Source organism: Molothrus aeneus, chromosome 25 (assembly GCF_037042795.1).
Source record: "Molothrus aeneus isolate 106 chromosome 25, BPBGC_Maene_1.0, whole genome shotgun sequence".
Taxonomy (NCBI): domain Eukaryota; kingdom Metazoa; phylum Chordata; class Aves; order Passeriformes; family Icteridae; genus Molothrus; species Molothrus aeneus.
The window spans coordinates 4315378-4453185 of NC_089670.1; the positions used below are offsets into that span (position 1 = coordinate 4315378).

Consider the following 137808-nt stretch of genomic DNA (forward strand, 5'->3'; position numbering starts at 1 on the left):
CTGTTACATCACCTATAACAGTTCTGGATTAAAATTCAGTTACTATGCCTGTAACCTTGCTTTCCTATTTGGTGGAGTAAGATTACACTTCAATTACACTTCCATTTTCCCAAAACAGACTGAATAAAACAACTGAGGACAAGTGTTTCAGGTTATGCAGTAGAATAAACACTGCAATATTGTTCTGACAGTTCACATTCTGACACTATTTCTATTTTTAGAAGTTGTCTTACTGCTCCCATCACAGATTTCCATCAGTGATGAAAATGTCATTGAACTCAAAAGAACTATTTGGGGTTCTGGGAGGGAAACTCTAGATTATGGTCCTCCATGGATTATGGTCCTTCATAAAGCAATACCCTGAGGAAGGTTCAGCATCTTTCCCAACACAGCTCAATTCTGAGATGCTGAGCCAGAAGCTGTTTTCCACCATCAATATTTCACCTTGGGATCCCACCCTTAAGATGGCCAAGGGTGATTTCTTCAAATTCTTGTAAAAATCTATCATGTCACACTATAACCTGATTGACTTCCTTACCAAAAAAAAACAAAAAAACAAACAAAACAAAACAAAACAAAAAAAAAACAAAACAAAAAAAAAACAAAAAAAAAAAAAAAAAACAAAAAAAAACCCAAAAAACAAAAAAACAAAAAACACCAAACCCAAAAAACCCCACAACAGAAAAAAACCCAACCAAACAAAAAACCCCAATGGACCTGATAACTTAAGCACATGAAATAGATTAATAAACAAATGGTTGGGAAACAAGGAGTTGAAGGATACAGAATAAGGCAACATTTCCCACAGAAATACTTCCTCACATCTAATTGTTGAAAAATTCAATGTCAAATTGATTTCTCAGCTGTGCAGACACGATCTGCAATATAATCTACCTTATAAAAATATCACTCATTCAATACAGGAATTCAAATGCCTGCAGAACTAGAATATAGGAAAAATAATTTAAGGGACAAAACCCCAAACTAATTCTGTAGAGCATGGTAGAGTGAAATTAGGCAATTACATTCTGTAAGGGACATCTCAGAAGAGAATTGTTCAATACATGGGTCCCTACATTTCCTGCTATTCCCAATACCAGATTTGTAACAACACAATACCACGCTCAGATGACCAAAGCAAGGAATAAAAGCCTTTCAAATGTGGCATTTTTTTTCCTCCTGTTTCACATTCAGTTGGACTGAAGCAGCAGCTTCCTCCAGCTCAACCTCTGCAGCAACTTTTCACCCTTCTGACACTTCCCAAAGCCCACGTGCTGTTCCTCCTGGCACAGCGATCAGATGCTGCTGTAGTCAGAGCCACGGGCAGCCAGAGCTGCTGCTGCTCCCCACTCCACAGTGAAGAAGGTGATTGTTCCAAAGAATCCCACCAGCACCATGATCAGGAGCTGCCACTGCAGCAGGAAATAGTTGCTGTAGAAATAGGCAACTGCAGCACAGATGGACTGAGAGGAAAAACAAAGGGAAAAGATGATCAGTGGAGATTTCCAGGCTGGTGCTGCTACAGAAGGATTATCAAAGTGACACAGAGACAGTTTAATATGAAGCTCTCAGAATGCTTTTGTAGTAGACAGAGAATCTTAAGGCTTCATTATACCTCAACATATGTCTCAGCATGTCCCACAACAGATTTAGTTTCTACTTGTTATTTAAACAGCATTCAACTGTAGAAAATGATCACCAAACTCCAAAGTGTTTGTAGCATTGCAAGCTGGTATTTCAAATGGTAAAACCACTACCAAAATCTCTGGTATTTCAAACCACTTAGTCTAGAAAAAACACAGACAAAGCTTTAAGAAACTGTTTCCAGCTTAACAAAACTATTTTTCACCAAAATCCAGCATGAAATAATTTGCAGAAACATTTTTCTCAGCTGATTAAAAAGCCCAACCCAGTATTTCAGTAACATCCCAACAATCCTGCTTCCAAAAGGTTGTGTTAGGCAATACCTGGACAAACTTAAAGATGGCAAAGGCAGGAGCACTGTCCTCTGAATACAGGAATCCCAAAATGCTGAGGAGCTGGGTGTTGAAGCAGCTGTCCCCCAGCCCCAGCAGGAAGCTGCAGAGCATGGCCACCTCTTTGCTTAAAGAGAGAGCAAGTCCAATTTAAAAGCCATTCCTTCAAACAGCTCACACATCTATAAACTGTTTCTGGCAGGCTTATTTGGAAAGTGGGAATGGAAGAAAGTTATCACACTTTTAATTTCCCCAGAAAAGAACTGGGAATGCCTGACTTGGCAAGAGGAGTCATTTCATCAGCTTTAATTTCTTGAATGCCAAGACTTCTGTTACTGTTACCTGCAGTCACCTGCACTGAATTAGAATCACTAAAATAAGGTTTCAGTGCTTGGAGCCACAAAACCCACACAGCAGTGATTAAAAGCTGAGGCACATGGTGAGTTCAAAAATCTGCAGGAATGTCAGAGAAATACCAATTCATTTGGCAGAAAAATACTCCAGCTAAGACCAGTCACCTGCACAGGCACAAATGCTTAGAATGCAAGTTAGCAGCTGGGTCTGCAAAACTGACAGGACAGGATTTTCACAGCAATTGGTAAAAGTACAGCCCAAAAGAAAGTGGTAATGATGAGATAAGAAAGCTTTCTATATTCTTCCCCCAAACATTCAGTGCTGGAAGGGACAGGCTGCAGTCACACCAAGTGGAATTTGACAATAAGCACTGGAAGACTTTAAAAACCAGTGCAACAGGGCAAGGCTGGTGCTCCCTGATGTAAAACTGAGCCCAAGACTGTTTTAAAATAAACTGAATTCTTAACACCCACTACAATAGATGCTGGTCTTGCTATTGTGCTACATGTCAGAAACATCAGTTGTCAAGTGACACAACTGCTATTATTCATCCCCAGGCTTTTTATTCTTATGCCATTCAAGTTCCTAAATTGGGTGCACACTGGTGGAATATCTACCTTTAACAAAAACAGAATTCCTGAAAGCTTTTTCCAGGGAGTTAGTCACTACACAGAAAAAAAACTTCAAGACATTTTCTGTAGAGAAACAAGCTGTTTTATGCACATCCTGAGTTACAGCAGCCAAAGGCAAAAGAAAAATCCCACATACCTCGGAATCATATAAGCAACTTGATCTGTTCCTTCCATAGGAGCAATGGGGGCATCATTTGGCATGTTGAAAAAAATTAAATAAAAGGCTATGAAGTGGACAAGGATGCCCAGCATCACCACTGGGTTCCTGCCAGAGCGACCCTTCTTGCTGAGCAAGCCAAAGATTCCTCCCCCTGCAGGAGCAGAAAAGAGAATTCAATCAGAAGTGGAGATTTAAATACTGACAATTTAAATTACAAACGTTCCCACATTGGATAACAAAGATTGACTGACATGCAAACAGCCCCAAGGAGTTTGCAGGGAAATGGGGCAGGAGATTGATCAGATGGGGGCTGATGAACATATTTCACCTTTTGGCAAGTATTTAACCAGCAGCTCAGTATTGCAACATCACTAAGTGAAAATGGACAGCCTGTGCTCAGCTCTTAATTGAACAGCATGCAACTCAATGGATCTGAGCTGCTAATGAACAGTGGTTTTTTTGCTAAACACCTCAGTGCTTGAGTCTACAGAAAAAAAGAAATATTTACTTAATGAATATTACCTGCAGCCAGATTTATTCAAATACCACACCTCATTTAACACAAGCAAACTTTTTAAAGAAAGAAATCCTTCGTGTAAGCATTTATTCAAAAATTTAAAATTATATCACTCGAGAAGTAATAAAAATGCAAACATAATGCTATTTAAAATAGCAAAATGGTTTCAATTCCCCAATAACGCTGCAGCCCAGTGTTTCTCACATTTGAAGTCTGTCTATTCCTCCACAGAGGAATGCAGAATAGTAGAATTGGTCTACATCCACTTTACAGAGTGCAAGGTATAATTCACAGTGCAGTGAGGAACCACAGTGCCAATTGTATTGCTGCTATTTCATTTTGTGTTCACATAATTATTGCTGGAAGCTCCAAACACACTATTGAGTAAAACACAAAAAAACCCCATTTTGAATAACTGCATCAGCCTAAGTAGCAAGTTTAGACTCACCCAAGATTTCTCCAACACCAATAAAAATACCAGAGAGACCAATCAGGCTTTTCTCTTCACTGCCAAACCTATTCACAGCACCAATGCATGTTCCATACACTCCAGAAAAGAATGTTAACACCAAACCTTGGGAAAAAACCAGACAGAACTGACAGAAGCACTCTCATAAAAGTAATGAAAAAATCTTTATGTCTAAAGGCCGGTTTGCCATCAGGTATCTTTCAAAGAATATATTTAAATTAGATGTGGGTAATAAAAGCAAAGAGGGAATTTTAAATGGTGTAATTATTATATTCTTCTATACCAGTTCCTAAAAACCACATTAGGAAAGTGTCACTAATTGGTGTCACAGGCACCCAGGTTCAGGGCTGCTACTCTTGGCCCAACACCTAAAATGTTTATATTCAACAATATATAAAATACATGTTTATATTTGTTTATTATATATATATTTGTTTATATTTTGTTATATTAACCGAATATAAACATACAGTTTATATTTCTACTTCTACAAAAACTCTGGAGTTTTATCAAATAAAAAATGCCATCTGAAATAACACAAAGTAATTGAAGAAATAAGGCACAATTTCATTTAAAGATCTCCCACCCCGCTTCAAGTTATGGCATTCCTAAAAGTCCCTACAGCCTCAAATACCAATAAGGAGCTAAGAGTCCTAAAATGAACTTTTTTATACATACATAATGAATTTAAGCTGAGAAAGAACAACTGCTATTTCTTTTAAATCCTCTTTCTTCCTTTCTATTGCCATTAGTGTGAGGCAAGGTGACACCACTGACCCAGCTAACATTACCATGAGCAACCATTAATATAAAAATACCAACTCAATAAGAAAGTGTATTTAAAACAACACAGCTTAAAATAACTTCCTCATTTACATCCTTTGCTTTTTGGCTACAGCCAAATGCTGATACAGCTCACCCTGCCCTGCCTGGATGGACTGCATGGCTTCAATAGCAGGGGTGCACTTGGAGTATCCTAATCCCAGTAATTTTGGAATAAAAGCCCTTGTTGGCCTTAGGGAATTTTCTGTTTTCCTACAGACAGCAGCAACACCAACCCAGATCCAGAAGATGGCAGCAGATATTTTTTTCCCCAGTCTGGACTGAGTTATTTTTATGCCACCTGTAAACCCAAATTTCAGGATATTCAGGCAAAACCTGACTGACTCCCTTCCCTTGTTATCTTGCTCCACATTCCCATCCCCAGAGGAATTCATGCGAATCAATCTGGGTTAACACAACACTGGAGATGCTGTGAAGTAATTTGTAACTCAGATTAGTGGCTGCAGCAACCCAACTCCAGAGTTACTCCTGCTGTTTCTCTACCAGGAGCTGCTGTAAACTGCAATGTTGATATTTTGTTCACATCTACATTTTTATTTTCACATAACAACAATTTTTCCTAAAGGTGACTCAGAGCTTAGGTTCTGAAAGTGCATCTATTTTATAAAACAACCTGATTTGATCATAAACAAAACTACATCTGAAGCCAAATAAGGAGCAAGAAACACCCCCCCAAAAAAAAACCCTCAAGGATTTTATAGGGTTTTTTTGGTGGAAGAATCACTTATATGGCAAAAATACATTTTTATTTTACAACTCATATTGGTCCAAGGGTGGCAGACCAAGTTTAACTGAAAGTTGCTGAAAAGAGTGAGAACTCTTGCCACAGCAAATCCTATTGATAAAAACAGTTGGAAATTACAAAGCTGGTTCCCAACAGAACAAAGACTAAAATGAGGAGCATAGGGAGTCTCCCATGGCTTAATGAAGGGATGATGTACAAACAATTCTGTAATTCAAATGCAATAGAGCTGCATTAAACAATCTCCAATCTATTGATAGCGCAATATCAAATCCCATAAAAAACCAGCTCTGTAAATTTTGCCTCTCACTTTGGGACCCAGAATTTTACTGAACCAGCACCTGCAGGTTTGGATGCACCCCTCCTCCTGTACAGAAACATTCACCAGGACACAAAAACATCAAGAGTAACCCAAAAATAATTAAAATATCTAAATAATGTTTGCAGAGATATGGATTAAAGTTCCAGTCTGGGGTTAAAATCCCAAACAATGCCCTGCCAGTGCTCCATGGTGAAACTCTGCTGGCTTCATACCTGTGTAGGCTGTGGTAACACTGAGAAGCAGCATCTCTTTGGTGAAGCTCAGTGTAATAGATTTCTCTGTAAGGAAATAATAAAGAAAATTAATAAAACTTCTGAGGATACTACTAAGATAATCTACAGTTACTTTTGCTCTTTGCTTAAAGCAAAAATTGGTTATTATACAAACGGTGTATTCAAGTTTTATTTACTGTGTATTACAACAGAGTGTCAAATAAACCAACCCCAATCTCCCATCTAGAAGAAATGTGCCATCCAAAAATTGTGTTTTGTAAGAAATGCAGTGGGGGAAATATTAAAGAGGAGATACACAGTTTTCAATTATCAGACAATTTTCTGCTCTCTGTATTTTTGTACTCTCAGTTCATGGCAACTGTCTCCTGAAAAGATAAACAGATTTTCAGTGAAGATCCCCACATCCTCACAACAAACTTAACAGTCTCAGGCAGAACACATCAAGCTTCAAAGGGAACTGCAGATGCTTCAGTTCTAAACTGTTAACTGGTGACAAAATCAAACAACCTATTTGACTTCTTTTTATCTTCATATGTTTGTTGATTTTTGTTTTTCAGTCTCACTGCCTTTCCCAAGGAGTAACCTGCTCCTTTTGTGCTCATCTGTACAAGGACGCTGTTGTAAAGCAGTTTGGATCTGAAATCACATCAAAGGAGGAACACTCCAAATCTCTCCTGGACCACTCAGGTATGTGATTGAAGTGGTTTGTACATGATCACATCATCAGCACAAACACAGAGAGCTGCCAGCTTCTGCTGAAGCAACTCTTATGTGAAATTGTACTTACTGAAGGCAGCCACTGCTCTCATCATTTTGTTTCGTGCAGACCTGGGTAAACAAATTACTTGGTCAAAATGGAAAAGAATAATCACACTTTATTGCTGTGCTGGAAGGCACCTTCATTTTTCAAACTTTCTGTACATTTTCTACTGGAATGTGCCAATGTATTTTTAAAAGTTTCTGAGATCTAAAATAACCACAAAATCTATTTGCTGCCTGCACTGGTGAATGCTTGCTTAATAGAATCTTTCTTTTGAACATTTTTAGCTTTCAACATTTTTTCCACAGGCATGCTCACTGATGTTTTTCTAACATTTTCATTGTTCTTTAAATAAAGCAAAAATATTTAAGCTGATGCCTCAGGCAAAACTGCACTGAATCTGTGTAACTGTGCATTTCTAATGTATTTATCAGGGTGGAATATATACTTAGAGAAGATAGGAAAAAAACATGTTCTAGTTTGTAAAACAACCTATAAAAAAAGAGTATTTTCTGTTTATTCCAGCCTTTCAAATGGGCTGATGAGGGCAAGATAAATAATAATCAGTGGAGAAGAGGTGAAGGTTATCTTTTGCAAGGCACTTGCTTATCAAAGGAAAAAAACTTCATGTGCAGTACTGAACTTCACCCATCAAGAACATAATTTCTCATATATTCTCATTGTTAAAACACAGACACTTTTCTGTTGAATCTGTGAATCCACCAGATTGCTGATAAGATTCCTGCTCCCAGCACAGAGGGGAAGTGAACGCACAGTGTTCCTTGCGGAGCAGGAGCACAAACCAGGAGCTGTGACAACATTTATTGCCATCAACACTTACGAGCTCTCCCCCAGGATTTCATTAGTGGAATCATCATCCCCTGGAGCTTTTGTGTCCTCTTGTTTCCTAATCAGAAAGAACAGAACTGTGCCCACAAGACTGATAACAGTCAGAGCAATGAAGACAGTTCTGCGATCGCTCTCTGCGGAAAAACAAACAAGAGCCATAAGCAGATGTGCAGAAGAGATTCAAACCAATCCAGCTACCCTCCAACAACTAACACACACATGCTACAGTGTTTAACACACACTAATTTTCTAGCTTACCTTCCACATGGAGCTGCTGGCAAACTCCTGTCTCAGTTTTATGGTGCTAATAAAATATCAGGAAATTAAAGAGGTCCCTCGCATTCTCTGCCATGCAAAGGCAATGACCAAGGAGCAGCCAATTAAAGGAAGTGCATAAATTATTAGCAGAAGAAAGTACATCTTTGAAGACTTATATAATTCAGACAGGACATAAACTGCCCCAAACCCCCTCAGATTTCTAAGAGAATCTCCTGACCAGCATGAGCACCACGACATCATAAACTGCAGGCATTAAAACCACCAAAACCTCAGTAACTGTCACAGCAGCTGGAGGGGGCAACTCTGCTAAAAAGTTGGTTACTGCAACACAGTCACATCTAATGCAAAAGCCACCCCCAATTACCAGTATTAAGGAGGGAAAAAATCCAGTAACAGCAAAGAGTTGTGACTGAACTAATGCATGACCCTGAAGTTATTACCTATGCTTGTATTTACTTCCCCCTTGCAAACTTGACCTAAAAATAACTTGGGTATGATCACATATCCAAAAAGAGAAGGTGTGCTTCACAGCTTGAAATGACTCTGCTATTTTTATATAGGTAGTAAAATAAGATTTGATTTTTAAATGCTATTTGATTTTTAAATGCTGTTAGGGTTTGATATAAAATTTTCTAATAAAGAGGAATCTCAAGACATTTAAGATAGAGGGAAACGTAACAGCAGAACAGCCTCATAGTCAATTGCTCTGTTCTGTAGAGCAGTGAAGTTTGGAATGCACAGAATAAGAGATCCCCCCCAGGTTCAAAGTGTCTCCAGTATTTCCAATAACACTTAAACCTTTGTATTACAGGTGAGAGAATGCAGAAAATGACCTTTAAATTTAGCCAGTGTGTCATTACCAAACCTGTATTTGTGGAGAACCTGAAAAGATGGACCTAATAGAAACAAGAAGTGAACTGTTCTCTCTGTTCTGTTAATTCTGAAACCTGATAATTATCATTTAAAAGTCAACATCATATTCCTGATTGACCAGAGCAGAATTAAATCATCTGTTAAAGGTTAAAAGAATTGACCATTCTAGTAGATATTCAACATTAGAAATAAATAAGGAAAATGATCAGTAATTATAGAACAGGAAAATCAAACTTACCTGTTTACAGAGCACTGCCTTCCCACAGCACTCATTTTTAGTTATTAAAATCTATTTTCACCACTTTTCTTAGTGAATACCCATCCCCCTACTTTGCTTGACCTGAACAGTTGATTGAAATCTTTGGTTTAAAACCAGAATCTCGACATTGTCTGGCTCAAGAACACGAATAAAATCTACTGTTACTCAGTTCCTGCTCTTTGCCAGTCAAGCACAACATCAAATGGAAAAAAATACAGCATTAATTTCAATCCCATCAGGAAATTCATCTCATAAACTATGCCAAGAAGGGAAGAGAGTTCTTTCTCCAGTCTCCCAGCAGTGCTGCCTCATCTCAGCCTCTGCCTCCAACAGTGCTTTGTGCCAGCACAATTAATGCAGACATGAAGTAAAAACTGAGATGGTTTTCCTTTATTTTCCTTTATTTCACAGCTTTATCAATCTCCAATATGATTTAAAGAACCCTCCACACCAGGAGCTTACTTTGGAATAGAATAGTGTGTACAATATTACACACACAGCCAGAACACCTTTCCCAGGTGTATTTTGGCACAAATGTGTCTGCACAGGGAAAATCCCAGAGTAGCTATTGTGGAAAATCTCCAAGAAGAGACTACCTACAATAAATTGGAAGGGGAAAAAAAAAAAGTCTGCTTTTGTATAAGCTTCCTGCCCCTTTGGAGTTCATTATTTCATCTGTTAATTCATGCTACTGTGTTTAAAGGTTGGCCACATAAACAAGCAGTACCCACCTGATATGTGAGTTTTTCCTTGCCAAGCCAAGTATATATACAGATTTCCAAAAATCAAGCTGAAAACAAAAAGAATAAAGGTCAACAATACATTCTAGGAAAATATTAGGGTAGTAACACCACATTAGTACTATTTTATACAACAACAACAAAAAAATCTCAAAGCTGTGCAATCGTGAAAGAAATAAAGACATGAGTCACTCCCCATGTCAACTGCTTCTATATAAAACTCAAACAAATTTGAGGATTCTACCCCAAAATGCTGGGTATTCATTTTTATCAATCAAGACACAAGGTGGTGGCAAAAATGAAGAAATCTGCATTGAAGTTGCTTCTGATTTTGGAAGCATGTAGGTTAGAAAGCTGACATATTTCTGGAGGTGATTTTGTAATACTTCCTTTGCAGGGTCATGTGTTTTGTCTGAAGGATTGCTCAGCTCAAGGAAATTCTGTGTCCCTAACTACCATTTCCCAAAATACAGTCATTGTGAATAAATGATTTTAAACAGTTTTAAAGTAAACTTTCCTCTTATTAACCCATGCATTTTACTCACTGTAAAACCCACTATCAGCTGGGTTTGTGGAAATTGCTACTCTGATAACATACTGAGGGGTTAATTCTGGAACTGAAAACTTTAGAAACACAAAGTTTGACAAATGCATGCTGGTTCAGGCTGATGTTCTCCCAGCCCTGGATCCTACCCCCACAGCAGCACGAGCAATGCAGGCTCAGCACCCTAAGCATTTCTGCAATTCATTCCCCTGTATCCCCCCCAGATAAATATTCTGGGAGAATATTCAGAACTGCTGCATTAGAGGTGGTACAATTTGTGCAACTGTCTCCCATGAATTTGTTTGATTCCTTTTGAATCCTCCTCACACCATCCAGCTCTACACACTCTCCAGGCTGCAAGCTCCAGAAGTTTAATCACTCACTGTAAAAAGCACTTTACAAACTGTCTCAAACCAGCCCCTCCTTATTCTCACCCAGCGACCCCAGTTCAGCACAGCAGCACTTGGTGAGCAATAGTTCTACACTCAGCTCCCCTGCTGCTCACATTTTGGGTAACACATTGGAATAACCTTCCTCAGCTGCTGTTCCTCCACAGGAAAGAGTCCCAACCTTTTCAGTCTCTCCTCAAGCCATCAGCTCTATCTTCTTGTATAATTTCATTTTTTTTCTCTATATCCTAATTGTATTACACTCCCCTGATAAGAGGCATCAGCTATCTCTGAACAGAACACCTAATGGCCACAACACAGCATTCCCTGCCTTGTTCTCACTGCCCTTCTTGATTCTGAGCTTTTTGTTGATTTTTTATTTGAGCAGCACTCAGAGTTTAATATCAGAAAGCCATCAAAAACAAGATTTCTTTTCTGGCTTCTGACTGCCAGGTCCAACTTTAGTATCTTCACCTTGGCAGTGAGAACCAGCTTTTCCCTCAATAAAGGACACAAATTGGAACAGCCCTCCACAACCAAAATTGCTGTTACATCCCTCAAATGCTCCCCTAACAGAAATTTATCTTTTTAGCAGCTGAGATTGCAATATTCAGCTTTCTTTCATTCCCTGTTCTGTAATGCACAGCACCAATAAAAACATTGCTTCCATCTCTCCTTCCCACTGACTGCAAGGTCCCAGGGGAGTCATTTTCAATGCAAAATGTGTAAAAGGCAGAATGTGTACACAACCAAAAAAAGAAATTAACCAATAACGTTTACCTGAACTGTAGGAGTGCCCAAAATATTCCACTGTTCCTTCCAATGGTGTTTTCATCAGAATTTTCAGTCAAGCAATTTCCCTGGGCTGTCCAGAGGACTGAAACAGAATATATTGCTCAGGAAATAAAAATATTTTAAAGGTATATTCCAATCCCATAAAAAATAGTTTGCAGAGTAAGAACAATGCTTACCAGCAGCTGCAATGCCAATAAGCACAGAGGCAGTGTAGAAAGCCCATGTAGCTGGCTGGATAAAGACTGCAATGTACAGGCTAGAACAGAAGAGATCAGTTCATTTAATACTGACCTAATGTGAACAGTGCTATTTAACAATCAGATTAAAGCACTCAGGTGCTTCTAAATCAGCTACTTTCTCCTAAGGAATGTTGAAAAACAGGTTGTATGTGAAAAATCTTTTTACCCTTCTAAGCACATAGAATTTTTTAAATATAGTTATTAATCTAAGACTATAACCTCAATTCCACAGTCAGCAAAGTATGGAAATTATGTGGAAAAAAATGTGCTGTTTCCAGTAGGCTGAAGTACTCTGCAGTTAAACACCTGGAGTATCTCTGTGAGAGGCTTTGCTTAGCCAGTACAATTGCATGTATGGCACAGGAGCCTTAGATGTGAAAAAATTGCAGAAATATTTCCGAGGAAGTAGGAAAAACCTCAAAATTAATACTTACCTATAAAACACACCACTAACAACCATGGAGAATTGAGGTCCCACTATTGCAACCAGTGAAGGTGATACAAGATTTGATGCAGACAATACTCCATAAATAATGGACATGCTACAAAAATTTAAAAAAAACAGAGTATTAAATACTTAAAATAAAATATAGGCTAAAATATGATTTAAGAGTGATCAGTGGATTTCAAAATATCCACTTAAGTACATATATAACTTAACAGCAAAACCTCAATGGTTCATTTCCCTACTTTCTTCTGTTCCCTTCACCCATGGCACTCCACATGGGAATACAGGAGTGAACAATATTCCCTGGATTGCTGAGTAAAGTCCCAAACTACTGCACACAATGACATCTTGGAATTTACAGCATGCATTTGCCAAACTGCCTGAACAGCAGTTATTGTATTTTGTACCCTGTAAGTCTAGAGAAGAATGTTCTAGAACCTCATTTATTTGTCAGTGAGGTTTTCATCTTCTGCCAGATACACCACAGAAATTTTACAGACATATTTTGTGCCAGTGGCATTTTTAGTTTAAATTAAGGCAGTAAACCCTTCAAAGGAGCAATGAGGTTTTCCTACAGGACAGATTAATTTGGAATGCAGAAGGTCCCTGATCATGCCTGACAAGTTTGACTCTGCCAGTGCAACAATGAGAATGGCTTTTTGTGGCTTTGCTTGTCTTTCTGACTGCTCCTTTCACATCTGAGTTGTATTTCCTGAGAGCTGATCCACACCACCTGTCCTACACAAACACCATGTACAAAAGCAAACAACCAAGCCCTGAGTTAGCAGTTTTATTTCTTTTTAAACTTCCACCTTCCTCGCCTCCTAAGGTAAAATGTTGAGAATGTGATGACAGTGGTTTTTCACCCTACAAAGAAAACATGCAAACCAGATATGTAGTTCAACTGGAAATAATTCAGAGCAGAACTGTGAGAAGCCTGTTTTAGACTGCTTTAAGTGTGTCAATAAATTATGAAGTCAGCAGAACTCTGCAATCTCTTGAGAGTGTCTCTCTACTGTAACTAAGTTCACCCTGCAAGGAGCAAAGTAAGAAGAAAATCTGTGTAATTACCTTGTGTAGCCACTGCCATGGAAGTCTGTGTTGTTTAAATTCGTGATAACAGTTTGCTGTGAGGAGAAGATCATACATTGCAATATGTTAGAATCTGTGTTGTATTTTGAGAACACCTGCATTGGTTTGAAGTCAGTATCAAACATTAGAATCATTCATTAATAGACACTACAAAGTACTTAAAAGAATTTAAAATGTTAATTACAACTCACACCACCTCCACTACAAAGATGCAGGAGATATTTGGCAAGGAAACATCTATGTTTGAAGAAGAAATTAGTACTTTATTATTTTATCATAATTTTATAAGAGAGCTAAAACACTTCACAAAACTTCTTTTTCACTTAAGACCTTTCTTATGTGGATAGGTATGACTATCTTAATTTTAAAAGTGGGGAAAAAAGGAGAAGCTTCAGAATAATCTTAACTTGACCTAACTACGAATCCCTGATAAGAGTTTCCATTATTTTCAGCTTCCCATTATTTCCCTGTTCCTTTTTTTCCCCTTGAGTCAGCTTTAGTGATCATGAGATCGTGCAGTTAGTTGGACTGGCAGGCAGATCTGATTGAAAGTCACTTGTAAAGACTTTTATGACAATGAATTACATGATTGCATGATCACAAAGTCCAATTCAGTGAGGTGCTGAATTCATTGCAGAATTTCTGAGATCGTTGGGCTGCCCTTGAGAGCTCACAGAAAGTATCACACTGCACTGGAACTTACAAATACTCCAAGTAGTTATTTTTGCAATATTTCTGTCTTATTCTGTGATACTCTAAATATTTCTGTAATTTTCTGTAATGCAGTGAAGGACATTTATCTGTCTGAACCCAGCAAGGATCCTTCTTGAATGCAAGAAAAGAGCTGTAAGACCTGTGGGCTCAAAGGGGATGTTGAAATCTAACTGCCCTGCAGGAGCAGAACTAACAGTACAGCTCAGGAAGTTAAAGGGCTAAATCTGGCAGTAACAGGAGTCTAAAATTTAAATAGTAACAGTAAATTTGGATTATGCTGTGCTCAATTTTTGCTCTGCAAAGAGACACTAAATAGCAGCAAGTAACTCCTTCAGCTGGAAGGTGACTTGGCAGTTTAGCAATTGTAGAAATCTATTTGTCAGGTGTTATCCTCATACTCCCCCTCAATATCTAGTTCATTAGATTATGAAAATCCCGTAATATTAGCATGGTTAATAATAACTTAGGCAAATATTTTGAAAGGGACAATATAGAATATACAAGACTCAGTGTAATTCAATTGTCTAACATCACAAGTGTTAAAGCAGACACTATTTCAAAGCTCAAACATTTTATGAGATTATTTTTCTACTTTCCAAGCAGTCAGGCTCAGTTTTATGTATAGCTATGCTATCTTAAAGAGATAACCTGCAGAATTATTTGGTTAAACACATTAATCTACTTCAAACTAAACCAAAAGAAGATAGATGTCAAAGTATTGTGCACATTAGGAAATCCCAAATAAAGCAACATTAGAGCACACAAAAGACAAGCCAGGATAAACAACTGAGATAGAAACATGGCATGATTTGAAAGTGACACCTACTGCGATATTTCCACAGGATTGGAAAGCAGTGAATATAAACATAAATGAGACTCCCAAAATAATGATGTTGAAAAGCTTTTTTCCTTCTGGAGACATTTTGTGTATTTTTCCCAAGTCCTCAGCTTCAGTCTGGAAAAACTCTTTTTTCTTTTAAAAGTTTCCTCTTAACCTCTGTAAAAAAAAAAAAAAAAAAAAGGCAAAAAGTATAAAACAAAAAGAAAGCAAGCTTCAAAAATAATGATTACTTAGGGCTACTTATTAGCTACTAGAAAATATTAATTAATCAAGAATCCCGGTAACCCTTTTAAATAACGTGCAACAAAACTTGAAAAATAAGAAGGTGTGGTACAAAAGGTGGAGCCCAGGATTCCCTCTACCTGTTCCCATGAGGTTTTAGGGCTGACTGCAGGGTGTTACTCCATGGCATCCCTTTCCCAATATCGAGCAGGTGAATCGGCTCAGCTTCTCGGCATTGCTGAAATCAGAATTGCGGTCCCCGGCCTCTCAATCACCTGACGAAGGGAGGATGAGCCGCTCGTACATCTCCATGCCCTGCACAGGAAATAAAGAACATTTCAGTGTCTGGATCAGCTGACCCAGCCCTGAGAGCCCTTGTGCACTATGGGAAATGCAGTTTTGGCAAAGCAACCTTTTCCTGTTTAAAGCGGTGAAAATCTCCCAGCCCTTAAACTAAAGTTATTTGTTCCAGTTTTTCAGATTTGTAATTTCTAGCCACTAAATAACACCTTGCAAAATTTTAAAAAAACCAACCAACCAACCAAACAAACAAAAAGAAAAAAGAAAAACAAAACACCATACACACAAAAAACCCTCACAAACCAAACCAAAAAATAAAACCCCCACACAGCTACAGAATCATGGCATCACAGAATGGTTTTGATTGAAGGGGATCTTAAGCCCATCTCATCCCACCCCTGCCATGGACAGGGACACCTTCCCCTGGGCCAGGTTGCTCCAAGCCCACTCCAACCTGGCCTTGAACACCTCCAGGGATGGAAGTGATACCATTAATCTTTTATTTCACAGTATTTATAAATAATGAATTTAAGATTCGTTTATCTTTGAGTCATGAAGATCTCTGTTAAAACATCGGCAAAACTGAGAGAGGATCAGACATTGACCAAATGGCTGCTTTTTCCTGTTACCATCCTTTTTCTGTTCTGTTGGGCCTCTGGGATTGGAGAATTCAACTAAATCAGTTCTACTTTAATGCTGGCCAAAAGGACAGAGAAGGAAATGCAGAATTTATTGATGTAAATGACAAATCACATTTTACCTCTGCTGTCTACAGTAAGGGGTTTAAAGAAACAGAGGTCTCAAAGGGAGAAAAGGATATTAGCCCAGGGGTTAGAAGGGCTCGTTGAGAGAGTTCAAACTAGATCTGAAGTGGGATAAAGTTTGCTTGACAAACCTGATCACCTTCTGTGATGAAACAACTGCATGGATGGATGAGGGAGGGCAGTGGATACTGTCCATCTTGACTCCAGCAAGGTTTTCAACACTGGGTTTCACAACACCCTCCTGGAGAAACTCAGGATGGGACGAGTGGACAGTGAGATGATTGAGAATTGGCTGAATGGAAAATCCCAGTCATAATCAGTGGCAATGGATGTGTCTGCAGGCCTCTCACTGGTGTCCCCCAGGGTTGTTTAACCCTTTTATCAATGACTTTGATGAGGGGTGGATGCCTCCTCAGCTGATGGCACAAAGCTGGGATGGGTGCCCATAGCCCAGAGTGCTGAGAGCCCTTCAGAGGGACAGGCTGGGGAGGAACATTTTGAAGTTCAGCACAGGCAAGTGCAGGGTCCTTCACCTATGGAGGAACAGCACCAGCCCAGGCCAGGACTGAGTGCCTGGAAAGCAGCTCTGTGGGGAAGGAGCTGGGGCTCCTGGTGGCCAAGGAGGTGTCCATGAGCAGCACTGGGCACGAGGGCATGAGGAAGGCACTGGTGTCCCTGAGTGTGTTAGGAGAGTGTGAAAAATGCATAATTTATGATTGGCTTTTCACAAATATTAAAATGAATATTATATGTGTTGTGTTAGAAAGTAATGCTGTATTAATTCTCTTAAGTAGTGTGTTAAATATAGTTTTAGGTTATAACAAAATGTTAAAATAGAAACTATGCTATATAGGATATTTTTTTTTTCAAGAAGGGACTCGCACTGAGATAGCAGTCACAGGACACCTAAATCTTTCAGAGAAAGAGAATTTAATGCTCCATTATCAGGAGAAAGGAACTTCTTCCTGCCTTGCTTGGGCAGGACGACGCCATTAGGATTATGAGGAAGAAGCTGACGATGACCAGACAGATCCTGTATTTGAATTTATGCATCATGTATGAGATGTATGAATATGCAACAGGTTATTGTTTTTAAGGGTTAATCCTCTGTTAACTATGTCCTTTTTCGGGCTTATTTTGCCCAGAAAAAGGTACCGGGACATCCATAACTCTTTCTTCTATTGTCTCACATTGTCCTAATTCAAATTGTCCAAATTATTATTACTCTAATTGTATTTCTATTTTTATAACCATTTTATTACTACTAAACTTTTAAAATTTTGAAAACAAGTGACTGGCATTTTTCACAGAGAGCATTTCCAGCAGGTCAGGGTGTGATGCTGCCCCTCTGCTCAGCCCTGGCCAGGCCTCCCCTGGAGCAGTGTCCAGTTCTGGGCTCCTCGGGATGGGAGACACGGAGCTCCTGGAGCGGGTCCTGTGGAGGGCCACAAAGATGCTCTGGGGACTGGGGCAGCTCTGTCCTGGGGAAAGGCTGAGGCTGCTGGGGCTGAGAGGGGCCCGTCCCTGTGTGTCCCTGTCTGCAGGGAGGGCAGAGCAGGGCCCAGGCTCCGCTCCAGGGGCCCAGAAATGGCACCAGAGGCCATGGACACCAAGTGATGCCCAGGAAATTCCACCTGGACATGAGGCAGAACTTCTTCACTGTGCAGTGCCCAAGCCCTGAACAGATTGTCCAGAGAGGGTCTCCCTCACTGGGGATATTCCAGAGCCATCTGGACACAGTCATCTTCCATGCTCTCTCTAGGATGACCCTGCTCGAGCAGGGAGGTGGGACCAGATAACCCCACTGTGGTCCCTTCCAACCTGACCCACCCTGTAGCTCTGTGAAATAAAATCTGCACCCCAGCCACAGTTACAAATATTTAATATATGCATTACATGCTCTTCTAATTCCTAAACTGTATTTTTTTTTTTTAATGTCAGTGTTTTTCAAAACAGCATGTAATTTTCATTTTTGGAGGAAAGTCAATGTGATTATTCAGAGGGTGCTTTACAAAGATGCAATTCAAATATCAAGATGAGAGGTCTTCACACAAGAAAAGCTCTCTTCTTCCTTTTTAATATTATTAATTTATAATGCAGAATTTGAAGATCCTTAAGGAATAGTGTCCCACTCATGTCTTTTTTCCCTTATGCCAGTAGAAGCTTCCATCCTGCTGCACAGCAAACTGGGCTGGAACAATTCCTTTGGCAACAGCAGCAACGTCTTTGGACTGAAACTGGGAGGAAGGGGCATAGGAAACTTCTGTAATTTTAGGAAAATCACTGTAAAGATAAACTTCAAATTTCTCCTTTGGAAAAGGGTTTCAGCAGATGAAACAGGGATTTTTTTAATCAAAACTCTCCAGTTTTAGAATAAACTCTTTAGTTTATTCTAAAAAATAGAATAAACATGAAGCAACCCAAAATGTCAAACCAGTACCAGTTTATTTGATTTCTGAAGTCATTTGTAGCAAGAAGCAAACTGTTGCTTCTGGATTTGTATTAATGGCACTGTTTACTTTTATACTTCTTCAGCGCAAAAAAAAAAAAAAAAAATTAGCACAATTATAGTAAAACTAAGAATTTAAATTCTAATACTGAAATAACTGTTCATATCGATACTGTCATTGGATTAAACAGATCAGAAGAAAATAAGTCTCGTTTACATTCTTTTTTTAACATAGTGTTATGGAACAGCTGGGTAGAAACTTTCAAAATTGTTTTGAGAATGAGAACCAGGTATTACAGTTCAGGAGTTTGGGCATTTATTCATGCCTGAGATGACAGAGCAACAACTTTTGGGGTGGGGGGGAGCAGCTTTCACAGAATTCCTTGGACTCAGAAGTTTCTGCTTGTCACCGTTACACAAGGGCTGTGCAGATCTCCCGCAGCACGAACCTGCAGAGCGGGCCGGTGTGAGGATGATTGCAGGATTTCCCTGCTCGGCTCTCACAGGCATCGAGGAGCCGGCGGGGAGCGGATCCACCGCGGCACATCCAGAGCTGGCGGGGCCGCGGAGGCTTCCCCGGGCACCGCTGCCGCAGAGATGAAGGAGAGCCCGCTCCGGGCTGCCCGGCCCCTCACAGCCGCCACAGGCACGCAGCGGAGCGCGGGCAGGAAAGGCACAGAGCTCCCGCAGCAGCTGCTCCGGGAGAATCGCTCCAGCAGACCCCGGCCCCACTCCCCTCACGGCTCTCCCCTCCACGTCCGCCATTTTAAACCGTCCCCGCCCGCCCGCGCCACAAGCGATTCACTTCACCATCGCTTTTTTTTTCCCGCGGCGGGTTTTTGTCGCCTCTCTCCCTCTCCCGCACACACTGCTGTACTCTAATTTATTTTCTTTTTATTGTTATTGCTATTTTGGGGTGTTTTTTTTACGGGTTTCAACACACATTGTTCAAAAATTTCCCCGCCTCCACCGAGCCCTTCCGGGTCACGGCGGCCGCGTTTTAACAGCCACTTTCCAACCGCAGGGCGAATTATTAATTTACAGGAGGATTCCCCACGCTCCCTCCAGAACCACCTCGGGGAAAACGAGGAAAAACGGATCGGGGGTCGCTCCCGCGGCGCCGCGGGCGGGGCGGTGCCGCGTTTCCTTCCGGGGCGCCGCCGGCCATTTTGTGGCGTTAAGCCGCGCGCGCGGGCGGTTCCCTCTCATTTCCTCGTCGCGGCGGGACGGGGCGGCAGCTCCTGGCGCTTCGCTCCGGCCTCGGGCCGCCCCTCGGACCCTGAGGTGGGTGCTGCTCCCTGCGGCTTTCCCCTATGCGCTGTAGCTCTCCTCCTCTTTGGACTCGCCTCGCGGCGTGAGGCGCGTCGCCCTCAGGGCCGCGCCGGCTGCTGACCCCCTTGAAACCCCTCAGGTTTATTCTCTTCGGCCGCCGCCGCCCCTCAGGGGCTCCTGCCCACCATGAGCTACGGCCGCCCGCCGCCCGATGTGGAGGGCATGACGTCCCTCAAGGTGGACAACCTGACCTACCGCACCTCCCCGGACACCCTCCGGAGGGTCTTTGAGAAATACGGCCGCGTGGGCGACGTCTACATCCCCCGGGACCGCTACACCAAGGAGAGCCGCGGGTTCGCCTTCGTGCGCTTCCACGACAAGCGGGACGCGGAGGACGCGATGGACGCGATGGACGGGGCGGTGCTGGACGGCCGGGAGCTCCGCGTGCAGATGGCCCGCTACGGCCGCCCGCCCGACTCGCACCACAGCCGCCGCGGGCCGCCGCCCCGCCGGTACAGCAGCAGCGGCTACGGCCGCCGCAGCCGCAGGTGAGCGCCGGGGAACGGGCAACGGAGTTTGGGCAGTGAAGGAGACGAACCTCAGCTGTGCGCCTGTGCAGTGGGAGCCGTTTGTTTTCGTGTTGGTTGCCTAGAGAGGTAGCGAGGTCTCCGTCAGTGAATGGTAGGGACACAGAGTTGAGCCATGCGCTCTAGGCCGATCCTGCTTAAGCAGGGAGGTTGGACCGGGTGACCCACTGTTGCCTCTTCCAACCGGCGCGATTCTGGGATTCTGTGTCCTTTTCCCAGTGAGTTTCGCGGTGAGGCTGGGAAGAGGAACTAGGGGTTTACTAGCACAGACACGTGGGGTTCCCTCGGAGTGGAAGAGTTTGGCCCTGTAGTAGGTTTAGCCCCCGGCCACTCACTCTGAACAATGGCGCCCTCGTATCGCTCATTTTCTTGCCCACGTGCGTCCTGTTCCGCCTTCCCTGTCCCGCAGCACTCGCTCCAGTCCGTGCGTCACCCCTGAGCAACTTCTAACGCGCCCTTTTTTTTTTTTTTTTTTTTCCCCTCCTGGTGTGTTTTAGCCCTAGAAGACGCCGTCGCAGCCGATCTAGAAGCAGGAGCCGCTCTAGGTCCCGCAGTCGGTCCCGCTACAGTCGGTCCAAATCCCGGTCTCGCACACGCTCTCGGTCTCGCTCCACCTCCAAGTCCAGATCTGCCAGGAGATCCAAGTCAAAGTCCTCATCTGTCTCCAGATCCCGATCCAGGTCAAGATCCCGGTCCAGATCTAGAAGCCCTCCCCCTGCCTCAAAGAGGGAATCCAACTCTAGATCCAGGTCTAAGAGCCCTCCTAAGTCTCCGGAAGAAGAAGGAGCTGTATCCTCCTAGGAACATGGTAATGTACCTCGGGGTCAGCACAGGATGCATGTTACTTTATTAGATCACTTAGGTGGGGTGTTGGGTAGTTCTTGGAGCATTAATAGCCTGAACCAAGTGAATCCTAGTGGGGCACATTGTTAGTTGTTGGTTTTGGTTTTTTTTTTCTTGAGCAGTGATTTTTTTGGTTATTGATTTAGGGAAATAATTACTGAAGGGTTTTCTACGGAGAAATTTTTTTTTAAACAGAGAAAATGTTTTATTGCAAGATTAATGCCTTGGTTTTAATAAAATATTGTATGAGACGCAACCTATGATGCAAATGACTATTTCTTACTGTATTTATCCAACATCTGCATTTTCCCCTTTAAAGCTGCGGTCTCCTGTTTGCTAAAAGAATATTGGCCAGTATTGCAGATTTTAACTGATTTGGCTGATCCTCCAGGGACCAGTTTCTGTGGGCGTGTGTTGGAGCAGGTTTGTCTTACACTGTTAAAGATACACTATCCTTTTAGAACGGAAGATCGGTTCAGTGGCCGTTGTACTGACTGGAGGTAATAACTGTCCTAGAAAAGTGGTAAATTCCTTGCAACGAGAAAACCACGGAAACTAGTTTTTTCCTCAAGTCGACATCTGGAAGAGGCATCTAAGGATACACTGGGTGGGGAAAGGATAGTGTGTCTTTAACCCTTCAAACTGTTTGGTCCTATTTTTTAAAAGGAAAGGGCCTGAGCTAGCTCTGGAGTTAGATAATTGTAGCAAAATTAGTCACATTTTCGGTTTTGAATGCTAATTAGAGCTTAGTTAAGTCTTTATGAAGAAGTATTAGTTTTGTAACTTTTATAGAACTCTGAATAATTGAGTGGTGAACAGGCTGAATTGAAGTTAATGGTGGCTTTATCTACAGCCTGGTGCTTATTCTCCTTTGTAACTAAATATTTTGACCAAACCTTACATTTGGCCTCTGAAGTAAAGCAAAAAAGGGGGGGGAGGTGGAACACTGTGGAAATTCTTAAAACTTAATTAAATTAGTCAAAGCCAGTTGAAACACAACTAGAAGTATCCCTGAAGTCATCCACACCCAAAATGGACAAGGTAGAAACCTGGCTGAATTTTTCTCTCTTCAAACCTAGATGCTTCAGCTAAATGAGAGCCCAGATAAAGGACGCCTTTGGGGGGAAAAGATCGCTTGAGTCTTCAGCCCATTGGAGAGACCCTGGCCGAGCAACCAGCTGTTGAAAAGGTTATTTTGTAACATTTTGTCTAACTTTTTACTTGTTTAAGTTGCGCCTCAAGTGGCAGATTTTACATTTTATGTGCCATTTTGTTGCTGTTATTCAAATTTCTTGTAATTTAGTGAAGTGAACGACTACCGATTTCAATATTGGCTTGGATATTTGAGGTAAAACTTCATTTTTGTTTATATAGTGCTGACTTCTATTGGAAATTAAAATCGATGGTAACTTGCTGCCTCCAGTTTCATACTGAGGAATCATGCAGCCATTATATGCTGATAGCTAACTGTCAAAAAGTACTCTCAATTTCATTTTGAATCCTTAAATAAGTCCACAAAACTTCAACTTGAAACTTACTGTAAATGCTTTTTTTTAAAAAAAAAAGAGAAAGAAAACCTTGACTTAAAATAGCATCTTCAAATTGGTAGAAATCTTTTCAGGTGACAGTTGATATTTGCAAGGATTGTTTTATCAGACTCAATTCTAATCTCTTCTCTTATGTATTTTTGTGCACTAGGCGCAGTTGTGTAGCAGTTGAGTAATGCTGGTTAGCTGTTAAGGTGGCGTGTTGCAGTGCAGAGTGCTTGGCTGTTTCCTGTTGTCTCCTGATTGCTCCTGTGTAACGATGCCTTGTCGTGCAGAAACAAATGGCTGTCCAGTTAATTAAAATGCCTGACAACTGCACTTCCAGTCACCCGGGCCTTGCGTAAAAAAAATGGAGCATACAGTGAGCACATCTAGCTGATGATATACACACCTTATTTTTTCCAGAATGGTAAAACTTACCAACCTACATATATGAACTTACATATGAGAATTGTAATGTTAAGCAAAGAAATGGTTCATTCCTTTGTAAGTACTGATTGGTGTATCTTTTGCTTAAGACATTCTGTACTATACCCACTGTCTCTGTAGTTAATATTAAACATTTTTTTCTGTGTTAACTTTTCTCAACTTAATGTCTTGGGTCAGCTTATTTTTAGCTTGAAAAGATTTCTGCAATTATACTGTTGATGTTTAACTTCAATATAGTAACTAAATGCATTTTACTGCTTATAAATTTTATCCACTGGGGTTGCTTTGAAATTACTGTGGGCAAACTTTAATTAGTATTGTTACTAACCCAATGTTGTGTGGCAGGTGGTAACACACCAGGCCACGAACACAGACCCAGCCTGGGATGGTGTTGTGGGAGGTCCACACTGAGCAGTACTAATAATAATTGCATTGCTGTGTGCTTGCCCTGGCTCACCAGGCTGCTGCTTGACAGGGGCTGATCTTTACAGTGATGATTTCTCTTGATTTGGTACCAAATGACTTGTAACTTCCAACATCCTGTGTCAAGGGTTATTGTAATGCCTTGTTTTATCTTATGCATGTATGTTAAATGGGAATGGAAACATCTGAACACTGGCAGTATGGCTTTGTTGAGGATTAAAAGTACTTTTCTACAAACTGAGGAGTTTGTATGTTCTAGGTTAGTGCAGTCTCCACACACTCATTTACCAACAGAGGGGCTGGATTTTGTATGTGGAACTTTGGGAAGGATTCTCAGTCCTGGGAAAAGGATCTTATGGGAATGGGGCTGCTTATTTTAAGAGTGCAGTTACCTTTTCACAGCTGAAGCTGTGGATTTAGGTTGGATCTTGTGGATTTCTAAGTTAAACCATGTTGTGTAGTGGCTCACGTGATGGAATTGAGGCTCTGAACTATTTCATGGACTTGGGGGAGGAACACAAATTTCTCAAAAGCCATAGCTGGAAAACCAAACAGCTTTATTTTTACAATGCATGTTTTAGGAATTGCTGCTTCCCCAAAATATCCATGAGGTTTGCTGTAACCAGGACTGTTCTCTGCAGCTCTGTGCTACAGTGAACAGCTGAGTATCACCTTGTACTGCAATCTGAAGTGGAATAAAGTGAAGTGCCCTCTGACTGTGCTAGTGAGATGATCATCATTTCAATTGTGTGTCTTCCTGGCATAGAGGAGCTGGCCAAGTGCTCTTTGTCTGCACCAAACGAGTGCAGGGGAACGTGGATGCTCTTCAGGTTCCACTTGTGGAGCAGAGCCTCGATAGACCAGTCAGCACTGAGGGGAGGAAAAGGAGTGAAAACCTAACCAGGGTTATCACTGCTGCAGTAACGCCAGCAGGCTGTCACCAAACTAGTGCAGCACAGAGGAGTTTGTATCAGTTTTCTACTTAACACCAAATTGGTGCTTCTTGGATTATTTTCACATTTTGTTACCTCCAGGGTTTACTGGGCAAATATCAGCCTGACTCACACTAAAGAGCTTTTCTGAGTCAGAGTGGTGCCGCCACACTCCATACTCGTCCACAGCTGAGACAGGAGTTAAAATTTGAGTTTTAAATATGTGAAAATTTACCTTCGGACTTGGTACGTTGTCCAGAATTGAGCATGTGGGTTCTTCTCCAACAAGAAGTAAATTGTAGTTAAAATATCTTCAAAGTCTGTGTAGTTTGGGGAGATAAAGCAGTCTGGGTTAGTCTTGATTCCAGGTGTCGATAAATCTGCCTGGTTCTATGAAATGGTAATTACACTGTACTTGCATTGATTTGTATCTGTGTATGAGAAACCCAAGCAGGGCATGAAGGGACTCAGTTAGTTACTTAATCTTCTACTCCCACACCCTCAGCTGTATTTATGACATCTTTAAACTAGAATTAGCCCAGAGTAACAAGGTCAGTAGCACAGTGTCACCTGATCTCCTGACACTGTTCCCAGCAGTGCTTGGACACGAACTCCTTGCAGTCACAAACCAAAGATACCTAAGAGCATTAACGTACCTTTGGGGTCAAAAAAGACATCTGAGCCTAAAATAACGTCTATGGGCGCAAGAGAGAGCAGCTCAGGCGACACGCGGCCCCAGGTGAGGCCGAGGACGGGCACGTGCTGCAGGCGGTTCATGAGGCAGCTGCTGCGGCAGCTCTGCAGGCACTGGGGCAGCTCCTCGCTGTCCGACAGGATCACCTGGGCGCCGCACCTGGCGGCCACCACGCCGGGGAGGCTCACACCGGCACCGATCTGAAACCACAGCGTGTTCGTGGGGACCGCGGGCGGAGCCTGACCCGCGGGTCACAACAGGGGGAACCGGGCGGGGAGCGGGCGGTACCTCCAGCACTCGCTTGCCGGGCAGGCTCCGCCTGTGCGCCCACAGGTATTGGGCCAGGACCACGGCGCAGGGCCACACGTACGTGCCGTACTGCGAGTCCAGCACCTGCAAGACACGGGGCGAGGCGCTGTGCCGGGGTCCGGGAGCTGCCGCCGTTTCCCGTGTCCCGGCTGCCCCCGGTACCTCGGGCACGCGCACGGCCAGCGCCGCCGGACCCTCCTGGAAGCGGTACCGCCGCGCGCGCTGTCGCCGCGCCGCCGCCATGGGCCAATCGCGGGCAGACACGTATTGGCGCCAAGCCGCGCCGGCCAATCCGCGCCTCCTCCCGGCGCGACGTCACGCGGAGCGCCGCCGCGGGCGCTGATGGCGATGAGGCGCTCGCCCAGCCGCGGCCTCCCCCCGAGGCCGCGGTTAAGCCGGGCCGCTCCCGCCCGCGCTGCTGCCCCGGCGGGGCGGGGCTGGCGCCTCCGCGGGCCGCTTCCCAGAGAAAGGAGGAAACACGCAGTGACACGCGGTCGGCCCGCCACTGTCCGGGGACCAGCAAGCGTGGAGCGCGGGCCCGCCCCGGGAAGGGCAGCGGCGGCGGCGAGTTCCCGGTGCGGCAGCGGGACTCCGCAGCCAAGGGCGCCCGGTGCCTGCGCTGCCTCCGTGCCGCCCGCGCTGCCCTTCCTCAACATGGCGGCGTGGGGGCGCCACTTCCCCAGCCTTGGCCAATCAGCGCCGAGGCGTGGCGGAAGCCGGGGTGCAGCCGGCCAATGGGAGTGCGGCGGGGGCGGGGCCGCGGCGACAGCGGCGGCACGGGGTGAAATTTCTGGAAGGTGCGGCCGGAGCGGGGCCGGGATCGGGATCAGGGTCGGGATCGGCAGCAGGGTCGGGCCGGGGGCTGCGGGCCGCGGGCGGTGACGGCCCTCAGCGCCGCCGCCATGAACCACAAGAGCAAGAAGCGGATCCGTGAGGCGAAGCGCAGCGCCCGGCCCGAGCTGAAGGACTCGCTGGACTGGACCCGTCACAACTACTGCGAGACCTTCCCCCTCAGCCCCACCGCCTGCAAGGTGCGTCGGGCGGAGGGGAGAGAGGGGGATCAGGAATGAAAGGGTGGGAATGGGGGATGGAGGGGGGAAATTTGGAAGGGAGGGGGGCGCGACTGAGCGAGTCCTGCGGGGAAGGGAAGAGACCTGAGGGGAACGGAAGGGGCTGGGGGAAGTGGGGTGGGGGCACGGCTGGGGATCGGGGAGCCCTGAGGGGACGGGGATGGAGCGGGCGACTGGGGGGACTGGGAATGCCTGAGGTGAAGGGGGAGCTGCGGGACGGCTGATGGGAAACGGGAAGGGCCCTTGCCCGAGGCTGGGGTTGCCTCGGGGCTGGCGGCACGGAGAGGTTGGGTGAGGGACGGGACTTTCTTCCCTCTACGTGGCGAGGCGTGTGGGAAGGTCAGGGCCCGCCGGGGTGGAACGGGCACCCGCACAACTCCCAGGAGCGCTTCCCGCTGTCCCGAGGGAGTGACACGCAGCAGGGATGTGTCTGCCGAAAGGACAGGGTGGCCTCTCCGCCCCAGGAGCTGCCTCGGTGCGGAGCCGTGCCAAAGGCTCCAGGTGGCGGCTGTCACTGATGTGTGCAGGGAGCGGGCCAGGAGAAACGGGGCTGCAGCCTCGGGGAGCTTAAAATAACCCAGAGGCAGCTCCACAGCCGCGTGGTGTGTGGAGCAAAGGATACGTGTGAAGCACCCCCACAAGCAAGCGCAGCCCTAGGACGTCGGTCTGTCCTAATATCTGTCTTGCTTTCCTGCCTTTGTTTCACAGGATAACGTGGAGAGGGCCGATGCACTCCAGTTAACAGTGGAGGAGTTTGTTGAGCGGTATGAAAAGCCTTACAAGCCCGTGGTGCTGCTGAACGCTCAGGTGGGCTGGTCTGCCCAGGAGAAGTGGACGCTGGAGCGGCTGAAACGCAAGTACAGGAATCAGAAGTTCAAATGTGGGGAGGACAATGATGGTTACTCTGTGAAGATGAAGATGAAATATTACATCGAGTACATGGAAACCACACGCGATGACAGCCCCCTGTACATCTTTGACAGCAGCTATGGAGAGCATCCCAAACGAAGGAAACTCCTGGAGGACTACAAGGTCCCCAAATTCTTCACTGATGATCTGTTTCAGTATGCAGGGGAGAAACGAAGGCCACCCTACAGGTAGAGTGACAGCAATACAAAACTGGGTGTTTTCCAGCTCATTGGTTGTTCCTAAATAGCTGGGATTGTCTCACATAAAAAAGGGATATTTTTACATCATCTCTGAAATGAGTGTACCTCTGTAATCCTGCAGGAGAGAAGGCCAGATTTTTATTTATAATAAGTTTTTAAATTTAAATTATTTATATCATAATTTCTCTTTTTGCCAGCAGTGTTCCTACAGGTATATGGTTTAGGGTTTTTTTTTTCATTCTATTAAGTTAGTTTACATCACTTCTTGGGTTTTTTTCAAAAAATACATAGTTACTGAGAGCTGTAAAGATCATTTTCTTGCTGTGTATGCATTCTAGTGTTCAAATTTTAAATACCTCAAGAACAGCTCCTGGGTTTTGCACCAGTGACTTATGTACAGTGTGGAATTTTGTTTAATTATGAGTCACTCCTTTTAAGGTAAAGATCTTAAGCTAGATTAGGATCTAATATGGGCACTAGTTCTTAGCTCCTCTTCAGATGGTTTTGAGAGAGAGCAATATTTCACACCTGTGTAGTCTTTTCAACTCTTTATTTTTGCTTCAGCTTGGAAGAGGGTGAAATGACATTTCATTCATAAATTCAAATGCAGCAACCTTGTATTTGGGCTTCTAGATAAAAAGCCATTTTTAACTATGTGTCTATGACACTTCATAGCACTGTGAGCTTAAATTGAACCCTCCCAAGTAATTAAAGTCTTTACAGTGACATTATAATTGTCAGACAGTGCCTGTTGCTCTTTGAGTGCCATGAGGCTGTGATGTGGTTTATTTAAATAAAATTGAGCAAGAGCTCATCAGTAATGGCACTTTCCTCTGCACTCTCTCATGTGTCTGTAGTCCAGTTGTGCTTTTGCAGGAGTGAAGCAAGAACCTGATTCCATTTGAGATCACTGAAGGAGGTGTTTTTTCAGTGCTTTTCATAATTCTCTTCCAAGAACATACAATGCTGTGGTCAAACACAAAACCACACTGGGTGTAGTAGAAACTGAATACACTTAATGACCTAGAAATCATTTACCCAAGTTACAGGTGAATGAGAGAATCTGGTTGTGACTCATTTATTTTGCTGTCTGTGTCCCCCACACCCTCCCCACCTTCAGGCACTGCTGAGCTCCTTGCTCTTGAACTTGGTATCCAACTTCTTGTACTTTGTTCTGGAAAATGTGGGTATTTTTCAGGCTTTTTTGAGAGCTGAGTGATGCACAAGAGCACAGTAATGTCTCCTGGAGTTAGAGGGCTCATCGAGGTACAGAAATGAGTGTGCAGTACTTTTAGAGTATAATTGAAAATCTGACAAGAAGTGGGGCTAATCATATAAGGAGGATACGACCTCTACAGGTTGATCTCTGGGCTGAGAGATGTGTGATAGTGTGGAGACCTTAAAAGAGCAATTGCTGCTGGTTTGGACATTTTTATTGCCATTGTTCCTCTTTAAAATCAAAGCAGTAATTTCTGGAAGCCATTTACTGAAGGAGCTATTTTAATTTGAGGAAGGCAGCTGGGGTTTGCTTTCAGATTGAGTTTAGGAGTTGTGAAGTTTTTAATGGTAAGTTTTATGTCTTGGGGCAAACTGTGTTTTGTTCATTGTAAATTAAGTATTTGGAGGAAGGTGCTGGTAAATGATAGTGTTGCTAAATAAGTGTTTTAAAACCTGTGTGTGTAGATTCAGGTTATTTTGAGAAAAAGGGTGTTGAACAGTGCTTCTGTCTGTGCCAGGCACACCTTCATGTGTATAATTTCTTCTGATTTCTTAACAAAACCTAGACTGTTCTACCTGTAGTTTAATCAGCTTTCTAAGCATAAAATGAATCTAAAGAGTGAATTGGCAATAGGAACGACAAACACCTGCTTATTTACAGCTCCTTTGTGAAGCAGGAAGAAATCATCTTGATAATCAAACTTTACAGTCCTACAATTCATGCTGACAAATGATCCTTTAAAACCAGTTTGATTTATACCTGCACTGGAAAGGGGAGATGGAGAACTTGCTGTATTTTCTGAACCTTTGCATTCTTCTTGCTGGGCATCACCCTCCTGTCACTACACCACAGAGGGATTGTGTTGGTGCTTTGGTTTCTGCACTTTCTGCTGCCAGTTAAACAATTATTGTCATTTTTTCCTCTTGCTGCCTGGTATGAAGTCACCTCACTCTGCTTTTTCTGGTGTGGTTGGTGTTACTGCTCTGTTCCAGGGAAAATGAGCAGTTGAAGGTGCTGCTGCAGTTAAACATGTACAGTAGATAAAGTTCTCCACTGGGAGAAATAAACCTTGTAAATGGGCAGTGGGAATATAAACCTCAAATCCTGAATGGTCACTGGAGAATAAGCTCCATGTAGTTAAGTGTTGGAATGAAAAGCCTCTTGTGAATGAACAGAAGGGAAAGAGAGAGGCCAGGGTTGTGTAACTTGCTCTGTTCCTTGTTGTTGCCATTTGTTCCTCATTGTTCTGCAGTTCTGATCTGTTTGAGCAGCAAATTCTAGGAAACCATTGGAGAATCCCCCCTTCCTAGGAAGAATCCCAACACAGGCAGTTGGGACTTAATCATGCTCATCAACTTTGAAATAATGATTTTATTAAAGAACTGTTTAAAACAAAATATAGCTATGACATATAAAAAGTCATTTTCACTTACTTATCCCACAATCATTCTGATAGTGGAGCCCTGGAAAATGTTAAAAATAGTCTTTGAAAATATTAGGCTTTGTGTTTTCTCAGATCACTGCACCTGCGTAAGCAGTATGATAAAAGATATAATTGTTAGATGTGGTGATTGTTTAGTAATTAAATATAATTATTATATAACCATAAGAAGAATCATGAGAAACTATGTTGGAAATTTAAAGGGGGCTATGTTTAGCTCAAATCTGTGTATACAATAGAACAATAGAAGTTTAATAATTAACATGAAAGTTATGTAATGATAGAGTATAAAACACGTTCACCTCGAATGTATGGTCAGAATCAGATTTGGGTAGAAACTACCCCGATTCCCAGAGCTCTTGAATTAAAAGCACTGCATATAATCACTTATGTGATTATGTGTTTTTGAATGCTAACAATTCCTCTCCCAGCTCATATTGGTTTTTAGGTTAAACTCCTGTTATATCCTTTTGCTGCAGTGTGAACTTCACAAAATCAAGAATGTAAATGTAACTGTAGTTACTTTATTTTCTAACTGAATGTGCAATGAGCTGCTCTAGTTGTCTGTCTAACATGAAGAAAGGGACCTGCCTGCTCTATGACTAAAGCATTTTTCCTCCCCATGCAGATGGTTTGTGATGGGCCCCCCTCGTTCTGGAACAGGAATTCACATTGATCCCTTGGGAACCAGTGCATGGAATGCCTTAGTGCAGGGACATAAGCGTTGGTGCCTGTTCCCAACCAGCACCCCCAGAGAGCTGATCAAGGTGACACGGGAGGAGGGGGGCAACCAGCAGGACGAGGCCATCACCTGGTTCAATGTCATCTATCCTCGGACACAGCTGCCCACCTGGCCCCCCGAGTTCAAGCCCCTGGAAGTCTTACAGAAACCAGGAGAGACAGTCTTTGTGCCAGGTATGTGCAAATCTCTGCAGGAAGGAAATCTAGGAGAAAAAAAAAGGATATTTGTAATGTTCCTGTGTCATAGAGATGAAGGGAACATTTCAGCTTTCTTAGATGGTCCATTTCTTACAAAACAAACTGAGCTCATTCTGGGACTGTTCAGTTACTCCTTAATGTCACAAAATGTGTATGACCTGTGGCATAGGATTGCATGTAATACAAGTGGGATTTAAATTGCAGCATCACAGGAATGTAGTCTGAACTAAATTGCAGTAATAGAAAGCTGTCAGGGCATAAAATAATAGGGGTGTTTGAGCCCCAGTAACTCTTAGACAAAAATGTTTGAGTTTATACATGCTGGAGCAAATTCATGGCTGAATTTTGCATGTGAATGTTTCTTAGCTGTGGGAAATGAACTACTTAAATGCACTGACACCTTCCACCCACCTCTCTGTGGTTATGCTTCATCTTGCATTTGAAATCAAAAGCTAAATAAAGCTTTGCTGAAGATGCCCTTCCCTCTGAGTGGCTGCACACTGTGTGCCCATTGTAAGTGGGGGTGAGGTGAGTTCAGTAGCAGATTCTAACCTCTGAATCTTGCATCATTTATGTGCAGCACAGCCCCTAGTTTCTGTCCACATTGCTTGTGTCTAACATCCAGCTGACTTGGTGTGTGAAGGGTGCCTTGTGATTGTCTTGGCACTTACTAGTGACTCCTGAGTGTACCTTCTGTTAAGAGTTTGTAGCTGTCAGGTTCCATTAAACTGTTCCCTCAGTCTTTTCTGGGCCTCTAAGTGGGTTGTAAGAACTCCACTATTTTTATCCTGTGTGGAAAAACAATTTTGCATCTGTGTTTAAATGAAAGGTTAGTCTGTAGTCATAAGAACCTTGCAAAATCAGCGTGGAAAGCACTCTGCTGAACAGAAAGGGCTCTGTGCAGTCTGGGTGACAATGGCTGCTGCTGTTCAGCTGTCAGCAGCCAATGTGGTGCTGTCAGGTCACATCTTCAGTCCTGGCTGTGAGCTGGGTAATTTGGTCAGAGCTTGGAGCTGCCTTCTGTAACAAGAACCTGTCAGGCACTGGGGTGAAAGCTGAAATAAGACAGGAAAGGTGATGGGTTGGGAAACTCCCCTGGGTTTGGGAGATATGGTCCAGTTCCACCTGCACTGTGGGAAAGGTGTTCTTGGACTTGCTCTCTGCCAGGCAGCCACCAACGGTCCCAGGTGTTGTGTTTTAGGTGGCTGGTGGCACGTGGTCCTCAATCTTGACACAACTATTGCCATCACACAAAACTTTGCCAGCTGTACCAACTTCCCAGTGGTGTGGCACAAGACAGTAAGAGGGAGACCGAAACTGTCACGGAAATGGTACAGGTAAGAGATTCAGTGGCTTTCTTTGGATATTCTCCATTGAAAACAAAGCCTAAAAATATTAATTAAAGTGCAGTGTTACAATTCAAAGGCTAACCCTGAAATTTTAACTGTATTTAGGATCCTAAAGCAGGAGCATCCTGAATTGGCAGCCTTAGCTGATTCAGTTGACCTGCAGGAATCTACTGGTATCGCTTCTGACAGTTCTAGTGATTCTTCCAGTTCATCAAGTTCCAGCTCCTCAGACTCTGATTCAGAGGTAATGCTTTTTACTGCAATAGGTGATCCATATTCTGCATTTATATTCATATTGTTTTTCCATACCTGGTCATGTGCCTTCATCCTTATATTCATGCTGTACGGAATAATTTAATGGAAAGCAGTTAAACCAATCTACATGGTGGAGAGGAGCCTGAGATCTTAGCAGGTTCTGTTTGCTGAAGCCTCTCTTCACATTGCTAAATGGATTCAATCTGTTTGATCCATGTTTATATTATATATGAATCTGTCACTCATTTAGCTTGTGAAAAATAGCTGCAAAATGAATGTTCTAAAAATTGGGAGAGGCGGGGAAAACAATGGGACATGGGACTATGACATTGGACTCTTGTTGACACCTAAATCCTTCAGAAGCCAAAGTCTTCTCTTGGAAGATGAGGTCTGTGACCGTGTTCACAGGGGTCCGAGGATGAGGGAAGAGACAAGGATCTGACTCCATGTTTCAGAAGGCTTGATTTATTATTTTATGATATATATTATATCAAAGCTATACTAAAAGAATAGAAGAAAGGATTTCATCAGAAGGCTGGCTAAGAATAGAAAAAGAAAGAATTAATAACAAAGGCTTGTGGCTCGGACAGAGAGTCTGAGCCAGCTGATTGTGATTGGCCATTAATTAAAAACACCCACATGAGACCAATCACAGATGCACCTGTTGCATTCCACAGCAGCAGATAACCATTGTTTGCATTTTGTTCCTGAGGCCTCTCAGCTTCTCAGGAGGAAAAATCCTAAGGAAAGGATTTTTCATAAAATGTGTCTGTGACAGAGGTCCTTCTAGGGACCAGAAGGAACACATTCATCATCTTGCCTCAAGTCAGCTTTAGCCAGTGATGAAATCCAAAAACGTTTCTGTTCCTGACTTTTAAATGCTTAATTTAAAAGTTCCTTGATGTGTCTAGCCTAAAACAGCACGTTCAGGGTTGCTGAGCTCAAAGAACTCGTGGTGAATTGCACAGCACAGACAGTGGTTGGGGTTCCTCTGAGCTGTGGTTTCATCTCTCCATCGTGCAGTGTGACTCTGGCTCTGAGACAGAGGGGATGATGCACCGCAGGAAGAAGCGGAGGACGTGCGGGATGATGGGGAACGGGGACACGACTTCCCAGGACGACTGCGTGAGCAAAGAGCGCAGCTCCTCCAGGTGACCCAGGGCAGCTGTTGGTTTTAAACAAGCACAGGACATACAAGGGAAAGCTGGCACACTTCAGATAGGGGATTCCTCAGGAGAGAGGGATGGAGAGCAAGGGATTCCTTACAGGACAGTGGTATCGTCCCTCCATGAATTATTTTAATTGTTCCAAACAGAAAACTAAGATTATTGATGTTTTCTTTTTAAAAATCAGGGGTTTTATTTAATAAACAGTCTTATTACTTTTCTTAGTTGTCTCTTTTAATAGATGAGAGGATTTGATTTTCTCTTTGTTTAATGAGAGAGGTGGGATGTTTAAACTGCTCTTCAGAGAGCACAAATGAATAGTGAACAGTTGAAGATGAAGAATGATCAGGCAGCACTCAGATTTCAATGTCTTGTTCAAACAGAAAACCTTCAAGTAATTGTATGGTTTCTCTTACTGCTGCCTGGACTATTTCAATTTGTTCCACTCCTTTATCTGTTAAAGGCAAAATTCATCCTAAATTCCAAATGTCTGTGTTTGCATTTTAAATAAATAAATAAATACATAAATATCGAGCAAGTTTCAGTCAGTGTGGAAGGAGGCAACATTAATATTGCAAAATCAAGGATAGATATGCTTAGGATAAAGTTGCTGAGGAAAGCAATTCTTTGGACAGGCCAGGTTAAAAAGAGTGGAACACTGGGAATCTGGGAGTGTACTGCAGGGAAGAACTTAAACATTCTTTGGTAAATGAAGCATTTTTCTCATATAGCAGAGGCTTGCCAAAATTCTTAAGCAAATTCCTTGCAGCTTGGTTAACCAGTGCTGCTGGGTTGGCTGCCTGCCTGCATTAGAGTGCTGGCCAGCTCTTGAGCTCTTGGGTGCTCCAGGTTTGGCATGGATGCAAGTGCTGTGGTGGTTTAGTGTGTGGCTTGCTAAAGAAGGGATGCAGCAGTAATTTACCTGAGGAAGTCCATATTCCAGCATGATTCCAGCCTGATTTCCCAGTGTGGGACTGCCTGGAGGCCTGTGTGCTCCTCTAGATTGCTCTCTTGTTCCCAGCAGTTGCTCATAACTGAATACAATTGAATTACAAGTACAGAGCATCATTAAAGGTTGGGGAGAACTGTACTGACTGCTTATTTTGCCCTGGAGGTTTCCACACTTTGCTTGTTATATGACACTGTCAAATCCCATTTTGGCAGTCAGTGTGACTTCAGGGAATGAGCAGCAGGAGAGAGCAAACCTTTAATGCAGACCCTGGTTTAAAATGAAAGCTGTAAAAATGCAGATCACAATGCAGATCTGTTCTTCTGAAAAACCTATGCACTTTTAAATTATTTGCCATTCAAGTTTTGAAATGAATACCCTAAATATTGAAAATTAGCACCTTGCCTAGAACATTTGCTTTCTGGGTTTCACTGTTCTGCCTCCCATATGTTGATTGTGTCACTCTGTGAGGGTGGGTGGGCGTTCTATCCAGCTGTGTGATGGCTTAGTTGCTAGAAATGCTTCCAAACATGAAATCTGAACCTTGCTCATACAATGCTGGAGGAAGAATAAGCCTGAGATTATTCTGCATGCTGGGATCTTGTGCCCTGATCCAAGGGGAATGCTTAAAGGCAGTTGTACCTTTTTTTGACAGGATTAGGGAATCTTGTGGAGGCCGCAGCTACCCCTGAGGGATAACACCACCTACCCAGAGGCAGCTGCTGATGGAAGCTCTGTTAGCAGCCAGCCAGCTCTGTTCTACTCCCTTCTGCTTCTGTTTCTCACACTCCTTAAGTTTTTGTTACTCTTCCTCGATCCTGCCATCTTCGTTTCGTGCTGTCCAAGGTTGGCTCCTGAGTAACCTGTAGGGGAACATCCCAACTGTGTCCTTTGTGCAATGCTTTGTCCCCTCTGACCCCTGCACTATAACCCAGCTGTGGGTAAGGACATGCCAAGTATTTCATGGGTCACAGAACTGGCAAGGAAGGCAACGGTCAGTTTTTAAAGAACTCTTTTTAAAACCAGCAGGTAAATGGAAAAACCTGCCTTGCTTTGACACTGTCTTATGTTTACATGTTGTCCTGTACACTTGAGGAAAGGAACACCAGCCCTTTTGGCCTATTGGAATGACTGGTGGATCTCAGAATTTTGGGAAGAACAAGGAGGAAATGAGCTTCTGCAAGAACTGAGCTGTGGAAAATGAGTCCTTGGATCTTACCCTGCTGCAGGAGAACATTGCTGTCAGGGCTGGGGTGCTTCCAAGTGTGTGTCTCATAAAATCCTGGAATTCGGGCACCTGGAAAGAACACATCAGGATCCTTGAGTTCAACTCCTGGCCCTGCACAGAAACCAAGAACCCCACCCTGTGCCCAAGAACATTGTCCAAACACTTCATGAACTCACACAGGCTCAGTGCTGTGGCCATTGCCCGGGGGAGTCTGTTCCAGTGCCCAACCACCCTCAAGGTGAAAAACATTTTTGTGATATCCAACCTAAACCTGCCCTCTTTCAGCTCCAGCCGTGTCCTCGAGTCCTGTCACTGGTCACAAGAGTGAAGAGATTGGTACCTGCCCCTCTGCTGTCCCTCATGAGGGTGCTGAAGACCCAAATGAGGTCTGACCTCAGTCTCCTCCAGGCTGAACAGACCAAGTGACCTCAGCCACTCCTCATACAGCTCCCCCTCCAGACTTCACCATCCTCACGGCTTCCTTTGTGTGCTCTCCAATGGCTTCATGTCTGTTAGATGTTGTGGTTCCCAAAACTGCCCCCAGCACTGAAGGTCAGGCCACCCCAGGACAATCCCCTCCCTTTCCTGGCTGGCAATGCTGGGCCTGATGCCCCCAGGACATGGTTTGTTCTGTGGGCTCCAGAGCACTGCTGGCTCAGATCCAGCCTGCCACCAACCAGGAATGCCTGGACCCCAGTGCAGAATGCAGCCCTTGCCCTTGTTTAGCCCCTCATGGTTGGTGATTGCCCATCTCTAATTTGTTGAGGCCTCTCTACCCTTGAGGGAGTTGACAGCTCCTCCCAGTTTAGTGGTTTGGGGAAACTTAATATTCCTCCCAGTCCTGTGTCCAGGTCATTCATGAGGAGGTTGAAGAGCACAGGGATGAGGATGGAGCCCTGCAGAACCTCCCCAGTGGGCAGTGCCACCCTGGTGTCACCCCAGTCACTGTCACCCTTTGTGTCCAGCCAGTGAGCCAGTGGCTCACCCACCATGGAACACCATGAACCAGCTGTGGGCTGGACAGTCTGTCCAGAAGGTCACTGGGAGAGACAATACCCAAAGTTTTGCTGAAGTCCAAAAGGTGACATCTACTGCCTTTCCTAGATCAGTGAGGTGGGTCACCCTGTCACAGAAGATCAGATTCAACAAGTAGGACTGTCCTTATGAAGCTGTGCTGGCTGTGACTGATGCCTGCACTGTCCTCCAGGTGTTTTTCTGTACTTCCCAGAGTCATCTCTTCCATGACTTGGCCAGGCACTGAAGTGAGACTGACAGGCCTATGGTTTCCAGGGTTCTCCTCCTTGATGCTGAAAACTGGGACATTTTCCAGCTTCCAGTCAGCTGGAACCCCTCCAGATTCCCAAAACTGCTCAAAAATCATGGAGAGGTTTTGCCATGACATCAGTAGCCATGACATCTTGAGGATTCTCAGATGAATGCCATGAGGTCCTATGGATTTGTAGGCATCCATGTGGAGCAGCAGCTCCTGCTGCTTTGGGGTTGACTGGGAGTTGGACATTCCCACAGTCACAGTCCTCCAGCTCAGGGCACTGAGACCCCCTTGGTCCATCATGTGTGCTGAAGACAGGCAAAGAAACATTAAACACCTCTGCCATGTCCATGTCCCCGTTTGTGAGGAGACCATCCTCATCCTGGAATGGGCCAGTGTTATTTCTAATTTGCTTTTTGCCATTAATATATTTGAAAAAACTCTTTTTTATTTCCCTCACGGTTCTGGCCAGTTTTGTCTCCAGTTGAGCTTTGGCCACATGAATTTTCTCCTACAGTGGCAGCAGCATTTCTGTATTCTTCCCATGTCACCTGACCTTGCTTCCACTGGGCAAACACCTTCCTTTTTCATCTTATTTCCAAGAGAAGATCCCTGTTCAGCCAAGGAAGGGAAGGTGGTGTGAATGCCCCAAGCACTGAAGCAATTTCAGCAGAGGTGACCACCAGCCTGAAGCATTTGTTGTGGTCTGAATCTGCATGCTCCATGCACACACCTGAGGTGCAACACCTGAACCAGCAGCAGTCCATCTGCTTCCACTCTGTCAGGGTGACAGGTAACAAAGCTGCACTTGCACCTTGTGATGGGAAGCTCAGTGGAGCAGGAGAATCCTGGAGTTTCTTGCACAGCAAAAACTGTGGCAGGAAAAAGCATTTGCCAGTACTTCCAATCCTTCAGGTGTGATGTTTAGCACAAAGCAACTGCTGACAAAGTCTGGCAGGATCACATGTGCTGGGCTTGGAACACCAAACAGTTCTGGGGCTGTGGGCTCACTCAGGCCAGTGCAGTTCACATCCCCAAATGGCTTCTCTTCGAGGTTGTACATTCAGACCTTTCTGAAAGTTGCAGTGCCAATTTTAAAGGACTGAGGAGGGGGACATGTTGTTGTTTTATGCTTTTTAAAAATGCAATGTGTTGTTTAAGTCTGTGTAGATGCATTTGTATTATGCCAGGTAAAGCTCTCGTCCCCAAGGGATCTTTTGGAGCTGCTGGTTTGTTATATTAGCAGGGGCTTGTGCTGTGTGGCTGCTGAAGGTGCTGCCAGGAAATCTGAATTTCCCATGGGCTGCTTCACTGGGTGCTCTTCTGAGCCCTAGGAGGTGGCTACTGAACTCACTTCAGCTGTTCTTTGGGAGAGGAAACTTGACAGCAGAAGTGCTGTGCTGTAGTAAACACACAGCAACGCCCAGGCACTGATGAAAGAGCAAATTAAAGAGAAATTAAAGCCTCAACTGTGACTTTCTTAAACGTGTTGGGTTTGGTGGAACCTGGAGTGTTGCTTTTCTGGGCTCTCTGGGAGTGTTGCTTTTCTGGGCTCTCTGATCCATTTTTAACCTTGTTCCTTATTTAAACACTCCTGGACCATATCCTTTTGTATAAAGGAATCCTAAATATGGTTTTTTGGGATCTCTGTTTTTGAGTCTTTTGTGCCAGTAAGAGCAGTGTGGTGGTGGGGAAAGGGAAGGTTTATTGATACATTTTTTACCTGTCCAGACTCACAAATTTCCTGTGATAGATAGCCAGGCATAAGCAAGCACACTTGCTCTGTAGCCACTGCAGATTCTTCCACAACATCACTTTAAAAAATCCTCCAACTTCTCCAACTCCTGGCATTTCTGACCAAGGCTGAACAGCCTGGGAGCCTGAACAGTCTGTGTGTGTCCTCTCAGAGATGTCTGCAGCTGCTGCCTTTTGGGATCATGTGGGGCCTGCAGAGTGAAGGCTCACAATGCTCAGCTCTGTCACAGGGAGGGGAGTCCTTACAGAGCTGTCCCTTCCTCTCTGGAGGCTGGGCAGCACCTCAGGGAGGTGCAGCTGCATTTGGCACATGTGCTTCAGTTTGCACACTCTAGAATCCAATGTGAAAGCCTGATTGCTGTGCTGGGAAAGTCACACCTCTGCTTCTAGAAGCACAGTGGGAAGATGCAGTGTGCAGAGCATTCCTCCATGCCTGTGAAATCTTCCATAGTGTGAGATACAGCAATCCCAGGTGATGCCTGTGTTGGTGTGACACCCCTCACAGAAAAGCAGCATGTTTACAGCAGACATCATGATACCAGCAGGGCACTTCCTGCTGTGAAACAGTGTCTGTGCAGGCTTACCTGGGAATCAGGACTCTGGGATCTCCAGTTCTTCCACTTCCACTTTTGCCTGAGCCACTTTGGTGAGTCTTTGAGCAGTGAGGAAAATCCCTACCTCACAGGGCTGTTGTGAGGCTGAACTGTAGTTGCTGTGTAAGATGCTTTGGAGCCATCCACCCACAAAAAGCGTTCCATTCATCCTGAGCAACCTGAGCCTGGTGGGAGCTTTTTGTAGCAGAAAACATTGGGGATGTTGTTCAGCACTCTTGGCCACGTGGTGTTCTGTGGTGGCCCTTCCAGAATTGCTGTGTGGTACATAAATTGTAGCAGAACAAGACTTTCTGTTTTCACCAGGGCTGAGCTGTTGCTGTTCCATGGCCTGCTCTAAACAGGGGGTCCTGCTAGAGCAGGATCTGGTTTTAAATAGGACTAGATGCAATTTTGTCATTAGGGAGTCAGCTTCTCTGGCCTTACAGGAATGGGGGGAGCTGGTGCTTCCCAGGCTGGGTGAGGGAGGAACAGTTAAAAACTGCTCCCTTTGTCCCTCACTCTGTGCTTGTGGGATGCTGGCTGGGGACAGTGGCCTCTGTGCTCTCATTTCTCCAGGCTTGTTCCTCTTGGGACATCCTTGTCTCTTGTTCCAACCCTGCTGCTTTTGTACTCTGGAGGCCCTGGATGCAGCTGGTGCAGCAGCCTGTGCACCCCTCATTTCCTTGAGGAAATTTCCTCATTTCCCTGAGCCCCAGAGCAGCAGCACAGCTCTGCCTCACTTCTCTGTTCCCCAGGGATGGCAGAGAGCTTCAGGCTGGGTGTCATTGTCACAGTCCTGCCTGCTCCAGGAAAGGTGATGGGATTTGGGAGCTCTGCCTGTGCTTTAGAGCCTGGTGACAGCCACAGGCTGGGAGAGTTCAGGAGGAAATGATCCAACACTCCATCAGACCCACAAATGTGGGCAGGAGGCACCAGTGCCAGCACCTGTTCCTGCACAAGTGTTGTGGGAGCAGGTGACACCCAGGAGCCTCTGGCAGAGCTTCCTCCCCTTTCAAGCTGCTGTGTGCTGGCTCCAGTTTGTCTTCTCAGTTACATCAAACCTCTCCAAATGCTTCTAGGAAAGACAGGAGCCTCTTTCATAGTTAACCTCTGCTCTCCTCCCTGAGTCCCCAGCCATTGTGGGCTGGGAAGTGAGACTGTTGGCTGAATCCAGTCTGGAATGCCTCTGTGGGCACATTGCAACTGGGAGGTTTTTGGCATCCCCCTTGCAGAGGGGGGAAGGAAAGTGTTACCCATTTGTGTGACAGTCCCACTGTCAGCTCCAAGCCCTGCCACTGCCCTTAGCTGCTTTTATCACCCATCCAGCAGAGCTGGGATACTTGTCTTGTTCAGATGATTGTGGTTTTGCTTTTTATTTTAAATAAAATCAATTATTTTGCATTATCCTGTCACTTTCTTTCATACTGAGATGATCTGAAAAAACCTTACAGGTGTGCACCTCTGTTTCCCAAAGTGCTAAACGTGCTGGGACCAGCTCTGGGGATGCTTGAGGGTTTGCCCATCTGTGCTGGGCTGTGGTTTGGAAGCTGCTGGGGTTGCACTGGCTCTGGGAGGTGAGTTTTGTCGCTAGGTTTGTTACCAGACTGTCCCACTGCTCTTTGGCCCTGCCCTGGCTTCCCCAGTCTGTGTCACCAGAGGTTTCTGTGTCGTGTTTCTGGTGCCACGTCACACTGCCAGGAGGGGGTTTCATCTTCCAGGTGTCCTGTGCTGCTTTGGGGTGGCAGCCATGGTGATCAGAGGGATGGAGCACTTCTCCCATGAGGAAAGGCAGAGAAAAATGGGATTGTCCAGCCTGGAGAAGAGAAGCCTCCAGGGTGATCTCATTGTAGCCTTCTGCTCCCTGGAGGGAACCTACAACAAAGATGGAGAGAGACATTTTACAAGGGCCTGGAGTGACAGGAAAAGGGGCAATGGCTTCAAACTGACAGGGAACAGGTTTAGCTTGATATTAGGATGAAATTCTTCCCTCTGAGGGTGGTGGGGCCCTGGCACAGGTTACCCAGAGAAGCTGTGGCTGCCCCATTCCTGGAAATGTCCCAGGCCAGAGTGGATGGGGCTTGGAGCAGCCTGGGATCATAGGAGGTGTCTTTGCCCATGGCAGGGGTGGTACAGGATGAGCTTTAAGGTCCCTCCCAGCCCAACTCATTCTGTGATTCCATGATTCTAAATAAGCCTCACTTTGCAGAGGGGCTCTGTGGAAGGGCTGCACTCCAAGCAGAGGGGTTTGGGGCAGAGCTGCCTCAAGGAGCCTGGCTGTGAGGTGGAACAAGGACTGGGAAGGTGGGAGAACTTGTATATTTTGTCAGTGAGAGTTGTTGAAAGCAGTAACTGTAGGTAAATAAGCTGGAACAGAGTGTGGGACAGCATCCCTGAGGCTTTTGAAATATTTATAGCAATATATTGTAAAATGAAACACCTTGAAGAATAAATGGCTTTGTGGCAGCAGACAGGCAATTCACCCATTTCCACATAAACCTCTGTCCTGCCCTTCCCAGACACAGCTGGAAACATTCTTCTTCTTTAGTGTCACCTATAAAGCATTTTTTTCCTTCTTTCCAGTTGCCCTTCAGCAGCCCTGCCCATGCCCAGCTCACCTCCCCTGCTCAATGCACAATTAGCAAATGAGCCCCTCCTCTCCTTCTCGATGGTCTGGGTGTGCCCAAGCCTGGCATTTAGCAAGCCTCAATTCCAAAAAATGCTGCAAGTTAATCGTGGCTAAAAACTGTACAGCCACTGTAGAAATGCTTTTATAATTGATCTCTCTTGTTTTTCAGTCTGGAGAGGCAATTTAGAGACAACCTCACAATTCTTCCTCATTTGCAGGTATTGCTGGTACCTCCTGCAGTCCCTCTGTGGCCTTGCAATCAGGACTTGATTTATTTTTATTCCTCTTGATTTATCTACACATCTTTATTTTTCTCACAGCTGCAATTTCATTTCAACAAGGAGAATGACACACTGATACTTTAATTCCTGCTGGGGAGCCTGTGCTGCACCTTTGCCAACGTTCCTGCTCCTTTCCTCCAGCCTGATGCAGAAGCAAATAACCCCTGCTTTTTCTTTTGTGGCAGCTGGAAAGCAAGTCATGGAGCAGGGCTGTGTCCTCCTGCAGTGCCAGGCATGGCACTGAGCAGCTGCAGGTTTTAAGACTGGTTTGGAGTTGAATGAACAGGCTTGCAGCACATTTTTTTTCTTCAAGGCACACAAAGACTCCTCTGTGGGGCTCCACCTCCTGTGGTTCTGGAGAATTGTGGATCAAGGCAGGTAGAGCTGGCTGGGAATGTGTTCAGAGGGAAATAACCATTCCATGTCCCTTCTGGTGGCTCCCACCTGTGTGTGATGCCTGTGACTGTGTCCTGTCCTTCAGCACAGGGGCTGGAACTGGGGCTGCCCCTGGATCAAATCCTGGAACAAATCCTGCAGCCTGCCCAGGGCAGCTGGAGCAGCAGCAGCAGTGTCCTGCCTGTCCCAGCTGTGCTGACAGGGAGAGGTGGACTGGGCTTTTCTGCTGCAGCACTGCCTTGTTTAGACCCAAGGCTGTGTCACTGCTCAGCTGCTCTTCTGCAGCTGGGGCTGGAATGGCTGCCAGTATCCAGGAGCTTTTGGAATATCAGCTTGTATCAGTGTGCTGTCAAGGGCAAGGCCAGTTGTACTGGTTGAAGACTTTGTAGATCTTCAAAACCAGCTCAGAGCCTGCCCTGGGTCAGGGATTAGATTGTAAAATGAATTAAGTTGTTGGAAAAGCTGTATGGGTGAGAGCAGAGGCCTCACAAGCAGAGGGGGAAGTGACAGGAGCTTAGGGAGGAGGTCTAAAGCAAATACTTCCAGGAGAGCCCTTGGGTTGGATCATTTCTTTTGGTGGAAGCAAGGTACAGCCATGCCCACCCCTGGGCTGAGCTCTTCTCTTTGTGGATTGAACCCAAATATCCCTGAGCCAGAACACAGCCAGATGTACAAAAAGCAGATGAGAAGCCAGCCAGGTAGGGGAATGACCTGCAAGCCTGAAGAACAGTGAGTACAGGGGCATTTCTTGGGATAGCTTCTCATTTCTGGCATCAGAATGGACAGGGATGTGTTCTTGGCAAGGAAAAAGTGGCATCCATGACTGGGAGCCTGACTGGGGCTTGCAGAAATAATCCAAGTTTGGAGCAGTTGTAACACTGGTCTGTGCTCAAACTTTATGTGAGGGAAAATGGGTTCTGGGAGGATCTGGGAACATAAAATCCTGACTTTTCCTCTTGGAAACCAGCATGTATCTGCACACCTCGCTGCACAGGGGCTTGTGGAGCCACACTTGGGTTGTGGCAGGGATGCAGAGGTGGGTATTGGAGCTCAGTGACTGCCTGGCTTTGGGTGGGAGGGACGCAGAGGAGCTCGGAACAGCACCTGCCTGTACAGCTCCCTGGTCTACAGGACACTGAGCACGTGTGCTGTGTTAGATCAGATCTTTTTTGTGCCTGTCGAAGGCTCTCCCGACGGTCCCACAGCCCATTCCTGCATCCTGGGGGTGGATGTGGTGCCGCAGTGCCCAGGCAGCAGGAGCCAGCCCGGCTCAGTCCGGCTCACTCCGTCCCGCAGGTGGATTCGCAGCGCAGCATTTTCCGTGCCGGGGCTGTTCCCGGAGCCGTTGTCCCCGCGGCTCTCCTGAATCCCCCTTTGTTGGCAAAGCTCCTCAGCTGCTGCCGCCCTTGGCTCCCCCGCTCGGCCCGGAGCTGGCAGCCGTGTGAAAGCGGCTTCTGTGCGGGGCCGGGGCTCTGGGGACCGGACCCAGCCAGTCCGGGGCTCTCGGGAACTGTCCCCTGCCTGCCCGAGGCTCTTGGGAACTGTCCCCTGCCTGCCCGGGGCTCTCGGGAACTGTCCCCTGCCTGCCCGAGGCTCTTGGGGACTGTCCCCTGCTCTGCAGGGACTGTCAGGGTCTGTCCCCTGCCCACCCGGGCCTCTGAGGACCATACCCAGCCAGTCCGGGGCTCTCGGGGACTGTCCCCTGCCTGCCTGGGGCTCTCGGCGACGGTCCCTGCTCTGCAGAGGCTCTCGGGGAGCAGTTTCCAGCCATCCCCTGTCCCCTGCCCAGACTGGGCTCTGGGGAAGCCCTTCCCAGCCATCCCTCCCCTGCCCGCCCGGGACTCCTGGGGACCATTCCCAGCCCGTCCCGGGGCTCTCGGGGACCCTTCCCGGCCATCCCCTCCTACCCGTCCCGGGCTCTTGGGACTAAACCCTGCTCTGCCGGCGCTCTCGGGGACTGTCCCCTACCCGTCCCGGGGCTCTCGGGGACTGTCCCCAGCCATCCCCGACTCTCCCGGGCGCTGCAGGGCGGTTCTCCTCCCGAGAGAGGGCAGCGCGCTCCAGCTGCTGCCGCTGCCCCGCTCCGGGCTCAGCCCAAGCCTGGGCTGGGGCCGGGCCGAGGGTGCCGTGCCCAGGGGACCCCTCCCCGAGCCCCCCCTGCCAGCAGACCCTGAGCTCGTCTCTCCTGGGGCTGCGGGCAGGCCCAGGGCGGGGGTCCCTGGCTGGGAGCCCGCCTGGCTGAGCCGCTGTGCGAATCCATCCTCCCGTGCAAGATGAAGCTGGAGGCAGCAGTCGTGCCTTGTAAGTTGATAGGGGAGCCCCAGAGATACCTCTGTGCCTCCCAGCAGGAGCTCTGGCCAGGGACCAGGCCGAGTTTACTCCATCAGTTCCCTCTGGAGAGCCATGGAGGGGACAGGTCAGTATCAGACAGGAGCTGCTGAGCCCAAATTCTGCTCGGGGGATCATCCCCATCAGATCACATCCTGCAGGAGCTCTCACCCCAAGTGTGGACACGGGGACCTCTGTTGCTGATCCTGTCACCTCGTTACTGCATGAGTTTGGCTCAGTTAGAGCAGCTCTTCTGGCAGACACGTCCTTGCTTCTCCTGCCTGTTGCTCTCAAGACCAGGAGTGTTGTTTTTCACAGACATCCAAACCCTGCATCTCTCACAATTCCTGTGAGTGCTGCAGGTTCCAGCAACCTGAGAGGGAATTCCTGCAGGTCCAGAGCCAGGAGCTGCGGCTACTGAGCACCTCTGAAGCTCCTGTTGATTCCCTTGCCAGGGATTCCAACCCCTGGAGAAGCTGTCAGGACCAGCTTCTCTTATTTTAAGGCAGTGATAAATCCTGCTCTGGAGGGTGCTGGCTGAAGTGCTCTGTCTCCGTGCTGGGTTAATGCAAGCCACATGCTGCTGCATTCCTGAGAGGGCAAACACCCTCCAACACACTTCCAAGCAAGAGCTGTGGAAAATTTATACTGCCAGGAGAAAGAGCAGGAGGTGTCCTGGGTGTTGGCAGCAATCAAGGGCACTGTGACAGCTGGAAATGTAACACCTAAACACCCCATGTCACCCTATTAGCAGCTCCCAGTGGCCAGTTTCCCTCATCTCACCTAGAATTCCTCTTTGTGCCCCAAATTGACAGCCCACATGAGCACAGGAGCAAGGACCCAGACCCTGGATGTTCCCCACCCTGGTTCTGTCTCTGGCCATGAGCCATTTCCAGGGCTCAGAGGGAGCCTCTGAAAGCAAGTGGTGCCCTGGACTCGGGATGGTGCCTTCATGGCTACTGGGATTAGGGCAAGTAGGGGGCAGAGGGGACCAAACACACATGGAAAAGCTGCTGAACCAAAGCTGCCAATCTCCGGGTGATTTGGCTGAGCTCTGGAGCAGCTCTGACGATCGAGACCCAGGAAATGCGAAGCTCTGCGGGAGAAGGGGAGCTAAGTACCGTGCTTGGTTGTTGCTAAGAATACAATTATCCATAGCTAACGATTGCCTGCCTGATAGGATTACCAATAAAGACAAACGCAGTGAGGATCATGGCTTCACTTCCTTCCTCCCACCCGGGGATTTAATCCCGTCTTTGTTTGAGTTTTGTCTTTGGTCAGTCAATTAAAAAAACCCTTCTGCTTCGGGTGGTATCTCCAGAGCCTTTTCCCTAAGAGAAACTTTCCGGGGTGAATTCCATGTCTGCTTTCCTCATGTGCATCCTGCTCCTTGCTGGTTTCACCCTGGCAGGAATAGTTTAGGCCTTCTAATTTCAGCCTGCTTTGTAAAAGGTTGGCTAATCCTCCCAGCAGTCTCGAGAGGCAGGAAATCCTCAGCGGCAGAGTCTGGGGGAACATGACAACTCCTCGGCCACTCTGCTTGCCAGTTTGTGATGGCTTTTGGACACATCCTGGTTTTTGAGTCTCCTGTTTTTCAGGAGAATGCTCGAGGGGAGGCTCTGGCAGCCCAGCTGCTCTCAGCACCAACTTTACCTGGAGGGTATCACAGCAGTTTATGGCACTGATATGCCCTGCAGCTCCTGGGGAAGGTGGAGTGATGCTCTGGAGCTTGGCAGGGATGTGCTGCCAGATGCTGCTCACCCAGGGGAGTCAGGACAGCCTTCCTGGCCCTGCCAGCCCCTCCGCTACCCAGCCAAGGGCTAACAAGGTGCAAATGCTCGTTAAACATTTCCCGGAGTCCAGCCGACACCCCGGCGTGTCCGACCGAGCTCTCCAAGCCCTGGGTGCCCGCGCAGGGAGCACTGAAGCCTTCCCATTGTTCGAATGGGATCCGTTAACGAGTGACAGGACAAGAGGAAATGTCCTCAAGTTGAGCCAGGGGAGGTTTAGATTTAGTATTAGGAACAATTTTTTCACTGACAGGGGTTATCATCCTAGAGTGTAAATGATTCTAGGATTCGACGATGCAAGGCACTGCCGAGCAGTTTGGGAATGACTTTGTGGATATAAGGCAGTGTCTAATGAAAGATCCCCTTGTCCCAAGCCGGACTCTGGCCTCAAGCAGAGCAGCCCAAGCCTTCCTCCCGCGGTCGCCCCTTCCCAAATCCCGCCCTGGGTGCGGGTGGATGCGGCCGCGCATCCCGGCGGGCGGGGAGCGGGGCCGGGCTGCGGCTGCCGGCTCGGAGGGGGAGGTGGGTGCCGGGCCCGGGCCCGGGGGGGCCGGGGCGGTGGGCAGGGCCGGCGGATGACGCCGGTAAAGCCGCCCGAGAGCCGGCCCAGCCCCGCCGCCGGCCGAGCGCTGCCCGCGCACCCCCCGCGGCCGCGCACTCGGGTCGGGCGGGCTCCGGCGGCAGCGCAGGATGGACCTGCCCGTGGACTCGTACCTGGCCGTGCCGCTGCTCTTCACCGTCCTGGCCCTCGTCCTCGCCTCCGTCTTCCTGAGGCTGCGGGGAGGCGGCGGCGAGAGGGCGGCGGAGCGGCCCCGGGAGCCCGCGGCGGAGCCGGCTCGGGAGGGCGGCCCCGGCGGCGAGGCGGCGGCACCGGCCGAGGGGCCGGAGGACGAGGGGAGCCGGGTGCCGGTGGAGGAGGTCGGAGTGGGCGGCGAGGGGAAGGAAGCGGTCACTGAGCGGCGGGAGGCGGCGGCGGAGCCGGGCCCCGCGGCCGAGCCCAGCCCCGCGGCGGCCGAGAGCATCCCCAGGCAGCCCCCGGAGGAGCCCCGGCAGCCGCCCGAGGAGCCCCGGCAGCCGCCCGAGGAGCCCCGGCAGCCCCCGGAGCAGCCCCGGCAGCCCCCGGCGGAGCCCCGGCAGCCGCCCGAGGAGCCCCGGCAGCCGCCCGAGGAGCCCCGGCAGCCGCCCGAGGAGCCCCGGCAGCCCCCGGAGGAGCCCCGGCAGCCCCCGGAGCAGCCCCGGCAGCCCGGACACCGGGAGGATGCGGAGAGCAAGGTAAGGCCGGCTCCCCGAGGTCCCCCCAGTCCCCCTGTGGTGTCCCTTCTCCATCCCTCTGTCCCCGCGGGTGGCAGGGAGGGAGCAGAGCTCCGGGTTTTCCACTAAAATAAGAGAGGTCCCGGCAAAGCCCGTGTTTTGTCTTCGGGTGGGAACAAGCTCATTGTCCCCGGGGGAGGCGGCGGTTTGGGGGCTGTTTCTGGCTCCTTCCCTTCCCGCCAAGGAATACTCCTAAAAATAATCAAGAAAGTGAAGATTTAAGGGAAGAGAAGAGTGTGTCAGTGTGAGCCTCCCCTCTGTGCACATCTAATCCCCGGGAGTCTTTTCCTTTCTCCAAGAGCTTGTCCAGGTGCTGGGGGATGTGCTTGTGTTTATTCTTCCCGTCCGCATCCCTTTTCTGCGGGTTACAGAAACTGTCCCCGGGCTCCTTGCGCTGTCCCTGCCTGCCCCAGGGAAGGGACTGCCCCACTCCTCAGCCCCAGCAGGATGCTGGCCCCAAGCTCTGACCCCTGGCTGAACTGGGGGGGCTGGGGGTGGCAGCGGTGCCAATGAACGCCCGGTAAATCCTCCTCCTCCACCGGATCTTGTATAAAAATAAAAGAGCGACCCAGTGTCCACGGGAAGATCTTGTTCTGCTCTTGCCCAGCCTGGATGGGACTCGGTGACAACCTGAGGCACCCGAACTCCCTGTCCTGGTGGCTTTCTCCCATGCGGCTCCTTATCCAAAGGGCGGGAAGGGAGCGCTGGGGCCGCTCGGGAATGCGGGAGTCGCCGTGTGCCGGCAGCATGTTTGGGCCGGGGCACAGCCTGGGGCCCAGTCGCCTCCTGGCTATTATTAGCAGCGTTTGTAATCCTCAGCAACTGTTTCCAGGCTGCCGGGCAGTGCATACTCAGCCCTCGCCTTGGAAAGCATCTCCAGTGACTCACCGGACAGCCCTGGGCAGGTCCGGGGGCTCGCACACCCTGCTCTGTGCTGTGATGCTCTGCAACACCCACGGGTCACCGCTCGGGGCTGGGATGTGGCTCTGACTCCCTGTGCTCCTCGCACCTCCCTTGGCGGTTTTTGAGCCTCGGAGCTCTCCCTGTCCCCTTCCCAGTGCCCCTTGCCCTTGGATACAGCTCTCGAGCAGCCCTGTGCCTTGACACAGCATCCTGGAAACCACATCTGTTTCTCTCGTGTGCTTTATCAGTGCCTGTGAGTACCAGGATCTCTGGAGAGCTCCTGGGCCACCGTTGGCCAGCTGGGTCCTGGCTGGGCCAGCTCAGCACCAAAGCTGGCCACTTGGCTGGGGCTTCTCTCTGGTGAGGTGCATTGGGACAGATGGACAGACCCAGGGCTGCCAGAGCCCACAGGTTCCTCTGCTGCTAGCTCACATCTTGGGAATGTTTTCCACCCCTCTGGCAGCTCTTCAGCCCTGATTTCTTTGAACAGGCACTGCTGCAGTGCTTGTTGCTTTCACAGAAAGGCTCAGCTCCTTTGTCTCTGCTCAGCACAGGTGCAGTACCAGGGTTTTGTGTGCCTGGAATGAGTTGGAATGGCCTGGAATGAATTCTTACTCAAGAAAAGGAGTTCTGTGTCCTCCAGGAGCCTGGCAGGGCTCTGTGGGACCGGGGCTCCTCACTACCCTCAGCCCCTCTTACAGCAAAGGCGCAGCACAGGGTCCTGCCCAGCTTTCCCTCCTGGGAAATTGTTCCCTCACTGTGTGAGCAAGGCAGGACAAGCCACCCTGGGCCTGAGCAGCATCCCTGTGGGCAGGTCAGGGAGCAGGCCTGGGTGGTGTGGGGAGCAGTGGGAGGAGGAGCAATGCTGAGTGTGTGTTTGGGAGCCGTGGCCAGCGCATGATCCCACAGCTGCCAGCGCTGCTGGACCCGGGGCCGGGTGGCACAGCTGGCCAAGGAACTACGTGCCCTTCCAGCAGGCACCACACACGTGTGGCAGTGCCCAGCCTGCTGATCCAAGGGTTGGTGCTGTGGGCAGAGTGGGAGAGACCATCCACAGCTCTGCAGGATCTCCCTGGATTCCCTGCTTTTGCTCCCTGTGAACATCCTCTAAGTTGCTTCATCCTTCCCCTCCTCCAGCACCACCCAGACCCAAGCCCAGAAGATGTTACAGGCAGGGATGGGACGGGCTCTGGGCAGTGCAGGGAGTGCTTTGCAGGCGGCTGCTGATGGAATCGTTCCTTTTCCAGCCTGTCTTGGCTCGGTGAGGGCTGCAGTCCCCTGATGTGACTCAGCAGAGGCTCCCAGACCCTGTCCGGCTGCTGGCTCCTGCAGGCTCAGGGCTTCTCAGTACATCAGCAGGCAGAGGGCTGTGCCTGCCACTCAGAGAGCTTTCTCTCCTTATTTATTTTCTCTCCTTATTTATTTTCTTTCCTTATTTTCTTTCCCCCCTGTTTGCTTAGCACGCACTGTGCCAGGCTGGCTCGCATTGCCCGCAGCCATTAACCACTCGACCAAAATGCTGATGGATGATCCCGCCCAGGGAGAGCAGCCTCGGTGTGTTAATGACGGGCTGGAGCCGCGCATCCGGCTGCCTCCTCCCTCCCTGCTCCCTGCCTGTGCAAACTGGGATCTGCTGGGGCAGCTGGGTGTCTCAGCCTCCCTCCTGCCTCCATCTCCTGCAAGGCTGCTAAAATCGCTGAAATTGAAGGCTCCCTGCCCCTCTCTGCAGTGACCAGTTCATTGCAGCATCATGCTCAAAGCTGCAAAATGACCCAGTGGCAGAGCAGGGAAAGGAGCCCAGGAGTCCTTGTTTCCCTTAACTGCTGTAGTGTTTCCCCTTGTCTCTGCTGGCTCCCATCACTGAAAAAAAAACTTAATTAGTCTGTCATTGTCTGTTCTCATCCCCATCCCCAGCTCGTTAATGGATGAGGCAGTGCTGTCAAAGCAATCCCGTAATGAAAAGCTGCTGGGTGGGAACTGGGTGGGAACAGCAGCGAATCTGGGGCTGTGGAGCGTGGTTCTTGTGAGAAACGGTCAGAAACTTCAACTCCCTAATGAGCCATTCTGTCCTGAAGTGGCAGGTGGCAGGGACCGGGCAGGGTTTTCAGTGTTGGACCAGAGCCACCTCCAGGATGCCATCCTGGCCAAAATGTTCAGGAGATGGGGAGGGTGAGTGGGCAGTGCCAGGGCACGGCAGCCTGGCTGGTTTGCCAAGGGTTAATTGCAGCTGAGGACTTCAAACAGAGCAGGGGTGAGTGGGTGACAGTGGGGACAGGGGACACACAAACCCTGCCTGAGCAGGGCAGCCTGGGGGCTGTCCCTGGACAGCAGAGGCGCAAAGGCTTCATCTGTCCCTTCTGCCAAGCTCCTGCTGCATTTTCCCGGTGCCTCCCACCCCAGGCTGGGCCTCCCTGGGGGCTCCTGGTGCCTCTGGACACACCAGGCAGCCCAAACCCCCCAGCTCCCACCAGGAGCCCTGTGCACGTTTACAAAGTCATCATTCCCCCCTCTGATGCCTCCTGCCTGCCCTCCCCGTGCTGCAGGGGAGAGGGTGTCTAATTAAGTCTGGCTGTAATTGGCAGCTGTTCAGGCTGTGTCTGCACTGCCAGAGGGCTGGGACAGGAGCTCCAGTGTCCCACAGGGCACTGGGGAGGGATGTGGTGATGTGCTACCCCCGTCACAGCCCTGGCAGCAGCACTGCCAGGGAATGCAGGGCTCCCCACCCAGATCCCTGAGTGCTCAGATGTGCCCAGCTCTCACCAGAGCCGCCTGTGCCAGGCACAAATGCATCATCTCCTGCAGAGAATGGAAACTGGGAAGTGACACAGGACATGTGTCACCCCCAGGAGCCTGTGCATGTGTCCTGCCCACCCTGAATCCCACCATGAGGCTCTGCTGGGACGTGGTGAGGGACAGGGGGGCACTGGGGTCTGTGTTGTGTTTCCTACATGGGTTGAGAATTTGGGCTCCCACAGGTCCCTGTGGGCTGGGTGAAGCCCTGGAGCCGTGCCAGAGCCAGGGCACTGCTGGGGGACTCTTTGCCTCCTGAAGTGCCCACTTTGTGTGCAGCTGCCAGGTGAGGGCCAGCTTTGCGTCCTGCCAAGGATGCCATGCAGCTCACCTGGGCAGCAAGGACATCCTGGTGTGGGGTGTTTGCTGTAGCAGACAGGGAATGAGCTGGCTGGAGGTGGTGGTGCCTGCAGGGATGGGAGCAGCTCAGCTGGGCTCCTCGCCCTGCTGTGGGACACACCAGAGTTCTCCTGGCACTGCCTGGTCCTCATTAAGGGCTGGGTGGTCCCAGAGCTTCAGAAATGTCCTTGCCCATAGCAGTGACAAGGGAAGTGGCAGGAGCAGATGCTCCCACGCTTTGGAGGCCTCAGACCTGCAAAACTCCATCTCCACATGAGGGACATCCTCTCCAGGCACCCCAGAGCTGGCAGGACGTCACCAGGGCTGGAGAACTGCTCTTGGTCTGCAGCTGCTCCTCTGGGCAGAGGGAGGATGGAGAGCCCCAGTGGTGGGTGAAGGGGAGCTGCTGACACAGCAGCTGCTTTGCTCTGCTAAACTCTGACCAACATTATTATTATTATTTAATCTTTTTAAAAAGTTTTCTTCCTTCCCCTTTTCTCCTGGCTTTTCTCTTTCTGGCTGGCTCTCTCCTGTCTGCTTTTCTTCCCTCTTGCAATGTCTTGCATCAGGCTTGGAGCAGAAAGTGCAGCCATAAATGGCAACACACAGGACCCAGGAGTTTAATCCAAGATAATTTTCTCCTCTTGCTTTGCAGCCTGGGATCTTCCCTTTTCCTGAAGCTGGAGCAGGGCACTTATTTGTCCCCAACCTGCCCATAAGGGCCAGGGCTATCCCCGAAGAAAGGATGAGGGACACACCACCCCCAAAGCATCCTCTGTCCTTTCTGAGAAAGAAGCCCATTGCTCAGAGGGGTTTGCAGCAGGGATGGAGGAAGTGGGGAGGAAATGGCCAGAAATGAGCTGAAAACCAGATGATGCTGCAGTGGGAAGCCTGGCTCCCACCTCATACGGGCTGGGAGAGGGTTCAGTGGTGGCAGAGCCTTGAGGGGGCATTTTGGGGTCACGATGCCAAGCTCCTCTGTCTGAGCCATCCTCCCCAGGGAGACTCAGGCTTGTCCCTGCTCAGTGCTGGCTATGTCCAAGGCATCCCTGAAGCTTTGTCCTCGCCCTGCTTTGCTCCAAACCCCTCTGCCAGAGTCAGCTCCACGCGCGGGTGTCGTGGCCATGGAGCTGAAGGGCAGCAGCACGTTTGTGATGATCCAACAAATGCTTGGCTCTGCAGCCAGGAGCTGCCCAGGCGAGGCAGATGGATCATGGATCGCTGCCTTGCTATTGAAGGTGGATGACTTGCTGGATTTTAACCCTGGCCTTTCCGGAGGCCATTGAGCTGTGCCCAGGTGTGATTCAGAGGTGCCGGGGCACGGGCTGTGCTGTGCCCGGGCTGCTCGGTAATGCCCGAGGGCAGGGAGGGTCCCCGGAGCGTTCCTGGAGCATTCCCGGAGCATTCCTGGAGCGTCCCTGGAGCATTCCCGGAGCGTTCCTGGATTGTTCCCAGAGCATTCCCGGAGCGTTCCCGGAGCATTCCCAGAGCGTTCCCGGAGTGTTCCCGCATTGTTCCCGGAGCGTCCCAGGTTTGTTCCCAGAGCATTCCCGGATCGTTCCCGGTTTGTCCCCAGAGCGTTCCCGGAGCGTCCCCGGATTGTTCCCAGAGCGTTCCTGGAGCATTCCCGGATTGTTCCCGGTTTGTCCCCGGAGCGTTCCCGGAGCGTTCCCGGTTTGTTCCCGGAGCATCCCTGGATTGTTCCCGGAGCATTCCCGGATCGTTCCTGGTTTGTCCCCGGATCGTTCCCGGAGCATTCCTGGATTGTTCCCGGTTTGTCCCCGGAGTGTTCCCGGAGTGCTCCCGGCCCCGCGTGGCCCCGGGCCCGGCAGCTGCCGCCCAGCGCGTCCCTGGCTCGGCAATGGGAGCTTTGTTTGCCGCAGCAGCTGCTGGGGCGGCCCGTGTCAAGTCTCCTCCAGATGCTCCCGGATAATGGTGACGTGCACGGCTCCCTGCAGTGCTGCTTCTCGGGGCTGCTTCTCGCCTTTTTTTGGTTGGTTGGGTTTTTTTTTTGGTTTTTTGGGTGGGTTTTTTTTTTTTTTTGTTTTGTTTTGTTTTTTTGGTTTTGTTTGTTTGGGTTTTTTTGGGTTTTTTGTTGTTTTTTTTTTCCTGCGGGGACGTTTTCATGGCACCGGAGAGATGCTGATTTGTGGGCTCTTGGACAGAGCACTCTGTTCCTTTCTTCTCCAGTTGTTCCTTCCTCACTCCCAGCTGCTCCAAACTCTCCCTGCATTCTCCCTGGGCTGTGCTTCCCACAAGAGCAGCACTTGGGGTGCCGTGGTGTCCTCCGAGCCTCCCAGTGCTGTCCCAACATCTTCCCCCTCCCTGCTTTGCAGGATGCTTTGCAGGTGCTGGTTTTCACCTGGTCATTCACAAAGGAGCAGGTGTCATGTGGAGCAGGTTAAGGTTCCTAAATGGGACCTGTTTTTCCTCTGAAGTGGTTCCCCCTTGGAGAAATGTTCAGCATGGAAAGGCTTTGGTCCAGGGTTGTTCCTGGGGCAGAGTCACTTCATTTGTGGATTGACTGGAGTGAGAAGAGATTCTGGTAAAAGAGAAGGCTGCCTTTAGACTTCTAGGACAGTTTGGGAGGTTGAGATTTAATTTTTAAGAATTGTTTGTGACTTACAATAGTGCTACATCAGGTCTTAGTTGGAAGGAATAATGTTGGCCTGTGAATTCAGGTCTTTTGCCAGCAAAGTTACAGAGAACTTTTTGATACTTATAAAAACTGTAATCAAAGCCACTTCATAGTGTTCTGCTATTCTACTGTATTTTATGTAAAGATCAGGATTTACTCTGACTGGGTTTTCAGTATTTCAGTATTTTAGGACAGCAGCACCCACTGGCCACGGCAGGGCTGAGAGCTCTGAAATTTGGAGCTGCTCCAGGCAGAGAGGGCTCTCCCCTCCTCCCTGGCTCCCAGGGACTGTGGGCACAGCCAGGCTCCAGGTGGGGCTTTGTCCCTGCTGGCATTTCCAGGCAGCCCAGAGCTGCTCCCAGTCCCATGCTGGTATTTCACTGCAAGGCCAAGGGACACGGTGTCCCTGCTCTCTGCCCACACAAATCCTCCTCCACAGCCCTCCAGGCACAGCAAGGAAACCTTCAGCTGAAGGTTTTGGGCAGGGAAAGCTGGCTGAGCTGGGAAAGCCCAGCCCCAGGATGGCAGGGTGGGATGGGGAGGTCTCCAGGGGGTGTTTGCCTGTGATGGGGAAGGCAGAGCATCAACAAACCAAACATGTCCCCTCCCTTCTGCTGCATCAGCATCCCAGGCAGCTGCCCGAGCCCTGCCAGGACACACGGACAGCCCAGCCCTCACTGCAGCCTCCTTGCCCTGGTCCCACCCCACGGGCTGGGGCTGCCACAGGGAGCAGCTCCTGAGCCCTACAGGGAGCAGCTCCTGAGCCCTACAGGGAGCAGCTCCTGAGCCCTAACAGGGAGCAGCTTGGGAGCTCCACAGGGAGAGTTCCTGGGCTCCACAGAGAGCAGCTCCTGGGCTCCACAGGGAGCAGCTTGGGAGCTCCACAGGTAGCAGGTCCTGGGCTCCACAGGGAGCAGCTTGGGAGCTCCACAGGGAGCAGCTCCTGAGCCCTACAGGGAGCAGCTCCCGAGCTCCAAAGGGAGCAGCTTGGGAGCTCCAAAGGGAGCAGCTCCTGAGCTCCACAGGGAGCAGCTCCTGAACACAAACCCTGGCTGCAGGGCCGGGCACTGGAGGTCTCAGGGGTTCCCCACTCCATCAGCCATTCCTGGCTTGGCACAGGCATGGGGCAAGGTGGGCTATGGGCCACCTTCAGGATTTGTCCATGTGTGCAGGAGCTGCCAGGGCTGGTTGATTGAGCACTTGGGGGTTTGTGCTCAAAGCTTTTGTCCTTTTCCAGATCCCACCACTGGGTGCCTCGCCTGGATCCGGCCTCGGGCACCCAGGACAAGCAGAGGACACAAGTGGCCACGAAGCACTTTCCAGCCATGCAGAGGTGTGTGGGAGGCAGAGCCAGCCTGGGGAGGGTGGCACAGCCCACTGTGTGCCAGTGTCCCTGCAGGGTGGGACATTGTCCCAGGGTGGCAGTGGCCGTGGGAAGGGGGCAAAGCTTCCCTGCTGTTCTCCCCTGGTGAGGCTGGGTGGCCTTTTAATGGCTCAGCCCATTTAAAGCAGAAAGAAATGGTGTTCCAGGAGCAGGTTTGTGATGCCCCAGGGATGGGGGTCAGTGAGGTGGGTCCCTGTGAGGCAGCTGGGGAGGGAGCAGCCCCAGGAGGGCAGAGGGACAGAGGGACAGAGGGACAGAGGGACAGGGATGTGGAGTCTGGGGCCACAGCATGGGGGAAGGGAGGTGCTGGCATCTGCCTCCAAGCCATCCAAGCAGAAAAGTGTTGTGCAGTAGGGAGCTCCTGGCTGGCACGAGCAGGGGTGCCCAGCCAGCCCTGGCACGCTGCTGTCGCCTGCCAGCCTGGCATCCCTGCCTGCTCCCTCTCTGCTCCTGTCAAGTGTCTCTTCCTCTGTGTTGGAGCAGATCTATTTTCCTTCCTTGGAGGTTTGCCACCCAAATTTCCTGCTTGCTCTCATTGTTAAATGCTCAGTTCCTAATGCCCAGGAAAGGAAGAGGCTGGAATCTCCCTCCCTGTGGCTGCTCCTGGAGGATTGGGTCTCCCAGGGGATGCCCCAGCTCACAGGGGGAGATGGATGTGATGGGGAACTGCTGCCCTGGGCTTGTCCCCTCCCCGTGCCCTCCCTTTGGGTGCCTCCCCAGCCATCCTCAGGGAAGCCTGGGTGTCCAGTGGGAAGTGCCCATGTTTGGAAGTGTGGCCCAAAATAGCCGTGGCTGCAGCGGGTGCGGGTCCTGGTGGCATCTCCTTCTGGGGAACAGGGTGGCCAGAGGAGGCCAAGTGGCTGTGAATAATGCACATTCCTCCCCCATGACAAACTCACCCAGCTCTGGCCCGGGGCTGTGCTCCAGCAGCTCCTCCCCAGCTCTGCCCTGCACACCCAGCACTCAGCTCTGCATGGTCCCTCTTGGCTCAGTGTCCTTCCCCCCAGGTCTCCTTCCCCACAGCTTTTCCCTTGATAATGAGGGGCTTGGCAGCCTCCCCCCATGCTGCTCCCTCTCTGCAGGTGCTTTGTCCTTTTGCCAGGAGCTGCAGGAGACACCCCTGGGTGCTGGTGACCCCTGGGCTCGGCTCACAGGGGTTTGCAGCTGGAGCACAGGGCTCTGCAGGAGGAAATCTCTCATGCAGGGGCTCTGCCATGTGTCCTTGTCTTATCTCCAGAGCTGGGGTGCTCCCCTGTCTCCCTGCTTGGAGATTCTGCACAGGACAAGGAATCTGGGCTTTATGAAGTTTGTTGTATCTTGTAGAAGGGAGCCCCAAAACTTCCAAAACTGGTTTGCCTTTTAAAAAAACCCCAAAATGTGCTGATGCTGCTCCCACCTGTGCTCCAGACACCAGCTGGGGATGGCTCCTGGAGGGCTCCCAGCACAAGCCCCCAGTGCTGCCTTTGACCCCCATGACTGGTGAATGTCCCTGTGCTTCAGAACAGCTCCTTGGCCCATGGCTGCAAGGTGGCTCTGGTTGGGGATCCACCTTTTCCTCCTGCCAGGACAGCCTGTCCAAGCCTGGCCTGGGGGCACACAGAATTCCTGTGGCTCCTGGCTCAGTCCCCTGCCTGTCCCTGGGCAGGAGGGGTGGCAGGGGTGCAGCTGGGAAGAAGGTGCTCAGGCACAAGGCTCTTCTTAAAAACCTTAATATCTCTTTGATTATAAACCTTAATATCTCTTTGATTATAAACCTTAATATCTCTTTGATAACTTGCATTTCATAGCCTTTGGGTGGGCCAGATCGCTGGGACTGACTAGTGAGAGGGAAGCAGACTAATGAACCTCACTCATTAGTGAGCATCCCTTTGTCCTGTTCCTTGGAGGCAGCAGGGAAGGGGTTCCTGCCCTGTCACTGGAGCTCCAGGCTCTGCACCCCAGCCCTGCCCCAACCAAACGTGGGTTATTCAGCACAGCACCTTCTCCTCACGGCTGTTCTGTTTCTCACTCCTCCAGGAGGAAGAGGTGGACTCAGAAAACGAGAAGCTGGTGGTGAGAGAGCCAGAGGATGAGGATGGTGAGTGCCAAGCAAGCCAAAGCCCTGCAGGGAGATGATGGACAGCTCTGGAGCCCTGAGTGCTTGGGGATGGTCTCCTTCCTCCAGGAAATTCCTGCCCCTGCCCAGATGCCCTTGGGCTCTTTGCCATGGGGCAGCTTTGTGATGCAGCTGCTCCAAAAGCTCCTTGCTCATCCAGGACAATCTCCAGGGGCTTTAGCCAGGGCCACGTTTAACTGATTAGCCAATTAGTTGATTGGAAAATGATTAATTGACTAATTGGGGTGACAACTGCTGCAGTCCTAAGACAATGAAACAGATGGTGCCTGAATGTGTGTCTGGAGGGGTCTCTGCTCTGCTGAGCAGCCCTGGAGATGCTGGGATGTCCCCAGGAGTCCTGGCTTGGGGTGCCTGGGGACAGCTGGGGCAGCAGGAGCCCTGGGGTGTTCCCCCTTCCCTGCCCCACTTTCTGCCTGGCTCTTGGAAGGTGCTGTGTGGCAATCCCCCAGCTCGGGAGGATTATGCCTAATGCCTCAGAGAATCAAATTTTAATCCTGGTGCCATTCCTGCGAGGCAGGGGAAGCTCCTTTGGAGACAGGGCTCCCAAAATACACTCATTGCACCCTGCTGGGCTTCCTCACAGCACTGGTGGCTGGGGATGTCACTGGGGGGGACTGTGGGAGGTCTGGTTTGAGGATTGATGGGTGGATCCTCTCAAATGGATGCTCAGCATTGCTGCTCTGCCTCTGTGTCTGCTTCTGTGTGTCCAGCTCTGTTTCAGGGCTGCCCTGGCACTGCAGGGCATCCTTACAAATGGGATGGGGGAAGGTGATGTCCCCTGGCTGTGAGACCTGGCTAGCACTGTGTCCTCCCTAGGCACCTCCTGCAGGCAGCCCCTGGCTCCTCTCCTGAATTATTCCCACTGTTTCTGAAGTATTTCCTAATGGGGTTGAGCAAATCCATGGCCTGGGCTGAGGGATGGAGCTGGGAGCACCAGCAGTGCCCTGGGACCAGCCCTGCTCCTCCTTCACTGCCTCCTGTGGGTCCTGGCCCCACTCAACCCTCAGAGATTCCCCTGGGGCAGGTGGAGATCCCCAGCCTGTGACCAAAGCCACCAGAGCAGCCTTGCCCCCATGTGGGCAGGGATAACGTGGGGATCACACCAGAGCCTGCTCAGGGGAGAGCTGCTCTCTTGGGGCTGCTCTCACCCTGCCAGCTCAGGGTCACAGCACTGGCAATGGGAGGGCAGAGAGATGAAAGACAAATGTTTTCTTTACTATGAACTCATGGAGGCTCTCAGTAAGTAGGTCACCTCCTATTCCTGTAGTGTTTTCCCTGTGTACATGAAAACCCAGCCTCCCCTTTTCTGGGTGTTTCCTGAAGTTTGTTTTCCATCTGCAGAGAAAGTTCCTGAGCTCAAAAACCAGCCAGTGGTTTCCAAACCCACACACTGTCTCCTTTTTTTAATCTCACCCTGTGGGCAGGGAGATGGGGACCTTCCTTGCCTCCCTCCTCCCTTATTATTTTCTGGGGAGGTGGCAACTAAACTGCTCCTTTTGGGGCCAGTCTAAATCCCAAATCTCACCTGATTTGGCAGCAAACCATGTGAGGGAAACAATCTTGATTGTCCTTGAAATCATTGGAGCTTTACAAAGGTAATGAGCAGCTCCTGCTCTGCACCAGCATAAGGAACAGGATGTTACACCCTCTTTTTTTTTTTTTTTTTTTTTTCCTTTCTCCTAATATCTCCCAAAGCAGCAGCCAGCTGAATTTTCTTTCCATGCACTTTTATGGTCACCCAAGGTGCTGATAAGCTGCAGCATTACTGCTTGTTTCCAGCTAGCCAGGTTTTGTTTGTTTGTTTGTTTGCCCATGGGGAGGGTTTCCCACCCAGGGAAGGGGAACATGGCCCAGCTGAATGTTTGGGGCTGCACACCAGAGCTCGGGGCTGCTTGTGTTCAGCCATTTGTGACCAAGCTGGATAAAGGGTTTGCGTCCCCTGGGAGCCCCAATGGCATTTAGGGATTAGAGAAACACCCCAGATCAGTAATTGAGTACTAATCCACCAGGACTCCCCAGGGAAGCTCCCCAAGATCAGGAGATGTAAAGAAGTGAGGAAATGTGGGCATTAGCAGGGGGGAGGTCTCTGGGAAATTCCCATCCCACTCTTGGTGCTCCAGGCACTGTGTCCTGGTTTAGGGCAAATTTGGGAGAGAATATCTGAAGGGGTTCTTCTAGAAAGTAGATTTAAGTGGGTTTTTCTTGGTTTGGGTTTTTTTTTTTTTTTACAATGACTCATCAAATTTTATTAGTAAATTACACTTTTGGCATGGAAATTGGTAAAAGTTATTGTTTTCATTATTATTGTATTTATAGTTATTTTATTATATTGTGTTTTATTTTATTATATTGTATTTACAGTTATTTTATTATATTGTATATACAGTTATTGTATTTATTATTATTGAAACAAGCCTTGCACTGCTTGTTTCTGAGAAGTCTGGTTTCCACACCTACAAAATCAGGCTCTGACTTTTTACATGGTGGTCCCCAAGGTTTGGCAGCAGTTGAATGTGGGCACGAGCTTGGGGTTGGAGAAATCCCAAAATCAAGGTATTGGACATAAGGAGAAAAATCCTTAAGGGCAGTATTGATCAGAAAATAGAGGGAAGCTGCTGCTGAATCCTGCACGTGAGGAAGGAGAGGGGCTGTGAGGGGTTTCTCATTTGGGCAGGTGGAGGAGGAGACAATCATGGGTATGGCCACAACTGCAGTGGAGAGCTGGGGAAGGGGCTCCCTGTGAGCAGATGCTGCATCCATGAGCTGTGTACAAGTTGGGGTTTCTCTCCTGCCAGGGGAGTTTCACCCCTTTAGGATGCAGGAGCCCTTTAGGGGTCCTGTTGGTGTCATCCTGGATACTGATTTGTGGATAATGGGCAATTTTTTCAGGGCCATGCAGATAATGAAGGAAAATCTTCCTTTTGTGCACCCCTTGGAAGCATCCCCAGGGCTCTGAGGGTCTGGGGAAGCAGCAAATATTTCTGGGAATGTGCAAAGCCCAGTGCTGGATGGTTGGACTGAAGCAGCCCAGTCCTGCAGTCCTTGGGAGATAAAGGCTCCCAGATAAGCAGCCCACAGATAACACAGCAGCTCCTCCTGGGCCCCTCTTGGGCTGAGCTCCCCTCCTGTTGTTTTCCCCTATCTGTAGGGAGATAAAGCACGGGAGAGGTTTTTAAGAGCAAATAGTGCTCGAACAAAATCCGATTGGAAAAGGATCGGCTTTGGCTCAGAGTCTGAGCTTTGGTGCTCTAATTAGCACAGGCTGAGGCTGGAGAGCTGGGTGGGAGAGCATCCAGGAGAAAAAACCTTGGCTTCCTCCTCAGGGCTGGTGACAGAGGGGCTGTGTTGGTGCTCCTGGGGCTGCCTGGGCTCGGTGCTGTTTGCAGCCCTGGCATTTGCCATGTGGCATCTTATTTCCACAAGCTTTGGCAAGGGCTGCAGGAGAGCTGGGACAGCACCATCCATGAGCCCCAAGCTGGGGAAAGGGCCCCTGGATGAGGAGAGGGAGGGAGGAGGAGGAATGCAAGTCTGGAGAGAAGCGGAAAATGCTTCGAGTTAATCAGGGCAGGATTAGCATGTCTTGATAAGCCAAGATGGGCCTGCAAGGCTTTGAGTCCAGGGAGAACAATGGCATATGGTTCCTGGGCTGTAGGATTTCCTTGGATCTGCTGCCAGCAGGCTGCTCACTCACAGCAGTCCTCACTGTTTGCAGTGCTGGCTGTTTGCAGGCTCCTGCCATCCTCTGCTCTGCTCTGGGATGCACACTGCCCCCCTGGCAGTGCCCAGGCTCCTGCCATCCTCTGCTCTGCTCTGGGATCCTCCCTGGCAGTGCCCAGCCTTCCTGCAGATTGGAGCTGACTCAGGGAAGGTGCTGGAGTGGCCAAAGCATTTGGGGTGCAGGAGCAGAGCAGAGAGCACCCAAAGGAAGAACCCCACTGCTGGGGGTTGTGGCTCTCAGGAGGTCTCTGGTTCACAGATTTCTTGCTCTTTTTTTGTCTCCCCTCTCCAGCTGCAGAGGAGACATTTTCATTTAAATACAGTCCTGGGAAGCTAAGGGGAAACCAGTACAAGTCAATGATGTCCAAAGAAGAACTAGAGGAAGAACAAAGGTAAGTTGAGGTCCCTTTTTCTTCTTGCCCAAGCCCACCTGGCTGATGTGCCCTTGGAGCAAGCTGGGTGTGCTCAGACTCTCTCCCCCACACTCCCTCAGTGTCTCACTGCTCTGGAGCTCCAGACCTCTCCCACATAGGAAGATATGAGAACAAATAAAGCCCCACTGATTTAGGAGATGGAGGCACTGTGACCCTAAATACCTTTGGAGCTCCTCTGGATGCTTAGACCAAATTTTCCTGGTGTATTTGCCCTGATCCCATTAGTTCTGTGCTGACAGGTATCTCCTGAGGACCTGATCTTTGGTCTCCCTTGGGCCTGTGGATGGCATCCCAGCCAAGGGCACAGCTCAGAAACACTGGGGCAAAGTGAAGGAGTGTGAGGTTCTAGAGCTCACTGAGATGGGGCTGACACTGCAAGTGTCCATCCCCAGGGCTGTCTCCTCAGCTGGATGTGGTGGGGATTTACCAAGTCATGGGCCTGGTGTAGATGGAGAATTGTCCATCTTTCACTTTTTGCTGAAGTATCCCCTGAGTCCTGCATGAAGAAAGGTCAAACCTGTCCTGTCACTTAAAACAAGCTTTCTGGCTCCAGATTCCCCAGCCTGGAGAAGGAATAACCCCACAGCTGAGGGCTCTGTGGCAGGCTGCTCCCTCACAGGTGTCTGCAGCTCACACCCCTTCCCTTCCCTTCCCTGAGGGTGAGCTCCAAGGAACTGATTTCCCAGGGGTGGCTCAACAAGCCTGGGAGGTGGTGTTCTCCCCACTGCTGTCCCAAGGGCTGTGGGACCCAATTCTCCACCCAGAGGTCTGCAGAGAGTGATTTAGGGGCATTTGTCACCCCTTGCTTGTCAAATCATGGTCTAAATACCAGCACAGCTGGGCTGGTGTAAAGAACCAAGCAGAAACTGGAGCACAGCAAGGAAGGCAGGGATGGGGGATCACAGCTCACCCCCAGCTCAGGCATCTCCTGCTGGCAAACCTTGCCTTGAGGCTCTTGGGCAGCATCCCTGTGATGGTGGCTGAGGTTTATCTGTGTGAGGGGAGCAGGGCACTGTGGTAGGCAGAAATCCAGAGACCTGCCCTGCTCTGGGGTCAGCAACAGAAATGAGCTCTGGTTTCCTCTGGCACGGGGTTGATTCTGCATTGGTGGCATCAGGAAAAAATGTTTGCTTTCTTCTTTTCCATGTGTCTGTTGTGCCTGAAGCCCCCACCCTGTAAACTGCTGAGCAGGGCTGTGAGTGTCACTGTATTTTTCACCTGGGGAGGGTGGTGGGGGGATGAGCCAAGTGAATGTCAGGGACACCCATGGGGCCAGATGGGATTTGCTTTTCAGGATCCTGCTAAACACCAATGCTAAAATCTACCTGCAGCTGGCAAATTCCAACCCTTTGCACCAGCAGCTCCATCCAAACCAGCTGAGCAATCACTGCTCAGGTTTTCAGGGCCAGGAGTCCTGCAGGGCCTTGGGCTGGTTCCTGTGTGGCAAAAAAATGTCTTTTTGTCACCTGGAGCCACTGAGGGGATATTGCCTAAGGACAGAAGTGGGATGGGGGTTTTGTACTCAGGACTCACAACAGGCTCCAGGGGTGATGGACCTGTCCTGGGCACATGGCACAGCTCAGGCACCTCAGGCTGCTCTTGTCTGTGTGGAGCAGTCCCAGGGCAGCACAGTGCACCTAGAACTGATGGGTTTCATGTCCCCTGGAGGCTCTGAGCAGCCCTCCCCACTGAGGGCCACTGCCAGACGTGTTTTTCCTACTGCTCCTTTATTTTCTTCTCTTCCGTATTTGTGTTGTTCATTTCTTTAAGGCAGCTTGGTGAATTTTTTTTTTTGTCTTGCTTTGTTGCTGGCTTACTTTTCCCCCCCTCAAATCTTCACTGCGGCATCAGCAGCTTTTCATTGCAGGCCTCGCAGGTGGTGCAAGGGGGCAGGGCTGCTGCCAGGTAAGCTGGGAGAGCTGAGCACAGCAGCTCAGCCTTGTCCTGCATCCTCCTCCTCGCCCTTCCACCCCTCTCCCCCTGTCCATGAGCCCTGTCAGTGCTGCTGACCTGCTGTGACCCGGGTTTGCCACCTTTATGTTGCAGGATTGAGCTGACCTCTGATCTCACCTCTCTGTAGCAAGTACCTTAGGTCCTCGGCCACAAACATTCTTGCAAATCTTTTTGGTAAGGACACGCTGCTGCTTAGAGGTAGTGGTACCACTGGTAACACCTGCTCGTGTCTTGGGTGATTTTGCTTTTATTTCCCAGGGGAGGGGTTGTTTGGAGCTGCAGTTGGTTGCCTGTCCCACCCCCTTCCCCACCTCCCTCCCCTTCCCTCCTCATAACAGATTAATGAGTCCACCCCCCCTGCCTCCATCTCACTTTCCATGAGCACTGCAGGGCGAATGGGGGCTCTCACATTTGGATGTTCACCTCTTCCAGCTTGGATGCCTGACGCTGGACATCCCACAGCCACTTCTTTCTACTGATTTGGGAAACTGGGGCTGCTGCAGAGCCCTAGGGTGTGTTACCAAAACTCAGACAGGTTTAGTGTGCACTTTTAGCCCTGTCACTCCTCCAGCTTTCCTGTGGACCAACAGGTTCCCATGTGAAGCAGCAAATGTGAGAATCATCCCAAAAATGCAAGTGGGTCCTCAGAGGCTGCTTGCTGTGTAGTTCACAACTTTGAATTTTGGGACTCCTTGATTTTGGAGATGCCATTGAAAATATTCCTTGCCTGTTCAGAAGGAGCTGTAGGACTTCAGACAGGAGAGTACAGGCATGCAATAGATTTGGTTATTTAAGCAAAAAAAACACTTCTGTTCTAACCTGCATCCCTGCAGAAGCTGTGGTTGTCCTGCCTACAATTCTCTTGAATGTTGTGGCTTCCAACTGGTGCTAAATCTGGACTAAAAGGGGAAGGAATGTGACCTTCACTGAGTGATGCAACTTCCTGCTTTTGGTGACTTCAGCCTTAAAAATTAGAGTGCTCACTGAGGGAGGAGGACAGTAAATCCTTTTGGCAAATACTTCTGCTGGGGTGGTGGCTGTGCTTGATCACACCTGGTGGGTCACCAGTCCTTCTGGAACAGAAGCACGTAGCCTTTGCCCCCCTGGGGGAGAAAAACAGTCTGGGCAGGAAGGGGAAGAGTGCAGGGGAAGGATGCAGCCCTTGGTCCAGCCAGCACAGCTTATTCCCAAATCCTTGTCCTCTGCACCTGAGGCTTTTGGCCATCTGCTGCCAGCTGTAGCTCAGGAAATGTGAGTCCTGGTGGTGCAGCTGCCCCTGCTCAGGCAGGGCTGAGGTGTGTGGGTGTGAGACACAACCAGGCTGCCTGAGAGGTGCTGCTGTCCTGGCTGGCAGCTCCTGTGCAGGAGGGAGGGAGAACTCCCCAGTGCCTGCAGGGCCTGGATGTCATGGGTGGCTTGGAGTGGTCTCTGCCAGATGTTCTTCAAACCTCCCTTAAGGCTGAAAGAGGTTAGTGGGGATTTTTTCTGTTAGAAATGAGTATGGTCAGGACTCTGCTGAGTGTTGACAGCTGCAGCAAGGCTCCACTCCTTATAAAAGAGAAAACAATGGGAGAAATGGCCCCCTTGGGTCTCTGCTTTCAGTTCTCTCTTTCCATGAGGCAAAGCAGGTCCCAGCCAAGCCTTGGTTGGCCTCAGTGCTGTCAAGGGGTTGAGCTCTCTGTGCTCTCTCCTTGTTGCTCTTGGCTAGGAGTGTTGGTGGGACAAAGGAGAGCAGATCCCATCTGACAGGCTCTAGAAAAGTCTCTCCTCTCTCCTCTGTGTGGGATTGAGGAAGAGGTGGGGGTGAAGAGCCAGAAGCTGCCCCATGGCAGATCCATTGAACAGGGTCTGATGAATGGCACCAAACTCCTCCTGCCAGGGGCACTCCTGGATGGAGCAGGAGATCCCCCAGACCACTGCAGGGAAGATGGGCATAGCTGCCCAGTTCCCCTGGCTAATGGGCTCAGTTCCCACGGCCAGGTGACCCATCCAAGGAGCAAACTCTCCTCCTGCCTCTCCATCCTCTCCTCTCACCTCCTGGCCAGCCACAGATGGGTTGAGGTGACTCTGTTTGAATACAGACTGGGCTTAAGCCTAGGGCTCAACTGCAAATTGGAATTCATGCAAGGGGAATTGGATGGCTGCAAATATCAAGCTCAGCCCTTTTCTTAGTGGTGATTGAGCACTGGAAACCTGCCTCCTCCCCAGCTGGGAGTGCCTCTTGGTTATGGGGCACTGAAAAAAACTGGGCTTGGACCCTGGAATTTCAGCAAGGCAGGGTAGAGCCTGCTTCTAGGGAATGTCAGAGAGGAGAGACCTTTTCCTGCTCTACAAGGCATCCTGAATGAAAGTGGGATGCAGCTGTGGCTTGAGGGCCAACTGTGCTGAAGTTTGAAATTTGAATGAGACAATGCTGGTGATGACAGCCCTGGAGCACACAAGGGGAGGAAGCAGCTGCAGAGGTTTAATGGCTGTGTTGACAGACCTTGACCTATTTCAAACATCTCCACTAGCAGCCCTCCAAAAATAGGCGGGTGGACAGGGCTGGGGGAGGTTGCATTTTGGGAGAGCTGTCCATTGGCATCTGTCCCTGTCCACCCCCTGCATTGCCATCACATAACCCTGGCCTGCCTGCTCGCTCCCCTCTCTGTACAGCATGGGGACTGGGCTTTTCTCCTCCCTCTCTTTTGCTAACCTTCCCCCCACCCAGTGGCTTTGCTGTCTGTCCTGTCCTGTCCTGTCCTGTCCAGCATGGTGCTTCTTTTGGATGAGGGAAGCTGGTAAGTTTGGGCTTTTTGGGGGGGTTGAGGGTCATTATTTGTTTGCTTCTCATCTTCTGCAGCACGATAGTCGTCCTGGGCTGAGGGAGGAGGAGCAAGGGGGGCAGAGCCCAGGGCCATGGCACTCTGCAGGGCAGGGTGGGCACTGTTTTACTGCAGCCACCAGCCATGGGGATGGCACCAGCCATGGCCAAGGTTGATTTCAGCTGCCCAACACCCAGGGCATGAGGTGTGTTTGCTTCCTACCTGCCTCTTGTAGTAAAGGGCAAGAGTTTGGGTTTCCCTGCTGAGCTCCCCCTCATGCTCACTCTGTAGGTGCCCAAGTCCACTTGGAGGAGGAGGAAGTTTGCTGGTGGCCTGGTGCTGTTCCCTGCCTCCATATCCCCAGGGAAAACCTCCTCTGACCTATGAGATGTCAGTGGACTGGAGCCCTGGCCCTATTTATAGTCATGATTGAGTCATGAATCCCCAAAAACTTTAAAACAGTAACTCAGGATGCCTCCCTCAGAAAGCCAGGGAAGATGAGGCCAGGAAGCCCCTTCCCATCTCCTCCTCTCCCATCCCAGAGAGGAAACCCTTGCAAACTCCCCTGTAGCCTTTGCAGGGTGTGAGTCTCTGACCCTGCCTTGACATGAGATTTTAGTTCAGACAGCAACTTTGCTTGAGCTCCTGGGGTGGTTTTCTTTGGCTCAGGTCCTGAATTGTCCTGGCTTGTGGCTGCTTCTCCGTGTCTCCCTCACCCAGTGCTCATGACTTGTCTTCATCTGCTTCTGCTTAACCTTGTGCAGCATGGGCAGCTGGCTGTTGTCTGCCTGCTAACTCCCTGGGAGCCCTGCTCTGCCTGTCCTGGGCTCCCCTGCAGCTGGGACAGACCCAGGGATGCAGGGAACTGGGGCATCTTGCCAGGCTGGGAGCCAACTGCTGTTCAGTGAGCTGAAAAAACACTGAGTGATGGAGGAAAGCACAGCCCAGCCTGCCCGCGGCTTTTCCCACTGCTGTGGTGTTGGCTGGGGAGGTCAGGAGTGTGGCAAGGGAATGGGCACACAGGTGATGGATGAGCTGGTCAGGAGCCCAAGGCACCTCCCTGGCTGTGCTCAGCCTTTTCAGCTGTTGCTGCTCTGGCTGGGCAATGTGAGAAGCTTCTGCCTCAAAACAGTTGTGGGCAAGGTCTGCTGGGGGTGATACAGCCCCTGATCCCACTGGTTCCTCACCCTGTCCTAAAGCCAGTGAGACTGGTGCTCCCTGCTCACACTGGTCCTGGCTGCCTCGAGGCACAGCAGGCATTTCCCAAAGCCCAGAGCACCTTTCAACTTCTCTGTCCCAGAGGAGGAATTTCAGATCTGTGTTGATGAAGCTCCTTTTGGTACCTCTCACTCAATCCCTTCTCTCTTTTCTAAGCATTGTCTCCCCGTTCTGCTTCTAAGTCCTCTCTGTGTTTTGCTGACTGGCTGAAGCAACTGGCTCAGGTTTTTGGGACCACCAGGAAAGCTTAATTCAGTGTGTCATTCCTCATATTCTTCCTGCAATACCTCAAGACTGGGTTATAGTCACCACCAGAGATGGTATCTGCCCCCATGGTGAAGAACTGGGGCCAGTGGTGATGGGACCATCCCCAGCAGTGAGATGGGAGGGATCTCCTTGGGGAGACCTCAGCCACTCACTGCCAGGTCTGCCCAGCACTAAGGGCTTTTATTCCCTGCTCTTCCCCCTCAAGGGTCAATCCTGGTTTGGAGTAAGAGTCTGGAGCCTGGTTGCTGTTCACCTTCCTTGCCAGGATTTCAGAGCAGAGGACTGATGGTCCTGACAAGCTCCTGAGCCAGGGAAAGGAGCTGGGAATGCTCCATGCTTCTGAAAATAATATTTTTGAGTGAAACTATTCCTTAAAAGGTCACAAGCAATTACCAGACATGGTTACAGAGGCCTCTCCTTAGAGTGAGTCAGGACTCCTTTGGAAAGATGAAGTCTATGAATGGGCTACAGATCTCCTGACCTGCTGTGGATTTTTGCACACATGAGAGATAGATGCACATGGCAATGCCACCAGTAACCCCTGCTTTTCAGAGCTGAGGTGCTGTCTTCTCTCAAAAGCAAGAAGCCTTGTGTCAGTGCTGTGGGTGAGCTGGAGTGAAGGGAATGCTCCTGAGGCCACCAGGACAGCAATTTCCATGCTTCTTTGAGACCTTCAGTCCCTGAGCTGCTCTCATATTCCAGGACCTGCTTTTGTCTGGGCTCCTTGTTCTCCAGCTTTTCCATGCACAGAACCATGTCCAGCTGACAAATCATGTGATTCAGTGACTTGGCTGTTGGCTTGGGCAAGAGCAGAGATATCTGGATAATCTTTATCTGAAGAAAGGACACAGCTTCTGGCAAAAGATGACCCTAACCTGGTTTGATTGATGAGCTGCTAGGGGCAAGCATGCTGATCCAAGGAGAATGGAAAGGAGGGAAGAGCCAAGGATAAGCAGTGGCTCAAATCTCTGGGTCTCCATCCCAAGCTAATTAACATTTCCAGTTTCCATGGCTGAGATGGCAGAGCTTCTCAGCCTGGGGGGTTATATGGCCCCAACGTCCCAGAGAGGGACTGCCTCCTGCTCTCTAGTCCAACTCCCCTCACAGCTTGCTCCAGGACCAGGAAGGGGTATCCCTGTGGTGCAGATGGGAATTTCTGTCTCTGATATTCATCCTCCATTAGGGCCATGCTGGTGTTGAGATCTTCTCACCCCAGCTGTCAGCCTGGCCTTGTGGAGATGAGTATCCCTGTGAGGGACTCATCCACCCTCTCTGATGTCCCCCATCCCTCCCTGCTCCACCTGTGGCACTCTGGAGGGGACCTCCCCTCCTGGGCCCCTATGGCAATGAGCTTATGTCCTGCCACGTGAAATCTGATTATGCTTGCGTGACTTGAGAGGGATGATCTGTCCTCAGCGCCGCAGATCCCGCAGAGCGATTATCCACCCCGGGAAATTTCCTTTCTTTGTCCTGATGGGATGGCCACCGAGCCTTGGCAACGGTGCTCCAGTAACCCCAGTGCCAGGGGATGGTCTCCCATCTGGGATCCAGTAACCCCAGTGCCATGGGATGATCTCCCATCTGGGATCCAGTAACCCCAGTGCCATGGGATGAGCTCCCATCCAGCTCCAGTAACCCCAGTGCCATGGGATGATTTCCCATCTGGGATCCAGTAACCCCAGTGCCATGGGATGATTTCCCATCTGGGATCCAGTAACCCCAGTGCCATGGGATGATTTCCCATCTGGGATCCAGTAACCCCAGTGCCATGGGATGATCTCCCATCTGGGATCCAGTAACCCCAGTGCCATGGGATGAGCTCCCATCCAGCTCCAGTAACCCCAGTGCCATGGGATGATCTCCCATCCAGGCTCCAACCCCAGTGCCATGGGATGATCTCCCATCCAGGCTCCAACCCCAGTGCCAGGGGATGGTCTCCCATCTGGGATCCAGTAACCCCAGTGCCATGGGATGGTCTCCCATCTGGGATCCAGTAACCCCAGTGCCATGGGATGAGCTCCCATCCAGCTCCAGTAACCCCAGTGCCAGGGGATGGTCTCCCATCTGGGATCCAGCAACCCCAGTGCCATGGGATAGTTTCCCACCCAGGCTCCAGTAACCCCAGTGCCATGGGATGATCTCCCATCTGGGATCCAGTAACCCCAGTGCCAGGGGATGAGCTCCCATCCAGCTCCAGTAACCCCAGTGCCATGGGATGGTCTCCCATCTGGGATCCAGTAACCCCAGTGCCATGGCATGGTCTCCCATCTGGGATCCAGTAACCCCAGTGCCATGGGATGATCTCCCATCTGGGATCCACTAACCCCAGTGCCAGGGGATGATCTCCCATCCCGGATCCGGGTCACCAGCCATGTCACAAGGCTGCTGGACAAGGCAAGATTTTGCAGAAGAGTGAGGAAGAATTGAGGCTTTTCCTCACCCTCACGCTGTGGCTGGCAGGAGTAGGGGACTTCCAAACATGGCTCAGGTGTTATGGACCATGAATCCAACTGAATCCAGGAGGAATAAGGCTGGGGTGTGTCTGAATGTGTTTGTAGGGTAGGTGATGTGTGTTGTAGCTTCCCTCTACCCCAGTGCAAGTCTCTGGGCAGCTGTCCAGCCTTGGGCCAGCTTTTTCCTGATGTGGGTGGTTCACCCATGAGATTGAGGCCAGAGTGTTTGGAAGATTCCAGCTGAGAACAAGGGATCACATTTTTTAGACCCTTGCTCTGCTACGTGGAGGGAGTGCCTGGATGTCCCCACACATTAAACACATCTCACCCTCCTTTCCTGGGACACTGGGAGAGCTTCCCATCACAAGGAAGTGACCTGCAGGGAGTCTGGGGATTTTACCTCCTTCCCTTGAACAGACCCATCTGTAGAAAGATTGAGAAAGGTCGAGCAGTTCAAGCACACCACCCTGTGAAATCAGCACTTGTTCCTGGTTCATCTGGCTGCAGGTGGGAAGAGCAATCTGGGCTGGTCAAGGGTGCCAGCAGCCCCAGAAGGCTCTGCACAGGACAGTGAGGTAGTAACCCCTGGAGTTAATTAGTTTGGCTTCTCCAGTTCTTATTAGTAGCTCAGAAGGGTTGTAACTTAGCTTGGTGCCAGACAAGAGGATTTGCACTTCCGATTGGGTTTTGACTATCCTGCTGCAGTTGATGAAGCAAAATCCTTCTTAGAAGCATGAGGTTTGCAAACAGGAGCTTGTCCTGCCCTGAGGGGGAAGCTGCCTTGCCTTCCCCCCAACACACACACCGAGGGCTCTCCCTGCTCGTTTGTGTGAATAATAATGAACCAACCTGAGGAGTGAAATGACTGAAATGATTTCTCTCCCTGTTTCTCTTTGCAGACCTGAAGACTATATGAAGTTGTCCCTAGCCTCCTCCTAAAGGCATCCCTTGGCATCATTAAAGGCTTGAGAGAAATACCAAAAACAACCAAACACACCCATAAGAGAAACCCATAAACCCTCAAAACTTGGGATTCCCTCTTGGTCTGAAGTTGAGTTCTTCAAAAACTCCTGTCAAGTTTGAGGATATCCTATTGTGTGGCTCCACGGGCTGGGGCTGGGCCCAAGCAGTGACTTGAGTTGTGTTTGGGGGACTGGGAAGAACCTTCCTCCCTCTCCTCCAAACAAAACCCAAAGTGAACTCTAAATATGCAACAAGTCTATTAGTTGTATTGGCTTCATATATTAGGCCATGAAATCCATGTTGTTCCTTTCCTGGGGTGGGCAAACCATAGCTCTGCTCTCAGACCAGCTGGGACCTTGTACCAGGATCTCAAGTTGTTTTGTCCTGGGGTCAAACTCCTCTTTGTTGCTGGGGGGTGGTAACTGCCTGTGATTTCCAGTGTTGTACAAAGCTGCTTTACTCCAAGGGCTGGAGGGACAAAGTGGGGTCTATGTGAGGGATGGCAGACGATGGCTGGGCTGACTCAAATCTTGCTTCTGTAGTTACTTTAGCAGAGAGCTGATTCTGTAGGTACACAGGATACTCAAGAAGTGATGAAGTTTGATTGTTTAGCTGTTCTGCTTGTGGTGGAGAGGCCACACTTTGGCTGCTGTTATTATCTGCATCCTCACTTTCCCTACTCCAGCTCCCAAGAGGAGAGACCCAAGGAGGCAGCTATGGCATCAGGGGTTCCCTCTGGCTCAGCATGAGATAGTGGAGGTCCTGGGAGAGGCCCACTCCCCTTCCTCTGCCTGCTGGCTGTTCCAGTGCCCTCTTCTTTTGCTGGTCCATGGGAGCCAGAGCTCAGCATTGCCCCTCAGCTCTGTCACACAGAGCAGATGAATTTGGCTGGGCACATACTCGGTTTTATATCAAACCCAGCTGGTTTTTGAGAGAGAAGAGGGTCCAAGTCCTTTAGTGATGTTGTAGAAACACCAGGCTGGGTGGGGATGTGTCCTCCAAAGCTTCTCTGTCACTGCCTCTTGGCTAACACTGCAAACATATCAGGAACCCAACAGGCTGCTTTTTTTTTTTTCCTTTTTAATTCCTATGCAGACAATACTTGAAACCTTGTACACAGTTGTCCTTTCCAGCGCCTGGGGTTGGCAAACTCTTCCTAAATGGGCTCGTTTAAAGAACAGCAGGAGGCTTCAGCTTTAGAAGAGGCTGGGCTGCCCCCTCCCAGCCGACAACTGCAAGCGTGTTCAGTGGTTTGCATATGAATTAAGGCACATCTGGACCCTCTGCTTCAACATCCCGCTGGTGCAGCCGCTGTCTCTCCTCTGTACTGGCTGGCTGACCGTGTCCCAAGCACCCAACTATGCAAAGAATGCCTTATATCCGTTGTGTTTAAGTTACATGGCAATATGTACATCCAGCAAAGTCGGTAGTTAAGTCCAGATTTTTGCTAGTGGCAGCAAGTCAAACTCTTTCTTCAACTCAAATGGCTGTCTGGGTATTTTTTACTTTTGTTTGGTTTTGTTTGTTTTGTATCTGATGGTGGCTCTTATACAAAGGACTGTAATTCTAGTGGCTTGAATCTGTAAAAATTGCCTTTGTTTGGTCCAATAAACCTTTGAATAGTTTATTTGGTTTGTGCTTGTTCTCCCTACCTCCAGCAGCTTGTAACTTCTTCCTCAAGAGATTTGTGTTGAAAATCTTAGAAGTACATTCTGCCCTACTATGACTTTTATCCCATAAATGATTACATTCCCATAAATGATCAGAGGGAAAATCAGGGATAGTCCCCTTTTTCTGCTGAAGCAATGCAGTGTTGCATTCCTGCTCTTGTTTGGCTGCTGAGCAATCAACAACATTCCCAATGCTCTGCCCAGGATTTCAGCTGCTGTGGACACTAAACCCCATATCTCTGACATACCTATGGCTCACTGCCCCAAACCTCCAGCTAACTAAAAGTCTTGGACTGAAATGTCTGAAAAGAGCCTAAGAGAGCTAAGTATTCAAATGTAATTGCCTATGAAGAAGAATTAGGCTGCTTCAAAAATCCTTCATTAATTATTTTGTTAGCAATAAGTAAAATCCTGTTTGACCTCCTGAATCCAAGTGGTTTTGAGGACAGCATTTATGAGAAGAGAGAATGATTTTATTTGTGAATGGTGTGTGTTTGATCTGAACTCATCCAAAAAAATACCCAAAAGCAAACCAAGCTGGATCCCTACAAGGTTGTTTTGCAAGGTCGCCTCTGATAGGAGAAGCTCCTCTTCAAAGACAGTTTCATGTTTGTGGTGCCTTACTCTTCCTTCCCAGGCTCTTTTCTCTCTTTATCTTTGTTTTGCTGTCCTTTTGTAGTAGATTGTGTAGTGCAGAGAAGTAACAGCAGTAACAGCTCTTTTTTCTATTTTCCAAATGCACAGTCATGATATTTAAAGTTGAGGGGAGAGCCAAAATGCATTGATGTTGTGCTTCAAAAAAAGAGAGTGAATATTGTCTGTGATCCTGATTTTGGAGACAAGGAAATGGGGCTTTGGAGAGGTTTCAGCAGCACTGATGTCTGTGAAATAAGGAGTGAGGGATGCAGACCTGTGTGAGCACTCCCAGCTGGGATGCACTGAAGACACAGGAGGCCAAGCTGTGTATTGAATTTCTCCACACCAGACTGGCAACGTGCCCTGTGGTGCCCAGTGGTGATCTAAAATAAAATATTGATCACTCATGACCCTGCTTCCCTTCTTCTCATCTGGAAAGGGCAGCTGGATGCTCTTCCTGTGAGCATAAAACATTACAGAAGAGGCAAACAAATCCAGGCTTCCATAAACAAAAGATCTCACATCATTATCGGGATTTGTTTGGCTGTAGGACTGTTGCATTTTAATGGCAATGGAAAAGAACTGGCAAATGAGCTTGCTTCAGCCAGGATCTGCTTTTTTCCTGCCCTGTTTGCTTCAGCAGTGCTGAGAGAACAGGCTGCTGCTCCTGCTGCTGCTGGGGCTTAGCCCAGGAGAGGGGAAAACGCAGAGAAGGAGCTCAGGAGCATGGGAAGAAGGTTCCTCTGCTCATTCCTGGCCACCTTCCTCTGATCTTGTTCCTGGTGTGGTGGCTGCTGGTGTGTTGATGCTGTCCTTTCAAGCAAAGATTGTGCCCTGGTTTTGCCTGTCAATAGTTATTACTGCCCCTCCTGTTACTGGAACAGATGATAGCTTGTCCACACTGGCCTTGCAGGAAGACTACCCCAGGTTATCCAGTGGCGTGCATTTAAATGGATTAATTAAATGGTTTAAAGTCCTGTGTGGGAAGCTGGTTGTGGCAGGAAAGAGGACTCTTGACAGGGTGACCACGTGGGAGTAAAAGGCAGATTCTGTGTTTTTAGCCCATGGGAGGTGCTGAGCAAGCAGGAGGAGCTGGGATTGTGGCAGGTCTGTGCTCTGAGCTGTCACTGAGTTCTGGCCTCACGCTCATGCAGGGACAAAATGAGCCTTGAAATAACAGAACTTCATCCGCCCTGTCACAGCCATAAAGCACCACACCTCCATTAGTTCTTTCCATCTGCCACAAGAGAGTCAGGAATGAGATGTGCTGGGCAAGAGAGCAGCCTGATCCCCAGCAGGTTGGAGTCTGGCAGTGGGAACATTCCATCCCTCAGCCAGCCCTGCCTGGGGCCATGTGCGCATTCATCTTGCCCCAAAAGGGAATTTTGTGCAGTTACATCAGTTCATGAGCTACCTGCCAGCAAATGGCACTCCTGTGCTGCCCACCCCCTGTACCCCCCAGAGATGAGCAGTATCAATCCTCTTATAAATAAAGCCCTGTCCCTGATACCAACCTTCATGGGATGCACAATGGTTAACTGGTTCAGGGTGGGGGAAAATCAAGAGATCTTCTGTCAGGGGAGAAGGATGTTAATCATCTACTATGGGACTGCCTGGGGATTAAAAATCTGAGCTAGGTGTTCCACTGGTCACCCTCTGCCTACACAGGGACCACCTCACTGCTGGACTGGCTACCTGGGTCCATCTCACCATTGGACATTGGCAGACAAACTCGAATCAAAGCAAATTCCTATCCCTGATCTTATCTTCCAGTGGCTGATTAAAATCATGTCCACACTGGGAGGTAGTCTGCTGTCTAGTTTTAAGTTAGGTTATGCATCTAAAATTTAATAGCTATTCCTGAATTTTTCTGTATCTACATCCTCTCATTACAGAAGGAAAGCACACTGGGCTGTTGAATCTTAATCCAGGTTTGTTATGGAGTCTGCTAAATTGGGACATGTTGGTCTTATAAAATTCCATATGTCAAGTTATCCTGAAAGTTTGAGCATAGATAAGCCCTAAGGAGCTCCAAAGCCAGTGTTAAAGCAGGCTGGTTTATCTCCACGTTTAGGGAGCTGCAGAGGAACATGCAGGGTGATGGGATAGATGGGAAGGGGGAGGAAGGAGAACCAGAGGCTATCTCTGTCTTATCTCACACAGACAGATTACCTGCAGCCAGTAAGGTTTGCACAGTGACCTGCCTTTGGCTCCATGTTTCATTTGACAGTGATGTTCTTGCTCCTGGCCTGGCTATTCCTACTTCTCCTTTCTTCTCAACAGGGTTCAGAGAGAGCAGCTGGCTGCCATCTTCAGACTGATGAAGGAAAAAAGTGACACCTTTGGAGAGATGTCAGAAGGGGACATGAAGGAGCAGCTCAGGCTGTACGATATCTAACCCTGCAGCCAGGGGAGGTTGTGCCCAAAAGCCATCTTGGCGCTTGTTCTGCAGGACACTGGAGGCTGTAGTGCTTTAAAAATGTCTCAGTAGTTATTTTGCAGTTCCAGATTGTTTTGCAAACACATATAGGCCTGTGATATGTATTTCAAAAGACTTGTAATTCCTCAGCCTTTTAATAATTTTTCTTTGTAGAGCTATCATCTCGTACAGAGATTTTTTTACCTCTTTCTGGCTGGGTCAAATGTCTCAGTCCTACAAAGCAGTTAAACTCACTTTTTTTCTGGCCACCCTTTATGCAAATGAACTTTCAAGCCTAGTCTTTCTCAGTTTGACATCTGAAGAAAACCAAAGATGATAGGTGTAAAATGGATGAAAATAATAGAATAACTCAGGTTGAAGGGTCCTGTAGTCCAACCTCCTGCTAAAAGCTGTGAGACCAAGGTGGGTTACTCAGGGCTTTTTCCTGTTGGGTCTTGAAAAGCTCCAAAGATGGAGACTGCCTCCCTCTCTTGGCAGGGAGGCCTCCAGCCCTACAGTTAGAAAACAAACACCAAGAGCAAGGCATCAGTGCTCTGATCAGGGCATGCTGCCCCTCATCTCCCTGGAAGGAACACTTCATCCTCCTCCTTCAGGCTGGCTTTGAAACCAGCCCGAGCTGGTTCTGGCTGACCTCACTGAGATCATCCTCACGCCTGAGGAAGCAGCAGCAAGCTCCAAACTGGAAACACAAACATCTCCTGACACTGGTGCAAGGAGCAGAGAAAAGCTGCTGGGTTTATCACAAGGATGGTTGTGTCCACCTCAGATCCTGCTCTTCTCATGCAAATTATGTGGGAAACTACATACTTAGGAAATCTCTGTGATTTTGTCAAGTATTTTGAACAGCCTTGAGCAGCCCTTGGTGGTTTGAATAGAGTAAATCAATGAGCATTCCTAATTATAGCTAAATGTCTTCTGGTGTGCTTATCTCTCCTATGAAATCCTGTTAAATACTTTCTTATCAGGAAGGATTTTCCTGGTTTTAGTAACTGCTCACTAAGGGAGGCAACATTTTCTGCCCCAGTTTTAGGGAATGATCACTTAAAAAATTAGTTTTGCTTTATTTTGTGTAATCCTCTTCAGTCCAAGAAACCTAATATCTCCTTATCTGGTCGCTGTCTCCCAGTACAGTGTGTTCTAGAACATCAGACAGTTAGACTTTTAAGAATCATTTTATCTTCTAATTGTTTTCACTTAGGCTAAGGCATATTTATAATGAGATCAAGCTGGTTTTACTACCAATCATGACTTAATTTAAATGTAATGTCTGAAAATTACCTCTTCTTATTCAACATGAATGAATTAAGTGGGAAAAGTAGTTCCATGATGTGAAATATCACTCTAGCTTGCTGTGTCCCTATGACACAGTTTCCTTTGTCAAGCAGGGAGAAATGTAGAAAAACTATATGGGGCTTGTCCCTAATTTAAAAAAATCAGGATCTTCCAAAACTCTTCATGAAAGCAAGCAGAGATAAAGTGTAGTTGATTTTTAGTCTTTGTCTTGCAGACTTCACAGTTTATTTCCAAAATATTTTTATATTTCTTATGTTATGCTTGCTTCTTCTCTGAATAGGAACACTTCTGGGGCACAAAAAAAATATCCTCAAACCCTTCAGCTTCACAGAATGGCAGCAGTGAGAACACTGTGCAAGGGACAGCAGCTGGGATTAACCCTGTCCTGTCCACACCAGCTCCCAGCATCATTACTAAAATGTTCAGATGCTGCTGATAACAGGACAGTGGTGAAAAACCTGCTATTTAAGATTTAGGAAAGAAATGAAGATAAAGAGAAAAAGATAAATAAAAAGCGTCTCTTTGCCCAAGACATGAAAGGAAGGGGCGTCAAGATGTAAAACCCATAGGTTTTGAGCAGGGCATTCCTCCATGTGCATTGGCAAGGCTGTAATGAAGAGCATCCTGCTGGACACAGCCTTGTGGAGGTGACCTGCAGCCATGGGGTATGTCCTGATTTGGCTGGGCAGCTTCTGAGGTGCTTCTCCTCCTGGACTCATCAATATTTATACAGGAAATGTCACCAGTGGCTGTGGTGGGATTTCCCTTCATAGAGGAAATGCCACCAGCTGCTGCAGCAGCATCTCCCCTTCTGGGATCATCCTCTAAATAACTGCAGAATCACAGAACCCATTGCGGACTCATTTGTTTTGAAGTGACCTTAGAGGTCACCTAATTCCACCCCAAAAGGGGATGGTGGCACTGGGGGATCCTTGTCAGGGGCAAAGGCACTGGGGGTCCCCAGGACACGATGGCAGCACTGGGGGTCCCTCATGAAGGGATGGCAGTACTGGGGGGTCCCCATGACAGGTTAATGGCAGTGGGGGGTCCCTCAAGAGGAGACAGGGACACTGGGGGTCCCTCAGGAGGGGACACTGACAATGGGGGTCCCCATGACAGGATAATGGCAGTGAGGGGTCCCCGTGAGGGGTCCCCATGAGAGGACAGCAACACTGGGGGTCCCTCATGAGGGAATGGCGGTACTGGGGTCCCCCATGACAGGATAATAGCAGTGAGGGGTCCCTCATGAGGGGACAGTGACACTGGGGGTCCCTCATGAGGGGAAGGAGTACTGGGGGGTCCCTATGGGGGATAATGGCAGTGAGGAGTCCTCATGAGGGGACAGTGACACTGGGGGGTCCCTCATGAGGGGATGGCGGTACTGCGGGTCTCCATGACAGGACAATGGCAGCAAGGGGTCCTCATGAGGGGACAGTGACACTGGGGGGGGTCTCGATGACAGGATAATGGCAGTGAGGGGTCCCTCATAAGGGGACAGTGACACTGGGGGTCCCTCATGAGGGAATGGTGGTACTGGGGTCCCCCATGACAGGATAATAGCAGTGAGGGGTCCCTCATGAGGGGACAGTGACACTGGGGGTCCCTCATGAGGGGATGGCAGTACTGGGGGGGGTCCCTATGACAGGATAATGGCAGTGAGGGTACAGCAACACTGGGGGTCCCCATGACAGGATAATGGCAGCAAGGGGTCCTCATGAGGGGACAGTGACACTGGGGGTCCCCATGATGCAGTGTCTGCACTCAGTGTCCCCATGAGGGGACGACAGCACTGTCACCAGAACTGCAGGAAAAACAAAAACCCTCCAACAACGTTTTTTAAGTTAGACAGTCAAGGCATTGCTTTATTTTCTGGCCAGGATGTTGTTCTGGCCAGGATGTACCACAGAAATCATCTCATCCTCACATAGCCCAGGTGTACAGAGAATCATTTCATGGCACATGGCTTTAACTAGATTTTTCAGATCTTTTATGCAGTCAAAACTCATAGAAATGAATTGGGTCAGTGTTCATTGGTCCCAAGTAGTTCTTAGTATTTGGTCTCCTATTGGATCTGGATTTCTTCAATTCCAATATTAATTAGATCTTCATTCCTTGGTTTTCTTACCAGTCTTTCTGGAGACGTCTCCAACTCTGCCAGGTCTGGGGTAGATGTTGTAGATGGCACTTATGTCCCTTTATCTTTTGGGTACTCCCAGGCTGTTGGTGTGCTGAGTTCATCAGACCCCACCTAGGAACAATGCCCTAGAAAGAAACTTAAAATTCTTTTTCCCGGGGCAAAAGCAAACAAAACCCTTTGATTAAAATTATACATAAAATTTTAAACTGGTGTGATTTCCAGCAGTACTGCGGGGTCCCCTTGAGAGAGGTGAGGGAGTGCCCGTGAGGGGACAGTGACACTGCGGGCTCCCTACGGCCGCGGGCCGCGCTGCCATGGCAACGAGCGACGATCGCCTTTGGGCTGACATGTCCCCACGGGGCTCCCGTACGGCCACGCGGGACGGGCTCGGATTGTCCTTGTGCGGCATCCGTACCGCGCCGCGGCGGGGGCGGGGCTGGCTGGAGACGCGCCGGGACGGCCGTTACCGGCAGCGCGCGTGCGCGGCGAGTGACGTCAGGTGCCATGGATGACGTCAGGCGCTGCAGATGACGTCACGCTGTGCTGCCTGAGGCGAGGCCCCCCCGCCCTCATGGCGATGGTGGCGCAGGCCGGAAACTCTCGGAAGTCTCAGAACTTTGGGCCTGTGAGCCCAGCACAGCCATCCCCTCAGCACAGCCATCCCCTCATGAGAACTGAGAGCAGTGACGGGTTTGTCCTCACAAACAGCTGTGGGTCTGCTGGTACACAAAACCAGCACTGAGAGATAAAAGAAATAATGGGGAGGATTGCACTGAGTGATGGATGGAAAAAGATATTTGCTTTTACAAATGTGAAAAATGCCAATCACTTGTTTTTAAAATTTTAAAAGTTTAATAGTAATAAAATGATTATAAAAAGAGTAATATAATTAGAATAATAATAATTTGGACAATTTGAATTAGGACAATATGAAACAATAAAGTTTGGACAAATTAGGATTAGAACTGTGAAAAACGCCAATCACTTGTTTTTAAAATTTAAAAGTTTAATAGTAATAAAATTGTTCTAAAAATAGTAATACAATTAGAGTAATAATAATTTGGACAATTTGAATTAGGACAATATGAAACAAGCAAAACAAAGAGTTATGGACGTCCAGGTACTGCTTTCTGGGCAAAATAAGCCTGAAAAAGGACCCACGTTAACGGAGGATTAACCCTTAAAAACAATAACCTGTGCATATTCATACACCTCATACATGATGCATAAATTCCATTCAAACACAGGATTCTGTCTGGTCATCATCAACTTCTTCCTTCTAATCCTAACAGTGCTTTCGAGGGAGGAAGAAGTTCAGAAGTTTGTTTCTTCTGATAATGGAGCAATAAATTCTTTTTCTCTGAAAGATTCAGGTGTCCTGTGGCTGCTATCTCGTGTGAGTCCTCTCTTTAAAAAAAGTATCTTACATAGCATAGTTTCTATTTTAACATTATGTTATAACCTAAAACTATATTTAACACAGTACATAAGAGAATTAATACAGCATTACTTTCTAACACAACACATATAATATTCATTTTAATATTTGTGAAAAGCCAATCATAAAATACACATTTTTTACACAAACAAACTGTAGGTTTGCTGGTAAATGGAATTGGATATTGAAAGATGAAAGAAACAATGGGGAAAAATCCTAAATTCCATAAGAATTAAAAATTAAAAGGGAGGGTTGTACATTAGAGGGGAATCTCTGGTATCAGGAATTTCAGAAAGTCTGAACCTCTCAAGTATCTCAGAAATGGGGAAAGAGAGAGGGAAATTGGGATAAAAAGGAGGCTGCATCCTCCAAAAACTTGAGAGACCCCAGGGGAATGCCCCATGGCCTCTGCCTTTAATTGAATAAGGTAAAAGGACTCCTCTGTCTCCTTTTTGCACATAAACCTCTGATGTTTGTGGATTAATTTTCCTGACAGAATTAAACACAGGATTCGATTTGAGAGCTTGGAAAGGGCTTCAAATTTAGGTGCTCAAATGTGGATTTGTAGTCTAAAGCAGAGACATGTTAAGTGGAAGAAAGTTTAGAGTTTTGGAGTTTAAGATTTAAAAATAAAAGTAGTTACAGAGGTAAACAAGGAGTTTAGACTGCAGTACTGTAGGTTTGTGTGCCGTAACATGATTAGCTAAGAAAGCTCACACTGTAGCATGAGTCCATAAGACAAAATATTTAAGGATTGGGTCAAAAATAACAATATCCCTGTTGGCAATGTTTTATTGGATAATAAATCCTTAAAAGGTCTTGTAACTGAGGTCTTACCTTCTGACCATGCTGTGAAGATGTGAACCAAACTCACCCTTCCTGCCTATGTAGGAGATAAGAAAATCAACCCCATAATCAAAACCAGCTCAGAGGTCCTGTCGTGAGCTCTTTCAAAACTCCTTCAAAAATCGCCAGAACTGTGGCTCCTGTGAGGGCTCTGAGGGCTCCCATCTTTGGAGCTCTTTTGATGCCTCAGGTTTTGGCTTTTCTACTTTTCAGATTCTGTGTTGCTTTTCTCTGTGGGTCTGAGCTTCATATGAGGGGATGGTGAGCTCTGTGCACAGAGCAGGGAGACAAAACAATTCCTGCTCCAGCTGGGGACCAAGGACAAATGATCCAAATCTCAGCCCAAGAGCACAAACACCGTGGGCTGGAGAGAGAAAAACAAGGATGGGACTGGATGGGCTAAAGCTGGAATGGGACAATGAACTGCAAGATGCAAATGGAGCAGAACTGATCCCAGGGAGAGACCCCGGGAGCGCTCGTGCATTTTGGGACCATTTTGGTTCATCTTGGGTGCCACCCTGGCTGGGCTCTTGTGCTGCCCAAGGTGGATCCATGGAGGAGATCCTTTCAATAAATCCCTGCTTTATTCTGTAACTCTGTCCAGCCTCTGCTCTAGGCCAGCCTGCACAAAGCATCACTCTCATCACAGACATTGAGTCTGCCTGAGCAGAGACACATTGTTTAGTCTGCATTGTTTATTCTGTGCACAGGGGAGGTTTCCACAAATCAAACAGGTGAAAAGTCACCTCTTTTATACAGTAAAATTCACATGAATTCACTGTCTAATACATACTTAACAGCAAGCTGGACAAGCCCAGTTCATTCCCTGAACTGACACCAGCTCCAGAGGGGGAAACACCTGCAGTCACATCATGGAGCACAGGGTTCACCAATTCTAGCAGCAACCTCATTTTAACAATCTGTAAAGAAATCTCAGATCTCCATCAAAGCTACCTGCACAGCCAGAAGGGAATTCTGCTCATTTTTATCTTCCCCTGCCTTCACCTCCCCCACCTATTAAAGTTCCTTTATCAGCTCATTCCAGATTAAAAAAAAAAAAAAAAGGATCTCTGATGGATGTGGATGATGTCTTCAAGCTGAATTATCTGTCCCCAGGCTGAATTTTCTCACCTTTTGTAAACATAACTGATGTCATCAGGTAACCTCTGGTAACTTCTACAACAGAAGATGCTCAGTGAAGAAAAGGCAAACTTTGGCTTCTTGTCCTCAGAGATTCACCCAAAGAAATCAAGCACTGAGTAAAATTACATCACCCAAATAAACATGCATTAGGTAGGCAGCAAATATGAATTAGGTGGGTGGGTTCACATGAATTTTACTGCAAAGAGGGAACTTTTTGCCCCTCAATTTGTGGAGACCCCCACCTCACACCCTGTGCACAACAAACAATGTCTCCTTGATATCCAAGTTGGATTATCTGTGCCTGGGCTGGGTTTTCTCACTTTTTGTAAATCTAACTGAAGCCATCAGACAACTTCTACAACAGAATGAACAAAAGAACTTTTGTGTTCCATGATCAACCACCCAAATGGAAAATTCAGCCTGGGGACAGATAATTCAGCTTGAAGACATCATCCACATCCATCAGATATCCAGTTTTTTAAAAAAAAAATCTGGAATGAGCTGATAAAGGAACTTTAATAGGTGAGGGAGGTGAAGGCAGGGGAAGATAAAAATGAGCAGAATTCCCTTCTGGCTGTGCAGGTAGCTTTGATGGAGATCTGAGATTTCTTTACAGATTGTTAAAATGAGGTTTTTGCTGGAATTGGTGAACCCTGTGCTCCATGATGTGACTGCAGGTGTTTCCCCCTCTGGAGCTGGTGTCAGTTCAGGGAGTTGGGCTTGTCCCAGCACATCCTTGCTGTTAAAGTCTCTGCAAAAGAAGAGTTGGGTTTGCTCTGTCCTTTTCTTGGAAAAAAAATGAGAATAGTTACAGATGGGAAAGAGTCTGTCCTCCCCCACGCCATGAACCCTGTGCTTTTTCCATCTATTAAGTTATTTTCCACCTTGTATTGCCTCCTGTGCTGTTCAGGGGCATTCTGGGATTTTTTGTGAACTATGTCAAATATTTCAAATAAATTCCTCAGGGGTATTTCTCAGAATGAACCAAAGGCAAAATTCTTTACTAATACCTGCCAGAGGAGAGCAAGCAGGAGCTTCCAGAGCAGCTTTGAAGTTAGAACACTAACAAAAACCCCACTACTTCCTTCCTGCCTCACCCTTCCAGTCCCTCCCATCTCTTAACCGATGTGGCCAGGCAGGGAATTAATTTAAAATAGTCAGGATTTATCCCCATAAGAACAAAGGAACAAAGTTCAAAAATCATGTGGGTAACAATCTGGTTTAGATGATATCATTTCCCCTGGAAGGTGAAATAAATTGTTCTGAAAGTTTTTTTACCTGGTGCCTATGGGGAATTTGGGCAGTAATTCAGTAAGTGTGGGGCACAACCAGCTCCTGTTTTAATAAAGCAGCTTCACCTTTACTGCCTTTGCTTTTGTTGGTGAATCACATTTTGATATAAGGGCTGTATAAAAAGTAACCCCCTCAGCACTGAAACCTTTTCTGTCTGCATTTCTCTGGAAGTTTTCTGACCAACACAACCTCAGAGGTGGTGAAAAATGTACAGCGGTGTCTTCTACCTTCTGCTTGTGGCAACTGAGTGGTATTTTGGGTTTTTAATTATTTCTCTATAATATAACTAAAGTTTTTCTCATAGAAGTGAGTGTTCATAGGAATAATTTTTCTTGTGAGTCCTCTCTAAATATCAAATGAAGCAGCAGAGGTTACAAGTTCTGGAAGCAGCAGTAGATGATAAGAATTCCTAAAGATAGGCTCAGGAGATGGGGATGCAGTGCCAGTGCCATGGATTTGAATCTGACTTTGTGCTAGGACAGGGACAGAGCAAAACATGGAAGACTCTCTGGTTTGTTTTGTTGTTTCTTTTTTTTAATTTTGAATAAATCTTATTCAGCTCATCCAGTCACTAGATCCCAGCCAACACTTCTGGAATAGCTGTAAGACACTTTTTTTTTTTTTTTTTTAACCTAAAGGGGAAATTCTCCTGTCTGAAATTCTTTCTTAATTCCCAGAGTAGGTCAGGAATGCAGCCATTGAGGTTTGTGCTGTCCTGAGTCACGGTGTGTTCAGCTGTTGGGAATGCTGAATTACACAGGGAACAATAAACACAAAGTGGAAGTCTTTTATAGTTTGTTTCATCTTAATTTGTCTCAAAGGAAGGGGATAATTGATTTTGTTTTCCATGAAAAGCTGCTGCCAGAGCTGCTGTGGGGATTGTGATTTTTCAGGCTGGAAGCAGGTCGTTAGGGATGCTGCTGCAGGGAGAGATGAGCCAGGCAGCTGACATCACCCTGGGGAGGCACAGACAGCCCCAGCACATGTCCAAAATCGGCACTGGGACCGGGCCAGGGTGGCAGGGAGGCTGTGAGGCTCCCCCAGTGCACCCTGGGGACACACAACTGTGCACCCTGCACACCTTTATGGGATTGTCCCCAATGGATGCAGGAGAACACTGGGCTCCTCACCCTCCCAAGGCATTTTCTGAACCTCAGGAATTAGAGATCCTCGGCTCTATGTACATGACCTACTGTGTCTAATTTAATGACGCAGGGCAATTCCCCTGGGGCCTCACTGCGCCACCACGGGCTGTGCCTCTGAGAAATCAAGGTGAGGGATGATGAGTCCTCACAGGGCAGGCACTTTTCCCTTCTCTGCACTGGTGAAGAGATTGCAGCCCTGCAGGAAGGAACACTTGGAGAGAGGGGACTGCCTGGCCATGAAAAGTGGGGTATTTTTCTGGAGATCCCCATTACTGCCCTGCTGCAATGGCTCACGTTTGCTTAGCCAGGGGTAACTTGAAGGCAGCCCTGCAGTGCTCCCAGTCGGAACAAAGCTCATATCCTGCAAGTGTGGCAAAGGGAAGGTGCAGCCAGCAGTGTTTATCCTCTGGATGGTGCTGTTGTGTTGTACAAACAGCAGAGAGGGCCCGCAGAGCTCCAGCTGAACATTGCAGGTGCTGTTTGCTCCGGGGAGGGTTAACATGTGCTCAGTCCTTTTCCATTTACAAATCCCTTATGTTGTGATCCACCTGTTCTCCAGCATTCCTGAGACTGGCTAAACTTAGCTAATGACTACTGATGAGAAAACTCATATTTTCTGAGCAATTCCTCCTGGTCAGGACCAGGAGGTTTTTTTAGCATCTTATTTAAAATTTCTCCCAGTCCCCCAGCCACCAAAACTTAAGCTTTGTTTCACCTGTGGGATGAGTATTTGTTGGCTTGAGGAAGTGCAGTGAGCTGGCTTGGATTCACAGGGGAAAAAAAGCTTTCAGTCTTGATTAAACTTCACAGTGGGGGTAGGGAAGGCACATACCTGTGAGGAAGCCAAAGTTCCAGAGGCCAGAACTGTGATGTTTGAATGTTGTTTGTCTTCATAGCTCCAGATAAGATCTGAAATAGGTATTTCCTACTGTAATGTGTGTGACCTTTTTCTAATGGTCTTGGAGCTTTATTGTTTTGTTTTATAACTGTGTCATAAAGATATAACTGCAATCCTTTTGGAGGAGAGGACGTTGCGGATCGTTGCCTCTGTCATTTATCTTCCTTGTCAACGCTGCTATAACCCTTTTATCAGAGAGAAAACCAGCAGCCTGTGTGGTGTAAGATATTGTTTTGTGACTGCCTGTGACTCACTTCTACTCCTGATAACTGATGGAGGTAGAAATTAACTCAAAATGCTTTTTTTATGGAAATGAGAGGGTGGTAAAGGAGTGGTGGAAGTGTTTAGGTTGTAGTGAGTAAGGAAGGTCTCACTGGTTCAGTAACTCCCCTGAAAAGAGGTGCTTTGACTTTGTAGAGCCTTCCGGCATCAGAGAACTGCCTGTCATCTTCTTCCCTTCTACCCCAAATTGTGGTAGCAGAGCATTGCAGAGAAAGCTGCAGTCTGCTGGCTGTAGCTGTTTCTGATGACCACTGCAAATCCATGGGTACAGGGAGAACCCCCAGTGTGACAGCTCAGAGCTGTGTCTGGTGTCCCTGGCCAGGCTTGTGTCCATGCTGGGTCCCTGCAGCAGCTGTGTGAGCTGGGCAAGAGCTGGTGTCCAGGGTGTGTGCAGGGTGTGCCCAACCAGAGACTGGCAAAGCAGAGGTCAGCAGAGGGAGTGCCTGACTCTGAGATGCCAGTGCTTCATACCTGAAGAAAGTCCTGACCTCAGATGAAAAACAGCATCAGATTCATGTTTTAAATTCTCATCTTACTGTAACCTGTTTGAACACAGTAGTGGTTCCCCACTGAAGCACAGGATCTTTTAAATCCCTCCTGTCACCCTGAATTCCCTTTAGCTGCCACTCTTTTCATGTGGAACATGTTCTTGCATGCCAGCAAGGACCAGTGAAAAATCCAGCAGTTTAACTTTGGAGGAGAAACAGCCCAGCAGCTAATGGAGATGGCTGTGACCTTTGGTGGGAAGAGGCAGGCAGTGAAGATGGGAGTGGAGGGATAAACCAGAATCTGCCTGGAAAAACAGATTTGCAAGGAGATGGAATGACTGACTGCTCAGGCTTGTCCCAGCATCTGACTCTTCACCAAAAGTTAGAGCTAAAATGGAAGACTTATAGTTTCTGGATGCTTCCAGGATGTGGTCAGAATGGCTGGGAGGGAGACTCACACCTGCTGATTTCTGAACTGTCTGGTTGTTTGGGGGTTTTGTCAGAAGCTCTCCTCTCTGTATGCTTATGTACTTCAGTTTTGAAGGGTCTGACCAGATATTGTCCATTCCTCTTCCATGCTCTTTGTCCTGTTTGTTTTCCCACTGGGATGTGAAGCCTGTGGATGAGTTACTGCATGGCAGCAGTAGAAGCACCAGAAGAAACCAAATGGAGAAAATAGAAACCCCAGCTTTCCTCTGTACAGACTATGCTGAAATTTTCACACCCACACACTTAAATCAACTTTGTGGTGGTGAAGTTTGACTTTTGGCATGAGCAAGAAAACTTCTATTTCAGGCAGCACAACATGAAAATTTTAGGTTGGGTTTGCCAGTTCTTCCTCCTCTGTGGGCTGTGTTTTTGTCCTGTAGTAAAGGATTCCTGGGCCTCATCTGCTGTCCTTGTGCTGTATGACCTTAGTGAAGAAGGGGAGTGCCACTGTGTCTGAACCCAGTGACCTTGAGATAGGAGCAGAGGCATTCTGAAAACTTGTTTTTAGGGGGAAGGTTATCTTCTCCCTATTTTCAAGCTGCCCATGAACAGCCAAGAGTGTTGGGCCTCATTTTGTGTGTAGACCATGACAGTTTCAATAGCCCTACAGTGGCACCCTTAAATTGGCAGTGCTTTGAGTGGGTTGATGGGATGGTTCCCTAAATTTCCTGAGGAAATGGCACTCTATCCTACACACCTCCTTTGCTCTTTAAAAACTGCTGGCAGCACAGCTGAGGGGGGAAATGGCTCCTCAGGGAAGTGGTCACAGCCCCAAGGCTGCCAGAGCTCAGGCAGTGTTTGGACAATGATTTCAGGCACAGGGTGGGGTTTCTGGAGCTGTCCTGTCCAGTTGCACTTGATGATCCTTTTGGGTTTGCATGGCCAGGTTTTGGTAGCAGGGTGGCTACAGGGATGGCTTCTGTGAGGAGCTGCCAGAAGTTTCTTCCATGTCCAGCAGAGCCAGCACCAGCTGGCTCCAGGGTGGACCTGCCACTGTCCAGTGCCAGCCAGTCAGTGATGGCAGTAACACCTCTGTGATGACATCTTTAAGAAGGAATAAAAAGTAATTGCACTCAGAGAAGAGAGGAGTCAGAATATGTGAGAGAAACAAGCCTGCAGACAGCAAGGTCAGTGGAGAAGGAGGGGGAGGATGTACTCCAGGCACCAGGCTGAGGTTCCCCTGCAGCCTGTGGTGCAGAGCATGGTGAAGCAGCTGTGCCCCTGCAGCCCATGGAGGTTCCTGTGGGTGCAGATCCACCAGCCCATGGAGGTTCCTGTGGGTGCAGATCCACCTGCAGCTCCTGCAGGAGCCCATGCTGGAGCAGGGGGATGCCTGAAAGAGGCTGTGAACTCCTGGCAAGGCTGAGCTGGAGCAGGTCCGGGCAGGAGAGGAGCCCATGGGGTGACCTTGCGGGGGATCCACACTAGAGCAGCCTGTTCAGAAAATGTTTGAGTACCCAGGCAGAGATGTTGGGCCTGCATCCAGTGCCTGTATTCTTTATGCAGGTGTCCAGCAGCAGTGCTGTCTTGGCTGGCCCCTCCATTCTCAGCCTGTTTCATAACAAAAGTCTGTCCTTTGCCAGCCAGCCAGCTCCTCCTGTGGCCTTTTGTGGCAAATGGTTTCTTCCAGAGGGTGGATTACCCTTGTTTGTACATGGATATACTGCACCCAGGAGTGATCTCCATCGTGCACAACAGTTTGGTGATATTTGTACTGACAAGCCTGTGAGGTGGGGCTGATGTCCCTGCTCACCTTTCTGCAAGAAGAAATGAGGCAGAGAGCTCAAAATGGTGTGAGCTTTATCCTGCTCTCTGCACTCGCTGTAGCTGATTCAGCTGAGTAAAAGTGATTGTTGCAATGTCTTTGGGGGTACAGACATGCAGACCCTTGGGGCTGGGATCTGGGGGCCCAGGACTCGGCCAGCATGTTGTTGTGAGGTAGGGTGAGAAATGGATTTGTAAGGAATTCTCAAAACTTGACAGAAAGCTCACACAGTCTTGTACATCTGTATGCAAACTCTGAGATAAGGTGTGCTGACTTAGGAAGGACATGGAATAGAGATTGTTGAGAGAGGGATTGAACTAGAAATAAGTTTTAATAAGTTTCAAAATATGGCTTTGCAAAAAGACCAGATATTTTAGAGAATTAGAACTGTGAAAGATGCATTGTACCAGGACCATGTGGGGAAAAAATAGAGATGATTGGTGTTAGAAATAATAGCAGCATTGTGGGGCAAAAGTTAATGGGATGAAAAACATTTTTAAGGTATTGTAAGCAGGAAATAGGTTGACTTCTGATGGAATGACACTGAGTTTTACATCTCTTATGTCTCAGCCTTCATCAAGACTGATAATGGAATAAAATATTTTAAAATACCTCTCAGTTGCCCCATCTCTGTAAAAGCTAAAAAAGGCCAACAAGGAAGGAGAGCGTGTGGTGATGGAATGGCAGGGCTCTGTCCCAGCAACCCTGGGGTCATCAGCAGGTGGAGCTATCCAAGACCCCTTGTACAAACCCTCCTTCTTTAAACAAACCTACCAGAGGACAGGAGATCTTCTTCTTTCTTTGTGAGTGCAAAACTGGACAAAATCATCCATATGTACCTACTTGTGGAGAAAAAGTTGGCTGGGGTGCTGAGTGTCCACAGTTACTTACCATGTTTATTCACAGTCATGTTTAGGTGCATGTAGGAAGGGATGGTGTAAGGGTGATCATCTCTTTTCTCTTTTCTCTTCTCTTCTCTTCTCTTCTCTTCTCTTCTCTTCTCTTCTCTTCTCTTCTCTTCTCTTCTCTTCTCTTCTCTTCTCTTCTCTTCTCTTCTCTTCTCTTCTCTTCTCTTCTCTCCTCTCCTCTCCTCTCCTCTCCTCTCCTCTCCTCTCCTCTCCTCTCCTCTCCTCTCCTCTCCTCTCCTCTCCTCTCCTCTCCTCTCCAGGTATGGATTCCACCTGCCAGCTGCTGTGTTGAAACAAAATTTGATCACCTTGGCTCTGCTCCAAGTCAAACCAGGTTAATAAAACTGGTAACCAAGTGTCTGCAGGCATGAATGTGTCTCAGTTTGGCCTGCAGATAGCCCTGGCAGTGTAGGTGCATGGATAAATGGATTCATGGATCCATTAATAATAAATGGATAAATGGAACTGCAGGCTTCTGGTTTACTTGAAGTTGTAAGGCCAGACCTAATCAAATTCTGGTATTAACAGAAGCACAAAGCTGACTTGAATACAGTATTGTACAGGGAACAGTAAACAACTCAAGAAAGTGGCCTCCTAGGAAAACTGACCTTCAATTCAGCTGCAATCCCCAGACAAGGAATTGTTTCACAGGATAACACAAAACCCAAAGACTTACCACATGACAGGACAGGAAGTTTTTATTCCTGGTTAGATGAGACAGCAAACCACGTGAAATTCCACAAATAAGATGCCACCTATTATCCTCAAAGAGGAAGAGGCAAATGTGCATTTTGTAGATGTCAAGTAAAGCTAATTCTCAAATCAAATTGTTAATGAACTTCCATCCATCAAACAGTGCAGTTATTTTAATGTGTTTGTGGGGTACTTGACATATCAACATGTTTTTAATAGATTGGTCTCCTGAACAATGGTGAAATGTTTTGACTGTGGCAAAATAAATAACCAAACTTTGACTTGTGGGCTGCTTGTGGGCTGCTGCTGAGCCTGGTGCCTTCAGCTATCAGGGCTCCAAGGATGTTGTGGTGGAGCCATGAAAGATAAAAGTTGACAGATAAAGCTGAAAGCAAAAAGATACCCATGTAGTTTTGGGAAAACAGAACTGTTGGCACCACCCTGGTTAAATTCTAATGTGATTAACTGCCTCTACTGCTCTGTCTCCTTTCTATTTGTTTCAGAGATCTTCTGTCTGGAGAAGTGTGGGGTGCTGTGGGATGGCTCCTCATCCTCCTGCTAGCCAGGAGTGCCTTTCAACATCAAGTGAAGGACCCACAGTAAGGTAATTTGCAAATGCTTTAGGGTAAATTACACAAAGTTTGTCAACCCAAGGACTTGTTATTTCTCAGTGATTCTCAGAGCACTTTACCATATGGTTTCACAGACAGCACACACAGTTAAACAACCAGCAAAATAACTTTTTATAGTTCTCATTTTAATACAGAACAATGTGTCTTCTTGATCTCGATTGTTTTATGCATTTAAGATGTTATTTTAGTTAACTGAGCTTGTTTTTACTGATGGTTACAATATCAGGGGGTGAATATGAACTTAGATATTGAGCAGGCTTCCGTGTGGGCTCCAAAGGGGATCAGCAGAGTGTGATGCAGTGGTGGAGATTGCTCAGGGAGAGGGAGGGAAAGCTCAGGCACTGAAGGATAGACAGGACCCAGCTGGCATCTGCTTGGAATCATGGGGTTGGTAATGGCAGGTGAACAGAGATTAACACAAAGGCTGGACAGCACCCACATTTGCCATGGTGTGTAAACAACAATACAACAATATTTCTGTTGTAGGCCTGATCATTCTCAGTTGAGAACTGCACATGGAGACCCAAGGCTTGAGGTGCCAGCTGCAGAGCTGGGAAAAACCTCACTCAGTGTGTCCTGCCTGAGTTCTCTGTGGCAGGTTTTGGAAGTACAGCTCCTGGAGGAGATGATGAATGTCACTGCACATCATCAGTAAAACAGGCTGGCTCATCCTCTTGGCTCTGGCTGAGACTGCCACAGAAGTGTCTTTCCTGGAATCTCTGAGACAAACCTGGACTGAACAGATAAAAGTTTCTAAAGATTCTAAAGAGCTCCCAGGGAGTCAGGAGAGAATGTGTGGCCCTTCTTGAGCACCAGGATCTCACATTTGCACTACGACAGCATAGTGCTGCTCTCCTGCCCAGCAATTCCTTTGCCTGGGCATTTCCAAGTAGGAGGTTGGTAGGTGCTGTGTATCTGCTATGGCAAAGGTTTCCCTTTTCTCCATGGCTAACAAAAGGCTCTGTCAAGTTGACAGAAGGATGGAGAGAAGTAGCACCAGGTATGTACCTAAATAAAGCAGGAGAAGAACTGTTACAGAGGAGAAAATACACAAAAGGGAGAGAAGGGAAGAGAAGCATCTGATTTTCAGCAGCTCCTCACAGGACCCTGTGGCTGTCCCACTCCTGCAGCTAAAAATGGGACTGCACTTCTCTGATCTTCTCTGACTTCACTCTCCAGTCAGTCAGGAGCAGAGAGGAAAGCACTATGAGGCCACATTTTCCCAAGTGTAAGACAGGAACAGGATGATTTATACCAATCAAGAAGCAGGTTTATGTGTTGCATTCTCTGCAGCACTTTTCACCCCAAAGGATGCCAAATGGCACATTTGTCCTGCCAGAGATGTCAAGAGCAATGGTTTCTGATGTTAAGGCAGTGGGAAGAGTATGGGAAAGACCTTTACCAAGAAATATTTCATTTCTGGCCCTCAAATTAGTGGATCCCCATGGAGATGTGATTCTGTAATTCATTACTCTGCAGGGCCTGAGTTTTGCTGCCAGATGTGACGTGCTGAGATAATATGCCTGCAAATTTTTTTTTGCTAGGGGTATGAAGAGGAATTTGGGCTTTGTGATTCTTGTGTTTCTTTCTCTGGAGCAGTGGAGAGTCCTTGAATGCTCCTATTCCTGGCAGCTGTCAGGGACAGGAGCTGGAGAAGCTGCTTTTCTGATGGGAGGCCAACTAGCCACGAGTTTAATAAATTACCTCTTCACCTGTCTGCAGTGCTGTCCTGCTCCTTGGAGGACCAGCTCTCTGAGAGATTCCTAGTCAAGGAACAGAATTTTTTCTTCCTTTCCATCGAACAGATTTTAAAAGGGGGGAAAAAATTCCACAACCCATCTTAGCCCAGAAGCGGTGTCAGTTTGTCTCTCTGTCTGTCAGCTCTGGGGTGATGTGCTGGGCTTCCTGCTGGGATGGCACAGAAAAAAGGCTGCTGAGGGAGGCATTTGGATAAAGGATCCCTGGTTCTTTCCAGCCTGTGTAACTCCAGATGATGTTTCCAGCCATTGTTGCTGGGAGTGTATTTTTCTGTGGTTTTTTAAATTCTCTCAAATGAAGAGGCTCATCAGTCTTCTCAGCATTGTGTGTCTGAGGAGGGAGTGCTGGGAGCAGAGCATTTCAGTGGGATGGGGTGAATGTGAGGAGCTCAAAGAGCAGAAAAGGCTGTGTGATGGCAGACTTGGTCTGCTCCTCTCTGTTCAGGGAGGTTGATTATCACCCAGAGCTGTGGCCATAGGGAACAGCTCAAAAGCCAAGTCCTCACTATGCTTACAGAAAGAACTAAAACAGGTTCCAGCATCCAGAGCCTGTAACAGGGCCAGATTCAGAGCACTTTCCCCCCACCTCCCAGTGATTGCTCCAGGCAAGGACATTCCATGGGGTGTGGGCACTGCTGGGGGAACCTGCCCCTGGTCCCATTACCAAGTGGGAGAGGGGAAAATAATCTAGGCTGGACCCATGTCATCTGCTGGCCCTACACACATCCAAGGCAGTTTCTTTATAGGGGCCTGAGCTGGCTGGGCTGGACACCAAGCACACAAATCAGCACTAATGAAAAGCTGATGGGGTTTGCAATCTATGTGGGCACTGAGCAGCCACTTGCTCATTCCACCATCAAAACCACTGTGTTTTTCCCTCCTGGAGCATTTCACCCCATGGAGAGAACAGACCAGTTGGCTCACAAAGCTGTTCCCTCACTCCTGGCACACTTTACTGGGGCTTTGCTCTGTGACAGAACTCTGGGCACTCGCTTCTTGAAAGTGCCACTGTATGAGATGTGGGGGCTTTGCTTCAACAAATGCTGTTGTCTCTGGCTGCTTGTTTAGTTTTTGAGAGAAGGTTTGGTGCACAAGGGAAGAAACTGGCTGGAAAATGGCCAGTGAGTGTGGAATTATGGCAAGCTTGGGAGTTTCTGGGCTATCAGTTTCATTTGGTAAAAGCAAGACAAACAGCTGTGCAGAGTTTGCTCTTGTAATTTCTTCCCCTCCAGATTCCCAGCCTGAAAGCATTTGCTTCTGAAGATGACTGCTGAACAGGGGAGGAAAAACAAGAACCTAAGGTTGCCAAGCCTTTGCTAGCCCCAAGGCCTGACCACTGAGCAGCTGCATGCTGCAGACAATGTCATTCTTTTTCTCCCCCTATTATAACTCAGTTCTTACATCATCAAATTATACTGTGAACATATCCAAACCCCCCCAGCTTCTTTAGCAGCTTTATTCCACTGGCTTCCAATCAAACATTGGTTTTGGTAGGTTGTAGACATCACTGAAAGACAAGTTTATCCTGCAGCTAAGATTCATTGATCTGTAGAGCAGTTCTGTTCTTGAGCACATCTTGTGATGTTCTGTTCTGTGGACCAGAGACATGGGAGAGTGGAAAGCACACAAGGCACAGGCAAGTAAATAAGATTTGGTGCACAGCCCAGTGAAGAACGTGCACACAGAAAAGTTTATGGCACAGTTCAAATGCCAGCTTGCCAGCTGACACCCTCAACACACACAGTGTAGGATTTAATGACAATCAAGTTTGTTTATGAATTAAAAAAAAAACAAACAAACAAAAAAAAAACCCCAAACACCACTCCAGACAAATCTGCCTTTTATATGTCCAGGATGTAATTAAGGATTAGTGAAGTGCATGTGGAATTGAATGGATATTGGAGATCAAAAGGGCTGACAGAAAACCATCTTCACTCAGTGATCCCAGGTGCAGTTTGTTTAAATAAAAAAGTCATCTTGTTTTTACAGTACTGAAGAATGGAAGAACTTCTGCTGGGGGCATTGATGCTGAGACTGGACATCCCAGCAGTGCTGGGCTTGGAGTCTCCACACCATAAATGAAGCAGCATCTCCTGAGATTGCAGGTGGGATTGCAGGTAGGACTGCAGAGAAACACACATTTGGAAAAGGATGCTGTGGCCCTTGAGAGGCCAGGCCCTGTGCATTGTGCAATCTTTGCTTTGTACCTTTGTGCCCATGGGCTGGGAGCCCTGTGTGTCCCAAGAATCTCACTTCTTACAGAGCTGTTTAAGAGACCAGCTCTGCTCTTGACCTCAGTTTTCACCAGGTCATCCCTGGAGAGTTCCAGTACATCCCCATTTCCCAATCTGACCTCATGTTTGAGCAAACCAGCCTGGTGCCTCAGTTCTGACAGGCTGATGTCAGCAGTGGGGGTGGATGGTGAGGAAATGATGCTCCAAGGAAGTGAAAGTCTGTACTCTGACAAGGGGGCTTAGGTTTTCTTTTCTTACACCAAGAAGCTGAAAAGCCCTCTTTTGCATCTACCAAGGCTGCTTTTGGCTAATGTGCTTGCCAGAGATTTGGATATTCCCTCAAGCACAAGCACAATCCCTCCTGAACAGACAGTGCTACAGACAAGTTCTGCACAATCACCAGCACAGATCCTTAAAAGCAAAGAAATCTGTATTTTTCTGCTTGTAGGAATTTTTCTATCCCTTGTGGCTCTTGCTTTTGCAGTAATGTTACATGGAGGAGATTGAAGGAAAATGTATCCTGCCTCCAGAATTTCCCTTTGGGACCCCTGTTAACAAAAAAAGTCTTGTAGTTGTGAAACCTGTTGACTGGCTTTGCTGTGATATAAAACAGGCACCTTCAGTTCTCTGGGTATTCAGTAACAGTGTGAGTGCTTCTGAGATTTGAGATACTGTCAGCAAAAGCTACTTTTATATCTGAGCTTCATTTTTTTTATAAGAGCTGTGCAGAAGCAGCCTATGCATAAGAAGCAATATGGCTATGTCCCCTTGAAATTTCAGGGTTAATGTTTACAACTTAAAAAGTTAAAATAGCCCTTTGCTGTAAAACTACATCCCTGGTAGAAGTAAACATTTCTCTGGTCTTGGTGTCCATCTTTGCAAATCTTTTTTCCTCTGCTGGTGGGGTGATGTACCCTGGACTGCCAAAGATTGATTTCACACTGACTGGGGATTTTCATAGCACAAACTCCTCTTTTTCTGTGGTGGATTTGCACCAAGTCTTACTTTGATTTGCTGGGTTGCTTCCCAGCCACAAGGTAAAATGGATGTGTATCTAGCCATCAGCATTTGTGGGGCAGGGATTGCTTCTGGATTGGGGCTGCAAGCAATTACTGCATGAAGAATATTTGTTTATGGCCATGTCTAAAACCTTGGGCAGGTGGTGCTCTGAAAGCTTCCTGGATTGTAACTATGGTCACTTCCACACTTTGCATGCATTCCCAGTGATGCCTTTTCCAGGTTAGAGATAAAAGGTTTCCCTTTTAGGGCAGAACAATGTCATTAAGAAAAACACAGGAAACTTCCACTGTTTGCAGTAAAACGCTTTCCATTCCCCGCTCTTTGTCAATAAGCTTCTGGTGATAAACAGGAACAGTACAAAACTGATGCCTTCCTGAGAAACTGGAACTGTGTGCAGTATCTGAGAATGCTGGGAGACAGGGTGTGCACATTATGTGAGGAAATCCAGAGAGAAAACCAGCCCAGTCCTTCCACACCCTTGGTGAGGCAGTGCCTGGCGAGCACTCTGCCACTCGCGGGTTCCTCACCATGCGCTGCTCCAGGATAAGGCTCCCCAAAATTGCCAAAGCCCTGGTTTGCCTCATTGTTGTAATACAGTTCTGCCTGTTCCTTGGAAATTCCAGCTCCTTGTTTGACTTGGCAAAGACAAAGATTTTCAGGTAAGGGACCTGTTCCTTCGTGGTGTGCACTGCCTGGTGTGGGTGCTTGTGCTCACTTTCAGTCTCTGTCTCTCTGTCTGTTTTACCCTGAAACTTGCACTTCTGATCTGAGTTTGGTGACCACGTTACTTTAGCAGAGCATGATGTTGGAAGATCCACAGTCAAAAACCTGCCTCTCTTGGCTCACTATTTTCCAGGGCTTCCTTTTGTAGCTGTCTAAAGCAGCTTTTGCTTCACTAATGCCATGTTTTTTCATACTTTGGCACTACATAGTATTTGCCTTTCCTGTTGGCTTCCCGAAGGACTTTATTCAGCCCTAATCTAGATTGCATTGGTGGACAGTGAATTTGGTGGGATGGCTTTGAATTTATGGCAAATTCAGGAGCTGATTCCTAACATAAAATATTCTCCATACTGGCACACCAACGTTATGTAGACATGATATCTTGATATCTATTTTATATAAATGGTCAAGTAAATCCTACAGGGATGAGTGTGGAGGGAACTGCAGTGAAATGTCTCCAGCATCACTGGCAGGGAGCACTGCTCCTTGCATGAGCCCTTGCAGACACCTGAGCCTTTCCCAGTACAGGTATGGCTCGTGGATGTGTTGGTGCTGTGTACAGCAAGCACCACTCCCCAATCTCCCCACCACCCCCAGCTGGTCCCAGCTCTCCCAGTAAGCTCAAATGGCTTGGCTGGGTTGGGCTGGTTCTCAGCTGAATGTCTGGGCTGGTGCTATGGGGGCAGGCAGGAGGAGTGAGGCTGGGAACATCTGCAGCTCTTCTGGAGGTGACTTGAGTTCAGCTCAGCTCTAGCAGCTTGACACCATGCTTTGAGGACAGCTGTCAAATTTGGAGAGGTTGGAACCTGCACAAAGGAGGTGGGAGGGAAAGGAGGGAAGGAGGAGGCGTAGAGAAGTGAGTTCTCCTTGATCCCAGAGCCCATCAGTGGCAGAGCTGGAACAAGAAGTGGTTCTCCATATTTAGCTGCTTGAAGCCATTTCCTTCTCCTGTAGTTTCAGAGAATGGAAATGCCTGTATTTATACAACTTAAGTAAAACACAACAAGATATGAGCTGTGTGTGGTTGTCTGTGTGGCAGTTCTATTTCTATACCTTGCATGTCACGCAGAATACACAAAGCAGCATTTTCATGGCTTTATCCTCTATTTGTCCTTGGGCTTTGTAAAAGGGGAAGAAAATGACAGTAAATGTCATTGAGCTTCTGCAGTTGTTTGCCAGCTGGACTCTAGAGCCTGAAATTCACCGTGCTGCTTTGACAATTTGTCTGGATTTAAAATGCTGGTCAGGAGAGCAGGGTCCTGTGTAAGCACCGGTGCCTGGCCATGTGGGCCTGACTGCAGGGAGCAAGTTGGGGATGTGAAGAGCCCTTGGTTTTACATTTTGGTCTCTGGCACAGGATTTGAAGTGTAACAGACCGAGGTGGAATCTGCCCTGCAAGACAGCACATAGGGAATGCCTGGAGTGGGGGATGGTTTCTCATATTGAAACTCCTTTTCATTTGTTCTCTGCACTTAATTTCAAAGTTTTAAACATCATCTTAAAAATACAACAGAAATTCACCAAGGGATTTAAAATCTGCCTGAGCTATCTTACCAAATTTCTCTTTATTTAGAGTGTCCATATAAAATCTTTCCTCCTATTGGGCAGTAAACAGTGACAGTAAGTTTATACATGACAGCCCGTGACAGAAAGCACACCTTGCATACTGGGTGGAAACTGGCTAATGATTATGGGAGAGGCAGAGCTGACAGGCCATTTGCTACAAGCTCTCTTTTATAGCCTTGTAAAGGTTCACCCATTTATCTGATACAAAACGATTTTTAAAAGCCTCCTTAGCTGATAATTTCCTGAGCACTTTCAGAGTGGTATAACACCCATCAAATTTCAGCAGCAACTGAGCTGCTATCTGCAGCCTGTTATCTGCAGAAGTGCTTTTTCTCCCATTTTTCACTTCGGAAGCAATCCACAGCCTTCCCAAACGAGGGTGTCATGCAAAGGCTGAACATGAGGGTGGGATCAGACTGCCACAGCCATGGCTTATCCTGAACAGCTTTGCTGCACACAAAAGCTCAGCTGTGGAAATTGTTCACCCTCCCTTTTCCTGTTCTGCCCTCCAGACGTGCACAGAGAAGGGGGAATGTTTAGGACAAAACTTCACCACTTCTGCCTTGATTTTTTTTTTCTGGGTTTCAGCACAGTCTTGTTGCAGGTGGCTCTTCTGCTGTCAGCAGATATGTCCTCCTGTGACAACCTTGTACCTGCCTGTGCCTCTGAATCAGGCAACAGGGCAGCTGCAATATTAGAGGCAAGTGCTAAAAATGTAGAGATTTTGCATTTTAATAGCTTCACAGTGTGTGCCTTCAGATACATGTGCCTGGTGAGTGCTGTGTGATGCCCTTGCACTACCTGACCAAGGCAGAGGAGGAGAGAAAGAAGTGCCCTGTGGCCCCAAAAGCTCAAGAGGTGATGTAGGGTAAAGAAGGGAGTTTCACTGTGGCATTCACATTCTGTGAATGTGATTCCTTCGCTCAGGGTTTTTCTCCTGGGAAGCTGAAAGGCAGCAAGAGAGGCCTCAGAGAAAAGGAAAACAATTCTGTTCTCATTTGCTTCTCCTGTGTTGTGCTCATGTGGAATGTGTTTGGAGATTGTTTACCCACAGGTGATTGTTCCATTGGATTCTGCTGTGAGTTGTTTTCACTCTTTGGCCAATCAGGGCCAAGCTGTGTCAGGACTCTGGCACGAGTCACGAGTTTTCATTATTATCTTTTTAGCATTCAGTAAGTATCCTTTCTGTATTCTTTAGTATAGTTTAGTATTCTTTAATATAATATAATAAAGTAATAAATTATCCTTCTGATATCAATGGAGTCAGATGCATCATCTCTCCCCTCATCGGGGTTGCCTGAATTTACAATATTTCACTTCTTCTCAGACTTTCCTTCCTGAATTCTGGAAGATCTTCATGCTCTGCTGCTGAGGCACAGGGCTCTGCTGGCAGAGGGGACAGGCAGATGGCTGCCTCCATGGTGGGGCCATGTCCTGAGCCCAGGATCTCCAAACCAACCCCGCAGTGCCACGGGGACAGTGCCAGGGGACCTGCCCAGTGCCCGGTGCGTGGCAGAGCTGGGCTGTACTGGTTGGCTGCTACTGCCAGAGCGAATGTTTCATGTGCCAAGAGCTGAGGAGAGAATGTGTGCCTCTGGGATTTGCCTAGTGGGGAGATAAGCAATATTCAGGCTAGAATGGTGCAGGAAGTTGAATAACATTTTGGCAAAGCTTAAAATGAAATTGCTCTAAAGCACAGAGAGAGGCTCAGAGTCAAGAGCACTAGAAATGAGCTGAAGGGTGTTCAGTGTTAAGTGTGTATGATGTATCTGCTTTTCCTTTGATTGCATTCAGGAAATTGAACATTTTCCAGCATGCCCCAGAGACACAACAAGTGGACCCCCAAGAGCAACAGGGTTTAAACTGTTCTGATAATGGGAACTCCAGGAGCATTTTAAAGGTGACTTTGGGAGGACACATCACAAGACTCAATGATGTGGTGGAGAAGACACCAAGATGGAAAGGAAAGGAGGAGCAGAAGGAAAGAATGAAACCAGTTATGAGTGTTAAGGAAGAAAAGGGGAACATGGCTGTGAAACCACCACCCCAGTTGGAGGGAATCAAGGAGACAACAGTGAAAACAACCCCTGTGGTGCAGGAAAACAAGGGGAAAACAACAGTGAGGCCAACTCCATGGGTAGAAGAAGCCAAGGAAAAGACAACAGTGAAACCACTTCCCTGGGAGAAGGGAGGCAAGGAGAAAGCAACAGTGAAACCATCCCCTGGGGTGAAGGGAGCACATGAGAACAACACATCCCCAGGGCAAGCAAACCCCAAAGCTCCTCCTGCATCAATGAAAACTGCCAGACCTACTCCTCAGGCTGCTGCTGTGACACAGAAGAGGAAACTGAGCTCTGCTAACTTCACATCTGAGCCACAGTGGGATTTTGAGGACGAGTACCTGCTGGATAGCTCATCCCCAGCCTCGGTAGGTGGGATGGTGCAGATGGGCACCAAGAATGGTGCCTCCCCACTGACCTCCTTGTCTGCTGGCCCCTGGGTGGGTGAGCCCTTTGCAGCTGGGGGTGACCGTGTTCACAGGGGTCTGAGGATGAGGGAAGAGATGAGGATCTGACTCTATGTTTCAGAAGGCTTGATTTATTATTATATATATTATATTAAAACCATACTAAAAGAATAGAAGAAAGGATTTCATCAGAAGGCTGGCTAAGAATAGGAAAAGAAGGAATGATAACAAAGGCTTGTGGCTTGGTCAGAGAGTCCAAGCCAGCTGACTGTGATTGGCCATTAATTAGAAACAACCACATGGGCCAATCCCAGATGCACCTGTTGCATTCCACAGCAGCAGATAACCATTGGTTACATTTTGTTCCTGAGGCCTCTCAGCTTCTCAGGAGAAAAAATCCTAAGGAAAGAATTTTTTATAAAAGATGTCTGTGACAGCTGGGGATGATTTCAGAGCTGGTAGGTCACTCACTGGTATATGCAGATGCTGGTGGGACAGGAAGACCTCTATATGCAACATCTGCATTCACATGAAGACTCAGATTAATTAAATTTGAGCATCTCTTAATTACTAATGTCCTGGAACAGGACCTTTAGGAAAGTAGTAAACTCCAGCAAAGTTCTCAGCAAGCAGCTGGGACGGGTTTTGATGTCTCAAGCTGTCTCTGTCCCCTATCCTATGCTGCTATGTCTTTGTAAAGCTTACCCAGAGCAGTTTTCCCTGGCACCCCTGTTTCTGGAAGGCTTGGAACAGGTGGGTCACCTTCTCACATGTTGTGTCTCACTCCCTGATCCCAAACCTGATCTGTAATTCTGCAGAGAAAGGGAGTCATTAGGAACACTCTCCCCTCCTTAATTTCCTGCATGATCAGAGTTTTCCCTTGTTCCTCTGGTACTGATCCAGTCTGGCTCTGGAGGAACAAGAAGTACTAAGTCTTGGACAGTACCTGCTTGAGCAGGATGGGAATGTCCCTGTTTCTGGACATGAAATATGCTCTGAGTGAAATGATGCCACCATGAAACCCCTGACAATGTTGTCCTCAGAGTGTTCCTGTGACAGGTGACAGGCAGGATGAGGGCTGTCTCCTCAGGCTGTGACAGGGCTGTCATCCTCATCCTCTGCAGAGAGCCCAGCCCAGCCATGGAGCACTCAGCAAGGCTTTGGCAATGCAGGGGATTTGAGCTGCCCATGAGGGTCCATTTGGTCTCTATTTTGTCTTTCAGTAGGTGTTTGGGGAAGGTGTCTAAGAAAGTAGAGCCCAAATTGACTCAGCAGAAAATTCAGTGTAGTGGACCTGTTTGCTTTCCATCTGCACACAGAGCCTCACTCCTGCCAGCTGCAGTGAGACCTCCCTTGTAGGATAAGCTGGCTTGGATTCCCTTCTCAGCTGCACATTTCACTGATTCATTTATGACATTGAACAAGTTGTTGTCCATTTTTTCTTACCCTTAAAGGGAGTGGCAATGCTGATCTGATTTCATTCGTTCATCAGTGTTTCCTTGGGTGGATTCTTAGGACCTTGTGAGGTGCATTGCCAACAGGGACTGCTCATTTTAGCATGCATCTATTATTGCAGCATATTCCTAGTGCTTACAGCCTTATTTGATGCATTTAGGTTAGACCTATTACAAATGTTAATTTGCATCAGCTAATGAGGCCCAAAGCCAGTAAAACATTTTAAACAGTAAAACATTTAAAACAGTGAAACATTTAAAATATTTAAAACAGTAAGAGACTTACTCTCAGAGACTTGGAGTCATCCTGGCTCCCTTGTAGGTGACTTTTCACCAGCTGGTTATGGATGTAGTGCTAAAATTGTGTTTCATGTTCCTGCTGATGGGGATCATGAGGGAAATGGTGCCACTGGATTTTATGTGTTTCCCTTTGGTCCTGCGACAGACAGGCACACAAGCACTGGCACTCAGTCAGGTTTGTCACCTCTGCTCATCATCGGTCATTACTGTTTCCTCTTTTATTTTTCAAGACCTGCTCTGAATCAGTGAGGGCCAGAGCTGCCAAGTCTGCCTGGCTGAGGGATCTTTTCCTGCCCAACATCACACTCTTCATGGACAGGAGATACTTCAGTGACACTGAATGGAACCGCCTGGAGCATTTTATACCCCCCTTTGGCTTCATGGACCTGAATTATTCACGTGAGTCCCTCAGGGCTTGTCAGGATGGGACTTTCAGACTCCCAACAGAAACCTTATGCTGAGTAGCTGGAGGTTTGCAGCATCTCCCCATCAAAGGCATCAGTCTAGGAGGATCTCATAGTGGAAACTCTGGTGGTTTCACTGTGTCCATCCCAAAGGCTCTTGATAACTCACCACTGTGTTTGCTTCACAGTGGTAAAGGAGGTCATATCCCTGCTGCCCCCAAAGCCCCACCAGCAGCTGCTCCTGGCCAACCATGACAGCAGCATGCCCACGTGCATCAGCTGTGCTGTCGTGGGGAATGGAGGAATTCTGAATAACTCTGGGATGGGCCAGGAGATTGACTCCCATGACTATGTCTTCAGGTAAGGCTGCCTTCCTTCTCAGAAGATGCACAGCTAGCTCACTGTGGCTAGCCCCTGACTGTGGCTGGATCACTTCATCTCTTCCAGTATTCCACTCATTCCCAAGTGCCAAAATAATGGATGGCAGGAGATAAAAAGTCCAAAAATAATTGGAAAGTTACTCAACACTCCAAAGCCTGTGGTCACAAATGAGCCATAAAGAGCCATCTCCACAGCAGGGGCTCTCCTGCAGATCAGGGTGCCAATCAGAATGGGTCTAGTCCACCCTTCCTCCAGGCTAATACTGTCTTTTCCTATCAGGAATGTGCATGGGAGGGGTTTCAGTGGTCACCTAACTCTGCTCCTCTCTTTGATTTCCTTTGCCAGGCTGAGCGGGGCTGTAATCAAGGGTTATGAAAAAGATGTGGGAACAAAAACTTCCTTTTATGGATTCACAGCCTACTCCTTGGTTTCCTCTCTTCAGATCTTGGGACACAGAGGGTTCAGCAACATCCCACGGGATAAAGTGAGTGAGGTCCCTGCTGTGTGCATGCACAGCTTTCACAGGATGCTGTTTGTCTGTGTGCTTCAGTTCTGCTCCTGCCACGAGGAGCAGAGGGGCTGAGGCAGCCCTTCAGCATTACCCTCAGGGAGGGAACCTGCTCTGCCTTTGCTCAGAGTGAGTGTTTGCAGGGCCAAGTCGTGTCAATGCCACCCCAGCCTTGTGTCAGCTTTGAGTCAGGAACGGGAGTGAAAGCAACACATGAATTCTCTTCAGCAGGCTAATTTGAGTTTATTAGAAACCCATTCCTTTGTGTACAACGTTCTGATACAGGTGGACTTGATTGGTCACTTAATTAACACCCCTTCACACCATTGGCTAATTAAGCAGACACCCTTTGGTAAACATCTTATGAGAAAACAACTGTTCAAAACACCAGATGCAAGATTGAGAAGGCTGAGAGAAAAAATTAAAACAAAACTCCCCAGAACAATTCCTGGGAAAGTTTATCTGGCTGTCTCTGTCACATCCACAGCCTTGTGGCATGTAGAAGGAGCTGCACATCAGATGTTTTCTCCATTCTGCTACTGCTGGTTGAGAGCTACAGACTGAAGATGTGTGCCCAAGAAACTCAGTGAGCCAAGATGTTTGCTTGCATTGTTTTGGAAGTGCTGCTCACTAATTCTCGTTTATTTTCTTAGCATGTCAAATACATTCACTTCATGGAGGGAGCAAGAGACTATGAGTGGCTGGAGGCTCTGCTGTTCAACAAGGACATCAGGAAAGGATTCCTGAACCTCAGCGGGTAAAGCCAACTCCAGCCCCCTCTGCCCTGCAGTGATGAGCTCTCTGTTGGGCTCTTTTCCTCTTCCAGTGCTCAGCCCTGTGGAGGACCAGGCCAGGGTAAAGCCTCCCTCCCCTGGCAGACTTGCAGGCAGGAATCTCCCATTTCCTGCACAGCTCTGAGCCCTGCTGCAGCCAATACACCTCCTTTGCAGAGACAGCTTGCAGGAGCATTGGGGGGTAGGACTGATGGAGATGAGAGATCTCTGCAGCCAGGACTGGAACTTGGGGTTTATTGCAAAGGGCCTGGGTGCAGGGCCCTGCTGGGAGCTGCCAGGCACAGCTCAGAGCAGGACTGAGAGAAGAGGGGGGAGAGAGGATGAGAGGGTAAGAGAGTAAAAGGGAAAGAGAGCAAAGTTCCCATTACAATACCATAAATCTTCTTCTGTGCTGAATATTCTAATTCTCACTAACCAATCTAGTACAAGATACAAATGCTATAGCATTTACATACAGTCTATAAGAATCACTACATTACCATACTGTGTTATATTTTAAACCCTAAAATCTCCTCTTTGGGCCCCTTCTGCCAAGCTGGCAGGGTCTGCTCTGACCCTTGGGCCTGTCTGCAAGCAGAGGGTGTTGTTCCATCAAAAGGGGATCACCTTCAGCTGGCCACACCATTGTTTTCCAGTTGTTCAGTAACTGAGGGATCTCAAAGCTTGCTTTCATTTCAATCTCAATTATAGTTTCTATATTCTCAAAATCTTTTGCCAGGCAATCATATTTGTAAGGCTTTCCTGTTTCATCTTCCCCAACATCAGCTGATTTCAATGATGTGTGGCCAGAGCTTAGAGAAAGTTTTGTGACTTTTGAGGATGAACACTTGCTTCTGGCTGGTCTGGTGTGGCCTGCTCATGGATGAAGGCCTGGTCTCACTAATTTTTGCCTATACAAACACTTACTTTTGATAGTCCTGTCTCCTTTTGTTGCCTTTCCTTCCTGATCTCTTCCTCTGCAATGCACACAGGTATGGAGGCTTTGTCATAATGTGGGAAATGTTACAGAATATCTTCACAGTGCTTGTGGCTCTTCTCTTACCACCAAGTGCATCAGGGCTGATCCTTTCCAGCTGTGATGAGGTCTAGGAGCTTGTTTTGAGTTTCCCCATTCCTGTCCTTAGGCAGAAGCCCCGGCAGAAATTCGATGAAGATTTCACAATGGACAAATACCTGGTGACTCACCCTGATTTCCTCAGATACATGAAAAACAGGTGAGCTGCAGGTTGTGTGCTCTAACAGGCTCATTTTTCCTGGTCAGCACCATCTCTCTCTGTCTCTGGCCTCTCCTCCCAGCTCCCTGTAACCTCAGCTCAGACACAGCAGCAGCCTGAGCTCTGCTGATGTTGTAGTGTGCTTTTTAGTTTTATTAATATGCTTGCTGTTTAATTTGTAATTTTGTAATTTCCTTATGCTGTCCTTTTCCCTGCCTTTAGAGTAGCACAGGTTGCCCATTTTGTATTTTATGTTTTTAAAACTAGACTTGTTCCTTTATCATTATTTAGTTTAGTTAAGTGTTGGGTTTTTGTTTGTTACCTAGCTGTTCCCTGCCAAGTTCTACACCCCTCCTATCCATACCCCTTCCCCAGAACTTTCTTTACTCCTCCTTTCATGAAATGCCAGTCCCTCAAGCTGAAACTCTCTGTGGTGCTGCAGTGGAATGCTTGTGGTGGGTGAACATCCAGAACCTGTGAGCTGGAGAAGCAACAGCCATGAAACTGTTTGGTTTTCTGCATCCAAAAGAGACCCAGGGCCAGTTGCAGCTTTAGGTAGGAAGAATGTTGCTGAAGTGCCAGAAGAGTTGATCTCTAGTTCAGGACCAGCCTTTCATGTTCCCCATTGCTTGGCACCTTGGAGGAAGGCTCTGTGACAGATTTTCTCTCCAGAGATTCCTTCTAGACTCAGGGGGTTGGTTGTGCCCTCAAGCATGACAGGCTCTTCTTCAGCATCCCCTTTGCCTGGCCTGGCTGCTGCTCTTCTGTGCCTCTCCAACCCTTTCCACAGCCTGCTGGCCACTGTCACCACGAGATCTGCCCATCCTGGGCCACACATGGCTGAGATGGAGGCACAGGAGCTCCTGTAGGGCCCTGCTTTGGCTGCCTTTGCCCTTCAGTGTCCTTGGGACCTGCTGCCTTCCCTGGAGCCAGAGGGCCAGCACTCCCTGCCTGCTCTGCCTTGGGGCCCCCTCTAACTTGGGGCCTTTCCAACACCAAGAGGACTCCATGCTATTTTTTCCCAGTGTTTACTCCTGCTTTCCTAACAACTCCTGGCATGACACAGTGCAGCTCCTGGCAGGTTTTGTGACTCCTCTGCACCTTCCCTATGGCTCCTTTCACTCCTAGATGTGGGTGGGGAGCAGGATATACCAGGGAGCCCCAAAGCCACCTCTGCACTGCAAAGCAAAGGGCAGATTTAAGAGTAGTGGGCTTTAACCTATGAGATCCTTTAAAACATCCCCTCTTTACCCCCACTGCCTCAAGACCTTCCACTTCCACAAAGCTGGGGCAGAGCTGGGCTTAGGTTGCAGTGCAGGTGGTGGAGAGGTCTGGGCACATTTGTGGCTTCTCTGAAATGCCTCATGTGGCCCCAGGCTGCTGCAAGGAGGGGAGATGCCACATGAGCCACAAGGTGTGCCCTGCTTGAAACACCACAGCCAGCAACTCCTCAGTGCTTTCCTCTCTCCTGCTGCAGGTTTTTAAAGTCTAAAAATTTGGAAAAGCCCTACTGGAGGCTGTACAGACCCACAACAGGGGCCTTTGTGCTGCTGACTGCCCTCCATCTCTGTGACCAGGTAAGGGCACAGTGATTCTTGCACCCAGAACTGCCTGGAAGTGGGAACAGGGGACACAGGAGAGCAGGGGTGGCTGCTGTGTGCCTGGAGTGTATATGGGCTCGTGTCAGCTGTGGAGGAGCGGACTGAAGATGAGAAACAGCCCCAAAACAGCCCCCATAGAGGTGGTGAAGCCTGCTGTGACCTGGGGCACATCATCTCCTAGGGAGGCAGTGAGGGCACAGCAGATCTCTGGAGCCAGTGCTCACAGCCTGGTCCCTCTGGACCCCGCACAGGGTCACCAGAGAAGCCCCAGCTGGCATCTCTGTCCTGTATTTCCCCTGCTCCCTCCATCCCTGGTAGCCCTCCCCAGTGAGCCCTGCATCTTTCCCAGGTCAGTGCCTATGGCTACATCACAGAGGGGTATGAGAAGTACTCAGATCACTACTATGACAAGGACTGGAAAAAGCTGATTTTCTACATTAACCATGACTTCAACCTGGAGAAGCAGCTGTGGAAAAGGCTTCATGATGAGAATATAATTAAACTTTACCTGAGAACCTGACTGCAGCAAGGGCCATTGCCTGGGAAATCTCAACAACACCTCAGTGGGAACAGAAGAGGATCACCAGAGCCAAGGTCATCTCTGCACTGCCAGGCACATTTCACCCCCACAAAGACATTTCCCTCCTTCAGCACCTCTGTTATTTCACAACACTTCAACAAATGTGTGAATGCTGCAGGCCCAAAGACCAACAGGAAAATGCAGCCTGCAAACAAAGTCCCACCTGGCTGTGCTGCAGGGCTCTTGCTGGTTGTTGTAGGCATTGGTGTTATCAGAGCAGAACCCAGGATGGATATGGTCCTGTGTGTAATTTCTCTCTTTGCAAGGAGAAATTCCTCAGGTTGGGGCCACTTCTCTTCTGGGTGGATCCTCTCCACTAGCAATGCTCATTTTGGAGCTGGGTATTGTCTAAACAGACTCCTTGAAGAGCTGGAATGGATGGAGGTGGAAACACAGATTCTGCTCCAGGCTGACTTAATTTCTTGGCAGGAGGGGGCTGCACTCACTCTGCTCCCTGGAGATAAAAAGGATGGACTGGACACTTCCAGGTGACCAATTTGAGAGAGAATGAGTTTCACTTTTGCTACCCCATGTGGCCTTGCTCTGACACTTCCAGAGGAGCACTGCCATCAACTCCAAGGCTGCTCTCCATGGTGCAGCAGACCTCCTGTACCTGCTGCCTCTTGCCCCAGGGCTCCCCTGGCTGCACAAAATGTGAATTTTTTGGCATCGACCGGATGTGCCAAGTCCTTGCACAGCTGGACTTGGTCATGCTTGGCTCCCAGCTGTGTTTGTCCTGTTGGAGGAGAGGTGGAAGCTCTCCAAGTCCAGGGATGGATGCCATGTGTCCTTGCTGCTGGCTGAAGTGCCTGTCCCCATGGTGCTGAGAGGGGCCCAGCTGCTGCCAGCACACCTGGGGTGTGTTGGCCTCCTGGAAGGGGTTTTGTAAGCAAAATAAATGGCACTGCTTTGGCCAAGCTGATCTTTCAGCAGCCCTGTGGCTTGTGGTTATTTAGTGCACCCAGAATTTATGCTTTAAGGGCTGAAATACAGCAGATGGCAAAGCCAGGCAAGTACAGGACTGAGGGATAATGAGATTACCTCCACCTGGAGAAGCTCTGCAGCTTCTGTGGACACACCTGAGCATCCCTGTGAAAAACACCAATCACTTGTTTTTAAATTTTTAAAAGTTTAATAGTAATAAAATGGTTATAAAAACAGTGATACAATTAGAGTAATAATAATTTGGACAAATTGAATTAGGACAATATGAGACAATAAATACAAAGAGATATGGACGTCTGGGTACCTTTTTCTGGGCAGCACAAGCCCAAAAAAGCAAAGGATTAACCCTTAAAAGCAACAGCCTGTTGCATATTCATATACCTTATCCATGATGCACAAATTCCATTCAAACACAGGATTCTGTCTGGTCATCGTCAACTTCTTTCTCTGAATCCTGACAGTGCCTTCGAGGCAGGAAGAAGTTTGTTTCTGCTGATAAGAGGGCCATAAATTCTTTATCTGAAAGATTCAGGTGTCCTGTGGCTGCTATCTCAGTGCAAGTCCTTTCTTTAAAAAAAGTATCCTACGTAGCATAGTTTATATTTTAACATTTTTTATAACCTAAAACTATATTCAACACAGTACTTAAGAGAATTAATACAGCATTACTTTCTAACACAACACATATAAATTTCATTTTAATATTTGTAAAAAGCCAATCATAAAATATGCATTTTTCACAATCCCCCACCTCTTCACCTTCCAGGGCAGGGATCAGCACCAGCCCAACACCTCCCTGAGGAAGTGGGTGAACACCTGGCAAATGTGCCCTTGTCCAAGCAGCTGCTCTCCAAGAGTATCAGATATTCAAGAAAAGTGTATGAAGGGCTGGGTGTTTCCCCCATGGCACTGTGCAGGCAAAAAGCCACCTCCAGTGTCCCACAGGTCCAGGGCATGTCCCTGGGCTAACCAGCTGCACACTCACCAGACCTGCTGTGGTTGGTAGTGTTCTTCCATTTCTGCAGCACTTTTGTTGGGGGCAGCAGTGTCTCCAGGGACTCTCTGGGCTCCAAGGAAGGAATTTCAGCTGGGATTGTCAGCAGGGTTGGTCAGGCTTGATTTCCTTTCCCCCTTTTTCCTTGTGCTGCAGAGAGACTGGGCAGTTCCTCATGTCTCACTGAGCTTGTTTGTGGAGGACAACCACCCACACTGAGAATCTAAATGCAGAATTCAGCCTCTCTGGAGAGGGTGTATCATGTGCCTGGCAGCTGTGGCCATAGGAGCCCACGGTGTCCGTCGGAGCAGGGAGCTGTCCCCAATGCCTGTGGGAGCAGGAGCTGTCCCCAATGCCTATGGGAGCAGGGAGTTGTCCCCAATGCCTGTGGGAGCAGCAGCTGTCCCCAATGTCTGTGGGAGCAGCAGCTGTCCCCAATGCCTATGGGAGCAGGGAGCTGTCCCCAATGTCTGTGGGAGCAGGAGCTGTCCCCAATGCCTATGGGAGCAGCAGCTGTCCCCAATGCCTGTGGGAGCAGGAGCTGTCCCCAATGCCTGTGGGAGCAGCAGCTGTCCCCAAATGCCTGTGGGAGCAGGAAGCTGTCCCCAATGCCTGTGGGAGCAGGAGCTGTCCCCAATGTCTGTGGGAGCAGGAGCTGTCCCCAATGCCTGTGGGAGCAGGAGCTGTCCCCAATGTCTGTGGGAGCAGGGAGTTGTCCCCAATGTCTGTGGGAGCAGGGAGCTGTCCCCAATGCCTGTGGGAGCAGGAGCTGTCCCCAATGCCTGTGGGAGCAGGAGCTGTCCCCAAATGCCTCTCTTGGGAATGATGCAGCCCTATGGGAATGTCAGACCCAGAGGAAGCCATGGGTTTTGCAGCAGGCCAGAAATCCTTCCCGAGCAGCAAACAGGGAAGCCTGAGTGAGGCTGGGCACCATCCAGAGCTGCCTGAGGAGAAGCTCCTGCACCAGGAGCTCTGGACCTGCTGGGTGCCTCAGCCCCTCGTGGTGGCCGTGCGCTCTGTCCCCAGGTGGCCCTGGTGGTGTCCCCTGTCCCCAGGCCCCGCAGGCTCTCCCTGAGGGGCTGTGGGTGGGCAGTGAGGCAGTTCCGTCCCTTGCCTGTCCCTCAGGCCACACCACATTGCTGTGGGTTGCTTAGTGACCAGCTCCACCGGGCATTCTTCCTGCCTGAATAGGGCTTTTCTCTTCCCGACAAGTTGGAAGTTTCTCTTAGACCTTTCCCTCCCCCCTCCTCCTCTTTTGTTCCTCTGTCCTTTGGGAAGCAGGAAGGGGCTGAGTCCCACTGAGCAAGGGTTCCCCAGTGGGTGAGGGGGCTTTGGGATGGGCTGGCAGCCCCCAGCCCAGCTTTTTCCTGGTGTTGAGGCTTCCCAGAGGCAAGGGAAGGAAACTTCCCAGGAGGCTTTCCCCAGAGCCTGTTCCCTCCAGGCTTTTCCCTCAGCACAGCTGAGTTTGATGTTATCAGGGATAACCGTGGCTGGAGAAGAGGCTTTGCTGTGGCCTGAAGTTTTCCAACGAGCTCAAAGCCACATCCTTCCTGATCTCAAGAAAGTGACTCTGAGCTGATGGTCCCCCCTCAGCTCCTCACTCTGCTCCTGTCCCCCTGCACCAAGGCATCCTGTCCTGTTGCAGACATCTTTTATGAAAAATCCTTTCCTTAGGATTTTTCCTCCTGAGAAGCTGAGAGGCCTCAGGAACAAAATGTAACCAATGGTTATCTGCTGCTGTGGAATGCAACAGGTGCATCTGGGATTGGCCCATGTTGGATGTTTCTAATTAATGGCCAATCACAGTCAGCTGGCTCGGACAGAGAGTCTGAGCCACAAGTCTTTTTTGTGATTCCTTCTTATTCTATTCTTAGCCAGCCTGCTGATGAAATCCTTTCTTCTATTCTTTTAGTATAGTTTTAATGCAATATATATCATAAAATAATAAATCAAGCCTTCTGAAACATGGAGTCAGATCCTCATCTCTTCCCTCAACCTGAGACCCCTGTGAACATGATCCCACCAGCGACCAGTGGATTCCCCACTGCCAGCCAGGAGCTCTGCAGGATTTAAACAGAGATATTTGATTTTGGGGATAAATAAACCATGTGCCTCAGCATGTCCAGAAGTTGCTGTTTTGTCAGCCCTGCTTTTTTCAAAAGCTCCCGGTGAGTACCATGAACATTATTACAGCTGTGCCAGACTCCTCCTGGAGTTCCTCAAGAGTTAACAGCATTTAAATATTCCCCACCAGACTGTAGAAACCAAAACCAGTTGTCACCCAGAAGCTCTCATGGTGTCACCTTCCTGGCAGGGCTTCAAATTTATTGCTTCATTTCCACCTCTTCCCTCTTTCAGTGTGACTGCTCACCTGCAGGGCAGGAGCAGAGACCACCCTGTCCTGCTGAGTGTTCACAGCTCCTTGACTGTGGATGAAGCAGGAGGAAGCAGACATGGGCTTGCTGAGGGGACAGAGATGCATTTTGGGGACAAGTGAGTGGTGCAGAGCCCATCAGGTCCCTTGTCCTGTCAGTGCAGCCCTGCTCTCTGGGTTCTCTCTGGGTTTGGCCTTGCCAGGAGCAGGGATAGGGTGGGCACCATGTCCTGGGGTTTGAGGTACCTTCTGAAGGTGGCAGCCAACCCCAAACCCAAGCAGGTGCTGGAGGGAGCCCCTGTGTGAGCCACACACAGCTCCACGGCAGCCTCGTGCCATGGTGGCACATCCACATTGTCACTCCTGTCTCAGGGAGGGAGCAGAGCAGCCAGAGCTGGATACCAGCAGCCAGCGTTCCAGCATGGACTTGCTCCCTCTGGATGTGTTACTCTCCAGCCTCTGTGGCTGCTGGGATGCTGTGGGAGTGTGGCAGAGCTGTGTGCCTGCTCCAGGTCAGCACAAAAAGCTCTGTGCAGGTGCTGTTAATGCTCCTCAGTTGCTCAGAGTTTTGGGGCAGGCCTGGGGGCAGAGGGTGGGAGGTTTCCCCTCCTCTCCTCTGTGTGGACCTTCTCCCTTTCCTGGGGATGTGGTAGCAGGTAAATCCAGTTGGACCAGAAAAACTATTGATAATAGGGGAGGGAGAACAAGATAAAGGAGCAGCCCATGGCTTTGTTGTGCAAAAGCACTGGCTGACCTGCCAGGAGCCCTCACCTCCAGGTGCTGGAGCAGGGCCCTGCAGGTAAACAGCTCCAGGGGTGCAGCAGGGCTCCTCTGCCAGGCTGAGCAACAGCACCTTGGGTGCTGCAGGGCTTTCCCAGCTTGGCCTGGCCAGCCCTTGGGGTTGCAAAGACACTTCCTGAGTCCTGGGGACATCCCAAGTCTCCCTCCATCCCTGCAGTGTCAGATGGGACCACACAGGTGGCTGGACAAGGGGCTGGCTCACCCACCCACACTCACACATGGTGTCCCCTCTCCCCAGCTTTGGGGACAGAGCCTGGCCTGACCCCAGGGATGTGTGGCTTTGAGCAGACCCCGGGGACTGGTTGCTCTGCTAAGAGCAGGGCAGGATCAGCTGCTATCTGCTCTGCTTGGTCCAGAGATGACATCTTGGTCCAAGATATCTTCTTGGTCCCCCAGGAAGGGAGAAGGCAGTGGTTTGCATCATCACCCTAATTTCTCAGCGGTGTTTCCCAGCTCTGCACCCCTCCTGGCACAGCTCAGAGCCTCCCAGGTTGCCCCATGCCACTGGAGAGGTGTCACAGACATAAAAATATAAAAATCCTTTCCTTTGGATTTTTCCTCCTGAGAAGCTGAGAGGCCTCAGGAACAAAATGTAACCAATGGTTATCTGCTGCTGTGGAATGCAACAGGTGCATCTGGGATTGGTCTCATGTGGTCGTTTCTAATTAATGGCCAATCACAGTCAGCTGGCTCAGACTCTCTATCCGAGCCACAAGCCTTTGTTATCATTCTTTCTTTTTCTATTCTTAGCCAGCCTTCTGATGAAATCCTTTCTTCTATTCTTTTAGTATAGTTTTAATATAATATATATCATAAAATAATAAATCAAGCCTTCTGAAACATGGAGTCAGATCCTGGTCTCTTCCCTCATCCCCAGACCCCTGTGAACATGGTCACAGACCTACACCCTCCTGTCAGGGCCTTGTAGAGACTGATAGAGCCTCCTCTTCTCCAGGCTCAACATCTCCAGCTCCCTCAGCTTCTCCTCACAGCATTTGTGTTCCTTTACCAGCTTTGTTGCCCTTCTCTGAGCAGTTTTGCTGCACCCCTGAGCCCCTTTCACCCCCCTGCAGCCGGGGGGTGTGGGCAGGAGGGCAGAGCTCAGCCCTGAGCATCTCTGGTCCTGCAGCCAGTGCCCTGCTGTCACCCTGCTGCCACCCCCATCTCCAGGCACCCTCCGTGTGGTGACTTCTCCTGCCTTTGCTTGTAGTAACACCTACAAATCCACCCCAAAGCCGAGCAGGGAGTGTCAGGGAGCTGTGCCTGACCCATTTCCCCCCGGGCAGGGGGAGCTGTGGCTGAGATGCTCCCGTGCCCTCCCTGCCCCGCAGGCAGGGGCCGGGTGTCACCTCCAGGGACATCTGTTGGTCACCTCCAGGGACATCTGCTGATGAATTTTTCATGCTGCCACTCCACAGCAGCCATATGGCCCCCGTTCTCGTTCTCGGGGGGAGACACAGCTCTGCCTTTCAGGGACCTGCTCTGCGAGCAGGTTTTTGGCACTTTCTTAAATGTGCCTCTGACCCGTGCTGAATGAATTTGGATGTATAAATCCTCCAGGAGATTTTTGGAGATCTCATTCTCCCACCTGCACAGTTCATCATGGCAAAGACCACGAGATTTTCCTCCACCAACCTGTGGCTGGCAGCCAGCTGGTGCAAAATATGTTTATTCTCCTCTTGTGCTCTCTAGCCACGGGGAGGGATTGGGTTCTGTTTCCAAGAAGTAATCACTGGAATAAAAAGCCCAGGCTAAAAATGATACTTGCTGGTTTCCATTGTAATTTCTTTTATGTTCTTTTCCTAATCTTTATTTGGCAACTACCATCCTAAAAGGTTTTTCACACTTATTTAACTTCTAAATTAAGCACCACTTAATTTTGGGGCATAGTCCAAAATGCATTGTAGCACAAAACAAGTAGAGCAGATGAAGAACTGTGCATCTCATTTTCACCCCGCTGAAAATAAAACCAACAGTAGAAAACCATCTATCATGGAAACAGTGAGATGTGAAGAAACCAGCTCCTCCAGCCCTTGAAGCTGCTACTCCACCAGCATTTGCATGATTGGGCCATAAATGTTTCCAAATGGCAAATTCCTGACTTTCCCCAGGTCATTTCCCCTGGACCATTGGTCATCCATCTGGAGCCAAGCCTTGCTGTGTCCCTTGTGACTGACTCGAGCAGTTGGTAATAATTAGCTGTGGTTAACGAAGGGCCAGAGTCAGGAGCACGTGAGCCTGCACCGGATTGCAGGGAGCACATCCAGCACCGTGCAAGGCAGAGCAAGGCAGACCCTGGCTCACACAGGGTGGGGACAGCTCCAGCCTGGGGGACCCTGAGCAGGACCCCAGACTCAACCATGCTCTGCTGGCTCTGAGTTTTCAACAAAATGCCTTTACTCTGAGGGCTGGGAGCAGTTTTTAGTGATAGAGGGAAAAAGCATCAAACCCTCCATCGATGCACCCCATTTCCCTGAGCTGCCTTTTGCTACTGGGGTACGTGTGACCCCCTCTTCCCTCCTGTTCTTCCTCAGCTTTAGCTCCAGCTGGGCTTTAAGCTCAATCTCATCCCTGTGTGTCCAAGTGCTCATGGTCTGTTCTGTCCTTCCAGCTGTTCTCTCCTTCCCTGAGACAATTCTTACCCAACCAGCCTTCCTGCCACAGCTCCCCTGCACAGCAGCAGGGAGGGGTCCCTGCAAGGTTGCTTTGAAATCAGGGGGTTCCCTGCAAGTTTGCTTTAAATTCAGTCTGGTCAGGATCCCTTTGTGGTGTCCCTGGTCCAGGGTCCTCTCTCCCAGTGGGACAAGGCCAGCAGTGACAGCACTGCCAGCCTCAGGCACTGAGCTGCTCCTGTGTTCAACCACAGCCTGGGCACTTTGTGGATGCCAATGTGGTGCCACCCCCACACAGCCAAAATTCCCAGAGGACCAGGGCTGGCAATGGAGGGATCTGCAGTAATGGAAGCAAGTGGAGATTGAAGCCAACTCCTGTTAAAATGTGCTTTGCTTTTATCTTCCTTTGAACCTGTCTGGGCAGGCTGGAAAGGAAGTGGGGAGTGGTTTGATCTGAGGGGATAAAGGAGTGTTGGGGAAAATGCAGGCACGGTGGGGCTCAGGGACAGGGACAGGGGTCGGGCCCAGGTTTTGGGGCTGAATAATGCAAGAGGGTATTTGTGGAGGGGCTGGAGGTGTGTGAGAGCCTGGAACAAGACATGAGTGCTCAAGGAGCCATGGGCAAAGGGTTTGGATGGAGCAGGGCTCACCAAGTGCTGCTCCCTGAGTCTGGTGACTTCCTAAAAATCCAACCCCCCAAAATTCCTACAGCTCAACTGTAAAGGCTTGTTTGCCTGCTGAGTCCCTTCCCCCACTGCAACAAACATTTTGGTATGCATATCCTTCAGTTCACAGGCTGGTTCTTTCAGAGTTGATCTAAAATAACACCAAGATATTCTTTCGAAAAAGAAACTGGAGCACATCCTCTCCGAAAATACCAAAATAATTCATGCAAAATTTTCCCCAAACCCTTTCCTCCTTTTCTCCAACCCAAACTCTTTGTCGAGCTTCCCACAAAGCCCTGAAAGGTTTTGTTTGCTGCAAATGCAGACGATCCATTCAGCCAGGACGTGGCCGGGGACCCGGGGGCACCACCCCAACCGTGTTCCCCTCCTCTTTAGTGGCCAGCACCCCATCAGTGCCCCCCCTTCTCCCCCACATTTGTGGGGTTCCCCCACATCCTGGCGGGTTTAGCGGGTGGCTGTGACAGGACGCTGCTGTCGGGGTGCTGACTTCAGAGCCTGCAGTTTCTGAGGGGCATAAAGTAGTAGTAGTAGTAGTAATAATAATAATAATAATAATAATAATAATAGTGTCCGAGCACATGCTCGGGGGTGGCACCGCGGGGCCACCGGGTGTCCGTGTGAGTGCAGCCCAAACATGCCCGTGTTTGAGTCGGACAAGAAAGTTACAAAAAGGGGAACCCAGCTTGTGAGACGTGGGTGGGTGACATGAAGAGGTGGGGAAAAAAAAAAAGAAAAAAAAAAAAAAAGAAAAAAAAAAGAAAAAAAGTTCCCTTCTTGTCTGGGTAAATGTTTAATCCCCAGCTCGGAGAAAATGCAGCTCAAAAGTGCTTTTTTTCTCAGCAAGTCTGAACCAGTCAGCCTGGTGCCTCCTCCCTCCGGCTTGCACCCTCCCTCGCCGCGCTCCGGAGGAATATCCCAGCCTGCTCCAAAGCGCAGCCGAGCACCCGGGGCAGGACGGAGGAGCAGAGGGGCCGGGAAGTTTGTGTGCCCGGGGCTGGCTGCCAGCTCCCGCTCCCCCGCACGGCTCCAGTGCCTGAATTGCCCAGGATGGGGTCCCCGCACTGGAAAAGGCTCTGCCTTCTGCTCCTGGCGGGTTTAACATCCTCCCTGCTCCTCTACAGCCACTACCACGCTACGGTGGAGGCGCCCAGCAGCCCGAGGATCATAGCCAGGTAAGGGGAACGGGGATGGGAGAGGGCTGGGAGGCAGGGATCTGAAAATGCCGTGTGTGGGATGGGGAGGGGGAATCGGGGTGCCGGTGCGGGTCCCTTAGGGCTGGTGATCGCAGCTCTGCCCCCGGCCGGGTTGGAAAATGGGCTGGCAGCGAGCTCTGAGGAGTCCTGGGCACCGGCTCCTGCCCGCGGCGCCCAGCGCTGCCCGGAGCGGCACCCCAAGGCCATGGAGGGGTCTCCAAGGGTCCCCACGCTGGGCTGAGCCCCTCCAAGGGTTCAGCGCATCACGGTGCAGAGCAGCCCCTGCTGAGTGCAGGGACGGCCGAGCGTGGGGATCCAGCCGCTGCCGGAGCCGCCGCGTGTTCCCGCCGGGCTGGGGCGGGATCGGAGCCCGCTGATTGTCCCGGGCGAGCAGAACAATCCTAAGGAAGAACGTTCCCATGGCCCCCAGGGAGCTGCACCGAGCCCCCCTTGCAGAGGCAGGGCACGGCTGCCCCGTCTCGGATCTCCCGCACTGCCCGCACCGCTGGCGAACTCGGGGCTGCAGCGTTTCCCAAACTCCGGCGATTTGCAATTCCCCCTTTGTCTGCCTCCCCTGCATCCTCCAAACCTCCCGGAGCGCCTTCTGAGCAGCGCTGGGGGTGCCGGGGAGCCCAGGGCAGCCCCGGCGGGTGCGGGGGAAGGAGCCCGCACAGCTCTCGGGATGCGGGACCAGCTGCCCTGCCCCTGCCGGCATCAGGTGCTGGGCCAGGAGGGCGCTGTGCGTGTCCCCCACCTCCTCCTGGGCGCTTTTGGGTGCCATCGGTGTGACAGAGCCCAGCCGGAACGGGGGATGCTGTGGGACCAGAGCCGGTCCTGCACAGGGTGAGATTTGCTGAGGGTGCGGCAGGATGAGCTGCCCTGGGCTTCAGACCTTCTCTCTTCCCCAGCTGGGAGCTCTCCTTGCCCGATGCCACCGTGCCAAAGGCAGAGGTCCCCTCTCCTGCCAGGCTGGAGTACCTGCAGCAGCCCAGGCTGGCTGTTGGCTCTTTCCACCGTCATGGTGTGCAGCAGTGCCAGCGTTACCAAAAACTGCCCAGGGCAGTCACAGCTGGGGTGTGAGCAGCTCCCCACAAAGACCTTGATGTCCACAAAGGGGAAACTGAGGCCCACGAGGGCAGCAGAACATTCCCATGGTCCATGCTGGAGCTGGGAATGGAAACCAGCCGTGCCCTGACACAGGGTCTGTGGGTGTAGAGAAAACCCATGGGATGGAAGCAGGGAGCAGGATCCCCCCACCACATGCCAGGCTAACCCTGCCTGGACCTGCCACAGCCCCAGGTCACCTTTCTTGGAAAGCCAGCCCAGGCTCCAGCCCCTGACTGATGGGACCAAGGGTCAGCTTGTCCAGGGGGAGATAACACAGAGCTGACCTGTGCTCCAAAGCCCTCCTGGACTCTCTTCTTGGCTTTAATTCAACCCCTAAAGCTAAACCCAAACCAGAGTGCTGCCTGTTTGCTTCAATTCCCTGTCTTTGAGAAACGTGGCACTGCATGAGTGCTGCTCATCCCAACAGAGCTGTGTCCCTGGAGGAACAGGTGCTGCCCTGCCAGCTGAGTCCAGAGCTGGAACTGGGCTGGCCACTTCACAAGGCTGAGGTGCCATCACAGAGCACTCATTCCTCTTCCAGTGGGGACAGGAGGGTCAGAGTCTTCACCTGGGGGTGCAGGTGGTTTGGTTTCAGCAGGTTTCTGTGAGCAGTGTCTCCATGCAGAGATACAGGGGGATGAAGGGGATCAGGAGGAAGCTGATCTCTGATGGATGGTGGCTGCTGCCAGCACCAGGTCACCCCAGGACCTCCACAGCAATGCCAAATCCCCCTGCAGTTCCACACAAAGCTGGTGGCCCCATGGACGTGGGCAAATGCAGAGCTGGGATGGAGAGAACCAAATCCCCTGGGGTTCAGCTGGGCACAGCCCTGTCCCACTCCCTGTCCATCCATCTCTCCCAAACCCACTGGGGAGCTGCTGGCTGCACTTTTGGCTTTATTCTCAGGGCAGATGGGATGAGCACGGAGCTCTGCCCAGCCTGGCTGTGCCACTCCTGCTCTGCACCAGGCAGAGATGCTTCTGGAGCTCAGCCCTTCGTGGGGAGATGGAGCAAGAGCGGGTTCTTGTTGCTGTTTTGGCTCCCTCAAATGTTTCTGTGGGGCCCTGGGAGTATTTGCTGAAGGTAAGGCTGGAGTGTGTGCTCACAGCATTCACACACAGCGTTATCTTCCGGAAATGAGGGATGGCCCTGGACCAGAAACGTCATATTTGTGAATGTCACCGTGGTGAGGGAGCACCCAGCCCTGGCTGGCTCTGCTGCCACCACCGGTGCCCGGGCAGCCACAGCAACTCCTTCCCACAGCCCCATTGTGCATCTGTCGGTCCTGGGCAGGATTGTCATCTTCTGAGTCAACCAAGCAGCACGAGGTGCTTCACCACATCCTGCAGGTGACGTCAAAGCGCCGGGCTCCCCGTCACAGCGCCGAGATGCTGAGTGATGGGGGGCCGGCTGCCCCACGCCCTTTTCCCAGCAGGGTTTGGGCAGCAGCAATGCTGGAGAGCTGGCTCCAGCACCCACAGCTGGCAAGCAAGTGCAGGGAGGTGCTGGCACTCATTTATCAGTTCAGCACAAAGCCAGGAAGAAACGATGAGCAGGTGCCACCCACTGTGTCCGGCCATGGGTGGGGCTGGGGCCCAGCTCCCATGGAAGGTCAGCAGGAGCCAAGCTGCCAGGCTGCCTGTGCCCACCTCCCTCCATCCTGGGCACAGCCAGGCTGAGCCCCCTGGGGCTCCCACAGATCCCTGGCAGCTCAGAAATTAGTGCAGCACCCTCGCACTGCCACTGCCCAGGGCTCTGCCTTGTGCTGCAGGCACTGAGTGAGCCAGGGAAGGGAAAGGGAAGAAACAGGAGCAGGAGAGCTGGGGAGGGGCTGGGTGGGCAGAGATGTGCAGCTGGGGCTTGTGAGCCTGGTGGGAAGGGCTGGGAGAGGCCGCTTGGGTGCAGCTCAGGCCTGGACATGGCGGGTGAGGGTTACAGCCTCGGGGTTTGGTGGGGGCTGCACGTCTGTGGCCAGAAAATGGGTGGGTGGCCAACCCAGGGGCTTTGCACACAGGGACTTCAGTGCTTCAGAGGAGCCAGCTCAGGGTTGGAGCAGGGAGGTTTCCCCAGTCCCTGGTCCATCTGTTGGGTGGTGGAGGTGTTGGTGAGCTCTGCTGTTGAGCACATGGGCTGGGGATCGCCTGCACTGGGAGATAAAAGGCAGCAAGTGGGGCTGGGCAGCTCCCTGCACCCCAGAGCAGCTCCCTCCACCCCAGAGCAGCTCCCTCCACCCCAGAGCAGTTCCCTGCACCCCAGGGCAGCTCCCTGCACCCCAGGGCAGCTCCCTGCACCCCAGAGCAGCTCCCTCCACCCCAGAGCAGTTCCCTGCACCCCAGAGCAGCTCCCTCCACCCCAGAGCAGCTCCCTCCACCCCGGAGCAGTTCCCTCCACCCCAGAGCAGCTCCCTCCACCCCAGAGCAGTTCCCTCCACCCCAGAGCAGCTCCCTCCACCCCGGAGCAGCTCCCTGCACCCCAGGGCAGCTCCCTGCACCCCAGGGCAGCTCCCTGCACCCCAGAGCAGCTCCCTCCACCCCAGAGCAGCTCCCTCCACCCCAGGGCAGCTCCCTCCACCCCAGGGCAGCTCCCTGCACCCCAGAGCAGCTCCCTCCACCCCAGAGCAGCTCCCTCCACCCCAGAGCAGTTCCCTGCACCCCAGGGCAGCTCCCTGCACCCCAGGGCAGCTCCCTGCACCCCAGAGCAGCTCCCTCCACCCCAGGGCAGCTCCCTCCACCCCAGAGCAGCTCCCTGCACCCCAGGGCAGCTCCCTGCACCCCAGGGCAGCTCCCTCCACCCCAGGGCAGCTCCCTCCACCCCAGAGCAGCTCCCTGCACCCCAGAGCAGCTCCCTCCACCCCAGGGCAGCTCCCTCCACCCCAGAGCAGCTCCCTCCACCCCAGAGCAGTTCTCTGCACCCCAGGGCAGCTCCCTCCACCCCAGAGCAGCTCCCTGCACCCCAGAGCAGCTCCCTCCACCCCAGAGCAGCTCCCTCCACCCCAGGGCAGCTCCCTCCACCCCAGAGCAGTTCCCTCCACCCCAGAGCAGCTCCCTGCACCCCAGAGCAGCTCCCTCCACCCCAGAGCAGCTCCCTCCACCCCAGGGCAGCTCCCTCCACCCCGGAGCAGTTCCCTCCACCCCAGAGCAGCTCCCTGCACCCCAGGGCAGTTCTCAGGGCTGAGCCCACTCAGGGTGCAGAGCTGTGGGACACTTATGTGGACAGCTTTGCCCTGGGGGATGTGCTGTCAGGACCAGGGCTGAAAGAGCAGCTCCCAGTGTCACCACCAGATCTGGTACAGCCTCTGATGGCCTTGTCCTTGCTGTGAGCAGACCCTGCACTGCCCCCTGCAAGCCAAGGGAATAGACACGTTTGCTCGGGCTGGGATGAGCTGGATGCTGCAGGATAAGAGCAGAAAGGCCCTGCAGAAAGCTGCAGCTCTGCATCTCTCTGGGGTGGCTCAGTCCCATCTTGGTGGACCCTCTTGAGCATTTTCCCTCCCTCCTCTCTCTGCCTGCTCAGGTGGTCTCCGGAGGAGCCTCAGGGGTGAGCTGGTGGGGCCCTGCTGTGCTGACCCCTGGGCTGTTTGGAGAGGTGGGGGCTTTGCAGGGCCCTGCTCCTGCTGGGATCCTGACTTCCCATGAGACACCAAGGCAAGACACACAGGCTTGATTTAAAAGCTGCCCTGCTCCACTGTTGGGGCTCAGCACCCTCAGCATGCCCTGGCAGCACTGAGATGGTGCAAGGAAGGTGCTGGGAATGAAACCTGCTTGATGCTGCCCTTCCATCCACGCCTGGGGAGATGCTCCAGCCCCCAGTTCCAGCCCCCAGGCAGGGTGCTGGGCTGTCCCCCCATGTCATGCCATGCCCCCAGAGTGGCACAGAGCAGGGTTTGGGTGGCAGATGGGTTTGGATCTGCTGCTGGGCAGGGCTGTGGGTGCTGCTGGTGTTGACAGGGGCCGCGGCAGGGACAGAAACTCAATGCCTGCTGTGCCCCTGTGCCAGAACATGTCATGCCAGCAGGGCTGAGGGGGGTGAGCTCCACTCCCCACCTGCCTTTACCTGTCCCCAGGCTCCAGCAGAGATCCTGTAACAAGGAGCCCTTGTCTCCTCCACAATAGCCCCCTTCTGGCTGCAGCACCTGCTGCTGGGGGCTCTGAAGGGCCTTTCTGTGTGGGGATCAATGGGAGCCTGTTCCCCTCCCGTGGGCTCCCACCCCCTGCTCCCCTGCCCACCCCCAGTGCCCTCCCAGGGGCTGGGGCGGCTCAGCCTGGCCCCGTGGGGCTCAGGGCACCCCAAGGTGCTCGGGGTGGGCAGCCCCTGCTGCTCATGAAGGACCAGGGCATGCCCCAGCCGCTCCTATGGCAGAGGGTGTCCCATGCTCCCTGAGAACCTCCAGACCCCAGTTACTGGGGTAGAACAACTAAACGTGTCCTGCTGGCCTGTCCAGGTTATTCCAGCCCCTCCTCTTCGGACTCAGGAGTGGTGGGATGGTGGGAAGAGCCAGGGAGGTCTCAGCAGGGTTCCCCCAAGGCTGCAGGCTGGGCTGGGTGTTGGTTTTGGTCCCTGGAGGTGGGACCCACCAGGAGATGGTGGCTGCACAAACGCTGTATTTTGCAAATCCTCATCTCTCCACCTGCAGATAGGTGTGGGTGGGCACAGGCGGTGGTGAAGAGGAGATAAATGGAGGGGTCGTGGTGCTGCCCTGTGGCTCTCACAGGGGGGGATGTCAGGATGCTCAGTGTCACCTCCTCAGCTGAGCTTTCACTTGTCTTCTCCCAGCTTGCTGCAGCCAGGGCAGCTGGTCCTGGCTCCCTCAGGGACACCACAGAGAGCTGGCAGCCACAGGTGGGCTCTTGGAGGCAGCTTGGAGAGGTAAGGGGGGAAGATGCTCAGCCATCCTGGCAGGAACTGGGAGGCCCTGCCCGCTGTGGGCTTCCCCAGTGCCAAAGCAATGGATTTTTAACTCTGCCATATGTTTCCCCCATCCCAGTGGGAATTCCTTCAAGCCCTCTGCAGAGCTGGAGGAGCCAGAGCCCAGCAGAAAGCAGGTAATCATCAGCACAGTAATGTCCATGGTGCCCCTCCGTGCTGGGTTTTGTTGCTTGAAGGGCTGTGTGGGGAGGCTGAGGAGGAGCAGCATCCTCTGGAAGGGGTTCACAGAGGAGCAGCCTTGTCCATCCACACAAGTGATTGTCCCCAGGCCTCCCTGCTGCCATTGCCCAGTGTGGAGGCTGGAGCCAGCATCACCACCCCCCTCCAGCCCCGTGACTCCTGGGCCAGCAGTGCAGGCTGGAGACTCATGGGGATGGACCCAGGCCCTGAGGGGAGCTGTTACTGTTCTGTTCTCACAGAGCAGAGCCCTTTAACGGGTTGCCCACACCTGAAGGTGCTGAATCTTTCACACCCTCAGGTGACTCTGTAAGCCCTGGTTCTGCCAGCCCCACTGAGCTGGCTGCCAAAGGCAGTTTTGCAGCACAAAACCAAGGCAGGAGGCAATGCCCAGCCTGGGTGACCAGCAGAACATGTGATGAACAAGGAGCATTTCTGTCCCTGGGTTTGTTCTCACCTTGCTGAGGGGTGGAGGTGTCACAGGGAAGGCAGACCCAGGCTGGAGATTGAGCAGGGATCCTCCTTCCTCCCTCCCAGCCCAGCCCCTGCCTCCACTCTGTAATGGCCAGAGCAAAGGCAGACCCCAAGTTTCGGGAGATCTTCCACTTCAACACCCCCGTGCTGATGTGGGACCAGCACTTCACCCTGGAGACCTGGAACAGGCTGAAGACACGACATGTCCCCTATGGCTGGCAGGGCTTGTCCCTCGCAGGTACAGACCCAGCTGGGGTGTGGGGCAGCTTGAGGGGACTGGGGAGCCCAGAAGAAGGGACTGGAGATGTGGGACAGGCAAGGAGCCCTGCAGAGGAGCCCGGAACGTTGATCTCTTCCCACCCCACCTCCCAGGGCACAGGGTGCAGCTCTTGCTGCATCTTGTGACATTTTCCCTGAATAAAAGCTCCAGTGTTGTCCATGATTATTAACTGGGGCCAGAGGAGCTCAGACAACCAGCTCCATTGTTGTGCATGGAGATTGTTTCCCTTCCCACCCCAAACCCACTCTCTGTTTTCCCTGGCAGCTGCCAGCTTCAATCCCTGGGCTGGGAAGTGCTGGGAACAGTGAGCAGGAGAGAACCAGTGGCATTTGCAGAGACATTGTCAGGAGGGGATGTGGCCAGCACGGGCAGCAGCATCTGCAGGGCTGGGGCAGGAGATATCTGGATGCATCCCTGTGCTTTGCACAGCCTTGGATGGGTGGCCACTGTTTGTAGCAGGGTTAGGAGCATGAGGAGATGACACCAAGCTGGGAGAGGAGGGTCTATCTGGTGCCCCCATGCCCCACCTGCAGACCTCTCCCCTGCACAGGGGCAGTGTGAGTTTCCTTATTGCTGCTCCTGGCTGCGCTGTGCCAGCTCTTGCACGTGCTCCCATGGGTTGGCACACACCTTTTCCCTGCTGACTGGTCCCATCCTGCTCCATTCCAGTGGTGGGCAGCACCCTGCAGCTCCTCAACGCCTCGGCCAACCGGCAGCTCTTCGACAGGGCCGCCTTCCCCGGGGGCTGCGTCCGCTGCGCCGTGGTGGGCAACGGGGGCATCCTCAATGGCTCGCGGCAGGGCAAGGCCATCGACAGCCACGACCTGGTCTTCAGGTGAGGGTGAATCCCAGGCAGGATGGGGCCATGGGTGAAATAAACACGGGGCAGGAGACCCATTTTCTTTCTAATGCCTTTATTAAAAGTGATCAGCTTGGGGGGGGGGGGGGGGTGAAGAACTAACAGGTCCACACTCACACCACCACTGCTGCTGCCAGGAGTGACTCAGAGGAGGAGAAAGAAAGAGTGCAGTTTTGTCCACTGGGTTGTGGGTAGAAGCTGGAGGCTCCATCCTCATGAGAACATCAGGAGACTCCCCTAATTTTCTGGTTTAACATTTGAGGCCGTCTGTCTAGCTGACATCCTTTGAGGTTAGGGTGAGGGGTAAAAGGGTTTTAGCAGATACTAGATTCTGTTCCTCACATTCAGGCATCACTTTGATTTGTCTATTTCATGTTGTTTTTAGGGGTTTTTGGCTAGGTTTGGTGGGGGGCTTCTCCTGTTGCATGCTGGTTCTGAGGTCATTTGCATGCTAACTCTGGGTGCCATCCCCCAGGAAGCAGCAGGGTACCACTTGACAAAAGGGGGAATTCTTAACCATCAAGGACAGGTAGTTAACAAAAATGACAGGTGATTACAACAACAGTTAGAACTCCACCCTGGCAGCAACCAGCCCAACCTGTGAACTCTGCAACCTTTAAAAAAAATGGGCAACTTTTCTACTCATAACAATGGGTGCTGGGAGATGCCAGCCCTGGACAAGTGTACTCTGCTTTTCTGGCAGGCTCAATGGTGCCGTGATCAAGGGCTTCGAGGAGGACGTCGGCACCAAGGTCTCCTTCTACGGCTTCACAGTGAACACCATGAAGAACTCCCTCATCTCCTACGAGGAGTATGGCTTCACCCAGGTCCCCCAGGGAAAGGTGAGACCCTGAGGGCTTGTTGGGGACTTGAATCAAGTTGTCCCTTCAGGCTGGGCTTGCTTCTGAGACCTTCTGTCTTGGTTTGGAAAGAAAGGTGTCTGCTAAGGAAGGCAGGAGCCTCCCCTGAAATGGAAAATGTAAACCCCCCCCCCCCCCTCTGAATTGCTATAAATTTTAAATTAAGGGGCTCTCAGGCAACAAAAATTATGGTAGCAGGAAATAACAGTTCTTTAATAGGGAAGAAAATAAAAGCATAAAATAATCAATGCAGTAAACCAAAACAACACTGCCAGAGTCAGAACCCAGCCTGACACCCTGTGGGTCAGGGTGCTGGCAGCAGAACCATTGGAATTGTGGCTCAGCCCTCCTGCAGTGTCAGGGCTGGTTCTGCTGGAGCAGGGATCCTGGAGAAAGGTGCAGTCTCTGCCTCTGAAGATCCAGGGGAAGAAGAGGCAGCTGCTGTTCCTCTGGGAAATGCAGTGGAGAAGCTGTGCTGGTGTTCCAGAATCTCCAGATTATATCCAGGCAGGAATGCTTGGCTCCTCCCTCTGGGCTCACATCTCCCAATGGGATGCTGTAGTTCTTATCAGCCATGCAGTGACATTCAGTAGCTGTTATCAGCAGATGTCCCCCCAGAGGGAGGAGTGGGTGTGGTCACTCAGAGAGAGATAAGGCAAACTGCCCACTTGACAAAAGCCAACTGCCATACAGATGGTGATAGAATACATCTTGCCTTGAAATCTGGAACACTTTCTCCCCATCTCGGGAGCCCTCAGTCCTCGTCTGCAAGCATGGGCCGTGTCTCTAACCCCCCCTCCAAGTGCCCTGTGTGTGTCCCTGCTGCAGGACCTGAAGTACATCTTCATCCCCTCGGATATCCGGGACTACATCATGCTGAAATCAGCCATCCAGGGCAGCCCAGTGCCCGAGGGCTCGGACAAGGGGGATGAGTGAGTAGCTTCCCAAGATCCCTGAGCACCTCCAGTGATGCAGGCATGACTGGCCTGTCCTCACCCCACATCTGTCCTTCCTGGGATAAACCCCAAGGAGCTTCAGGACTCCCATGACAAAGTTCTGCCCTTCTCCTTGCCTTGCTGCAGCCCACAGAAGTATTTTGGACTGGAGGCATCTGCAGAGAAGTTCAAGCTGCTGCATCCTGATTTTCTGCAGTACCTGACAGCAAGGTGAGGGTGATGAGCACTGTGGCTGCTGTCTGGCTCTGCTCTGGGGTCAGACCATCTGCTTCCCCCTCTGCTCATTCCAGTACAGACCAGTAGTTGCCCAGCATCAAAGTGCAATCCCAGTCTCTCTTAGACACTGGAACCACCCCTGCCCTGCTGTTTGCACACAAGGCAGAGGCATCTCTTCCCTGCCATTCCTGTTCATTGCAGCACAGCCCTCCTATGCCTCCCCGTGCTCACCTTGGTCCCATTCCCCAAAACAAATTACATCTTGTCCCAGTCTAACAGGAGCAAAGGTCGGTCCCAATGGGATGGTCTTTTCCTGCCTTTCATGAAAGCAGGTGCCCAGGTTGGGGTGGCTCCAAACAGTAGAGAGATGCCTTTTACCAACCTCTGAGCAAATGAGAGCAGCCATCAGAAAGCCCACCTGAGCCCTTGTTTCACTGGGCACTGGTGTCACTGGAGAGGGCTGGCTGGGTGTGGTTCTGGGGACTGCAGGGCTGTGCCATCCCCACAGCCACCATGTCCCCCCGTGTCAGGTTCCTGCGCTCAGAGCTCCTCAACACCCAGTACAGCTCCCTGTACATGCCCAGCACCGGCGCCCTCATGCTCCTCACCGCGCTCCACACCTGCGACCAGGTAAGGGGCCACAGGGCCACTGTTCCCCTGGGGAGAAGGGAATCCCCCCCTTGGCTGCTGTGGTGGCTGTCCTACATGTCCCCTGTCCCTGAAGGGAGTGCTGGTGGTGATGGACCACCCAAGGTGAAGCCTTGACCCTTCCTCTGTCTGCCCCACCTCCTTCCCCCCAGGTCAGTGCCTACGGGTTCATCACAGCCAACTACGAGCAGTTCTCAGACCACTACTACGAGGTGGAGAAGAAACCTCTGGTGTTTTATGCCAACCATGACATGATGCTGGAGGCAGCACTGTGGAGGAGCCTGCACCGTGCAGGGATCATCACCCTCTACCAGCGCTGAGGCCAGGAGGTTGCCCACAGGGCCAAGTCCAAGGACTCTTGTGTGGCTCTTCTCCTTTCTCCTGAGGGTCACCTTCTCCCTCCTGAGGGCTCTCCCCAGCTGGCCAGCCAGCCCACGGAGCAGGCTTGCTGCACCACAGCCAGCAGTGATGTGAGGATAACGGGGAAGCTGGTGCTGGTGGAGGAATGTTGCATCTCCTCAGGGGATCAGTGTGATGGAACGTGGCCTTTGGGGCAGCCAGAAGCACCACAGCACGTGGCTGTGCCCTGCCAGCCCCATGAATGTGGCTTTGGGGCAGCAGTGGCCCCTGTGGAGCACAGGAGGGGCAGGGTGATGCTGGAAGAGGATGCTGGAAAATGCCCTTCACTTTAAATGCTCATACCCATGGTGGGACCACAGCAGGCAGGATAAATCCTTGCACTGGAGCTCAGGTGACCAGAGGTGACATGTCTGGAGAACACCTCTTTCCAGAAAGACTGCAAAGTCCCAGCTGTGTGTGGATGTGTGCCACGTTCCAGAAGGATCTGTTTGCCTCCCTGGTCAGTGGCACAGAGAGCAGGACAGACACAGTGGGCCCTGTCACTTCCCCTTCTTGAGGTCCGGTGTTTTCTGACAAGGAAGGGGCTCAAAAGCCATCAGCTCCAAGGAGGGTCACAGCAGCTCAGCCAGGACACCAGGAACACATCCAGGCTCTGAGCAGCCCAGAGGTGACACTGGCCTCAGCCATGTGTGTGTGGCACTGGCTTTCTCAGCCTTTTCTTGCACAGGAACTCCGTGGTGCCTCTAGGAGGCAGCCCCACACCAGGTGGGTCAAAGTGATGGTCACTCCTAATTTCCTTCCCCAAACCCCAAGGGAGAGGAGGGTCCTGAACCCTTCAGCTGTCCCTCAAACACCAGCACTGCTCAGGGAGACCCACCTGGGGAGGCTTCTCCAGCTGGTGGGGGCTGGAGACAGAGCAGTGTAATCCAAGACACTTTCCCACTTTGTGTAATTACATAAATGTTGAATGATTGTTTTCCCTAACACCTCTTTCTGTTCTTTTGATGAACTGGGTGGGGTGAGACCCCCCTTTTACCTCCCACAGCAGAGGAGCAGTAACAGGGAGTAGAGATTTCAACTGGGGAGCAGCTCCAGAGGCAGATAGGGATTGGAACCAGTTTAAATCATGGAGACTCAAGACTTTTAGCTCTTAGCACAGCCCTTTTCCACTTGGAATGCTATTTACTGTACAAGCTTGGTGCACAGAGATGGCAAAAGATACCCTGGCCCTGAGCCAGGGAACCTCCAAACCCCCTGAAGCTCCAGCAGGCTGCTTCCAGCTGGTTCACAGACTCAGGTTAGGCTCCAAGCCTGTTCCAGATGTAATCTCTAGCCTGGGGCCCATCTTGTGTTCCCAAGTCTCAAATAAACCTTTGTTCCCATCAGAGCCACCCTACGCTGGTACCACAGCAGCCTGTCAGGCCTGTTTTTGTGTTCCCAAACACTCAGCAAAACCTCAGGTGACAGGAACGAGCCTGATCCTCACATCTCCTGGCCAAGACACCCTGAAACCTCCTCAAACCAGCTCTGGCCAAGCCTCAGGTGACATCAGCAGCACTGTGACACTCAGGGTAAGATGAGCAGGATTGTGCTGCCATGGTGCTGCAATCCTGCCTGGAATCATCCAGCTCACAGGCACACCAGGAACCAAACACTGGGAACCACAACCTTCCTTTCCTCTCTCAAAAAGGGACATTCCCAGCCAAGGGTGGAGCTGGAGTTAACTCCATTTTAAGGACTTAATCATGACTGTATTCCCAAGCACACCACAAGAACCATTTGGCACCAGACCTGAGCCCTAAGTTGGTTTTGTCACACTGTTCCCATGAATTACTTCTGGGACAGAAACTGCAGACATTGAAGTCTTTGTGTTATCAGGTTTGCTATGAAGGGTAAGCTCACAAGTGCCATTGCAGGAAGGGTTTTAATCCAAAATCCTTCATACCTGCACAAAACCATTTCTGTCTAAGAAGAATCAGAATCATTACAGCTAGAAAACACCTCTAAGAGCATGGACTGCAACCTTTATAGAAATAACCAAATAAAACCCAACTTCGACTCATAAGATTTTCCACAACTTATTTTATTCTGGAACAGGAGAAAGCAGGGAACCACTTTTTCCTCCAGCCAACTGTAGATCAGGTCCTGGTGGAAAAAAACCCCAAAAAACAACAGTATCAGAGCAGCTGAAAAGGTCTTGATTTGCACTATTTAATCTGGAGTACAGGTCTCAGCAGACAAAACCTTGCTCCCACCCAGGCCAATGGCACTAGTACCCAAATCCTTTTTGGTTTTAGTGGTCCCTTACCCTTGGTGGTGCAGCAACCACTGAGCAGTGAGGAGGAGCCTGTGGCTACACACAAGTGGCCATTTCACATGACATATCAGATATCAGCAGTCATTTGTGACATCCAGTCCAGAACAATCTTCCTTCTAGATCTGTGAGAAACCACAAACCAAGGCTGTAACTGTTTTCCTAAAAAAGTCCATTCTGAAACAATCCCTGCCCTTCTGATCTCAAAGCACTGAGTAGCTTTTACTTGTTTACACTCCAATTTATCATCAGGCTGCCTCTCCACTTTCTTTTCCCTTGGAAGTCAAAAGCTCCAGGTGCTTGTCCCAGTGCCTGATGCTGTCTGGGAGACAGCTGTGCTGTCAAAGCACCCCAATGCCTGATTTGTGGTGCCATTCCCTCCCCTTTCACAGTCCTGATGACAGTCCCTGTCACCAGCTCTGCTGGCCTGTCAGAAGCTGTTATTGACCTTCTGCAAACAAAAACCAAATTCTGTTCAATAAAGCGTAAAATCATTTAGCAGAAGGCAGCTGTCAGCTGCCCAAGACAAAGTGCTGTTCCAGCCTGTGTGTTCAGTGACTGTACATCAGGGAAGATAAAAAATGCATTTCTTATCTGCCCTTCAACTTGTCAATGTTTGCACAAGGAACTTGAAAGCTCTTTGCAGCTCTAAACTGTGCTATGACAACAGCAGTGCTGCAGCTGTGCTTGGGACTGCACCTGGCTGCTGTCACACAGCCCAGGGTGGCAGGACAGGGGACAGATTCTGTCACACTGGTGCCACTCACACCTGTGGACTCTTTGCAAGGGGCAGGGGACCCACTAAGGGAAGCATCTGAGCCTCAGTGGACATTTTCCTCCTCAAGGTGAGTATCAGACAGGGATAACAGCACATCACAGGCTCAGTGTCTGTCCCTGGCTACACAAACCCCTTGTGCTCCCCAAAACCACACACAGTACAGATCCACAGCTGTTCTCCCTGGGATTTTTCCTGGTAAACCTTCAGAGATTAGGCTCTGCAGGCCTGGCATGTAATTAATGAATTAAAACCAAACAACACGCAACACTGAAGAATTCAATTCTCTTACCAGCCTGAAGCCAAACACAGCAGATGCCCTCTGGCCAAAGCTGTCCTTGGGTAACAGCAGCCCCAGCAGTCTGCAGGACCATTTCCTCCTAAATACAAGTTGCAATGAACACTGTTAGCAAAAGTACTTCATAAATAAAGTCAATTTTCTTTTCCTCACCTTTCCTGAGGAAAAAAAAAAAAAACAGCACTGGATGACAGAGCAAGAATTAGACAGAAATTCTCAATTCAAAGACAGGCAACTTTTGTCTCACAAACTTAGCAGAGCAGAAACCTGTCCCTCAAGACACAGAGGAGCATGTTTGCCAGGGGGCTGTCTCATTCACAGACAAGAAACTTTGGGAGGTGGATGCTATTTAAAGCCTTGCTTAGGGAAGCTGTGAGATGTTGGTGGTTTGGACCCTTTTAAGCTGTTTCAATCTGACATTCTCCTCATCTTCCAGAAACTTCCCAGTCTAATTTCTTCCCTGCACACAAGAATTCCATCCATCCATCCATGGCGTAATTGGCCTATGGGTTTATCTTAAGAAATGCATTCATCAGACCTAGGACAGCCACATCCCCTCAGGTGAAAGATTCCTCAGGGTGTGTCCTTCACAGGGTGACCCCTTTGGGGCAGGTGAGCTGCACCTCCCCACCCCAGCAACCTGATGCAAGTTTGAAACTGTCCCAGAGCACCTCCAGGCAGCCAAACAGAGCAATTATTCTGTCACTAGGTCTATTTTTGTGACAGATACAGTTATGAGATGAGCTGTGTCAAGTGTCTCCATAATGGGCTGTCATCCAATCCCTCCTACCTCCCACCCTTCTACTCTGGCTCATCTCTGACCACGCTGACAAGCAGGTGCTCTGCTGGGCACCAACACCAGTAGAATTCCCATTCAATCCATGCTGCTTTTCAGCTTGTGCTCTGTGCCAGCAAAGGGCAGCACACTCAGGTGGCAGCTGTGACAAAGCTACAGCCTTTAATGGCTTAATTACATTCATCAAGCCGTTGGGCTTTTATATCCCCTCCCAGGAGCCCCAGGAATCCAGGAGGGTATAATTTGAGACAGCAGTACCAGTCTTTCTTCCATAACCCCCCTCGAGGAGAAAAAGAAAACCAGACCATGCCAAGACAGATGCTGCTGTTTCTCACCATTGTGAAGGTGCACTGTGGGTAAATCAGCTCCCCAGCCAGGGGAGTGATTTCACCCCTTCTTGACACGGTGTCATGCTCTGAAACCGAGAACGGGGACAGAGTTAGTTCAGGTACCAAATCATTCCTTTACCTTTGTGTCTCTAACACTGAGCCTCAGAGTTACACTTCCACAGAAGAAATATCAAATTCAGACAGGGATAACTTTTATCATCATCACTAGCTCAGCTTCCAGAACAGCTAAAGAGTAGAGGACCATCCCAATCGCAGATCTGTTCTTGCCCTCGTGGCTGTCACGCTCCTCACCCGGGCAGCACCGATGCCTGCGGGTACACGCGGCTCCCCGGCTCGCTGAACCCCCGCCTCGGGGCGCTGGGAGACAGCCCCTGCTGAGCCGAACCCGCTGCCCATAAAACGCTGAGAATGGCTCGGGCCAGCCCGCGGTTCCTGGTGCAGCCCCGTCACGGCAGGGCCGGAGCCCGCCGGGCCCAGAGCCCCCTGGCCTTGCTCTCTCCGTCCACCATGGCGGGGAGAGGGGCCACTATCCCGCCCCCCCCCATGCAGCCCTCAAGCCCTCGCCGCAGCTCCACGGGCGGTTCCGGCAGCGTACGGGAGTTCCCCGCACACCGTCCGGCCGTCCCCGCGCCCCTCGAGGCCGCCGTGCCCGCGGATGGCGGCCGATGATGGTCGGGCCCACTCACCACACGCAGCTCCGCCACCATACCGGCTCAGAACCCGCGGGGAAGAGGAGCGGCCGCGGGGGCTCATGGGAACTGTAGTCCTGGGCCGTGAGGGCGCATGGGAACTGTAGTCCGGACCCCTGAGGAGCGCGGGGGCTGACGGGAAGTGTAGTCCCGTCCCTCAGGAGTAAAGAGCGCTCCTGCCCCCCCTTATCCCACTCCTTAATGGTATTTACTAATTATTTATTAATTCTTCATGCCTCCTGTTCATTAGGGAGACACGTATAATTGTTCTTAGTCGGCCAAATGCTTCAAAAGGCTGAACATGCATTAGCTCATGGAGGAAGGGGCTAATTAGCTGGAAATCAGGGATTAGTCAGAGATTAGTTAGTAAATGTGTGTGCCACGCTTTGAATGTGCAATGATTCCAGGATGTGCTTTGATTGTCCTTTGCTGTTAAAACCTGACGTGAAATCCACAGGATCCTATTTAGCTTATACATGAAACTATACATGAAATTATACGTGAAACTATAACTCTATTTAGCTCGTATATGAAGTCCGTGTGAACATTAACAAAGTGCAAACAGAACTGAGGAGAAGAAACATAAAAACGGGTAATATCTACATTCTTGCCCCAAAGGCTTATCCATCCCTGTGATAAAGAGCTCGAGTGAATGGGAATGGAGAGACAACACACCAGAATCTGAAAGCAGCCAAGTGTGAGTACAGATGCCAACCCCAGTGCCACCCCTGAAATGTCTGGGAATTGTAGGATTCCTGGTCCCCTGGGGTGTTTGGATCAGAGGTGGGCTCATGGACAGTTGCTAAATTCCCACATTGCCTTTGCTCTCCAAAATGGCCCATGCTGTTCCTTAAAGTTTCATTTAAAAGTCTACTATTGTAAATCAAAGGCAACTCCAATGAAGGGGAGAGAATGATACATCTGATTCTATTGATATCAGAAAGATAATGAATTACTTTATTATACTATACTATGTGTATTTCAACTAAACTGAATCTGCCAAGCACTCACTCTGCACACACCTGCTCACACTGGACTGACTCTTGTGATTCTCACCCGACAATCCACACACACACACACACACACACACACACACACACAAACACAGTCCTGGCCCTGATAGGCCAAGGAAACAAAACATCCTCACTTTGGATAAACAATCTCCATATTGCATTCTACTTTGGCACAACACAGGCACAGCAAGTGATAAGAATTGTGTTTTCCCTTTCTCTGAGGTTCAGGGAATGTGAATCTCAGAAATCCTTGAGAACAATTGTGCTTTGCTTTTCTCCGTGAGGAGAAATGTGGCAACAGCCAACAGGTTGCAGGAGGCTTTAAAAAAATTGCAAGGCTGTAGGGAGATACCAACATGCTGTTGTAAATAAATAAGCTGCTCCCAACACCAGCAGCTGGCTGTGGTGTTCCCCAGCCCTCTGTGCCCCCAAAAAATGAAACCCCAAAGGCTGTCCTGGCTGGGAAGAGCAGCCTGCAGAGAGTCCTGGGCTCTGACATGAGCACACAGGAGTCTCCCTGCCCCACAGGAGCCTGTGGATTGAGTGTTTGGCCTGGCAGGAAGGCAGATGATGGTAGAGAGCAGCAGTAATTAACACAGCCTTTGATGAAGCAGCCTTTGCTCCATGAAGATTTGGCTGGCAATCTGCCTGTCTGCTTTCAGCTTCCTAAATAAGCAAATATAACCCATCTAATTCAATTAGAATTAGCCCTTCAAGGCCTCAAGGGAGGCAAGTTTTAAAAAATAAAACAACTAAAATCCCCCTTAAGCAGAGTTCAGATCTCAGAAGGAGAGAAGATGTAACTTGGATGTGCTGAGGGATTTGCCACTATCTTGATTTTTGGGTGGAAGCTGCTCAGCCCACAGAGCCCGTGTGTGCCTATAAAAGGATAAACTCTGCCAGGTACCAAATAATGAATGGACTCAACAATTAAAACTCAGGAGAACAGCATGAGCTAAGTGAGCCATCGATTGGATGCAATAATTCATGTTTTTGCAGTGCACAGATAAT

At 49.5% G+C, this 137808-nt stretch overlaps 7 protein-coding genes, 1 long non-coding RNA gene and 1 other non-coding gene across 17 annotated transcripts; 5 read left to right on the plus strand and 4 right to left on the minus strand.

The window, feature by feature from the left end:
* Positions 1–811: 811 nt before the first annotated feature.
* On the minus strand, positions 812–15597 carry MFSD11 (major facilitator superfamily domain containing 11). 2 transcript variants are annotated; one of them, XM_066565645.1, is made up of 14 exons: positions 15433–15597; positions 15056–15226; positions 13495–13550; positions 12410–12517; positions 11913–11992; positions 11722–11818; positions 10000–10058; positions 7850–7991; positions 7036–7076; positions 6228–6293; positions 4088–4213; positions 3099–3273; positions 1968–2103; positions 812–1463 (listed from the first exon to the last, which is right to left on the minus strand). In XM_066565645.1, the coding sequence occupies exons 2-14, from the start codon at positions 15149–15151 to the stop codon at positions 1296–1298; spliced, it is 1350 nt and encodes a 449-aa protein (XP_066421742.1). In that variant the 5' UTR covers positions 15152–15226; positions 15433–15597; the 3' UTR covers positions 812–1295. The 2 variants fall into 2 exon arrangements, with proteins under 2 accessions (XP_066421742.1, XP_066421743.1); XM_066565646.1 differs by having other exon boundaries at positions 15568–15592.
* A 4361-nt stretch (positions 15598–19958) lies between these two features.
* On the plus strand, positions 19959–24143 carry SRSF2 (serine and arginine rich splicing factor 2). Of its 3 annotated transcripts, none has more exons than XM_066565544.1 (4): positions 19959–20089; positions 20217–20625; positions 21162–21472; positions 22587–24143. In XM_066565544.1, exons 2-3 carry the CDS (start codon positions 20264–20266, stop codon positions 21463–21465), a joined length of 666 nt encoding a protein of 221 aa, XP_066421641.1. In that variant the 5' UTR covers positions 19959–20089; positions 20217–20263; the 3' UTR covers positions 21466–21472; positions 22587–24143. The 3 variants fall into 3 exon arrangements, 2 of the variants coding, with proteins under 2 accessions (XP_066421641.1, XP_066421640.1); XR_010785019.1 differs by having other exon boundaries at positions 19960–20089; positions 21162–22696; positions 23206–24143; XM_066565543.1 differs by having other exon boundaries at positions 19960–20089; positions 21162–24143.
* Positions 24144–24446: 303 nt separating this feature from the next.
* Positions 24447–26088, minus strand: METTL23 (methyltransferase 23, arginine). The gene is made up of 5 exons (XM_066565542.1): positions 26004–26088; positions 25821–25925; positions 25495–25732; positions 25074–25158; positions 24447–24776 (listed from the first exon to the last, which is right to left on the minus strand). The coding sequence occupies exons 1-5, from the start codon at positions 26082–26084 to the stop codon at positions 24575–24577; spliced, it is 711 nt and encodes a 236-aa protein (XP_066421639.1). The 5' UTR covers positions 26085–26088; the 3' UTR covers positions 24447–24574.
* A 519-nt stretch (positions 26089–26607) lies between these two features.
* Positions 26608–41585, plus strand: JMJD6 (jumonji domain containing 6, arginine demethylase and lysine hydroxylase). The gene is made up of 7 exons (XM_066565533.1): positions 26608–26872; positions 27620–28008; positions 31309–31595; positions 32821–32956; positions 33074–33212; positions 34247–34374; positions 35994–41585. The coding sequence occupies exons 1-7, from the start codon at positions 26744–26746 to the stop codon at positions 36028–36030; spliced, it is 1245 nt and encodes a 414-aa protein (XP_066421630.1). The 5' UTR covers positions 26608–26743; the 3' UTR covers positions 36031–41585.
* A 6656-nt stretch (positions 41586–48241) lies between these two features.
* MXRA7 (matrix remodeling associated 7) lies at positions 48242–77799 on the plus strand. Of its 6 annotated transcripts, none has more exons than XR_010785030.1 (7): positions 48242–48877; positions 56824–56919; positions 58987–59047; positions 63096–63195; positions 65105–65142; positions 65284–65364; positions 72832–72871. XR_010785030.1 is itself a non-coding variant. In XM_066565685.1 (7 exons), exons 1-6 carry the CDS (start codon positions 48296–48298, stop codon positions 65315–65317), a joined length of 927 nt encoding a protein of 308 aa, XP_066421782.1. In that variant the 5' UTR covers positions 48242–48295; the 3' UTR covers positions 65318–65364; positions 72832–74522. The 6 variants fall into 6 exon arrangements, 5 of the variants coding, with proteins under 5 accessions (XP_066421782.1, XP_066421783.1, XP_066421785.1 ...); XM_066565685.1 differs by having other exon boundaries at positions 65089–65142; positions 72832–74522; XM_066565686.1 differs by having other exon boundaries at positions 65092–65142; positions 72832–74522.
* Positions 77800–98630: 20831 nt separating this feature from the next.
* ST6GALNAC1 (ST6 N-acetylgalactosaminide alpha-2,6-sialyltransferase 1) lies at positions 98631–111263 on the plus strand. Its single transcript, XM_066565658.1, has 9 exons — positions 98631–98761; positions 102186–102819; positions 104843–105011; positions 105205–105376; positions 105743–105881; positions 106559–106662; positions 107824–107913; positions 109391–109490; positions 109864–111263. The coding sequence occupies exons 1-9, from the start codon at positions 98631–98633 to the stop codon at positions 110032–110034; spliced, it is 1710 nt and encodes a 569-aa protein (XP_066421755.1). The 3' UTR covers positions 110035–111263.
* An 8085-nt stretch (positions 111264–119348) lies between these two features.
* Positions 119349–131546, plus strand: ST6GALNAC2 (ST6 N-acetylgalactosaminide alpha-2,6-sialyltransferase 2). Its single transcript, XM_066565776.1, has 10 exons — positions 119349–119678; positions 125580–125672; positions 125791–125848; positions 126447–126621; positions 127333–127498; positions 128226–128364; positions 129211–129314; positions 129465–129548; positions 130085–130184; positions 130355–131546. The coding sequence occupies exons 1-10, from the start codon at positions 119554–119556 to the stop codon at positions 130520–130522; spliced, it is 1212 nt and encodes a 403-aa protein (XP_066421873.1). The 5' UTR covers positions 119349–119553; the 3' UTR covers positions 130523–131546.
* Positions 131547–132624: 1078 nt separating this feature from the next.
* On the minus strand, positions 132625–135844 carry LOC136566571 (uncharacterized). Its single transcript, XR_010785043.1, has 5 exons — positions 135782–135844; positions 135081–135160; positions 133944–134031; positions 132871–133001; positions 132625–132707 (listed from the first exon to the last, which is right to left on the minus strand). It is a non-coding gene; the product is annotated as an uncharacterized lncRNA (long non-coding RNA).
* LOC136566592 (small nucleolar RNA R38) lies at positions 135231–135307 on the minus strand. Its single transcript, XR_010785051.1, has one exon. It is a non-coding gene; the product is annotated as a small nucleolar RNA R38 (small nucleolar RNA).
* Positions 135845–137808: the final 1964 nt, after the last annotated feature.

Bases quoted from the DNA above. Each gene is read 5' to 3' on its own strand.
- METTL23 (XM_066565542.1), bottom strand. From the start codon at position 26,084: ATGGCGGCGGCGCGGCGACAGCGCGCGCGGCGGTACCGCTTCCAGGAG. The intron at 25,733-25,820 runs GTACCGCCCGCT...CTGTGGTTTCAG, and splicing joins CCGGCAAGCGAGTGCTGGAG to ATCGGTGCCGGTGTGAGCCT. The intron at 25,159-25,494 runs GTACGTTAATGC...CAAACTACACAG, and splicing joins TGTCTTTTTTGACCCCAAAG to ACTTTGAAGATATTTTAACT.
- ST6GALNAC2 (XM_066565776.1), top strand. From the start codon at position 119,554: ATGGGGTCCCCGCACTGGAAAAGGCTCTGCCTTCTGCTCCTGGCGGGT. The intron at 119,679-125,579 runs GTAAGGGGAACG...GTCTTCTCCCAG, and splicing joins AGCCCGAGGATCATAGCCAG to CTTGCTGCAGCCAGGGCAGC. The intron at 127,499-128,225 runs GTGAGGGTGAAT...CTTTTCTGGCAG, and splicing joins AGCCACGACCTGGTCTTCAG to GCTCAATGGTGCCGTGATCA.
- SRSF2 (XM_066565544.1), top strand. From the start codon at position 20,264: ATGAGCTACGGCCGCCCGCCGCCCGATGTGGAGGGCATGACGTCCCTC. The intron at 20,626-21,161 runs GTGAGCGCCGGG...GGTGTGTTTTAG, and splicing joins TACGGCCGCCGCAGCCGCAG to CCCTAGAAGACGCCGTCGCA.
- JMJD6 (XM_066565533.1), top strand. From the start codon at position 26,744: ATGAACCACAAGAGCAAGAAGCGGATCCGTGAGGCGAAGCGCAGCGCC. The intron at 32,957-33,073 runs GTAAGAGATTCA...AACTGTATTTAG, and splicing joins CTGTCACGGAAATGGTACAG to GATCCTAAAGCAGGAGCATC. The intron at 34,375-35,993 runs GTGACCCAGGGC...TTTTTTTGACAG, and splicing joins AAAGAGCGCAGCTCCTCCAG to GATTAGGGAATCTTGTGGAG.
- ST6GALNAC1 (XM_066565658.1), top strand. From the start codon at position 98,631: ATGCGCTGCTCCAGGATAAGGCTCCCCAAAATTGCCAAAGCCCTGGTT. The intron at 105,012-105,204 runs GTGAGTCCCTCA...TTTGCTTCACAG, and splicing joins CATGGACCTGAATTATTCAC to TGGTAAAGGAGGTCATATCC. The intron at 105,882-106,558 runs GTGAGTGAGGTC...TTATTTTCTTAG, and splicing joins GCAACATCCCACGGGATAAA to CATGTCAAATACATTCACTT.
- MFSD11 (XM_066565645.1), bottom strand. From the start codon at position 15,151: ATGTCTCCAGAAGGAAAAAAGCTTTTCAACATCATTATTTTGGGAGTC. The intron at 13,551-15,055 runs GTAGGTGTCACT...TTCTCCTCACAG, and splicing joins AATCCTGTGGAAATATCGCA to CAAACTGTTATCACGAATTT. The intron at 10,059-11,721 runs GTAAACGTTATT...TTTTGTTTTCAG, and splicing joins TGGGCACTCCTACAGTTCAG to CTTGATTTTTGGAAATCTGT.
- MXRA7 (XM_066565684.1), top strand. From the start codon at position 48,296: ATGGACCTGCCCGTGGACTCGTACCTGGCCGTGCCGCTGCTCTTCACC. The intron at 48,878-56,823 runs GTAAGGCCGGCT...GTCCTTTTCCAG, and splicing joins GGGAGGATGCGGAGAGCAAG to ATCCCACCACTGGGTGCCTC. The intron at 63,196-77,484 runs GTAAGTTGAGGT...TCTTCTCAACAG, and splicing joins GAACTAGAGGAAGAACAAAG to GGTTCAGAGAGAGCAGCTGG.